Here is a 144,179-nt window from a genome sequence, read left to right as displayed (position 1 = left end):
GGCGGTATTTTCCTGTTTCATATTGTCGCGGGTCAGGACTGTTTGGGTTTTGTTTGACAGCTATGCTCTGTTGTTCCAGGCGGCAGTGTTATGGTTGCCATGGTTACAGGGTGACACGCCCTCTCTCTCTCTCTCTGCGACTGTGTTTCCTGGGTGAGAGAGTTCCTTTTTGTTGTTGTTGTGCTAAGCTAATAGGCAGAATGCTACAGGCATAGCCCTAAAGAATGTAGCCTCATGGGCAGTGTAGTCCGTGCTGCAGGGAGAATGGACTGCCATACCTGTTATGTGTCTGTCAGCGCGAGGAGGAAGAAAAAGGAGAGTGGAAAAGTACGAGTTGTCATTGAGCAGAAACGGGAGCTGGAAGCATGAAAATATAATAATAACCACTGCAGCCAATCTGTAGTGGAATACATTTTAAAAGTAACCTTCCCAACACTGCTTGTGGTTCTCCAGAGGCCTGGTAATGAACTAATGATTTGATTCAGGTGTGTTGACCCAGGCTGAGATCTAAAACCTGTAGGACACTGGCTCTTGAGGCCTGGAGTTGTCCACCCCTGCTTTAAACGTTAACCCTTTAGACCCTCACCCGCGACGGGTGAGGGTCTAAAGGGTTAAGGAAAAAATACTTTACCTTAAGATGTTTTAAGTAGTAGTGGGTCTTTTTTCTTTTTGAGCCTCAATGTTGTTTTGTTGGTTGGTCCCCCACTTGTCTAGTAGTTTTTAGTAGTATTTATTTATTGTCATTGTCAAGAACAATGAAATTGCGTTTGGGGCTTCCATACAACCCAAAAAAGAAGAAAATAATAAATACCCCTTAAAACCCAAGTGTACATATTTAACCCAGTGTGACTCCAATGCAATAAGACAATCCTTAGCAATAATGTTCGTAGAAATTCAGACAAAGACCTGAGAAACATGACAAAATACAACAATGCAACCCATTCAATATTATTGTACTGTGAGATATGATATCAGATATGATAGTTATCTATTTAAGAAAGAGGGGGGGGGGGGGCAGGAGGGGGAAGAGAATAAAGATATGATGCACCAATGCAGACCAGTTCATTGCTATTAAGAAGTTGGATATGGTTATTGTCCGTGAGAGGGGGGCAGAGAGTTCAGGAGCCTCACAGCCTGTGGATACAGGCTGTTGGCCAGTCTGGATGTTCTGGCCTGTATAGACCTGTACCTTCTCCCTGAGGGCAGCAGATGGAAAAGGTGGCGTGCAGGGTGATGTTGGTCCCGCAGGATACTGTGCACCCTCCTCAGACAGCGAGTGGGGAAGATATTACTGATCTCTGGCAGACTTGTTCCAATAATTCTGCCAGCTTCTTTCACCACCCGCTGGAGTGCTTGCTGATCGGCCTTGGTGCAGCTGGGGAACCACACTAGAAATCCATACGTCAGAACGCTGCTGATGGCACAGTTGTAGAAGTTCAACATCAGAGATCTGGGAATGTGTGCGCTCCGCAGATACAGGCCATTTTTTAATACATTTCGACTTGCCCTCATATTTCACCCAGTGGTCCACAGACTTTTATATTTGGTTACAGTTAGACATCACCTTGACCTAACATCACACTAAGTTAATGTTAGGTCATGGTGAGAATTATGGTTTTGAATGAACTGTCTGATTAGTAGTAGTTTTTACTGTATCTATCTATCTAATGCTACCTGTAAACATCATGCCTTTTGCATTTGTCTCAACTATGAGCATTCACTGTAATCACAAAAAGCAAAGTGTGTTTTGGGATTTTTAAATTATTATTATTTTTATGTATAGGACTGCATGGCACTGTTGGTTTTTTTGTGTGTGTTTTATGTGGTTCTCAAATCATAAAATGTTAGATGATACGATAAAATTTGAGATGATAAGATCTGCACCATGCACTTTATGAATTTTTTAAAAAGTTGGTGTAAAATGGAAAGACACTAACTATGAAGAATACTAAGAGCACGCTCATAGCTGCTAAGTGCATTTAGGTACAGTATTATCCCCATATATGTCACACATTTTAGCATAAATTTGGAGCGCTGTACAGAGACACTTTAGACATGGGACAATAGACTTGAAAGTTACACTTTATGTCATGTTTACATTTTGTATGTCCTGCATGTACAGGACATTAAATTGAGATATTAAACTTTTAGGCAGAAACCTAAAAGACTCAGATGAAATGTTTTACATATATTATTTTATGTATAGCCTTTCAAAGCCAATCTGTATCTATGGCTTTGCAGTTGTGGTTTGCATTCACTTGACATGTGAGTGTGTAACACACAGAGTTTCTGCTTTTGTTTGCGAAGTCAAATTAGCATCTTCAGCTGTGTCTCTTGAGCATTCAGTAGATTTATCTGGTGCTGTCCGCTAGAGGCATTTTCCCAGAAGATCTTCATACCAGTGAAGCACAGGCCTTAAATCTCAAATCAGTGTAGCTGCAGTCTTTGCTTTGGGCTACATGGCATTGATATGAAGGCAATTCCAGCCTTCTTTCATGGAGGCTGCTGTCATTCAGCCCCAAGCAAAGTTCCACACAGCCCAGCATGGCAAACCTCTGCTGGATATCTCGCATTTTCTCATCATCATTCCTCACCTGGGGAGCTGCATCCAGCCATGGATGCATACACGACAAGAAAGAGAACGAGGGGCGAGAGACAGAAAGAGAAAGAGAGATGAAACTTTCATGACACGCAGGGTTGGTGTGGGCAACCACAATGAAAATTCAAAGGTGAACTTTTCTCCAGGACTCTCAGTGATGAGAGTAAAGACAGCCTGGAGAGGTGCGAGGGAGGGGAAGAGGGGCTGGGGGAGTCAGTGAGTGAAGATAGCCCCTGGATGTGATGAAGGAAGAAGACAGAGTTTATCGCTGGGCTTTTAATCCCACTATTCCTTTTTAGTATACCCCCCTTATCTTCTCTTTATTCCCTATCGCCTTAATTTTTCATTTATTTCATCCACTTTTTCGTTTTGAACTTTCTGTGTTATATTTGTTCTCCACCAATGCTGCACATCCTCCCCCGGATGTGGTAGGTGTGAGAGAAAGTCTGACCACAGACCGAGGGAAGCATCAGGAGACTGGGTTGGGAGGTGGCAGATGTCTCAGTGGAGATCTCTGAGGACATCGCAGTCTCCATGCAGTCTCCACACACACACACACACACACACACACACACACACACAAGGAAGTATATCGGCTCCACTGTTCTCTCTCTCCGCATCAGCTTGTCTGTCTCCCTCTTCCAGGAAATGTGCGGTGCTGTGTTATGATCGATGGGTTGCGTTCGGAGACAGAGCAGCCCCCACTGTTTGTTTGTCTCTGTTACGCATGGCTGCAGAATGACAGCTGGGACCAGTGCATGGCTTTGAGTCTGTCTGGCAAGAAAAGTTGGGCTCCTTTGGTTTAACTCATGTTTTGTTCCAAAAATGGAAAGAGATGAGAGTTTCTGAGTGTTATGTGGCTTGGCTATGAATGCCCTTTGGTAAACCATATTCACAAAAGGCACTTGGGGAATTTTGAATATAACACGTTGCTCCTAAAATTTATGTTTGCCAAGCTCGATTTTGCAGCAAAAGAAATCAATAGAACCTACTGCGTATGTGTGTGTGTGCGTGCGTGCATGTGTGTGCATGTGTGTGTGTGTGTGTGCTCCAAAAATAACAGTCTATTGTGTTAAGTAAAAGTAGAAAAGGACAAAAGGGAGGGCAAGAGATGTGTGAGGATACTAGTGTCTGGAATCATAACTCATCTGTGTACATGCATTCATGGTGTGTGTACCCACACGCATTGCCAAAGCAAGAAAAGTGAGCAATCAGCAAAACACAATCACTCACAGAGACATGTTTTCGATCTCAAAGTCTACCTCAGGAAATGAGAAGGATCTTATCTGAGTTCATCTGTTAATAAAATCTGCCTTTAAAGCCAAAAAATTAAATTTAAGCATTTACCGATAATGACTGAGGATGATTCACCGATTCACTAATTACCATTATCTTGGCATGGTGCACTGGAAATGAACAGAAACTGCTCTAATAAACCCCACGCTGCCAAATCTGCATTATATCTGCTCCTAAAATAACCTTTCCTGTGTATTTGACTTCCAGAGGCAGCACAAAGTTTGCTTTGATATTTATCATACTTGTGACAAACAAGAACAGCAAGGTATGATAAGCGGTAGATTATCGAGTTGACATCCGAGACGTCTGCTATGGTGGTGTTTGAATATTCTGGCACATTCTTACCACAGTTTTTTTTATACTCTTTTTTTATACTCTTTTTTTTTATACTCTTTCCACATATTGTTAAGATGCAGATAATAATCCTGGTGCAGAAAAGCAGACAAGCATTGGATCAGATGTGCAGCGGGACAGCTGTGGGCACTTTCTAGGGAATTCTCCTTACATGAGTGATACATCTCCATAATCTGTGAATACCACATGGTTGCAGGATATACAGAAATCTGCAGCACGGGCCTACCGACTAAAATGAATAAATTACATGCAGCAGTCACATATTGTATGAGGTGTAGTTACAGTTACAAACAAGAAAAATATCCGCAATTAATTTTTTTCTGCTGTGTCAAAAAAAATTGGATAATGTTTTCACTTGAGCAAAAGAGGAAGTGAGTAAAAACAAAAGTATCATGATCAGCTTCTTTACAAGACAGATACGCACACAAATATGCACATGCATATATGCACAGTTGGGGCAGATATTAGCTAGAGAGAAGACTTAAACCTAAAAAACGCTTAGCACGGCCGCAGTGGAATACGTATCAGGATCATTTGAATATCTTATCTTTTTTCACCTGCAACCAGGACCAAATCTAATGCTCTGAAGCCCCACTAGGATTATTGTGCACAATTTTTATTGAATTATTTACAACATTGTAGAAGAAGAATAGGATTTTGCATAAAAACTTTTGCACCTCGGAATATATTAAAAAACAAAAGGCAGAAGAACTGAGCGTAGCGAAGCTTTGCATGGTTACGCCGCGCTGCCTGTTCCTATGGAGACATCAAAGAACTTCTCATCACAGGAGGGAAAGTTTTGAAGCTTGTTAAAATTAAACGGTTGAACGGCAGTTGTTGTATCATCATATCATCATCCTCATGAAACATACACAGAGAAATGCTGTCTATGTAAGCAGGCTTCACACTGTTTACATGTATCCTTCTGACAGATGATGGAGAAGAGTGCAGTGCTCTGACTCTACATCCTCATAATATAAAACATTCTCATAATCGAGGGTTCATAGTTATATATTTCTTTTATGTTCGTTTATGATCAGTATGTTAGTTATAAATGACGTGGAAATAACATGGAAATGTGCTATATACACTTGTCGGCCACTTCATTAGGTAAAACTGTTCAAATGCTCTTTAATGCACATTTCTAATCAGCTGAACACATGTTAACAACTCAACAACCATTTCTAGGTTTCAAAGAGAAAGGTCCAAAAAAGAGAAAACATCCAGTAAGCGGCTGGTTTTGGGGTGAAAATGCCTGTTGATGCCACAGATGTCAGAAGAGAATGGACAGACTGCTTTGAGCTCATAGGAAGGCAACAGTAACCCAACTAACTGCTCCTTACAACCAAGATATGCAAGAGAGGATCTCTGACAAGTTTGAAGTAGATGGGCAACAGCAGCACACCATACCATGTGCCAGGTGGATCACATCCCACGTCACAAAGGTTAAATCATCTCTAAACTTTTTTTTAAGCATGGCATTAAGGTCACTGTACTCAAATGGGCTCCACAGTCACCAGATCTCAATCAAATAGAGCACCTTTGGTCTGTGGTAGAAAGGGAGAGTCACGTTATGGATTTGCAGCTCGCCTGTGTGATGCTATCATACCAGTATGCCCAAAATCTGAGGAATGCTGCCAGCATCTTGTCGAATCTGTGCTGCTAATAAGTATTAAGGTAGTACTGAAGGTAAAAAGGGTTGAATCTGGTAATAACAAGGTGTACCTAATGAAGTGTCTAGTGACTGTATAGTTACACGTCCTCAGAGGAACACAATACAAATGCATTATTAATAATATACTATAAAAATAAAATATTACATACTCTGTGCACCAATATGTACAGTTTAGACATATGTACAAGCATGCTATAAGAAAAAGATACACATGACCACCAGCCACGATACAAACAATACAGTAGATATAAGCAAATACAATGTGATAGCACATTAAGCATGAATAGAAATACCCACCATTTTCGCTGACACACGCACCTGTATATGCAAATAAATCCCTCCTCCCTTGAGACTCTCCACATAAATACTTACTAGGTAGCAGATTTGCCTGGGGTTTTCGGTGCACCTTTCCTCTTAACCTTGATGTTCTCTCCAATTCCCACACATCTGCTTAACACATGTAGCCCTGAGCATTCACTTCCACCTGACAAGAGAAAAAGGAGCGATGAGAAGAGAAGGAGAGAGAAGGATTGGGGGATCAGGCGTCTCCAGAGATTGTGATTGGCATTCAGAAGCACAGCTTCCAGTCCGCGTGCCCAGCATCCCTTAGAGCTCCACCTGGCCTTCACAAGGTGTGGAGAGTAAGCCGAGAGTCCTTAGATGTACTTTATATACATCTTTAGTTTATTCCTGTCAGAACAACCTTTCGTGGATGGTATTCAGTAAGAAGTGATTTTTGTATTTTATTTTTGGTAACCTGGCCTTCAGTTACGCTGACTTTTAGTCAAGCTTACTTGTCTGGATCTTGATACATCTTGATGCTTCAATCATAGGATCAGCTAACATTTGCTATTAAGTTATAGCTTGTAAGGAAAACCACAAGTGTTGCTTAGAGGGTTTAATTGTAGCCAGGAAGAATAAGAAAACTGATATTTGAGCTAAGCCAGTTATTATTTATCGTCTGACTGTAATGTAGATAAATGTTAATAAAATATTTGTTAAATAGAAGCTATTTATGTTGAAGCTTGTATTTTGGCCAGGGCCGTCTTCTTCCTGCATGGATCCAAAGCCTGCTAAACGTGACTCTCCAATATTGTTCAGACTGCAAATGAAAATCAGAAAAACTTCTGGTGTCTTCTCTGTATATCATTTTAAGAGTTTAAGAGTTTTTCTCCCCACATATCTGTCTGCTATAGATAGAAAACAGTAGTGTAAGCTCACAACTGCTAAAAAGCAAAACATGGCTAGACTTCTTTCTGGTCAGCTGTAGGTAATGAAATATGTGCCTGAACCTTAGATTCCCATTGGATGAGGAAAAAACGGCATCATATTTTAGTATGAGTAACCAAATTATTGTCATTTATTTATTTTTTCACAATGTAGACAGTTTTGTTTTGCCTCATTACTGATACCACATACTTGCTGAGGGTCTCAATTACTAACTGCAAAGAGGTATTTATTTCTGGAAGACATTAGAGACCTTAAAAGGCAAACAAGGTCATTTTTCTGATTACAGAAAAACTGATTCAGATGGAAATAGCTCAAGTTTCAGGTGGAACAATGCTGGAGTACTTCTGCCACTGTATATGTGAACAAGCTCATATGTGTGTGTGGTTGTATGTGTATGCAGGAGGATGTTATTGCTGAGGGCAGAAAATCAAAGGGAAGAGAAAACAATACAGGCTATTCTTTCCATTCTGTCCCGTGGTGGTTCTCCGAGGCCCGCTTCTCCAAAAGCCTTAATATTGTCTTCTTTATTTCTCCTTTTTTTCCATCCTCTGTAATTTCTTCTCTTTTTCTCCGTATTGCGTGTACATCCACATTTTTCTCCTCTCTGTAACTTGCTTTATGTAGAAAATGACTGTTCAGTCAGGGATATACTGCATGTAAGAGAATACTGCTTCAGCCTGTAAGTTAAGACAGTGTCTAAAGTGAAAGAAATTAATAGTGACATGCCCCCAACACACACACACACACACACACACACACACACACACACACACACACACACACACACACACACACACACACCTTGTACAACTCATTTAGAACATCTAGCTAGGATAACACATCCTAGGATAAATGTTCCCACTCTCAAACCACTTCACCCCAAAGTATCCTCAGTTTCTCTGTGTTTCTTATCTGACTTTGATTGAGTCCTCAGTGCATCCTTTTGCCACACTCCGGTGTAATATTACTTTTAAAAGAGCAGAACGAGGAGAGAGCCCTCACGAACAGACTAGTTCCCATCCAACCGTTTGTAGCTTCCATTAACCCGGACTATGCAGCCTCACTGGTTTCACACTACATTTCCCTTCATTCACATTAACACGCCATTGAGTCTCAAAAAGAAAAGGGTAGGATGTAATTGCCTTTTGAGCAATGTTTGTGTCATTATCTTGCTTCAAAGTCAACTACTAACAACAACCATTTAGCACCACACACTCAGAAAGCTTCAAAAGTCTCAGCTGGTAATTTGGAGCATAGATAGTGACAATCAAAGGACAGACTTTGGGTTTTAAAGAGTCAATTTCAACAGTGTTTAATGCTGATCACAGGTTCCCTGTAGAGTAAATAAATATTGGAAGGAAACTTTGGAATGCAGGATTTTTCAACAGCCTGCATAGCTTTTTAGAAATTTAATATGTCTGTTCTTTTACCATTCTGAAGTTGCTCTTAAGTTAGTTTTCCAGTCCATATAATTCTCAATTATGCATGATTTTATTTTGGGCATGTACTAGAATAGCTTTATAACATTAGATTGTGAAAACCACCGTATTCTTCCCACAATGTACCACATTTCACCCTCTGTCTGAAAGGTTCTACTGGCTTTTTTACAGCACTAATTTTAACATGGTGTTACTAATAACATAAATGAAGGTTCTGCTGGATCTAGTTATTAGTAACAGCTGTGTTTACTTGCTATTCAAGATTCAAGCCTTATCTACTCTGTATGTTCAGTGAAAATGAGGCAAAGGAATACCAATTATGTCTATTCCTATCCTTAATGCCATTGTACTGGAATAAATGAATAGAAGTAAATAAAAGCATTCACACCTGATTTTAGACAAAATAAAACATCACAGAAGACATAGCTTTCATTATAGATGTGATTAAATCAGTTTAGCTAGGGAAAGCCCTGTAGCCAAGAAAGCCCTAGCACTCTGCTCTGTATGCTGTTAGGTCTGCTAAGAATTTACAGCTAAATGTGACAGAACATCCTCAATCCATGACAATTACAGAATTAGGGAACAAAAGATAGAACAAACAGGAAGTTCAGAACCTAGAAACTCTCTGGTCCTAGAAACATAGTTGCTGTAAGTATAAGTACAGTTTTCTGAGAGCAGAACTCAGCTGTGCAGATGTCGATCAGCATCAGACCCAAATTAAGGAGAAACACTTGCAGAAGTTGCTGTGTTACACAATGCATTCACGTAATGTTGTTGCTGTTTTTTTGGAAAGTACTTGCATAATCATGACTTAATTTTCTCATGTGCTAGTAGGGAATTATTTTCAAAATATCAAAAGCTGACTTTTGAGGCAGCACTTTGAAACACAAGGTGACACAAAACACATTAAACTCCACTTGTTAACTGGTTTCTAATAGGGATCTTGAAGTATCTACAATCTTCCATTGCTTTGACCTGTGGTCATATATTCAAATCTGACGTGGTTTTAAGTCGTATATTTTTAAGAAATTAACTTAATTAGTTTAAGTTCTGAATTGTTATATTGACAGTGGTAATAAAAACCCTTAAAGGCAAGAGTATATAGGAACACTGTGGTTCCTGAAACATTATATAAATATAATTTTAAAAAAAACACCTTTTGCAGTTTATATAATTATCATTCGTGTTACAAGCATGATATACTGTACATATATCTGAGCTTATTCAGCTACAGATGTATCTGATATGAAAATGGGATTTCCATTCATCATAATGTGATACACAACACTGTAATAGCTATGTCTAAGCTAGGTTTCATTATAAGCCAAGCTGACTCCAACAGTTGCATAAACACAGCTGTTGTTTGTTTATGTTTAGAAAGGCTTGCAAGCACCAGTTGTTCTTCAATTCCAGATTCAAAGGATAACGGAATTACGTGCTCAATTTCTACTCCAAAAATCTGCCGAAGCACTGACCAGAAATAGACTGCTGTTTGTCAAATTAATGAGGGAGTCGTTTGCCAACAACAGACATGCTCAGCTGGACTCCCTTATCAAATAACCATAGTTCAACCCAAAACACAGCTTTGGTTCTACCTGGAATAAACAAAGGAATAAATCATATTCATATTCGATCGGTGTTCTGCAACAGCGTGGCGACCTGAAACTTGTCGTCCTTGTAGCCTGAGTCACGTGCTCCTATAGCATTGGCACATATGTTGCAGCATGCATATTTTAATGTATGTGTGCTAGACTGTACAGTTTGAGTGTGGTTTTGCTGTGCTTTGAATGCTAATCTGCTCAGACAACAGGACCAGCCGGGTCCAGGGGCTATGGGCTAAGGACAGAAGGACCTTGACAGCGCTGAATCTGTGTGAGTGTAAAGATGCCTCCACCCACACTGACTGGTCGGCCTCTTTCACCACATGACTGTCAAGACAATTATGATTGCTCCCATAGCGTAGAATTGGATAAATAAGGCTTGGGGGAGACAACTGGCTGAAATGTAGACAACCATCTAAAACGCAGGCTCAGAAGCAAGTTGGCCATTTTTCAAATACAAGAGGAGAGTCTTTTTTTTTCTTTTCCTTTTCCTTTTTACATTAAAGTGAAAAGACTAAGATAGAATAAAAAGACAGGAAAGCCTAATTGAGTGATGGGACAGAGAAAAAGATAGGACCTTGACAGGAGAGTCTGAGATTAAAGAGAGAGAGAGACAGATGGAGAGAGTGTAGAACAGCACACTAGTGTTATACAGTATATTGCTATTAAGGCACTGTTGAGTTAAATGCCTCCAACAGCCCCAGTCTTAATATACACACACAAGCAAATCTATACACCAACCTCTGCACTTATGCACCTGCACTCCTTTTGCTAAAAAGCCGGCTCCAGTTATTACACGATAGATCTTTGGCCCCTTGCTAGAACTCTTGCTAGAACTGAGCCACCTGGATATCAGATGAACTAAAAAACGTATCCTCCTACCGTCGTGCAACACAGTGAAAGAAATGACTCAGTCAGGGAGTTAGAACTAAGATAAAAAGAATGCACATATTTGCCAGGTCAATGTAATAGTAGCAGTCACCATCACAAAATCACATGCATCATCTCTAATAGTGCTCATTTATCACAATGCTCACTAAGGAAAGCCAACCTTATGCATGCAGTTCTCCCTGCATTGACTTATTGCTTGTTGTCAGTGTGAGAGGCAATTCGCAGACAAGATTCGTCACTGACCTCATCAAGTGCACAAAGAAAAACAAATTGTCTGAAAATGTAGCAGGTTTATCATTAGTTGACATGTGGCCTATTTTCCACCACCTCTTGTCACTCTGTAATTTGAAGCATCGACGCCGCAGTCTGCCGCACAATGCACAGAAATGTAACAGCGCTGCTCCACGGAGAGCGGGCGTTGACTTGTATCTAGACAAACAAATCGATAAGCAGTCCACTCTATTCCATTATCGGGCAGAAAAGTTAACCACCAACGCCAACAGTGGGAGCACAGCATCAGTGGAGACTAGCAAGGGGGAGGAGGAACAAAACAAAATGAATTCCCAATTTATTTCAGAGCAAACACTTACAATGGCATCTTATTGATTGAGGACAAGTTGGGTGGAAACTATTCTGTCAGTGTTTTAATGCTGAATTCAGCAGAGCTTTCCCTGCAGTGCCGCCACTACTGCTGCCAAAAATATCACATATGGCATTTAAGCTCGACCTTAGTTCCGGCTAAAGTTTAGTCCACACTTTAGATGAAACTTTGAAGGCATGTTATGTGCAAGGCTGTACTTACTGTAAATATCGGGAATTAGACTTCTCTTTCAGGACATCTGTTGTCAGTTTAATGGGGAGCATGTTATTTTTTATGTCTTTCAGATTAATTTAATTTAATCGTTCATGAATGCATTACTTATGCTAGAAGGACTCTATAAGAACAGATGTTGATGGATAATTTATCCACAATGGAAATGCTACTTCCTGGAACAACCAGAAATAAATGCTATTATTTAAATGAGTAATTCTCTAAAAATCTCTTGGAAATGCAGACTGTGTGCTTGTTGTCTAAGGGAGCCTAAGGCAGTGAGGTTGTAGCCTCTGTAGGAGAGGTCATTGCTAATCACCCAAACCAGTCGGGGCATTTAATCTCTCTCACCTAAGCAGCAGAAAGTCTGGCCACTCTAAGGGCTTTTGTAGCCTGTGCGTATATTTTCCAGACTGTCTCCCTCATTATTTTCCTGCTTTCCCTCTTGCCTTTCTTTTGTTTTTTAAAAAAACAGAGTCTTGCTTCTTCAGAATCATTGCCGGTGTTACTATTTTTACCAATCTAACAAGGTTGCTTGGTCGCAGAGGACTGTGGGGAGTGGTGAAGAAAAAAATGCTCACTGTGATCGAAGGCGAATACATGGAACTTCTCTTATGCCTGCCCTTAGAGCAAATGGCCCTGGGGCTGAAAGTAGAGCCCCTGAGATGGAGAGAGACGGGAGGAAAAGAACACAGAGCAGGAGCGCTAGCTCCTGCTACTGTCTAGACGATGGTTAGTCAAACTCTTAACCTTGAAGACAGATGAAAAGAATCAGCCTGGAGCTGAGTGAATATGAAGGAAAATCACAGTTTAAATCAGACTTGTGTCCTTTCATTTGGCGAGGAAAAGTTGGAACCTTTGAACAGTTAAAAAACTAAAAGGACTAAAGACTTTGATGTAGCTACTAAGTGAAGTGGAACTTGTGTGAATTGTTCCTACCCTCTGACCATGTTAATGCCATCCAGAAGCATCAGTTGATTTAATGATTGAATTTGTAATATTTTTGTTTACACAGAGTTGTGTTATATGTTTTCTGCTTGCTTTTAACTTTTGAAATTACCCATTCCTATATAGTTCTCTGTATTTAACAAATGATATGAGCCTGAGATTAGTTTTAATTTAACTATGAGAGTTAAAAACCTCTGTGTTATACAGATACATGTAAACAGATAAACGAAGTCTAATCATGGCACTTGCCTAAAATGAGTGGAACCTCACTCTGAGAGCTCAAATATTCCCTGTGGTATGCAAGATATTTGAAGTGTGTTCTTTAATCAGTCATAGGAAGAAAAAATAAGCAATTAGTGCCCTTGTATTTACTGTGCTTTCTAATTCTTAAAATTAAATTTAGGGCTTCTACATTAGTACGAATGATTAGAATATAGGTGGATGATGTTCTGTTTAGAACTTCTACATCTAAATTCAGGTGTTTTCATGACAAGGTCTACGCCTTCAGAAAGCAAAAGCTATAAATGCCTATGTGGCTAAACTGCCCCAGGCTGGTGGCTTGCAAGGACTGAAAAGAGGAACAAATAAAAACACCTGAGAGTATCCTGCATCTGGGGAATTTTTCATGGAAGAATGGTTTACATGGGCAGAAATCTGTGCCATCAGAAACTGAATTTGAATAAGTTAAATTTGAATTTGAATTGCTCAGATTGAATCTGAATTGTAACTTGAAAAACTGCTTTTAAAAACTGAATGTGAATTAGCATGAATTAGACTAACTATTTACTTTAGCTAAAGTTATTAAGTTAGCTAAAGAGTTGGGATGCTGTGTAAGACATAAATAAAGCTAAAATACAAAGGTTTGGACATTGTTTTGCATGTTTCCCTACTGTATGGGTCTCTGCAAGTATACAGGGCTCTGAGAGGGAACAATAGGACAACTTTGGAATTCTACTAGAAACAGTCGATCATATTTGTTTGTCAAAGCTGAATCCAGGGCAACCTACGCTAAATTAGCGTTTTTAGCTAACAGCTACAATAAGCATAAAAGTTACCTTACAGCTATCATTTGTTAACATGACGCTTGTTCTTATACATGTAATACATTTATTACCAACCTGAGAGTTTATCCGCTGGTCATTCGACATGACGAATGACTTCTGAAGTCTTAATTCAGCTCAAGACGCTGTAGATTCCCATCAGTAACACTTTCTAGTAAAACTTAGTTCTATTAATCATTACTCTTGAACCGGAACCGGATGTAAGTCCCAAAAAATGAATTGTAGAACTGAAACTGAATGGTGGGAAGTGAATCTGAAATTATTCGAGAACTAAATTTTTAAAGGATAAAATACAGTTTCAAAGCAAATGAATTCATTTTCAAAATATAAAATTCTATTTCAATTTAGTGATAATCATTTTCAAACCAATAAATTGAATTTCAAATTAGGCTAATTCAAATTCAGTTTTTAAAAGCATTTATTCAAGTTACAATTCAGATTCAATCTGAGCAATTCAAATTCAAATTTAACTTGTTCAAATTCAGTTTCTGATGGCACAGATTTCTGCCCATAGGTTTAGCTCCTCTGGGCTGCACCTTGGCACAGTCCAATGTTTAGTGCTTTAGAGCAAGAAGGTCCAGGGTTTGAATGTGATGGCCATTATCTTGCTCAATGTAAGAGTTCTCTTACTTTGGTTTATTCCCACAATCTAAAGATTATTACCATGTGAATGGCTGTCTCTTTATATTAAATGGTAAATGGCCTGTATTGTAGCACTTTATTAGTCCCTAAGGACCCCAAAGCACTTTACACATCCAGTCATCCACACACACACACACTCACGATGGCAAGCTACATTGTAGCCACTGCCACCCTGGGGTACACTGACAGAGACGAGGCTGCCGGACACTGGCGCCACCGGGCCCTCTGACCACCACCAGTAGGCAACGGGTGAAGTGTCTTGCCCAAGGACACAACGACCGAGACTGTCAAAGCCAGGGCTTGAACCGGCAACCTTCCGATTACAAGGCGAACTCCCAACTCTTGAGCCACGATCGCCCATATTAGCCCTGCATTACACTGGTGACCTCTATATGCTCTCTTGACCAACATCAAGAGAGCTTCAGCCCTGCTAAAACCCTGAAATGGGAAAGACTATAGAAATGGACGAAGAGGAAAAAATCAGCAGGCTTATATTAGAAAATATTGGACAATTATGGAAGGGGGAAGTTGGCTGAATTTTTTGTGCACAGAAAAAATTAAAAAACAAAGAACTTATTTCTGTTGAATATATGACTAAAATGGCTCTTTTCAAAGGGAGGGATCCAAGTGAGTGAATATCTGTAGAAAGTAGGGGTGCAACGATACTCGTATCGATATTGAACTGTTCAATACAGTGCTTTCGGTTCGGTACGCATATGTATCGAACAATACAAAATTTGTAATTGATTTTATCAACTTTCCTTCCGACGATGCTGTCTGTGTTGAGCGCTCAGTGAATCTGAGTTCGACTACTCCGCCTAGGCTGCACTGTCGAGCGCAGATCCACTGAGCGCTCAACACAGACAGCATCGTCAGAAGGAAGAGCGCAGGGCAAGCTAGCGAGACAGAAGTTAAGCTCTCCTTGCAACATGGCAAATTGAACCTCCCCCACCCTCATTCAGATCTGGTGTTTGGAATTATTTTGGTTTTCATGTGACGTATGACCCTGAAGGTAAGCGCGTCATGGACTAAAGTACAACAGTATGTTGGATGTGCCACGCAATGCTCAATTACATGGGTGGGAACTAGTGTGTTAGCGCAGTTAGCTCGTTAACGTGTTGGCCGTCTAGCCCCATGCACGGGGCGATCAGGGGTAGCTCGTTAACGGAGATTTGCCGTGTTGTGGCGTTAACGTCATTTCGACGAGATTAACGCTGACAGCACTAGTGGGAACACAACTAATATGACTGCACATTTACACCGACATCATCCTAGTGCAAAGACAAGTGGAGCCAGACAAAACAACAAGCATGCATGCTACAAACTTTACCCGAGTCATTTAGACAGCCGTTTGCACATGATTCTCCTTATGAGGACCTGATATGTTTAATATTGTGGTGAGCTCAGACAAGGTGGAGACGGAGGTGTCGTTTGGTCTTGCTTCACGTGAGGTGAGCTAGCCAGGGAGCACAGCCGTTTATTGACATCTGCAGAAGAACACTGCCGCTAGCTAACTGCTCAGCGCGGCAACCGCACAGCAACAACAACAACACACAGGGCGCCCTCTGATCCCGGAAGGACACACCGTCGCAGCGAGAGGGCGTCACCCGTCACTATGGCAACATAAACAAAACATAACTGTACAAACAGAACCCCGAACAGCCCTGACCCGCTACATAGCCCCCACCTAAGGGGTCAGTCGTCCCCGACGACCCCATTACCCCACACAAAGTCCTCCTAATGTCCAGGTGCCTTCTTTTGGCGCACCGGCCGGTCACGACCGGCGGGGGAAAAGTCACTCGGGTCAGAACATAGGGTGCCACCATCATCCCACTTCTGACACCAATGTGGCGAGCTCAGACAAGGAGGGGGCGGAGGTGTCGTTTGGTCTTGCTTCCCGTGAGCTAGCCAGGGAGCACAGCCGTTTATTGACATCTGCAGAAGAACACTGCCGCTAGCTAACTGCTCAGCGCGGCAACCACACAGCAACAACAACAAAAACACACAGGGCGCCCTCTGACCCCGGAATGACACACCGTCGCAGCGAGAGGGCGTCACCCGTCACTATGGCAACATAAACAAAACATAACTGTACAAACAGAACCCCGAACAGCCCTGACCCGCTACAGAAGAAGCGTATAGTATAGCTTTTATTTTGGAAAGAGCCATTTCTCTGTAATAAACTCTTTTCCAAAGATGAGTGATTCCTCAATCAGGCTTGCAAAATCGCTAGCCTGACGTCCCGGGGCTAGAACACCAGGAAAAGTATTGTAGACCTGCACCAGACTGGGAAGAGTGAATCTACAATAGGCAAGCAGCTTGGTGTGAAAAAATCAACTGTGGGAGCAATCATCAGAAAATGGAAGACATACAAGACCACTGATAATCTCCCACGATCTGGGGCTCCACGCAAGATCTCATCCCGTGGGGTCAAAATGATCATGAGAACGGTGAGCAAAGATCCCAGAACCACACGGGGGGACCTGGTGAATGACCTGCAGAGAGCTGGGACCAAAGTAACAAAGGTCACCATCAGTAACACACTACAACGGCAGGGAATCAAATCCCGCAGTGCCAGACGTGTTCCGCTGCTGAAGCCAGTGCATGTCCAGGCCCGTCTGAAGTTTGCCAGAGAGCACATGGATGATACAGCAGAGGATTGGGAGAATGTCATGTGGTCAGATGAAACCAAAGTAGAACTTTTTGGTATAAACTCAACTCGTCGTGTTTGGAGGAAGACGAATACTGAGTTGCATCCCAAGAACACCATACCTACTGTGAAGCATGGGGGGTGGAAACATCATGCTATGGGGCTGTTTTTCTGCCAAGGGGACAGGACGACTGGTCCGTGTTAAGGACAGAATGAATGGGGCCATGTATCGTGAGATTTTGAGCCAAAACCTCCTTCCATCAGTGAGAACTTTGAAGATGAAACGAGGCTGGGTCTTCCAACATGACAATGATCCAAAACACACCACCCGGGCAACAAAGGAGTGGCTCCGTAAGAAGCATTTGAAAGTCCTGGAGTGGCCTAGCCAGTCTCCAGACCTCAACCTCATAGAAAATCTGTGGCGGGAGTTGAAAGTCGCTGCTCGGCGACAGCCCCAAAACATCACTGCTCTCGAAAAGATCTGCATGGAGGAATGGGCCAAAATACCAGCTACTGTGTGTGCAAACCTGGTAAAGACCTATAGTAAACGTTTGACCTCTGTTATTGCCAACAAAGGTTATGTTACAAAGTATTGAGTTGTATTTTTGTTACTGACCAAATACTTATTTTCCACCCCAATTTACGAATAAATTCTTTACAAATCCTACCATGTGGATTCATGGATTTTTTTTTTCACATTCTGTCTCTCACAGTTGAAGTGTACCTCTGGTGCAAATTACTGACCTCTGTCATCATTTTAAGTGGGGGAACTTGCACAATCGGTGGCTGACTAAATACTTTTTTGCCCCACTGTATCTCACAGCAGAACATGCAATCAGTACTGTTCACTTGAAACAATTCTAATCTTATCTTTAGAAGACTTAGTGTCCTTCTGCTAATGGCTTTGGTGACAAATACAATGAAGAACATTTAGATACTTGATGGTTTCCCTTTTATAGACATACTCTGTCCAAAAGTCTTTGCAAGTATCTGTCATGTGAAGGCTGTGTGCAGGCAGGAAAAGGACTCAAAGGGCAGACACTCGGAGACAAAAGGTGATCTTAAATACAGCTTTAACCCTCTCAAGGCAGGCGTTGCCGATTTGCAACAGTTAAAAACTAACAACCTGATTACCCCACATACATATGTGGTACCACTGCAGGACTTGGTCGTGCATTAGCAACAAAAAGTTTAATTTGAGCCTGAGACGGTTAATGGTGAACTAACAAAACTAAGACTCCAAGGTAAACTTACACAAAAAGAACACACAGCAAGATAAGAGTAGATCACAACACGGACACAGAAACACAGGGCTTAAATACACAGAGGGAGCAATCAGGGAATGGGTAACAGGAGGGAAACACAGCTGGGGCAAATCAGGCCTAACGAGACAAAGGAAGCAAAACCAGACGCATTTACATGAAACACGGACTTTCAAAGTAAAACAGGAAACATAACACAGAGACGCAAACTTGACAAGGGGATACAGCTGACAGGGGAGACAGAGCAACTAGAGAACACGGCGACATAAACCATAAGACAGCACTCTAAGAAACCAAAGACTAGAAATGATAAATAATATAATAAACTCAAAGCCCTGGGTCACCGGCTCAGGCATCCTAACACGATCAGGTTATATGAAATCCAATATCCTCCTGTTTACATAGAGGTCACACATGGTCCAGCTGATAATCACTTCTGGCTTCCATGTCATATGAATAATCATTCTCAAAAAACAGAGAAGCGGATTCCAGTGCAGAAAAAAAAATCGTTTTCTGCCTGTCAGACATGGAGATCCAGTCATATCAATTTAAATGTGGTCTGTATTATGTCAAATTAGCAAAAAAGATGAGAGAGGCTGGATTTGGGAAAGACAATTTATTTGGTGCTTTAATGAAGATGCATAGAAGCAGATTTTTCTGTAAAATGGAAAGCAAATTCACTGAGTGACTCGGGACAAACAGAATACCTTTAAGGTCATAGAATATCAATATTAATAGATGTAAAACTACAGAGAGCTGTGCTATTCCCCAAAGGTTAATGCTACTGACAGGATACATGACATAACATCCATACAGTCTGGCTAAAGATGAAAACTGTAGTTAAAGGTGCCCTTTTTCTGGTGCCTTATGGTGACAATTTGTGGCACAACTAATTACAGGATGGCATGACGGAAAGATACTGCCATGTGTTCAAATGGTATTCACATTGTGTTCCAAATGCTCAACATTGGATTTGGCTTTGCAAAACTACTTCCAGGGTACTAGTGAGCATTTTTACTGATGTGAAAACAGCTGACACAAATTATCTACTGTCATGTGCTGCTTGTGAGAATGAAAACAATGGACTACAGCCAGATCCAACTCTACCAATATTTTCTGGCGTTAATCTTGTGAGAGTAATTTACATTTTTTCAGTAGCTATTAATATTAATAGAAATGTATGATTGCTCGTGGTCTGGTAAATAATTCCGAGTGACCCTGCTCATCCTCTGACTCTTAACCATCACAACATCCTTTGAGCTGTTTAAAAAATGAAAACATTTAAATAAAAGTTTGCTTTCCAGTGTAAAAAGCCTTAGCCTCTTTTCATTTCTTGTCAAAATTGGACTCTTCCCTTCCTTCTGGGGGACTTTGTCATGTAGAGCCTGATTGTGCAATAATACTGCAGAGTGGAACTGCGCACCATTACTCTTATGACAGCTAAGCCTTCTTGAACCGCCTTTGCAGTCATATGAGGGTTTAACTTTCCATTTCTGCCCTGCAGTTTTATTGGAAAGTTTTCTTGCTCTTTCAGGTCTCTACTGCCGCAGTTCCCCTTAACTGCCATTTCTTAATGACATTTTGGACAGTGGAAATTACAAGCTAGAAGTGTTTTCATATCTTTTTATAGCTGTTCTGCTCTGTAGGCATCAATTAGCTTCATTTTCAGATCAGCAGCAAGAGGAGTTCATGGTTGTTGAGCGTTACCGCAAAGTTTGAAGAGTCAGATAAATTTTCATGCTCTGTAAATGTCATTCACTGTCAATTTTTAATGACAAGTCACCTAACCAGTGAATTAAGTGTTTTACAAATAGAATACATGTCGCGCAATTTTTCAGTTCATGAAGTAAAAGTGTATTTTTATTAATCACAGATAGACTGTGCTGCTAGTACAGCAGTACTTTTCTTTTTTTAAAATGTTTATTTATAAGATTTTAAGTTCAAAGTTACACAACGTCACACCAGACAAAGGACATAAGATTCAAAAACAATAACATTTAAGCACAGAAAAAAAAAAGAAAAACCAGAAACCAAACACACAACAACAACAACAAAAAAAAAAAAAAACAAACAGGAAAGAAAAGGAAAAAATAAATAAATTAAAATACACCAGTTAGCCAGTACAAATCAAAAGTTCAAAAGAAACACCATTGTCCAAAGAAGATGATCTTCTGTGTGAGTTTAGACAGGGCAACAGAGAGTTCACCAAGACCAAAAGATGTGGGAAACAAGTCCAGGAAGGAATCAGGGTCCGGCAGAAGTGCAGTTTCACACAAACACAAAGTGCAGTCAAATGGGTTAAAGTTTATGTTGAATTCCCATTAATATGATTGAGAAAAGGGCCCCAGATTTTGACAAACTTAAAATGGGTGTCAGCCAAACGATAACGAACCTCTTCAATATACAAACGAGCAATCATCTCACGTAGCCAAACCCTGAACAATGGAGGAGATGGTGATTTCCAGGCTCTAAGAATAAGTCTTCTAGCTACAATCATGCCAAACATTAAGGCTTTCTGAAGAGGACGTCTGAGTGCCAATGAGGTTAGGGAGCAGCCTAGCACTGCAAGTACACCATCCGGCTCTAATTTTAAGTCATAAATCCAGTTATATATATTAAATATCTCTGCCCAGAAACTCCTGAGTGTGGCGCAAGACCAGAAAAGGTGACCAAGGGTTCCATCCATTGCTTTGCATCTATCACACAAAGACGAAATAGACGGAAAAATGCTGCATAGCTTTGTTTTAGAAAAATGCCAACGATGAAGGACCTTGAACTGTATAAGTTGTAGTCTGGCATTAACAGAGCATTCTTTAATCTTCTTCAACCCATTGGCCCACAAAGCATCCGATACGTCTACTTCCAAGTCCTTAACCCAAGCATCCTTGATGTGGTTAGTAGGTGGTATAAGTGTAAAAAGTGTAAGTAAAGTAAAGTAAATTGGCTGATTAGGTGTTTGGAAGTGGGATTTTTATTCAAATAATCATAAAAGTCACTATGAGCAGGGGGCTTATTCAGATGGGTAAAAGAGTGTTTAACAAAATTCCTAATTTGTAAGTATCTAAATAAATGAGCAGAGGGGAGCATAAATTTTGATTGCAGCTGAGCAAATGAAGCAAAACAATTGTCGATGTAGAGGTCCTTAATAGTGTGAAGACCTAATTCTGACCAAAGCTTAAACACAGGGTCCATCAAGCCAGGTGAAAAAGAAAGGTTTTCAGTTATGGGAGCAAAAACGGATAGGTCTGGAAGGCACAGAGCACCCCTAACTTGCTTTAAGATCCTAAGAGAACGACCTAGGACAAAATCAGCAGTACTTTTTAAGCTTTTTTTCTTCTTTTTCTTCTCTTTAATGCACAAAGTAGTAAGGACTAAATATAACAGGAAACAATTATTTATTGTTAACATGGTGGGAGACTGCAATGCGATTTCACCCAAACCACGTTACCACCATGAGCTGCTTTATTCTCTATCTGCTGTTCTAACAGGCAAGAAACCAAAACAGAATTTTTCTTCTTTATCTCTAAATGGTTTACACCTATGAGTGAGAACAAATCAATTATCATGACCGAGAAAACTGTAAAATGCTTTAACTGCCCTGAAAACACAATACTTAGTAATATGTACAATGTGTAATTAGTACCGACGTGGAAATGATATACGCCCCCTAGGATGGTTGAGAATGGCCAAGCTAAGAAGTCCTGTGGGACTTCCGAATACAGATGCACAAATTGGTGATGGCTAACCAACCGGACATAGTAGTGGTGGACAAGCAGAGGAAGATGGCCGTAGTGATAGATGCAGCCATACTGAGTGATAGCAACATCAGGAAGAAGGAACATGAGAAGCTGGAGAAAGGCTAAGACCTGAGAGAAGAACTCGAGAGGATGTGTTATGTTTATCAGACGTACAGTCAGTGTTGGGAAGGTTACTTTTAAAATGTATTCCACTACAGATGACAGAATACATGCCCCAAAATGTATTTTGTAACGTATTCTGTTAAATTACTCAATGAAATACTAAATTTTGCTCTACAAGGTGATATCTACTTACAAGGAATTTTGTAGGTTATTATTTACAAAATGGGCATATTATAAAATATGAAATAATAAAATATTAAAACTTTTTTAAATTATGTTTTTTCACTTACATAGACACAAACTGGCGTTTTCCAGTTTCTATGAAAACTCAGAGCATCTATCTACACTCACACCTTAAGCCAATTTAGAATCAGTAGTTAATCCGCAAAGGGGCTTTAGTAGAAAAAGATCATCCCTGTCAGACCAATGTTTCTTTTTTAATCTAACTTGAAAGATCATTTAAACTTTACATCTAACAGTAGAATTTATTATTTGTCTAATGTCTGTTTGCATTTAGACAAACACAGAAGGTCTCATGATATTCCAGACTTTAATCTAGAAAAAATACTTTCAAGCAGTTATCATTAAAAAACACAAACATGTGCCTTGTACTGCTTGATAACATATACGCCCTTTCAGCCTTCAGAAAGGTAGTCATAATTACCTTGAGGTCCAATAATTGGCTGAAACGTATGCATTCTTGCAGGCTGTAGACGACACTATCCATATTTCTCACAGTTCACTGTCTGTTCCACATTCAAGTCCCATTATGCTTATATAATAACTAAGTAGTCGGTTAATTTAATAAGGTCTATATTAACTTATTGAAAATCATTTTAAATGTAGTTTTTATTTCTGCAGGGACTAGACATGATCTGTGCTAATTCACTTTTTTTTTCAATGTCATTGGAAACACTGTGAAAAAGTAAAACAAAAAAGTGGGAAGGATAAAAATGCACCCCAACTCCACACTGATATATAGAAACACGAAGGACAAGCTGTGCTAACCTTTTCCAGCTCTCCCAAAGCAGTGGCAGCAATGAATTCGTTTTATGGATCCTTAAAAATGGTGTGTTATGTTTGTCATTTGTTATCAACTAATGTGGTCTTACAGATCACTAAAGATATATAAATTCCTGTTATATAAAGAAACAGGAATACCATAAGATTTTGCATTTTAATACAAGTTTGTATAGTTACAGTGAACTTAAAGGGGAACAGAGTCTATTCTTAATAGCAAAACAACCAAAGTAGGTGGGTCTTTTCTTTAACTATATATATAGCATGCTAAATATAAACCCTGTTGCCCAAGCAAGTCAACATTTCTCTTGGATCAAAAAATGTCTTAATGTTGGCTAGCATACACAGCATCTACCTTTGTTGCTTAGCAACAAAAAGATTTTATGGAACTGCAAAAATGATGGGCTGAACTTTTGATTTGACAGTTTTTCTTTGAAGAGGACATCGGAAACCAGAATGGTTGCTATGGTATTTACTTCACGTCTCCAAAGGCGCACAAAAATCTTGATATAACAAACACGAAAATTAGCCCAATTCCAGCAACACATGAAATCACCACTCTGATGTGCAAATATGTTTCCACATCTTTTGATGGTCTCCCACTTTAGAAGCTATGTGGCATTAATGCACTGTCTTGTAGAAATTTTCTTGTGCCCGACTTCACTTTTTCTTATCCATTTGCCCTTTTGAAGCTGTGGATTCACATTGTACTGGATGGTCTTTTTCCCTGGAGGTGATTTCAGCTTTGTACCTGATAAGAAGTGCTGTGTTCCTCCAGGGTAAGCTGTCTGATGTGAGAGAAGCTTAGTACCCTGGAATACATCCATTTCCTCAGGAAATACACTCACGTTCATACACATGAGCACACACGCCAAAGGAAACCTACAGCTCTTCACTGTAAGGAATACAACAACTTGAAATTATGGTCCAAATAAGCCAATCTCAACAGCAATCTGTACTTATTTACCACAAGCACTTCACACAAAGTAGGTTTCTACAAAGGCAATATTTTGATTCTGCCTTCAACTATATTTTCTTTTATTGTTGTTATATATGCTTTAGGATAATTCAATTCAATACAATTTTATTTTTTAAAACGCCAAATTACAACAACAGTCGCCTCAAGGCGCTCTATATTGTAAGATAGAAACTACAATAACACATACAGAGAAAAACCCAACAATCATATGACCCCCTATGAGCAAGCACTTTGGCGACAGTGGGAAGGAAAAACTCCCTTTTAACCTCCGACAGAACCAGGGTCAGGGAGGGGCGGGCGTGTGCCACAACCACTTGGGGTTAGAGATGGATAACAAGATAAAAGACAGATAAAAGTGGTAAGAACTAGTCTTGTGTTGAACAGGCAGGCACAGTGTTAAGAGACTCTGATTGGACTTATAAAATGGGTGCACAGGAAGATACTAATGGCAATGTTGCAGCCAGAAATAAATCAGCAATGAGAGATGAAATAACTGTTAGCGACACAGACTGCACAAGTCCAGAGCTAAACTGGTCTTAACTCTGGTGAAGTCTGAAATGTTTTAGATGGTTACTTATACAACCACAGTCTGGAATGGTCACTAGAGTGGCCTTTTGTCAAGTGCAAAGCAATATGAAATGTGACAGTTTTAGAGGTAAATCGGCCTTTCGGCTAAGTAGGTATGCCATTTTCTTAAAGCAGACCATCTAAAAATCTAAAAAACACTAACTAAAAATCCAACTCACATATTTTCTACACTGTAGTGTTTTTTTTTTTTTTTTTAAAGGCACAAGTTAACTGTCTTTTTGAGAAGGATTGCCTCATCCTTTTCACAGATATTAATAATTTAAGTCCTAACTTATATGACGATATGAAAAAAAGTCCTCATCTTGTTTGGGGTAGGCTTAACATATTAGTATTTGCCTTTTCCACAAAGAAGCAACTTTCCTTAGCATTTAGATAAGAGGTCATTTCACAGTTAGGAGGTTTCCTGTAGAAGAACGAGGGACTCTTTGACCTTGTCCTGTGTCCGATTCTGTAAATCCTCTCAGTGACCGTTTGCTAAGCTCACCCACTTAGTGTTGCAACACACATGTAATTTACAGTGAATGTGGTGCTATATTTAAACTTGGAATGTACAGTAATTAAAGAGTACACAGAGATCTAGAGAAGAAAAAAAACAAGACTGCATGCAGCATTGTTCATGAATTTGCAAAGTGGAGCTGTTAGTCTTTTTTAGAAAAAGAAATGCAACTGTCTTTTAACCCCTGGTTGGTTTTAATGTTTGAATGCATATATAGACAACACAGAGCTAATATTTGCAATTTAGCATTTGTGTTTCTAAGCTGTGTCTATTCACCAAAAGGATTTTATGGTGTAGTGCCTCTCTGTAACCCCTATTGCCCTTGCATTGGCAATGCAAGAGTCACGTCTGGACTAATTGTCTGCATCAAGGCATGCCTGGGTTAGCTTGGGAGATGGTTTTCACCAGACCTTATAGCCTCTTTGTCTTAATAACATTTAAAACAAAATCTGTGTTTTTAAGAGCTTTCAGGACAGTGTCCACTGTAATATTTGGAATGTGAGTTGGGTCAAGAGGAATCAGTTAATCAAATAAAGAGCAGAAAAGAGCAGCTAACATTGTTCATATCTCTGATAGGGAGCGTCTTGGATTCTATTATGCAGATACTCCCTTCCTTCCCTTTCTTTTTTGATAATATTACCAATAGCTTTATTGAATCAAATAATAAGCATAATGCTAAGCTTTTTGTTTGTAGAGGGCCATTTAGTCGGTGGGATAGCTAAAACCAAAATGAACAAAAAGCGTATCGCTTAATACTGAGCTCAAGACTGAGCTCAAGACTGACATCACCTGAAATGTGTACCATAGACCATATGGCCATGTACCATATAGCATTTTATTACATGTTAAACAAGTAAAGTAAATTAAAATAAACCTTTATTGATTGTGAAAATTTTTTTGCAAATATAAAACTGGATTAGAAGCAAGGTGTTCTCAACTTTTTGATGATGCCATTTTCAGGCTTTGACACAGCAGTGATTACATGCGATGACACGTCTTATTCTTTTAAGCATCTTAAACATTACACGGAGAGTCTAGCAGCTTCTTCTCTCCTGTGCATACCGTGGCCTCAGCTATGTATGAACAATGTCTGCTGCTTTAGTCTCTTGTCATATCACGGTGAGAGAAAAAAGACTCCCACTGGTCCCCTGGGGCAGCTCTGTCAAGGACACCTGTCTGCTACTGTGTTTCGCTGTGTTCGACTGCACTCCAGTCAGCACGCTGGCTGATTACATAAAACACTGAGTGCAATAAAGTGTCCTACAGCAGGACGCCTAAGGCTTCACCAGTCCTGTTGTGCAGGGCCCATCCAAGTTCCTCTCCCTCCTGTCCCAGACTCACTCCACCAGCTGTCTGCTCATCTGTCCTCCTCTCTGCCTCGCTGTTATTTATTCCTCAAAAGACACAGGCGGGCTGTTTGAGAGGACAACTGCATGCTTGCTTCAATATCCCAGCAAGTTCTTCTGGTCAGTCGATGTGTGTGTGCCTGTCTGGTAGAGTGACAAAGAGGTCGGCTCTAATTAAAATCAGCATTTGTTGCCGCCGGGAATGGTAACCATCGTTGTGGCGATAGTCAGCCCACTTGGTCCCCTAAGCAACAGAGCTAATGAGACGGGAAGACATGGCTCTGCTGCCAGAGGAGCAGTGCCGCTCTCCATCTCATATTATTTTTTTCTTTTCTCTGGCTTTAATCTCTTCATATTGAGTTCATAAATGGTTTTGTTTTTCCTGCTCGCTGTCTTCCAGTGATTATAACATCATCTACCTCTCTCTTTTACTCTTTACTAATTTAGTAGACCTATAGGCACACTTGCCATGCTTTGATTATGTTTTCTATTCTCCCTTCCATTTTCTGACTTCACCCCTACTTTCCAATTACATCTATTTTCGTCCTTTAACTATTCTTCATCTGGCTCTTCTTTCATTTTGCTCTCATTTGTTGCAGTATGTGCATCTCCTCCCTCACTGCCTTTCCTTCCTCCTTCCTTGTTCTCATCTCTGTCGTAATTAACACCTTTACTTCTCTGCAGTTTGCAGCCTCTCTTCCCTCCTCCTGTCTCTCACTCCTCAACAAAGTAAGAATTAACATTTATAAGATGCTCAAATATTTTTGGAGTGCCTGCGTGCATATAAAGAGATTTTGAAATTCAGTGCAACAGTCTGCGGTCTGGACCCTTATCTCTGAAATGTTCGCATTGTTTGCCTGCAGAAATGTCACCAAGTTAATCACTTGCATGGCAATTCAAATGCTTCAAGAAATCTGTATGATCAGAACGCAGATTAGGTGTTTCAAAATGCAGAAACCTACCGAACTTTACTTTTTGACAAGGACTTCACTCAAGCTCCATTGACATTACTTTTCTTCCCATCTAACTGCATGATAGAAGCAAAACAAATTCATTTTCCTCACATTTTCCTTGAAATGGCCCGCTTCTTTTTAAAAGTCTTTCCTAAGCGAAAAGTCTTGTACAAGACAAACTTGGAGTTAAGCTGAAAATAAAGATGGAAGCCTGAGGATGGTAAGAATGTCTTATTGCCTTGTCACAGCGTTAACAGCTCACATTCTTTGTCTTGTATCAAGCTGTGGTTTGGGACTGCGTGTGCTTTGTGTCTGTGTCAGTCAAGGCATTCCTGAAGATGAAAAACTGCAGTGTGAACCTCAAAAAGATAATTTCAAACCCACTACAGCATATACTTTACTTTCCAATTCTGTGCAGGATATATTCACACAATGACTAGTGTCAGAATTTTTATCAAGAATATTTTGTCCATTCTACTTCAATTATGTTGTTTTGACTTTCATTTAGCTACCAAGTTGCCAGAAAGCTATAGCCACTGTCTGTGTCCCACGTGTCTTCTTATTTATTCACCTTGGTGTTGTGTTACTCCAAAACAAAGAAGAATGAATAGCTCTCACGAAAGACTCGATTATGAAATAAAGTCGCTAGTGATGTCTCATATATCCAAAAGCTTTCTGATCCTTAGTGCACAACCAGCACTTAGGATTTAGCCAGGGTCAAAGAAAAAATCAAAGCACTATAGAAGTACATTATTGTTTAACGACATGTTTAACTGACATGAATAACTAACCCAATTTCAATCCCAGGTCCTCAAATAAATTGATTATAATGGATGATGAATATAATTGGATACAGTTTTGTGTCATTTTTCTTTAGTGCAGAGGATAGTCTGATAATTAGTGTATTCCCTCAATATTGGGCACATTGAGTGTTGTAGGACACAGCCATGGAAATGCTGGAAAATCTTGTTCCAGCTGGGAACAGTTATTCTTTCAATATGCATTCAACATAGTATTGAAAATCAACACTAAAGCCTTGAAAAGAGCATTTAAATATCTCTTTTCAAGGCTTCCTGACCACTCAAAGCTATTTTACATGCATACACACCAATAACAGCATAGGGGGGCAATCTGGAGTTCAGTATCTTGCCCAAGGATACCTTAAAACATCAAAAAGAGGAGGTGGGGATCAAACGACTGACCTTCAAATAATTTGGCAAACCACTCTACCTCGAGAGCCCTCGTGCAACCGAGGAAGTGGATCTCATGTGCAACTTCTTGGATGTGGACAAATGGGAAGGTGTAAAGGTCTAAGTAAGTTTGACATGAGCCACAAGATTGGGTTGGAGCCAAACTGCAAGGCCTGCGGGGTGCTCCCAGGCAGCAGGGATAAGAGCCTACTAACAGTGGTTCAAGTAGGTAGGCACAAACAAGTGATGGGGTGTTGGGGGATGCTGGAGTCCACGGTAGCTCATACTCCCAGCTTACAGGACATAATGGAACTGCTGTTAAAGTAGATCCTTAATAATACAGGACACATTTAGAGGTCTCAAACAGCCCATGCCTAAGTGGGCCTGGACTGTTTTGATATATAGCACAGTAGGTTTTGGTAGACATAATGTTTTGACACAATTTTTTTAAACTCTCCGGACAGTAAACCATTTTAAATTTGCCTTTTGAAATGTTTTTAATAGTCATCCTCATTTTTCTTTAGTCGCCTAAAGCTCAATCACTTATTCAACACCACAGAGTAAACATGATAAATGCTTCAAGTAGGCAGCAGGCTATTTTTTCATTTACCAATTCTCAGGGTCTGATGTAACTGTCCCTGGTGTGTTATGTCTTGAAAAATACTCCCCGCATAGCCCAGCAGCTTGCATTAAAAGCTTCAGTTTATGCTTGAATGTAAGACAGATGAAACTGGAACCGTTACATCAAATAGAGCTGTTCATTTTGAGTGATTAGACAAACTAATGGTATGGCTGCTTGAGCTTTAACATCAACAGGCTCGGTATGTTGGATCAATAGTAATTGTTGATCACGATGTCGCAGTTGTAAGCCACAACACTGTGAGGGTTTTACTTTCATCATCACTCATTCTTGTGATGTGTCTAATCAAATTTAAGTTTAATAATCAGTGTGTGAGTGGATCAAACAGCTGTATGCTATGTAAAAGGTGTTGCTTTTAGACCAAAAAACAAGACAAAGTTAGTGACTTGCTAATAAACACTGTCAAGTATTTGACCCCACCATGGCTAAAATAAGCTGAAATTAGAGGGATGCCTCCCATGGTGTAGTTGTTAGGGCATTTAAGGTTGTTGGTTCAATTCCAGCCAGAGACAAAAATCTGCCCTTAGGAATATTTTGGAAGAGGATCTAGTAGAAGTCTGCCAATTCAAACATGCAGAGCTACCTTCTGTGGTCAGCCCTTGTGGCAAGTACCTGAAAGTAGGCCCCAAATATGCTAGATTTTCTTTTTATTAGAGTTGGAAAAAAAGTACACACTGGCTCACTCCTTGGTGGCTGCTTATCGGGGCCTGGAGCCTGGGGCTCGCTCGGGCCACTTCGGAGGTGGGGTGCCCCCGGCCTCTCGGCCTGGGGCTCGGTCACTCAGGCGCAGCTGGCTGCCGGCGGAGCTCACGGGCGCGTCACTGCAACTCCCCCTGGCTTCTGCTCCGCGGCTGCTGAGTGAGCCCTCATCTGGGACTCTCCTCAGCTCTTTCTGGGACAGTGGCGCGGCTGCCCCTCTGTTGGTCTTCCTTGGTCTCTTGTGTTCTGGGGGCCTCTGGATGTCTGGAGTTTTGATCTCCTCCATACCTGCTTCATGCCCTGGAGGACGGGGCTGTGGCCCCCCCACACCCTCTAGCAGATTATTACATGAAGGAACCTTTTAAAAAAACAAAAAACAAGCACGTCCATGCTCACAGGTGTACACACGGGTGATCACACCCACAAACTACACCCTTTTTGGCTCCTACCTCAAAGCACACTGTGTTCTGTTGATCTTATGTGCTGCACAATAATGTTTAACATTTAGTATTTACTGTCATATTCCCATATATCATTGTGATGTTGTTTATTCTATTACTCTTGTTCTCTTCTGCTTGCTTTCTTTTTTCTTTCTCAGCAGGTGATCCAGGTGATTGATATATGCATTTTTTTTTCTCTGCCCGTTCGGTTGGTTTTTGTCTTTTGCCCTTCTCCCCCGTCCCTCTTCTCAGCTGTTTCTCTTTCCCTCTTTCTTTCTCCCCTTCTTTCCCCCAGTCAAGTCTGTCCCGTATTCAGTAAGTGAAAATAAAATAAACAATAAAAGGTGAATCAAATGGACCATTACGGCAAGGCTGGGATGGTCAGTTTGGTAAAGTAAATCTGTTGGGCATCTTTCTTTGCCTTTAGACAACAATTCTGATGGCAAAAGAGCCAAACGGGACAGGCAAAAAAAAAAAAAGTATGTGTGAAAAAAAAAAAAAAAAAAGAGTTGGAAAAAAAGTATAGAAATAAGTCTGTGTAAATGTTTGCTAATGTTAGATATAACTTTTAGGCTTAACGGTGTTCTCTAGTTTTTTTCACTCTCCCTTAATGCTCAAAATTAGTGAGTTAAGGCAAGAACAGGTAGGAATATGAAGGCTAATCATGATCATAATTATGTAAGATAGCCAGGCACCTTTATCATAAAACATCTGACTGGGAAATGTGAATTTTTCAGAACTCTTCTCTTAAAGAGATGTATATCACAGCCACAGGGAAACTCAAGGCTAAACATCTAGTGGGAAATTGAAGGGATTGTCCTCTTCTTCTCTCTATAGTAAACTAACCAACAGAGAGAGCCTTGTTTTCTGAGTCACCACTGGTGGATGGACTGCAGCTTCATCTCATGGTCAGTTTGCAATACTGGGGCCAGTATACAGTCACCCACGTAAATTACAGTCTTCAGTGGACTTAATGAAATAATCTGAGAGTACATTCTGCATATAATTTAAAAATGTTACATAATATCTTTACATATATAACATGTTAAAACTATTCTCATCCCCTATATGATTTAGGGCACAGCAAGGAATTTATTGTAATGCAGGCAGGAAGTGCACATAAATGTTCTAATATAAAATAAATATGCAAAACAAAGAAATATGCATATATTATATATAGAGACCATATGTCTAATAACTTCTAAAGGAGAATGATCATTTTTAATGAAAGGTCTGTTCGTGTAAACAAAGGAAATTCGATGGCTGTGTGTCAATTAAACTAGGACGTATCAGAATTTGCATTTCCTGGGTTTGACCCAAAAGAACCAACAGAAAATGTAAAATCTAAAACAGTTTGGATGTTTTATAGTGAGTGGCCGCCCATAGGTGTGCTGTAATCCATGTTGGATGGTGTAATGAAGCCCTGATACATTCATCTCCCTGTGATTGGCTGATTGACTGAGCACATTTACTGAGTGTGGTAGCACTTCCTACGGAGCCCACTGAGCCCAGTGGGTAGGCCACTGCTGAAATTCAACACTCAATGAACTTGATTTCAAGATTAGTTTGGATTCAGCTTTAAGTTTTTGCACCCTGTTACACAGTACTCAGCCCTACTTTTGTTATTTTTTTATTTTATTGACTCATAGGTGAAGGTTTGTGACTGCTTTTAGTGATATATTGCATTTATTCTATAACAGGACCAGGTCTTAACCGTGGTAGCGTGAATGTAATCCTACTGTAGAAACGGAGCATAACCAAACTGCAGGTGTAGGTGTAGGTGAAGTATGGGGCTGTGTATCTAAGCTTTCTATCTCTGTTACTCAGAGATAGAAGAGCCAGTAGAGCTCAGGAAGCGTATTTAACACCCATCTCTGAATCACTCCGAAGAGTTCAACTGAAAGTTTGATTGGTATAAAAATATTCGCTCCTCAGAGTGGGACATGAGAGTTATTTGTGAAGCTTCCTACACAAACTCTCAGCGAGCGAATCTCCTTTTAAGTGTGAATGACATCATCAGTGCCAGATTCTTTTTCTTTTTTCTTAGTCTGAATGTAAATGGTAATTAGTAACAGTAGGTGCAGAGTTTGGTGCGGGCTTCTGGTTACTCGTCAGCATTACAGAGCTTTGGATTTTTTCATGGATTCATTTCTAAGGTGTACGTACGCCTTAAGAAATGGTTTTATGTAAGTGATTAAGTGACCTATCCAAGATGAGTCACCAGTCTGAGGAGAACTTTTTGAAATTAGGCTATGAAATTACTGAATAAGTGTGTCACTGGAGTGAAATAAACACAAACACAGTTGCTAGAGAATCAGTGACACTGTGGCGTTGTCACTGGAACTCAAATGGCAAGATTTCCTTTCTTCATATTAACCCATCATAATACCTTACCTAACTAGCTGTATCACATGTTAATTCAATTCAATTCAGTTTTATTTAACCAGCGCCAAATCACAACAACAGTAGCCTCAAGGCGCTTTATATTGTAAGGTAGGCCCTACAATGATACATACAGAGAAAAACACAATAATCATATGACCCCCTATGAGCAAGCACTTTGGCGACAGTGGGAAGGAAAAACTTCCTTTTAACAGGAAGAAACCTCCGGCAGAACCAGGCTCAGGGAGGGGCGGGGCCATCTGCTGCAACCGGTTGGGGAGAGAGATGGAAAACAGGATAAAAGACATGCTGTGGAAGAGAGCCAGAGGGGTAAAGCTAAACTATAAAGCCATTAAAGATATGTCCTTCTTTATGAAAATGCTAATCATTTGAGCATTTCAATGTCACTTCTAGTTGTTTTGAAATGTATTTAAATTCTCCTAATTTTGAAGCCATTCTGGAACAATAACAGAAACTTTTTGTGTAGTTATGTAGCAGCATTGTCTAAAAATTGACTTATAATTTAATGGTTATGTGGACATTAAAAAAAAAAACAACATGTAAAAAAATAATAATCAGTCAAATCTGATCCGATAACAAAAAAACAAAAAAAAAGTTTAAAATGTTTGCTAATTTTGCTGTTTTAAAAGCTTTGAGTGCTTTCACTTTCAGTTTGGTTGTCTCTAGTGGTTTCTGTTTTTTTCTCATGAGTGAGATGTTAAACGCAATAAGCTGCATGTAAATTTAAGATAATAATAATAATAACAAACTGGTGCCATTTGCATGAATATTCGCCACCTGCTGATTGTTAGGACAGCTCCACTCTCCAAACACAGGCATTTTTCACATAAGTCATTTTGGCATGTCACAGCAGGGAAAGCACAGCTGTAAAAGAATAAAATTATTGATGACTGAATTCTATTCAGCTTCCTCAGTTCCAGGCTCCTGGTATTCTTCATGCTGGGTCACTGTTGTGACTTACTGGAACACTTGAGCCATTTTTAATGTTTTTAGCAACACCTACGCTTTTTCTACAATGGCAAGTCAAAATGCCTGCTGTGTATAAAAAGGCCTGTTGGAGGAGATATTATTACTTTCTTTCTGTCATTTATAAAAAACCTGGGAACCATGGAGCGTTTTAGAAGAGAGAAAGAAAGTGTAAGACAGAGAGAGTGGCCAAAGAGAGGTTTCCTCAGAAATACTGTACAAGTCAAAATAAAATAAACTACCAACGAACTGAAGGATGGGAAAATAGTTTCATCTTGAATCTATCAAAGGGTTTAGAAAAGCCTTGGTAAGATGGTGAATCCTGCTCTCAGTCTATTCTGAAATCGTAATTATGTTGCTGGTATGAAGGAAGAACGTTAGAGAGAGCGAGAGACTCATTAAATCCATGGCAGAAGGTGTGCTACAGTAACCAGCAGAGATGGGCAGTAACGCGTTACTTGTAACGCGTTACTTGTAACGCGTTATTGTAATCTGATTACTTTTTTCAAGTAACGAGTAAAGTAAGGGATTACTATTGCAAAATCAGTAATTAGATTACCGTTACTTTCCCGTAGGAACGCTGCGTTACTGCGTTACTAAAACCGTGATTTTTTTTGCGAGAATGTGTAAGCAAGTGCGACGTTGGTGACAGCAGCTGTGTGCAGATCAACAATGGATAATATATCGAGTGCGGGAGAGAGTATGAGCGTGCAGCGTTTAAAGTGTGGAAGTACTGACCTTACTTTGAGTTTGATTCCATAAAAAGTGACAAAAACATTAGCGTCCATCGTGCGTGGGAAGAAAACTTCTTTTTACAGCGAAAAAAACCCCTAAACTTCCGAGCAAGCACCGAGTAGCTACGACGTGATGGGAAACTCACAGAGACACTCGCGCGGATTCTTCAACTGACCGCAGCACACCTGCACCAGGGTAACCCTCCGCCTACCCTGCTCCTGCTTTACAGGTGAAAATAGAGCAAAAGGACCGCTGAGTCTTTGACTTTATTTATTTTCTGCTGTGTTTTACTTGCATCTGTTTGAAAGAGTGAGTGAAAACACAAAAAATATTTTATTTTATGTGCTGGAATGTGTAGAAAATAGGTTTAAATGTTAAACTAATTTATTCAAGTCAGAGAATGTTGCATATAATTAAATTTTTGCTTGATGCATAAAGTTAAAAGATTAAAACTGATAAAACAAGTTAAAAAAAGAGACTTTTCCATTTGATTACATTTTGTATGATGGATTATGTAGAAAAAGTAGAATTGGGCTGAAAGATCTATCACTTTATCACCTCTTCAGGTTGTAAATCGTGTTTTTAAAAAGTAACTAAGTAACTAAGTAATTAATTACTTTTGAAAATAAGTAATCAGTAAAGTAACGGGATTACTTTTTGGGGGGAGTAATCAGTAATTAGTTACTGATTACTTTTTTCAAGTAACTTGACCAACACTGGTAACCAGTCAATGAGCACTTCTCTTCCACACAGTAACAATAAAAAAACAAAAAGTGGCTGTGTGGACATAATCACACAGCCAGTACTAAAAGCATAAATCTGTGCTAGACTTTATGAATTTCTAATATCGTCATAAAGTCCAAACTGTACATTTTCTTCTCGGGGCAGCCACCATCTCCAGCACTCTTCCAGATCTTACTGGGTGAAAGATTAGTGTGAACAGCAGGTGGGTCTATTGGTTAAAAGGACAGTTGACCAGATGACCAGCCCCCATAATGAAAATTATATTTCATTTTGGACTGGGGGCAAATCACCAGCTTCATTATTCAGCTGTAGCACATGGGGGAGGACAAATGTAATTTTCCTATTGGATCCCAGCTGGGCTGCAGCAAATGTAGTGCAAAGGAGATAATCTTTCTAAAACCCAGAAAGGCCCTAAAAAATTCCACTGGGGTGCATTAGATAAAAGCTGCCAGTGTCTGACAAGAACCCATTTAAGCCTTACTAATACGGCTGTTTTCTGCCCTCTAATGATAGTGACATCGGCCATTTCAAACATTTGCAGGTAGCTATTTGGTCATTACCTGAATTCCTTTAAAAGATGAAAAATGAGACTTCAGTTCCTCTCACGGACAGTGAACAGCAGAGACAGCCGTACAGATGCCGGGAGCATCCTCTGCTGCTGGAAAGCTCACCGAGTTTCACCACACGGTGGCCCTGTGTCTCCTTCTCGACGCTTCTCCTCGCCTCAGCCGCCGTAAAACCGAGACTCCCTCCCTCCTTCTCCAGCACGACCTCCTCCTCCTCCTCCTCCTCCCTCTACTTCCACTCTTTCCTCCCGTCGCGCTGCGCAGAGCCACAGACGGTCCTCCAGCTCCGTGCAGCCCGGTGCGAAGATGGTCGGCGGCTTGTGTGCTCGCAGGCTGGCCCGACGGTCGCGGTCCGCGCTCATAGCTGCCCTCACGGTGCTGCTGGTGCAGACGCTGATTGTGTGGAACTTCAGCACCCTCGACTCCGGGGAAGAAAGAGAAAACGGAGGGTCAAACGTGCGGGAGAAGAGGGACCGGGTCGCGGGCAACAAAGCCGCTGGCAGCCACTATTTCCAGCACGGGGACAAGCAGCGGCAGCATCTCCCTCCGCCTGGGAGAGGGGGGTCTCGCCACACACAGCAGCCGGTAAGACAGAGGCGCTGCCGATGTATTCATATCGTATCCCCCGCGAAAAAAAGACTGTCTCGCCGGGGATGAATGGGGTTGGCAGGCAGGTCAAACATCTCCACGCACACGGCAGGGCCCAAATGAGTGTTTGAATTGTTGTCAGTAGAGCAAAGGCTGTCTCGCAAGGAAATGATAGGATGTCAGATGCAAAGCGAGCCCTTTTTTTTTTTTACTCTACCAGTGCTGGGAGACTGGCATCCTCGGCTGGATGCTCGCTTTGGTCTGGAGCCACACTGCACCGTTTGAACGTCCGTTTAAATGAACGCACTCGTGTCCAGACTTGAGTTTGAAATGCCAAAGCTGAGTATGAAATCTGGAGTCAGCCCGCACACACGCTGCTCTCTCCAGTGTGGAATAATAGCACAGAGGGGTAAATCCTTCTCTAAATAAGGCTGTTTTAATAGCAGAGTCAGTGGCTGAGGTTGTAGCCTATACCTGTCATGCTCTGTTTGGTATTTCAAGTCAACTACAGTTGCTGCATGGCTCAGCAGCACTGTCTCAGCAGGCCAAATAGAAACATAACCTAATTTGCAAAGTAGTTTTGGAGTGTACAGAGAGCCTGTTTGTGAAAACAGGAACAGTTTTATTGGTTGTGGCAGCGTGAATCACGAAGCACAAGACAGACGTGGAGCCGAAACAAACTCCCAGACCAGCATAATGAACATCTTCAAAACAATATGAATAAATCAATAATACTAAATCAAGTTAAGTTATTGCCTGTGGGAGTGTACCCATTTACAGTCATTTAGAGAATCTAATTTCACGTTTGACTCTTTGAAAATCTTTAAAAAAAACTGGCTTCTACAAATCCAAATATTTATTTGCAGGTTCCACAAAATGACATTTTTTGCCAGAGGCTAACATACTGAACGGTTCCACAGTTCTTCCACACATCGTTTGATTAATTTTCACAACCTGATGTATCAGATTACATTCTCGAAAACCGAGCTTCTGACTGGGGTTCTTGTCAAGCAGCTAGGTTGCCCTGAAAAAGTTGGACACCGTTGTTCCTGGCATGTGTGCAGTAGTTTCCCTTCATAAAGCTGCCAGTCATTCATGTGTAGCCCACTCCTCATCCACCATGCAACCAGTAGATAACAGGCTTTGATGTAGTTTGATACACTGTGCGACAGCCAGTCTCTCAGAGCCGTGCACTGTATCATCTGTCTCCTCCGCAGATTTTCTAGTGATTCACTCGCTTCATGTGGTGGGACACTGAGTTCCACCTGCCGGCATCTCCGCAATGCAAAGTCACGCCGAAGCAAGGTTATATTTGAGTCAGTATTCTATTTTTTGACAGAGAATCCTCTAATGAAATATCCCTGCATAACTCCTGTGTAGACAGTGGTCCTTCTTAGTGAGTTTATCTTCTAACGCTTTATGGTTTTATATCTATTTTAATGTGTTGTACATGTATGACATAAGAGTAACAGTTGGGTGTCAAGACCTTTTTTTTCCTCGCTGCTTTAAAAACAATCTGCCAGATGTATATGACTGTTAAAGCACATACAGTCAGCCTGTATCCAGTCAGTACAGCCTATGAGCGCACTTGCTCCATGCCTGTCGGATTTCTGCTTGCTCTCTCCACTTTGGTGGCCCCCCCGGATTCATAAATTCAACTGGTGCTCTCGGCCACATACACTGGTTAATCGCTGCATTTTTTTTTCGCCTTGTGGCTGGTTTGTGTGTGTGTTTTTGTGTATGTGGCTTGGCATGGCAGAGTTGTCCAGCCTAAGGCTGATGCATAAGCACCTGCTAACTGATGCTATATGAGTCACCACATCAGAGAGAGGGGATAGCAGCATTTTGATCCAGAATAGAATGAGCCACAAGCTACAGTATGACAATAGAAGAATTTCTATGTGATAACTTGTGTTGGATGGAAACATTATGCATAGCTTTGGATGTGTCATCCCAGCAGGCAGGAGCTACAGTTGTCATTAGTGGTTGTTTCCTGTCGTGTCTCTTCAGGGAAATTCTGCTCGAGAGTGTAGACATTTTCTTTTCTAGTCCAACAGACACCATGGCTTTCCTTCACAAATAACTGGATTTAATCACGAGTGATATTATGTCAGCTCTGAATTTGTCTTTTCACGCACGCTGTGGCTACCTGTTAAAGATTCATGACCAAAAAGTTCTGCACGTATTAATTAGTCTGTCTTGTTTTGCCTGACATCGGTTTATTACAAGAATTAGTATCATGATTATTATTAATAGGTGCTTATTAAGGCGGTGCTGGTGATAGATGTGAAAAACTGTTAATGTGCCAGAATTAAACCAATCTACCTTCAGCAGCAGACTGAGGAAAGCTCTGAAAAGAGTCTGGCTTCACATCTGGTCGTCAGCGGTTTCTTTCCATCTGCTGCACTAGTCATATACTATCATCATCCCCATGTGCCCAGCGGGTGTCCACCTCACACGTGTTGTAAAGAGTTTTCCCATTAGTCATGGTAAGACACGTAACATTACCACTGATGTACACTTTTTCCATTGTGCTGAGTTTTCCTAATGGTTTCCAATAGCAAATATGGCATTACAAACCATCTGGAGATGTCTTTTTACTGTTTTTTCAACATGTTTCCACAGTGTGGTGATGATATATGATGTGCTTAACCTCAAATTATTATAAATTTTATTGTAATATAAAGATATTCAATACAGAGACACATTTGGCTTTGGTGTATATCCAATTTCTTCAAAGAAGCAAAAAACAGCAGATATGTTAATCAAATTGTTTGTGATTGACAAGGCCTTGTTAGTTCTGAGTCGGAGCAAAACACAAGTTTTGCTCTCAAATTAGGGAAAAATTTTTGGGAGGAAGCTTCCGATTGCTGTCCTGTGAGCTGTATCTCTAGGTGTTCACATCCTTGGCCACACTTTGCTTGAATATCAATATTTTATTGTCATTAAAATGGATTTAAAGAGTGTCAGAATTAACATCAAGTTTAAAATGGAAACATTTTTTCTCTAGTCATGCTGGGACCAACGTTCATCTTGCCATCATGCACACCGCCTCACATGTACACCTTAGATTTGTCATATTTAGGAGCTTTGTTAAAATCCATTGTTGCTACCATCTATCCTCCAACTACCACCACCACAACCAACACTGTGTCCGTGATCACACTGCTGACTCACACTGACACACATACACACCAGCACGCTCAACAAACACCCAAAATGTTGTGTGCGTGCAGGGAAACAGTTCCCCACAAACACCCACATGCACTTAGAAATTTATAGCTACACACAGAGTGTGCGTCATTTTTTTGTTTTCAAATTTCCCTTTTTGAATGTACATATACATGTAGTGCTGTAGTTTAAAGAGCAGACAGGATAAACGATTGCATTTGTGCTAATGTTGTCTATATTTATGAGCAAATGTTCATTTTTTTTTTCCAAGAAATGTCCACTGCTTGTGCTTCTTGTGCCCCCTTTTGCTAGCAAACACTGGAAAATAATGATAAAAAGCTTTTTAAAAAGTGTAACATGAAAGAGCAGCTCAGATTTACACCACGGTGAAACAAATAATAGATTAAGATACAGCCGCTCACCTAACTGACAGTAATGTTGGCTTAAATCCCCCCAAGTGAAGCAGTAAAGAACTGGCAAGTCTGCAGAGATAGTTAAAGATTAGACTGTGTGCTGTGTTTACATTCATCCATCCATCCATTCCATCCATTCGCTTCCGCTTATCCTTTTCAGGGTCGCGGGGGGCGCTGGAGCCTATCCCAGCTGTCATAGGGCGAGAGGCAGGGTACACCTTTTACATTCATTCACATGTTAATTGTCATTCATGCAAATTTGATTTTTGACTGTGACACTTCGGGCATGCACTGTAAATCACTGTGAAGTAATACAAAAGTGTGATTGTATTATGAGTTTAGGGTCAAAATATTCATTTGTCCTTCCCTGAAAGTCTTTTGTTCACTTTGTGATAAAAGCTGCTTGTTCACCTTCTTCCATTTTTAAATTCAGTGCTTTCTCACGTTGCCTTCCTGGCGGTATCACTTGCCCCGGCGCTACTTCATGCACCAGTCACTGTCAGTGCTGGGTTTTGTATCCTGTCAAAGCCATTTTCACAGTGGTAATTGTCAGTTAAATTGGCACTCCCCTAAAGTAAATCGTTGTAGAGTGCGAGCTATTCTGTTTTAAACAGACCTTTGAACGTACATAATTACAGTCCATGAAGATGCACTGTGTGATTTAAAAATTCAAACGTCTCAATCATTACATCAATAAAGTGTTATTTTGTTAAACCTGTAATGAGGCAAAAGTAAAGCACAGCCTGCCCGTCAGTGCATCCAACTGTGGTTGTGCTTTTACACACAGGGAGTTTCTTTTTTTAAGTGCCTTTAGTCACAGAGAGAGGTGGGAACATATTCAGATCTAAGGGAGGAAGTGTGCACCTCAGACTTGAAAGAGACACATCGAAAACCCAAGACACTTTGATGTTGAAGTGTAATTTGTATACGTGACACCGGTGCTTCTTCCAGCAACGGAAAAAACATTTTATCATTATCATAATGCAATACTCTTAAAACCCTGTCATGTTATTTCACTAAGCTGAGCCTACTAAAAGGCAAAAATGTCAGTGTCAGTGTGGCATCCTAAAACTTTGATTATGTGCTCTGTAGCATGGAGACTGAAAGTTTCATAGAATCCACAGCACAGATATTTCCCTGTTTAACACTCTTCCTAGCACACATTATGCATGTATTGGAAGCTTTTTCAGTGTAATCAGTTTGCAGCATTCGCTCCCTTGTCTTCCTCTTCTCCACTGACATTGTGCAAAGGAGGAACAGCCATTTAACTATTCAACAGGTGTCACAGCATGAGAAACATACTTATCAGGAGCAGAACACAGAGAAGAATGACTCACACAGTCCTGTCAGTCATCTTGACTCTTGCTTAGGAGATGAGCATCAAGCGTGTTCCATTAATTAATTATTTAACAGTTCAAAGGGCTAACAGCATCATGAAATTAACTCACTGTCCGGTAGGTTTCTACTATAGTTTACAAAAAAAAAACCGGAATCAGCAGCAATAATTTTGATAATTGTTTAATAGATCAACAAATTTATGCAAGTGTGCATTTCTTTTATTTATTTTCATTTTCTCAAATTTAAGCGTAAGAATGATGTTTCTTTTGTTCTGTTGGTTGGAGATGATGGTCGATCTCCATGCAAGATGACGACGCTGACATTTTATTCAATCAAAAATTAATGAAAAATCGAACTGATGAGGTTAACGTCCGTAATGACAAGGCAGATGCTTATCAGACAAGCTTCGCAGCATTTTCCTTAATGACTGTTTTTCTGGACAAGAGGAATGAGAATCTAAATGTTATTCTCCCGTTTACTGAAAAACTGTCAAACGTGTCACTCCAAAATCGGGCTGAATTTTGGGGAGTCCATGAGGGTTAACACCAACTGCGGTAAACCCCTAAGAACTATATACCTGTCATTCATATTTTTTTTCATATTGCATTTGCATCTGCAACTTATTAGTTAGTTAGCTAATGGGTGGCATAGTAATAACTACAACCACAGCAATGACATGAAGTCAGTGACAAAGGGGACCTGGCTTTTGCCCTAGAAAGTCCAAAACTATGGACAACCTGCCTCTTATTTATTTATTTAATTCACTTTTTATTTTTTTATTATTTCTGTATATATTATTTCTGTGAACCTTATAATCAAGTCTTTTTTTTTTAATAACAATTCAAGCCCATGCATTTTCTCAGCTGCATGAAAGCTAAATATAAACTGGATTTACTGTCAGTCCATTCCTACATGTGCTACCCAGCTATCTGTTGTTTACACAATTGCTTCCCAAGTGTTTTTATAGTACCTCAGCTAACTTTTACATTTTTTTAAAAGAAATATGGGAGTTGTTGATGTTGCATCAGGTCAAGCGCACTTAAATCCATATGTATTACAGTACACTCCATCAGGTTGTTCTTTTGCTGATAGTTCCTTTTTCCTGCAGTGCACACACAAAAAGTGTGAACTTCCTCCAAAAGCTATTTGAACTACAAAAGCTTTCTCCAGTCCTAAAGTGCTTTGTGAGTCTTTGTGTCCTGTGTAGATGCCGTTGTGTTGGTTATGTTTGTTCACTCGTTTATGCAGGTTTTCCCATAAATTTGAAAGGGATAAAGTTGAAAGAAAATCAGCTTCGGTGTCTCTCAGTGCACTCTCAGAGTAATGTGCCAACACATTAGACTCTGTATATGGATGTGTTTCTGTGTGTGATGTGCTCTGCTTGATGCCTTTGTTTGCCTCATCTGTAAAACTGCACAATCAAAGCTCATAACTACTGTTCATGGTGCTTCCGCCACGTCAACTCAAACAAAGCTCACTATTATCACTCATTACAGCTCTGCGTCAACCCGACATTTGCATACAGAGAAATCACTACACACCACAACTTCAGACCAGCCAACTCTCCTGCCTCAGTGTGACATACCCCACCCCACCTCTCCGTCACCCACCCTGCCCTTCATCCTCCCATCATCCGTTGCCTGTCGTTACAGATGGTTTCATTCCCCAACACATTAATAACGCATCATCCAGATGAATAAAGCTATAAAATACGTAGCGTTGCCAATAATCCCACAGGTAAGAGGCTTAGCAGACAGCCTTAAGGGAGGGAGAGACAGAGAGACGAACTTTGGGGGGGGGGTGAAATTAGATTGATCTAAAATCGGGTATCCATGTTAATATTTAGCACAGAGTTTAAAGGCTGAATATAAATGCACGCATACACGCACAAACACTGGTTTGGACTAGAACCTCGCCATATGGAGGGATTATTATACCAGTTTTTTGTTTTTTTTTTAATCTTGCTGAGTTCTTTTGAGTTTCAGGGTTATCCCTTTAAAAAGAGCGTTTATTTTTTGTGTAAACAGTAAAGAGATGAATGCCACCCACTGAAAAACTCAGATTCCATATGTAAAAATGTTTTTTAACAAACAATGAACAATCAGTCTGACAAAGCTAGATGTTTGAAGCTCAGTTAAACAAAAGTAATACATATTACCATGCACAGTAATCAGAGATTAGCAAAACTCAAGCGCAGTCCTGTTGATTTTCATTTACTAACGCTTAATAAATTACAAATCTCGTGAGAGTCTCAGATGTAACTGAGAAATATTCTGCCAATTTTTTTACACGATCATGGTTGATTGGCAATTTGCTGATTAATAAAAACAGGTGTGAGCATCTCTGAAGCAGTGCTGTCTGAGAAAATAAACTCGATGATGACATACTGAGGTCATAAGCGCTATCTTAGTCTTTCTGATTTGATGTTAAAAAGCCTATTTTACATTCAGCTTGAAGAAAATTGGCCATTAAAAGACTAAACGCTGTGAGAAATTATCACCCACTATTTTTTTTAAAATATAAAAATCATCTCTGCCACCGGTGCACACAAACTGTTTGAGTTCAGTTTTTGATTGATTTAACAACTCATTTCTGCAACTCTGCAGCTGGTTTCTGCTAAAACACAAACTCAAGTAATCTTTATCTTTTTTCTAAAGGAACATACAGTAAGTGATTTGCTTTCCTCCTGGTGTAGGCTGTCAAGTAGACATGATGAGAAACTGCAGGTCAGATTTTCTGTACTGGCACTCACGTCTCTTTTCTTGCTGATGTTTTGGCCTTGATGACACTGCACACTGCATATGTAGCATCTCTGTTGGATACCCTGCAGCATTCACCATGAATGAGCTTTTGCTGTGGCTCATTAAACAGTATGGAGATTGTTCCTCTTTTAACCCTAATGGTCACATCTTACTTAGGATGACAGTCTTGTCATGACAGACTGTCCACTTCCCTTAAATCGTTGGAGCAACATGCAACACACTGGTCCACATGTAAAATGCAAATACATTAACATGTAATCATGCCCACACGTACTAATGACACTGACAATGAGCCAGCGCCTTGCTATTTCCTCCTCAACATGCCATACACTAATCTCCATGTACTGTGTTATTGTAGTAAGACAGAGGGAGGGAAGATGACAGAAAGAGAAAAGAGCACATGGCGGTGTGGTGAAGACACAGGGTAAAGACATGATGGCTGGGTAGAGATAGGGCTATCCGGTCTGTCAGGGAAAGCTTTTGTCCTTCCAGTCCCGTAGAGCAAGAGAAGAAGAACTGACAGCAGTGCTTTTATTCCTCTTCCTCCTCATCTTTTTTTTCTTCTTCTCACAACTGGAGCTGAATGCCAACAGCCCAGAAGACTTGTCTGCGTGATTAAGAGAGAAAGTCAGAGGGGAAAGAAAAGAGAGATAGAGACATGCAGAGAAAGAAAGACAGATATGTAAGACAGAAGAAAGCTGGAAGAAGAAATGTTGGATGGAAAAAAGAAAAGATGAACGTCTCATCCCTTCTACAAATCCGATGTCGACTCAAATCCCAGCGTAATCCTCTGGGGAACCCGGTTTGGTTTGAAGGCTTGTTAGTGTAGCTTGAGTCCCACTGGCATAGACTTCTGTGGTTGGAGACCGTTTCTGGAAACTAACCTGAGCCCAAATAGTCTCCACTCCTTCAGGGTTCAGGTCTGTAATTTTTCTCTCTGTTGGTAAAATCTTAGATTTAGTGGAAATCTGGTGCCAAGACAGTGATCAGCAGGTTTTATCAACCGTAAATATATAATAAGAGCTCTGATTTGGGATTAGACTGAGGAAGATGTTTGAAAGAATAATCTCAGCTTGATGTTTCAACACAACTGACTTGGTGTGACTCCACTGGTTTACTTCTTCACTCTGACTGATAAGTTGTTCCATTAGGATATTTCTTTGTATTAACCATGGATAAAATTCTAGCATGCAAGCTCCATGCATGCAATGGGGCAGTCACCTACCTGGTTTACTTTAAATAATAAAAATGCAAGCAGGTGAATATTAAAGAACAACATCACATTATTTGCAAAATAATGCAAAAGTATGATTTAAATTCACCTATAAGTATCAGTATAATATGTATCCGTTCATGTATTCTTCCCCTTGTGGGGGAGTTGTGGGGGAGCTGGAGCCTATAACAACTGTTGTAGGGCCAAAAGTAGGGTACATTCTAGACAGATAGCTAATTTGTGGCAGCGACAGAGACAGATAAGACACAAATAGAGACAGATAACCCTTCAAACCTTCATTCAATTTAGAATTACCAATTAATCTAACCCCCTGCATGTCTTTGGACTGTGGGAGAAAGCACAAGCACCCGCAAAGAATCCACGCAGAAATTGGGCGAACATGCAAACTCCACACAAAATGGATGGAAAGTACCGTCCCTACACACTGCTCCCCGGGCACCCAATGGCTGCCCACTGCTTCACTGAGTGAATGGGTTAAATGCAGAGAGGAATTTCCCCACGGGGATCAATAAAGTACACTTTCTTTTCTTTCTATGAGGCAATAGTGCACCACAACACTGTGCTTCCTACCCCAAATCAGTCTTTTTTATTTTTTTCTCTTGCTTTAAAATTTTCTTTGCTCTTGAATGCTTGACAAACAAAGACACAAACGACAGAATAAGAAACACAAAGCTAAGCAAGCCAGAGTAATTAGGACACAATTAGGGAATTAGAGAAATGAATGAGACAAAGACAGGAAGTATTATGATTAACAAAATAAAACAGGAAATGCCAAACACAGTAACAAACAGCACACTTTGAAGCAGGAAGACAGAAAACTGGAATGGCCAGAATGGTTAAAGACTAAGAAACCTGAAGGAGGAGAACTATAAAATCAACACGAGATCATAAACATAACAAAAACCGAACTAGGACTATTATTTGTGTGAGTTTTTTCTCTCCTCATGAGTGTCCCGGTTTAAGCTTGAGTTTGGTCTCCAACAGCTCCTAAGGTAAATACCATTTCCTGTTTAACTGCATTGACCAGCTAGTTATGGTTTGGCCCGTGGCAGGTTGCAGGTAGAGTCATACATTCAACAGAGCTGAAACCTGAAAACCTGCTGTGTTGGAAATCAAGTTGATTGTATCAAGCAGTCAAGAATAAAAATTGTTGAAAAATAGTCAAATATGGTGTGATGGGGGTAACTGAGTCACATTTAGTCACAAATTGGAGAACAGTCATTACAAAGCAGAGGGATTAAAAAACAGTTAAAGGCATTTGAAAAGGAGTTAAATCTAGATATGAAAGTCTGTAGTAATTAAGAACAAGAGCAAGTAACACTAAAACTTAAAATTAAAATCCACAAAGGAGTTGCTGGATAGTCAAATGTTTGGTTGAAGCCCTAGTTGTATTAATTCAACAATATTCTGAACATTATTTAGATTGCACAGAGTGGTTTAATTAATCTCTTACAAATAAATATTTAGAAAAGCAGCATTAAAGATACATTAAGGATATGTTAGATTAAAATTAATGTGCTCAGATTACACTAACATAAAGAGGTTATCTCCTGTGATAAAATCGTAAAGTGCGGCGATGTTTGAAAGAACAAATCATAATCGTGATCATGACATGTTATGCGGGAGAGTTTATTGCCAAGGTCATATTAAGTAATCCCTCACCATGAAGTCAATTGTAACAGTTCAGCTGAAGCTGCCCTTGCTGTCGGGTAGCCACTGTACAGGAAATTCTCAGGTACACTAGAGACAGCAGGGATGCACCAGTAGATGCAAACACCTACATAAAATGCCTACATGTGCATACACACTCCCACACACTCTTCAGTGTCCCTTCTGTGCTAAAGGCACGCAACAGCAGAATGCATAAAATCATTAAAATGGTCTCTGTCCTGAATCACAAAAAACACTCACACATGCAATCTGCCTCTCACAGACGTACACACCCCTACTGCATGGACACAAAGGTTTTCATCATTCTGCTTTCTCCCTTGGCTCATGCATAACATACACACACTTTGGGAGTAAATAAAATTATAAAGCACCACCTGAATAGCTGCTCTTCAGTATTCATATTAAAGCACCGGGAACAGCCGGAGAGCTGGTACCCATAACTGAACAGGTGTTTTCTCCATCAGCAGCGCATTTAGATCCTGTCTGTCCTTCCTGCCTGCTTCCACTCTGCCGAACACTTTAAGTGCAGAGCTCATGAGATTTCGACGCAGACGCTCCCATATTTTTCACCATTCTCCTTAAATACTCGCTCAGTCTCTTCATACCACTCTTTCACTCCCCGGTCGTCCTCTCCTGCCTCCTCTTCTTCTCCCTTCTCAAGTGGGGATGTCTTACCGCACTGCTGAGTCGTTCTCTGGTCCTCCAGACGCCGCAGGCCTCCCAAATCAGCTTCAATGAGGAGCCCTGCAGAGGCTGTCGCTGCCGGGGAGAAATTGCGGTGTAATTGAGCTGCGTGATAATAATACGTTCTTCTCTCTGATTTCCTACCAGCGGTGAATCATCAACACCATCATCATCATGCCATCACATCAGCAACGCTCCGTAGACGTTTCCACACTGCCACCGCCTGAGTTGACCTGCTCTTTCACTAGATTCTCTTTCTTGTCGATTGCTCTCGTTCCACTTATTTTATTCCCATTTCCTCTCGCTTTTACTTTCCCTCACTTTGTGCTCTCCACTACTCACCCTTCTCATCTGTCTCCAGCTATACTTCCAGTTTCTGTTCTACTTCATTGGATACAGGGCCTCAGAGGTATAGAGAAATTACACTGTACAAAAAAAAACATGTATATGTGTGAGCAGGAAACAGGGGGCAAAGGAAGAGAAGTTAATTAGGAAGTGTGATTGTGCAAGCGTAATATCAAACACATTTTGGATACATACTACATAAAGCATTCATGATTCTATTTCAGTAAACAGGGAAGCTTGGTCATTTTTTCACAATAGCACTTAACAATTAGCTCAAGTGTTGCATGTTTTTCACTCTCAAGACCCAAGCTCACGTGTACGAGTTATACTTCATGTATAACGGCCTCTGTGTTTCCTGCAATGGCCGTTACAGGGAGTTTGCTAAAGGTGAAAGACTGGGTATGCCTGCATATCAAAAGAAAGGGAGAGGAAAGGTTAATCCATACACATGCACTTTGTTGTAAAGGAGAAAAAGAGAAGTTAAACGGAGGTTGAGAATTTGCCAAGGCAGGTTTTAGACTTGCGTGTGTTTGTGTTTATATCTGTGTTTGAGCAGGAGTAGAGTTTACACATGGCTTTCAGTGTTTTAAGCATCCTCAGGAGAATTGGCTTTCCATAGAGGAGAACCATTAGGAAAATCATTGACCGCTTATTGGTGTCAGCACTCTGCTAGTGTTTGTGTGTATGAGCTCAAACAGAGAACAATGCTGCTCTTTTTTCCTCTCGCGTGCCCCTCCAAATAGCCAGCCTGAGATTTTCTTCTTTTTTTTCTTTGTCCTCAAGTTTCTTTGCTTAATTGCCGTGGCAACTAGGCCTACAAGAACAATTTTCGACAATTCTCAGTTTAATTGGTGTATAGATGATACCTCTTTTTTTTAGAGGTCTGGGCAGAGCTTCTGTGGGGCTTAAAAGGAAGTACACCAATCCTGGCGTATACATTGGATGGATGATTTTCAGCGTGTGACCAAGTTGGTGTGTTTATTCATATTAGGCTCGTGCACATTTGCTCCAGAGGTATATAGACTGTGCAGATATAATTTTCTTAACTGCTGAGAAAGAGATTTGGTCAAGGCAATTATATTTCAGCCAGGGCATGTCTGCTTGCTTAGCACTCAAGTCTATTTGCCTAAAAGACACAAATGACTGCAATTTAACAGCAATAGAGGGGGAGTGTAATGAGTTGGTAGCTATTTGCCTGATGTGAGTGTGTTGCTGTAAGGTACAAAGAACAATCAAAGGCATAGAACTATATTTTCCCTGGCATTATGTCCAGTGGCAGTGAGGGAGATTAATAAGCAGGATTATTAGCTTCTCTAAATTATTGTGCGTTTTTTGCTAGACCTTCTGTGAGTATTACATTGCTTTAACTGAAATTATTCCTGCACAATCCTGTTTAACCAAAAATGTCAAAATTGTCATATGTGCTAAATAGATAATAGCATGTTTATGAGTGAAGGATTTTGTTACCTCTGAATAAAGCCTGGCTTTCTGTTTCTCCCAGTATACAGTCTGCTTAATCTTTTCTTTTTATAACTCAAGAGCAAGAAAATTCACAAGCAGATCTTCCAAAAATGTCAAATATTCCTTGTAAATTGCCATCCTGGTTTTGATCATCCTTGTTTGTGTTTTGTTGGTGTTTATGGTAGTCCATGTCCACAAATGCATTATGTCATTTTCTGGGATTTGGTGCAAGGATGTTGCAAGAATGGCTCTTTGTCAGATCTTTGATGTCTAAGTCCACTTTTTTCCCCCTGCTGCCTTGACACAGGCAATTTTAAGACGAGAGCAACAAGTGAGACTTTATCTGCTACTACTTCACATGATCCCCTCTAGCATGTTCCTTATCAGCAGATGGAGGCTGCTCATTTAGGTCATGGAGATTTTAATGCTCAAATTTTCCATTATACCAAGCGCCATCTGCTAATAAGGATTGCTTAATATTGTCAAAAAGCAGCAGAATATGTAGGTAAGAGGACCTTGAAATTAAGCTGTAGTTTGAACAGGACCTCCAGGGCTGAAAAATGAATGGAAGTGCTACAGAAACTACAGTTTCTGGAGTGGCCACTTTTCGCTGGCTCAAAAAAAGTAAGGTAATCCTCTTAGATGTCCACCAATACAACATTAAAAAGTATGCTTACAACCAAGGCAGTTGTAGTTTTGCTCTCTATAGCTAATATATATATATAGCCCTTAATACCAACTGTGAAAGGAAGTACTTTTACATCTCACGCAATAAAAGTTGCAGTATTAGGTGTGTGGCCGTGACTTACAGGTAGATGCAGTGCACTGCAGTGGTTTCTGTCTTTTAGGTGCAGTTTATCCCACCTGGTGACAATGCAGTCATCAAAAAAGTGAAACCTAGTTAGGTTATTCCACCCTAATTTATGTAATTTGCATAAATGCAAAGAGTGAGTTAGCTTTCCACAACAAATGTGAGAACAAATTGCTTTTTGCAGTTTCTTCAACATAATAAAGCGACAGCATGTTATAGGTCGCTGCATTCCTCAGTTATATCTTTTTCCGTGCCCAATAGGAAGAGTAAGAACATCCCAGAGAAAGTACATGCACAGTAAATTATAAATGCACTGTGTGGTAAGCGTCAGAGAGATGCCCGAGATCTCACTGTTTGTTACTTGTAAGGCCTGTCAGTGTGTGCTGCATACTATATATATCATGTGCAGAAAACCTGCACCTTATTATGTTTAATGGATGAGAGTTTGTGAATTTATCATACCCCTGAGTATGCGCTCTTTAAGGGTGTATGTGGGTAGGTGGATGCAGCGTTGAACGTCAGAGGTCAGGGAAAGCTTTAGTCCTGTCTTGATATGTTCGTGTGTGTCTGTGTGTGTCTATGTGTGTGTGTTCATGTCATGCTCTGCATGTCGTCTCAGCCTCCAGCTGACTCGTGATTCAGAGGACACAGGCTGCGTGCCATGCACTGTCTTTGACCCTTTCCTATAGCAGCTGTTAATATAACGCTGCAGCTGTGTGTATATTTTTGTTGTAATGCTAGTAAATATGGTAAATGGGGCTAAATATGTATATTTGCCACACACTTGTCACAATTAGTATGTAGTCATTGTGATATGTGCATATTTTGCTGCTTTCCATATCAGTGTACAGCTGTGTGTATTTAGTGCCTGCTGGGTCACCCCAGGCACTCTACGCTCATACCAATACCCTGCTTTGGCTCCCAGGGGCCCCAGAGGATTTTTGCTGGGATATGTTGACAAATTGATACTGCCGGACTGGCTAACTGCTTCTACTGTGGTTGGCACCGGCTGCGATGTACTCTGAATACCAAGCGACCATGAGCCGTAAACACGTTCTTCTGTCGCTTTGTTTCCTACAAATACGCACATAAACAACATGACATCGCTGAGCAAACCCTGACTTTCAGATGGACCCAGCTTGCGGAAAAAGCTCCAAATCCAGACTGAAATCTGGATCAAAAACTTAATCCTCAGCTCTGGGGTATCTTATCTGACTCGCTCTGGGGTATGACTTTGGACCATTGCTCCCTTCCTCATTGCACTCTCTTTCTCTTTCCCACTCTCCCTTGTTCTCTTATTTCTCTCCAGCTTACACTCTCAAATTTTGGACAGCTGTTTCACGATGTGAAAAAGGGGGAAGAAGCTTTAATTTTGCCAATAATGCCTCAGTCTGTGCATCTGCTATGTCGGAGTGATTAGAGCAGCAGAAGCTGTCTTTACTATGATGACAAGCCCATATGGTTTCCGTATGTACTAGTAGGCATTAGGCTAGATCTGTCACTTTCTATTAGAATTTGTTTTGCATGGTAATAGAATCATTAAATCTCTCCACAATACAGTGGATAAAGGCAATGTTTGCACATTTTGGCCTTTGATATTTTTTGGCACTCTGTTCAGTCTTATCACTGTTTCTGTTCACTGTGTTTTTGTACACTTGTATACTTCTGTATGCTGGACTACTGGGAAGCACTTTGGGTCAGCTCCTGTTGTTTTTCAGTGTATTTTAAGTGACTTGATTTTGTTGGAGGGCAATAAATGCCCCAAACAACAATGCAAAGGTCTGTGGGTTAATCCAAATTATGTTTGTGTCTGCTTAGGGAGGATAGTGGCCAGTGATTTGGTCAGTAAGTGACAGATTTTTCTTTGTGCTTTTTTAGAGTTTGGAACTCTTAAATCTAATCCCCTGAACACATACAAACACCCAACACATGCATACAAAGCAGTCTTTAGATTCATAGTGTGGCTGAACCCAGTGAACCTAGGCTATCCCTGCACTCTTAAGTAAAAGTACTCGCTGCATCGCATTCACACACACATGCACACAGGAGACTCTGTGTGGCTCTTTAAACAGTTTCCTCTCGGAAAGAGGGAGTGTAGCTCCCGACTGGTTTCGGTTTGCCACACAGTGCATCACTGTAGCTGGCTAGCGGAGCCTTCGGCTTCTGGTCCTTCAGTTGTACCAAGAATCAGCTATCCCCCACCACTTGCCAAGGCTAACCACATAATTACTTGTCTGGCAGAATCTCTTCGAAATGGAGTGCAGAGACACAATTCGAGCTGCAAAGAGCTGCTTTAGCTGAACCCTCAAGCACATGAGACAACAAGGCTAGAGCTCAGCCTTTATAGCCCTCACTGTGTGGTGAAGATAGAGCAGGCTTTCTCAGCTTATCTCTCTTAGAAGGTCATGTATTAGCAATCTTTGGGCCTTGTAGCTCTGTTTCATTCTTATGGATCAGCACTGAGCGCAGTCAACAGCGTAACAGTTTGAAGTGCTCCGAGTTGTGGTAGGAAAGTCTGATTGGTGGTGGTTGGACTGTGGTAGATCAGGATGTGGCAGGCATTCCTCTAGAGGACTGTGTCTCTATATCAGAGTACCAGAATCGACCAAACAAACTCTGCAAAACGATTAAAGTATTTCTACTTAGTTAGTAATTTAAAACGTTGTTTTCATGGTAATATCAGGTGTATATTTATTTATCTGTGTGGCTGAGTGTACAGATGTCTGTGTCTTTTCGTAACTACAAGTGTGCAAGTGGATATGGAAGACTTGAATTTCCCCTGGCTACATCCCAACTCCATAACAGGAAAAGAAGCAGCAGACAAAACTAAGCCAGGAAATTCTTAAATCCAAAGTCTCACAGTGCAGTCAGTCCTTATGTTTTTTCCTGAGAGCGAGAATACAACTGTAAGGAATACAAGACCCAAAAGAACTTCCTTAGTGGGTCAACTAAATGAGTTTTTATATTTAACCTCCTAAGACCCGAACTCTTTCATGGCATGCATTTTTGATTTTTCTTTGCTATTTGGGTTGATTGGGACCTGATGAATTTAAAAACAAAGAATTACTAGATTTTTATTTTTTTTTACCGAATTTTTGTTTCTGAGAAAAATGAGATCCACATATGAGGACATTCATTTTAAATTTTGATAGAACAGTGACAGTATAATGTCCTCGTAAGCGGATATCAGGACCTTGTAGAGAAAAATTACGTATTTTGGTCCAGGCATCCCAAAATGTGATGCCAGGTCCTGGGAGGTTAATTCACCTTTCTCTGCTTGAAAATGCAGCATTTCAGTTACATTAAGTGTAGCGTGAGTGATATGACCCTGATACTCAGAAACGAGATAAGAAAGGAGTATCAAAAGGCCATCAAGCCCAAGTTGGATTTTAATATTCACAATCAACAAATCATTACTAGATCAATAATCTAATTATTCACTAGCTAGCTAGCTGGACAGAAGAGGTAAGTCCCAAACAAGTCCTCTGTCCTCCTGACTCTCAGCGTGGAATTCCATACTGACTTTTTTAAGCTTTTGGTCCATCTCTTAGCATCATGTTACACTAGCGTGTTTACTGCATTAAAAATTCTTAATGACCTCAATGGAGGGACCCATATCTGGTGTGGACATTCACAGATTGAATGTCGAAACCAGTTTAAAACTGCTTTCATGTGGTTATGATTATAACATCTCTCATCTCTTTCTTTGCAGTTCCTAATTACAGTTTATTGACTTATGTGCCATGCATCATATCACTCGACCAAAACATCAGCCGAAACATGAGTGGCAATAGACAAAACAGCCGTACACGCTACCAAAACTACTAGTGACGGTCGCATGGAGACATTTTACCACGACCTAACAGTCACCATACCAAACAGTCATCTGTCAGCGTGGTGTTTTAGGGCACTTACTCCTACTGACTGATCATTAAAGGGAATTGCAACCAGAAGAGAACTGTTTCTGTTCTGTGCTAGGCCCCTTCAGCAAAGCACTTAAGTCGCAGTGTATGTCCTGCTGCGCCACTGGAAAACGTGGTAAGGATTTTGCCTTGTCTGATGCTTTGCAGAAAAGTAATTTCCTCTTGTTTCCATTGAGGCTGGAGATAAGCCAGAACTCCTGCCACACTCAGAAACAACTTACAGATTATACAGAACATATTTTCTCTTATAGTAGAGAACAAAAAAACTCTCAGAGTACAACTACACACACACACAGAGGTGTGCATAGTGCAGGGAGCCATAGGAACTTTGTATAAGGTCTCAAGGAGACACTTATGCAAAATATGATGTCACGCCTCCACACACACTGCAGACACTAACCTACATTAACATATATAAGCACATATACAGCACAGACCATAGCCAATTTAAAGTTGACAGAAGCACTTCAACTATTTATTTCCACTAATCTTTACATTTTTTTCTAATACATAAATACCGAGAAGACATTTCTTTATTTAAACCCACTTTTTAAAAATGTATTTCCACGATTCAATTATGTATTTACCTCTGCTGTATTTACTTTTGGCAGGAGCAGGTCGGAAAACTACCGTACATCATTAGTGAGATAACCCACTGAGCAAAACTGACAAGTACGAAAAAGGAAATGAAAAGAGAGAGAATGAGAGAAGAAGCAGGCAAATGACAAATATGATGAAATAAAAAAGTTTTTCGGAATAACGCTGCGTGGGAGGAGATTTGGAGTGACCTAATTAAAATGTTGGAATCCTGAGAGGAATAAATTAAGAAAATGTCAGTTAGGCTGAGCCGGAGGAGGAGAGATTAAGAGGCGCAAGCTCATATACTGTCTGATTTCTGCTCTTCTCCTCTTTTATCACTGCTGCATGGGAACATTGGTCTTTAATGACAACACAGTGAGCTGTTGTTGTCTCAGTATTAACTGGTGGAGCGTATGGAGAGAAGTTTCAGTGGTGCATACAAAAAAGAAGGATGCTGCAGATTCAGAAGGGGTTAAGGTGTCATGAAAAAATCAACTGAATAGGCTGTAACTCATCTGATATGAGTGATGTTCTGTTCTTTAAACTTCCTGAGAAAACTCTGAAATAAAAATGAAAAGAAAGGAGACAGAATGCTACGAGCATCAAGAAAATAGTCCCACCTTGCAGTTTAAGCAGCTTACGTTTCCACATCATTACAGCACAACAGTCACCGGTCTATAAGCATCATCTAGCTACTGTCCCCACTGCCATCCAGGATACATTCCCTCTGTGAGAAAGCTCCCTCCATATGGGCCCCGCCTTTTTCTGCTGCGCTGGACAGGATGGGACCATACAGGTGTTGTTGTTGGACTGCACGGGTCGCGTCTTAGAGCAGATGACAGCGATGGTAATGTCTCGATTGTCAACACGGGGGGAGAGAGATGGCATGAACAACGAGAGGCAGCCCAAGAGGAGGAAGGGAGGAGAAGGAAGAAAGGACAGCTGGTACCAAGATTGGTGTTAGTTAAGGATGACTAAGTGACATGTTGACAAGAGGCTGATAAGAGGACTCCATGGAACAAAGATGAAAAAGGCGAGTATCAGTAAGCCTCTGATGCCAGTGTGCTTCCATAAAGTACAAGATCTTTGATTCTACTTCCCTTTGAAGTGATCCGTGGAAATAACACCATGTGGCATGCATTAATTTCAGCACTGGGTGGAAAAAAAGAGCAAGTCAGGCGCAGCATCTCTAATGCGGAGGCTTCACAATCGTCATTGACTTGCACAGCTACGGTAATTTCCATGTGCTCTGACAACATTACACCCGCGTGCATCCTCGCACTGTTTGGCCAATAAGAACTCACTTTATTTTCAATTGCAATCAATTCTGAGAGCTGGATTCGATAAAAGTTTGAACAATGCAAAACTTCTGCTCCGAAAAGGATGTTATATCTAATCTATTGGGCAATAATCGCTTGCAAATGAACAGCAGTTTCAGTTTACATTTTCAAGCAAGCTGAAATGAAAGTAAATTACCCCCCAACACTTGTGCGCCACACTCCAGCACTCAGCCCTGCACTGTGTAATCCACGCATGGAGTGTTTGCTCAGAAAGCATCTATTTCACTGCTGTGCGCCACAACAACATCACCAGGTCATTTGTTTCAATCTAACAAGAGATGGTTACAACAGTAGGAGGGTAGTTTTTTCCCCGTTCTCTCAATTTCTCCCCAAAACTCATGTCAGCTGGAGGAGGCTTTACATAATTTCTGTCATCATCACTTACCACAACCTCAAATCTCCTGTGGACTGTTAGGTGTGTGGTGCTCTGCTCAACTTTACAGCAGCAGCAGCAGCAGGGTCGGGACTGGTAGTTATTGGTGATACTGTTACAATGGCTGTGGGGCTACACTCCACTTAAGCTGTCACGCCTGTAATAAACAGCAGATTTCAGTGTGAAGAAGCTCATCTGTGGGTGTGTGAGAGTCTGAAAGAGAAAAATGGAGGGTAAGCTGAAGTGTAACACGGCACACACAGTACCTAACAGGAAAACCGCTGTCCTGACCATTGTGGGCTCAGGTGTCATTATCCGCATCGGCCACAACAATCGATCGCTTTTATCCCGTGGAACGTGACAACCAAAACAACATGTTAGCGACAAATAAGACGAGACAAAATAAGAAAGGATATTGTCTTTACCCACAGGTTGGGTCATAACAGCACACATTTGCCGGCATGCATTTGCCAAATCAAATAGGTGTCTTTATATATGTGGTTTGTTTTTTTGAACCACCGTTTTGTCCGATCAACAACCCCTATGTGTTATTACCAGGAAATATCACCGCACTGCACTTCACTGAAGAAAGTGCACGAAAAGCTTTCATTTTATTAGCTCCTGCAGAACTTTTGAATCCACCAAACAAGGAGTTTAGATTTTGTTGTCAGACTATGCAGGGATTTATTCAAGGAACGACTGAGCCAATGGAAAGGATTTTTCAAATTCACTTTCATGTGCAGAATCTGCTTTTTGTGAAGGCTCCTGCTCTGTAGGTTGATTTGGATTTACTGGGTTTATTTAATATTCTGCAATCTGTTCTGGTTCATTTTGGTGTCGGAGTGTGAGTGGGTGGTCTCGCGTGTCCCTTGCTTGTCTCTGGCGTCAGCACCTTACAACACTACACTACGTCCTTACACAATTACTCTGCCGACACTGCGGATTACTACGCTTTATGTGCACCTCTTGTTTCTGATAAATATTTCATCTTTGCTAACATTTTGCATGACCCATTTTTGTCACAGACCATTAGCTGGTTTATGACATTTTGAAGACAAAGTATTGGCTTTGAGCTAAAACTTTAAAAAGGTATAAAACAGAAGAAGAATAAAAGCTGTGGGCTGTTGATTCAGAGGTGTATGTGCCACGAGTGCAAAGCCCAGATGGGAGTCGTAACTATATGTCACCCGTATTACACTATCAGCTGATGAAAACAATCATAAATAAAAATGAATGCATCAGATTTGCCACAGCAATGAGATGTTGTGATTTATGAGTTACAAAGGCTCAATTAATTTTGTAATCTTATCCTGCGGAATATGTTAACATGACTGTACTTGAAAGAAGCACTTATTCACATTTTATTTAGCAGCAACGTCATACTAATGAGGCTCAATGCCGTTTGATCATAATGATGATGATGTTGTCTGGCAGAGCTCAGAAAGTTTTTCTTCCCCCCACTAATATTTTTTAATCATTTTCTCTCATTTGCACAATTCCCTGCATGTTTTTCTCTCCTGCTGTACATCTGTGTCTCATTTGTTTCTCTTTTTAGTTTCCTGCTCGTGTGTTTTTCCCCCCCCCCCCCCTTTCACTTATTTTCACACACTAGCTCTGTCGCCTCAGCACTTCTCACACTGCGTGTGTCTTCTGCTCGGGGTGTGTGTGTGTGTGTGTGTGTTTCTTTTCGTAGTGACATTTCCGTGCCAGGTGTGACAAATGGCAGGCAGAGAGGAAACATTTATTCCCTGTGGTGAGCTTAATTAGCCTATCAGCTAAGCCTTGGCACCAGCTTGTTTTGAAAACCACACAAACACACACACGCAAGGATGCACACGATATCCTCAAGTAAGGATCACCAACAAGTGCACATGTAGGCATGCACACAGCACACATACAGCAGACAAATCACTTCAGTATATGAACTGCACAGATAATTGGACAGTACAATTATATGATGTCTAAATCACTGCTCCAGTCCATATTTTTCCTCTCTGACTTTACATCCAGAGGGACTCAGTTGTAGCCAACCTCATCTTTTCTCTATTAAAAGGTTAAATCATTTACAAATTATAGCTCTCTTCTAGCCATTAGCATATGGTGGGTGTGTAGAGGCCATACAAGGCCAGCAGGAAAGGCTAGAGGAGAGACAGTGAAGAAAAAGCCTGTGTGTCCCTGCTGTGTGCGAGTCAGTGCAGTTTTACATCACACATCCATCTGCGTGTATCTTTGTGTTCATATGTGTATATGTGGAAACATCTGTCCATGCCAAACTGTACAGCTGGGATGGGGGCGATGAAGAAATCCTGGTGTCCAGCAACCCCTCTGTTAAGCAAGATGGCTGTAACGCATTGCTGCTAATTACACACACACACAAACACAAGCTCATAAATGTGCTTTCAACTAAATGAGTGGTGTCTGAGGGCTTTTCTTTGTCTCTTCTGGCCTCAATCTGTGGACAAATTACAGACATTATTGGCTGCAAAAGAGACTCCCTGTCTACCTCCATCTTTACCTCTTTCACACTGAGCCGGGCTTGGCATGTCCCTGCGCACCCCTGCTGTGGAGAAGGAAATGAGAGCCAGAAATGTTGCTGATGTGTCCTGCAAAGCGCTGGGTTTTTAGGCTTTGATGCCAGCCAGGTGGTGGAGGGGATATTAAGGTGCCCTTTAAGGGTAGAAATGGGGGAGGTGAACATTGTAATTTGACCAGATTGTGTTGCAGCTTGTTTTGGGTGTGGCCTGGTCAGGCAGCCCTGCTGTCTACACACGTCTTTTGATGTTGGGTTTAAAAGGTTTGGTGAGATTTTAGAGAGACTCCATGGTGTTTTGAGGTGGGATTAGTTTTGAAAAGTCAACACTGAGGGGAAAAGCTTACTTGTTCTCTAGAACCTTGGCAGTTAATTTAACAGTTTCCACAGAATCTGATGTTGCGTCTATGTAAATGATGCCAAAAGTGTGTTTTAAATATATGCAAAAATAGGTTGATCTTATCGGTATTAAAGGCAGTCCACTTATTCCACTCAGAGTTTGGCATGAATAAAAAGTCACATATTGGCGGGACAGGCAAAAAAAAAAAAGAGAAAATCCATCAATCCATCAAGCAGTGCTGCTTCATAGCTTACCAAAGTCGTGCTAAAACAAAAAATGTTTTGACAGATTTTGAGCGCTGTGTACCACATAAAATCGGTTCGAGGTCAGTAAGCACAACCAGAATTCATACATAAGGTGCACCGGATTATAAGGCGCACTGTCAATTTTTGAGAAAATTGAAGGATTTTAAATGCACCTATTAGTGTGGAAAATACGATATATATTTCATTCTCTTTTTTTTGAGACACCAGTTGAACACTGAGAACAGCACTCTCCCATCTCACTTTAACTTTTACTTTGATCTCTGTAAATGTGTGGAGGGCAAACAGTTTCAAAGGGAGGATCTCACAAAGACAAGCTCTGATTATGACACACAGCGGGAGTGTGATGTTATTGTCTGCTAAGAATGGCATAACTTTACAACATCTTTACAGAGCAACTTGTTTGTTGCTAGGTCAGTGTTTCAAATCTCTCTTATCTGATCTTTAATCGAGCGCAATGATGCCTCAAACTCACCATTATGTTCTGTATTTCCCATAAAATGCCAAGAAAAGTGTTATTTTAGAGAACCTTTGTGACCCTGGTAAAACTGTAGTTAAGCAGTGAAATCTCTAGATTTTATATAAGAAAAACATTCTGTTACAAATTGATGTCTTTTTTGTTTTGTTGTTTTTTTCAAAGCCATAGTGCAAAATTTTCATTCTGTAAATTCTATTATTGTGGCCTGTTGATTTTTTTTCTGTGTGTGTTTCTGATAACTGTGAAAACTGCTTAAAGGCTGAAATCACCTCTGTGCCTCAGGATTGTCTCTGTTGGACAGTGGGGCCTTCAATCATTTAGAAGTTTTAATGATCTGGGTGTCAGGCCTGAAGATCGTATCAGCCATCTGTGCTTTCGTTATTGCTAGCTTAGGTTCTTAACTCCTCACCTTCACTTTCTTCCCCTCCAACTGCTTTCCCTGTTTTGCTCTGATCTTTATCTACCTGTCATTCTGCTTGACAGATAACTTCTGGACTTCTGTGACTTTAGACAGTTATTAACTGCATTCCTCTAAAGCAGTAGATTGTTATTTAAGTCTATTTTATTACATTTTTAGAGGCGACAGCATAAACGTGTTACACATTGGCAGTGTGTCTCACAGGATCACAGCTGTTTGGAGAAAAGTCATTCGTTTGTGTGCATTTTTTGTTCAAATGCAAATCTGACGTGACTTCCAAATGAATTGATTATAATCATTTGGAAAATTATATTCAAGACGAATGTTTAACTGCTCAGCATGCAGAATGCATTAAGCAAATGTAAATGTAACAACTGAACCATTCACACTTTTGAAAAAGTAATTTTTAGAGTTTTTCTGCTTCAGTAAACATTTGTGCTGCACCCTGACAGATTTGCACCCCCAATTCTCTCAGCAGATATCCAACCAGAAACTTCCTCTGCACACGATTTCTGATTCCTGCATGACAGCACCAACTGTTTTCTGTCTGTCTGAGATGAAATCATTATAAGGGACCAGACTTAAATTATCTCCTGGGGAAATAATTGGCCCTCTTAAGGGGTCTTCATTCATACTGTAATGCAGTGGTAGGCAAATAGCAGTAAGGGAACCCAATCTAATCCTCCAAGAAAAATATTTGCCACGCAATAGTGAAGCCGTTTCTTCTTTCATCAAGACCTTTGCCTATTTTTCACAAATCTACTGTTAGTTAGCAATGTTATACCACCCAATATATAACAACAAAAATGACTCTGTAACAATAAATATAATTTCATGTTTTAAACATAATTATGAAGCTGAACAACTAACCACAACTGAAGTGAATAAATTAAGTCACCGATTATTTGTTATCTACTGCAGGAACTTGCAGTTCTTTTAGGGCGGCCTGCAGGTTTGTGCGTGTTCAGACTTCACAAACGGCCTCTGAAGGACCTCTTTCAGGGCTGTTTTTTGGGTAGAATTGGTTCAACTCAGAACAAACACCATTTTTGGAAAATAAAATAAAATAAAAGGATCAAAAGCAACAGTAAGAACAGACTGCTTCTCTCGCTCTTGCCATCACAATGCAAAATTCGCCATGTAGGTGGACTAAACAAACAGGAGTGCAGAAAACACTATTTCCTCCCGTTTTAGACATTTTCATTAAGTCTTGCCGCTATCTAAAATTGACAATTTAACATGTGTCAATTCTCCCTGACCGTGTAATTATTAGCTCTTGCATAACCTTGTGAGGGCCTCATATATTGATTGCTGAACAGCGATATAGACTTTTGCTTTGAGACTTGAACAGATGATGCTTTGTGTCAACTCATTTTGACCCAATGAAAAGATTGCAAATCTTTTTTCGTTGGCGGCATTAGAAAATACCAGTTTATGTCTCCTTTATAATATTTAAATAAAACATTATGATTGACACCTGAGTGAAGCCAAATAAATCTCTAAGCTTCTTTATCCCGAAGGATCGTATGATTCAGTCATCTACCTTTAGCTCAGGAAGTTGTCTAATCTCAGCTAAATGGTTTTGCATACATGGAGAGATAAATACTCTCAGCTATAACTCCTCCTTTATCTTTCCTGTAGCAATCTGTAGTTTGGCTTGTAAGAACAAGCAAGAACATTATGCATCCTAACTATCTTTTCATCACCTTTTCACTGTGAGTCTGTCAGTTCTCCAGAATTAATTTGCAATCCGGGTATAAATGGACAAGATAGGAACGTAACTTCTGTTCATAATACGCATGTTCGTTGTATTAGTGCGACCCAGGTCACTGGCAATACAGCTATACAGTAGTGCAGTTAAGATAGGTGAGGGTGTGGATAATTTCTACAGAGGCTATATAAAGTGCTAGTGGTTGTGAGTGGTGGTTCACTCCATGTTATTATTGTGTGTTTGAGGGTACAGTTGTCCATTTTGTGTGTGCGTATGTTCAGTCCATGAGTTTAACGTGGGTCAGATGTCAGGAGGCAGAGTTCAGGAGTCTGACAGCTGTGGGGAAGAAGCTGTTCCGGTACCTGGTGGTCTTAGTCCGGAGGCTCCTGTAGCGCCTCCCAGAGGGCAGGAGGGCGAAGAGTCCATGTGATGGGTCACTGGGGTCTTGTTTTTGCCATTTGCAAAATCGTTCCCCAGCAAAATATCTACTGTTATTGCATGGTCCTTGATGTAGTCATGTACCATTCTTTACATTTACACTGAGTAAAGAGGAGAACAAGTTAAAGCATGTGTGGCAAGAGATGCAGCTAAATTTATCCGTGTAATTAACAGGTGCCTTTCATCCCCATGACAACATGTGTATTAGTCACTAGATCAAAACAATTTGAACTAATACCCCGAGCTGTGATTATCTCACACAGAAAGTGTTTGTTTCATGTTTGTTAATCAGGAAGCAAAACCTATAAAGAAAATTATGAAACAGCAGGGAGAAAATTAGGCTGTGGCACAAGAAAAAGGTGATTTTTTTTTGTTTTCTGGTGCCAATCTGTTAGCACTAATCCAGGAACCTTTTAACAGATTAACAGTGTTACACAAGGAGTATTTGTTGGTTTACTGTATGTTTCCATGAGCCTGTGCTGTTCTCATTCTGTTCTCATTGCAATAAAAGATCCCTGTTTGAATTTCAAGTTGAAGCTTACATGTTCGCTGTGTTCCCCGTGTCGGTTTTCACTATAAAAGGAGGACGCATCCACCATGACATCACACATTTTGCAGCTTCAGCATTAGCGTTTTGCTCGCCACCATGTTGGGTTTTTTGTTTTGTTTTGTTTTTTCTTAGAGCCAGCATTTGCCTCTTATGTATGGAAGGGTGAAGCGCTAATTTATCAGTTAACAGAAACTAGCTTGGTTCGAAGGCTACGTTCACAAAGTCTGCAACGCACAGATACACATATTCCCTAATTAGTGTCACGGATTGACCTAGTAAAATACTAGTATTTCCCTCACCACTTCTAGGGGGTTGCTACTTCTTAGCAAACCACAATATTAGTCAACCAGTACATGGAAATTGGTCCAAAACACGCAGACAGCACACACACAGTGGACAGAGCCAGTGGATGAGACAAGAGTCAACTCCAGCTGCCTGTCTCAGAACTGCTGTCAGTCAATGCATTTTTTGCTCCTTCTGCGTCATTTTCATTTATCAGCTCTGGAAGATGCCCCGAGGATTACTCTGGGTGCTACAGCTTTCTTCTATAGGCTAAAGACTTATATGTTATTTTAATAATAATGTGTACTTTATTAATCCTGTAGGGGATTGCTTAGTCCTCTGCATTTAACCTATTCACTCAGTGAAGCAGTGGGCAGCTACCAATCCACCACCCGGGGAGCAGTGTGTAGAGACAGTACCTTGCTCAGGGTTACCTCAGGTTTGATTTGAACCCCCGACCTTCCGATCACAGGGCAAACACTCTACCTACTGAGCAATCCCTGCACAACATGCTGTAAATAAAAGCAGTCAGAATATCAAAAAGGCGTACCATAGCAAGAAGTAAAACCGGGGAGAGTTCCTACTATAACCATTGAGTAATACTACCCCAGATGTGACTGAGCTTTCTCTGCAGAGCTATTCTGTCACCATATTTTATTCCACTGACTGCCTGGACCCTGTATAAAATACACCTCTTCTAAACGCTATAGCAGTTTGTCTTATTTCCCAGAGGCTCTTTCTCTGTATTCTGCACATTGTCTTATTTTTTGGACATATATTAAATGCATTACATCATTCATATGTGTGACATGGCCTCATACAGATAGCAGACGAGCCAAAACATGTGAATTTCTCTCTGGGATCAATAAAGTTATCCTTATTCATAAATAGTCCATCATTCTAAATATACCATAAATGTGTATGTGAGCAAGAATAGTTTTGCCCCCATGGCCCACTGGCAAACCAGGATAAAATGGGAATTTAAACCAATGTATTAGCCAAATTGCATTTTCATGTTTGTTAAAGTGAAAGAGAATCCAAATGATTATAAATTATCCTCAGTATATCTTTTCTGTATATGCAAGACTACAAGAAAGAGGCAGCAGAGTTCGTCATCTGGAAGTCTGCAATTTCACGGCAATCGATGAAAATAGTTTTTGAGATACTTCAGCATGAAACTGGTGGCTTGCCCAACCATTTGTCAGATTGACGTTGCCATTCACAGAGCCTAGCCGTGTGCATGACTAAATACATTTCTAAAAATTCTGAATATTTCTAGAAGGTTTGTCATGGTGCAATTTAGGCCTGTGCCAAATACCCTTTTTTGAGCTTTGAAGCTTCGGGAGTCATCAGTAGTGAACATTTGACGCTTGTAATGTTACTGTGAAAAAAGCATGATGAGGTGTTGCTTTTGTTGCGATTTCAGCTGTTTTTTTATGTGTAAAAAAAGTTTGAAGCAACAAAATGTTTCTTCCTGCCCCCTTTTTTTTGTCCTTTTTGGCATCTCCGATAAAAACGTCACTACCTGTTCTGTCACAAAAAGCAACAGACACAGCTCTTTAACTTAATGCACATTTGCACCCAAAAAAGTCCAGTTGGTCACCAGGGAGTTTTTGTGTTTTTCATGTTACGCAATAATGTGATTCTAGAGGCCTGTCCTGCAGAATTTGTGGTTGCATAGTGGAAGTGGAAGTGGAAGTGAAACCGTAATGCACGGCCTTGATATATTTGCACATCATTAGCATGTTATTCTGAAACACAAGGCACAAGAGTGAATTTGCACATGCACGCTGTATTTAACCCAATCCTTACTGTATATCACAGTCATGAAAGGGCATTGTTTACTGTAGAGCCATATCCAGTCTGACTTCTCCAGTAGGGTCACACTAGGGTCATGGTATACTGCATCACTGCTATGCCACACACAATCCTGGTATTTCAGCTGTTTTCTGACACACTCACTGCAGAGCTTACATCATAATTTCACGTGTTGCTTCCACCAGACTATTAATGCTGTAGAAAGAAAGCAAATGTCCCAGCCCTTTCCTTACCGTTCTGCTTTTTCTCTTGGTCTTTATCCTACACTACCCCCCCAACCTCTTCTATGTGTAATCTCTGTTTATCATTTCCACACCCTTCCTCCCCTTTTCTGTTATTCTTATCCCCTGGTCTCTTTGGATGGTATGTAAAATGTTTGTGAAGGGCCCTTGGTCCTTGTATCATACCTCCTTTGCATTACTATACATTAGCAGTAAGATCCCTCTGTGCTGTCGGACCATGTGGTCTCAATGCATAGAAGAGACCCTGTCATTCCTTTTAGCGGGCACCCATGATGTCACGGGGCCTTCATCTTTCACACACACACTATACACAGAGACGCAGCCCCTCCCCCACCCGCTTTTCTTCTCATCGCCGTGGTGAATGGAATTGCATGGCTGTGCAGTTCAATCACTGTCAAGTGCAAAGAAAAGGGGTCTCTTGTGCAAAATTTCATGATTCACAATTGATTAAATAGGGGTGTCATTTCATGGCTGAACAGGGAGGTGTGCAGTGGGGGGAGTAAGGCGTTTTCATGCCCTTGCAAGATATGGCTCAGAAATGATGGGGCCTATTCAAAGCTGGAGATGTAAAGTTCTGGGGGTTTATTCACAGAGGAAAATAAGAGGTTGGTATAAGAGAGAGAAAGGGTAAAGAGACACAGTGGGAGAATTGCCAGTATCTTCTAACAGCCTGTTAAAGGACTTTCATGCTCTTGTGAGATATGGGCCTAATATACTGTATATAAGCTGTGTGATTTAGATTCCTGTTGTCATGTGTAAATTGCAAACATTCACCCATCTGCGAGGTAGAGGAGGACAGGGGACAAAACGATGATGATGGTTTTAAAGGACTGAGCATAGTTAGACACCAGACAGTCAGACATTCATGATCAATATGTGAAGAGCAAATTTTGAGCATTAATTCAAGTATTTTACACCAATTCTTAAGTAAATGCAGTCATTAACATTTAAGGATTGTTTAATTTGAGGATGAAAATCAGAAGATGACTGCCTGGCTTCACCAAATGCTTTGTTTCCTCCTTTGAGATGCTGTGCCAGGCCTTTACTGCAGTCACCTCCAGCTGCTGCTTCCTTTTGCATTTAGCGTTTCATGTAATACCTGAAAAACATATTGTACTGGGTTGAGATCAGATCAGAAGAATATCCCATTTCTTCGCCTTGAGAAACTCTTGGGCTTCTTTTATGCTTTGTCTCATTATCATTTGCAGTGTGAAACGCTGCCCAACCAGTTTTGCAGAGTACACTCCTGTACACTTCAGAATTGACTTTGCTACTTCTGTCAGCAGTCACATCATCAATAAACGCAGCCTTACATACCCATGCCAACAGGGATGTGGTATGCTTGGGATCATGACCTCTTTTTCTCCTTCTCCATACTTTAATTTCCTGTTATTCTGGATAAAAGATAAACTTTGTTTCAAACTTGCTCATACCTTTATTAATTCTCTCTGTCTTTGTGTGTCTTTCACTTGCAGTGACCTCTATTTGGAGCTCATATTTAAAAATTATGATAAAAAGCTAAAAATACAAATTCAACAGTTTGAATCAACTTCCGACACTATGTCTGCTTCATTTGTCCTGAAATAACAAAGGAATAGCCCTCACCTGCTCATGAAACGGTTTGCCCACTTAATTTTGAGCCTGTTAAAATAGAGAGGACTATAATATTAATTATATTGGTTGCGATTCCTAAAAGGTTAATGGTTAATTTTTGTAAAACCCATGAAAGCTTTTTGCAGCTGGAAGTCTATTCTTCCGTGAAACTGGATTGGTATACAGAGGCAAAATCGGAAAAAGGTGGAAAAGGTCTTTGTCCAAATTATGGACCCAACTCTAAATGTTTGACTCAAATATTTCCAAGCTATCAGAATTGACATGAGGAAATATACAAACTTGAGGGACAAATATATTTGTCAAGAAACAGCAAATAGTGGGGACACAAGAGGGGAAAATACTCCCGGCATTTTATTTATTTCTATCAGCTTGCATCAGGTCAAGACCACAATGTAATTACCACATAATGCACAAGCACAAGCATAAATGCTAGCAATGGTGTCAGCCACTTGCATAGGTTATGTCACATGGTATACAAAGTTTCCCTGAAGAAGTCTAAATCAGTGCTTATTCATCTTATATTGAGCTGTAATGCAGCCATTGAGTCCATCCTCTAATTGACACAAGCCGCCATAGCTCCCTTGTCGCCCCTCTTTAATCAGCCTGTCTTTTCATTGGCTGTCCCTCAGTAAAATGTTTGCTCATGGCCAACGCTAAGTGGCTGAGATAACCATATCGATAATGTCCACTCTCACTAGCATTATACAGTCAGAAGTAGCAACCTTAAAAAAACATGTTTCTTTGTGTCATTTTTTACGACATTTACTAAAATATTTGTAACTTTTTATATTTAAAACACAATTATAAATGTCAAATCTAAATTTTAGATCTAAATATTATATTTAAATCCAGCGATTTAGCTGAAAACATCGGAAGAGCCATTTTGTCGGCCATCCAAAGGTTCAGCAGTAGTGCACCCTAAGCAGCTGCAGTCTCCACAATCGCTGCAGCACATGTCCAGCTAAATCACTGGACATGTTGGTAGGCAAGAAGTGAAGCAGCTCATGGCGGTGAGAAGTGACCGTCAGGGGAGAGCAGACACACAACCTGACCACTAGCGGCTATCAGGTATAAGTATAAGTATACAGGTATAAGTGGTTAAGAACAAAGCAGCCATCGAACAAAGAACAAAAGAACAGTATAGGTCAGAAATACCATAAAGGAGCATATAAGTACAGTAAGGTGACCTATCATATAAAAGTTAAAAAAAAAAAAAAAGTATGCACATACAATCTAGCTACATCAATTGAAAAGCTGCATCAAAAATTCAAGTAAGGTGTGAGCTTTATTTAAGTCTAATGAAGCCTTCCACAGCAGGACTTCATTTTTAAAGCCAGGAAAAATCAGAGTAATTTTCAAGAAGCGACATTTGTGAATGAAAGATTCTGTAACTATAAATAAGTTGTTAATCCCAAATTCTATTTTTTTTTCTGTTTGTAGGCTAAATCTAATTACTTGAAAGGTTAGGGAAGGGCAGTCAATATTTTTGGAGGTTAACCAGTACTGAAAATCATCACAAAAAGATGTGGAACTTTCACATGAATAAAAAAGATGCTCTGTAGTCTCTATATCAGTATTGCAGAAATTGCATGCGTTCGTATCTATATTGAATTTCTTGTGAAGATAGTCATTGGATGGCATTTATAATTTTAAAGTAATTTTCCTTTGGTTTAGGTGGAATTGGAAAAGAAAGAAACTTAGTCAAAATTAGCGGCACACTTTAGTACCGGAGGTTTACATAAAGCTTTTATTTTGATATTTCCGTTGACCCGTACCATAAATTTGCATGTTAGCTAAATATTTAGTTTACCGTAACATTTAGATTTAACATTTAGATTTAAATATAATATTTAGATTTAACATTTACAATTGTGCTTGTAAATGTTTGTAAATATTTTAATAAATGTTGTAGAAAAATGACTCGAAAAAACACGTTTTTGTAAGATTTTGAGCTAAATGTGGAAAAATGTTGCCGTTAATTTCAGCGTGTTTCAGTTTACAAACAGTGCCCCATAGCTTAAACCTATTTTGTCCCAGATATTTTAATCACAATGACTACCAGCTTAGAACAACCTGTCTTAAGTGTGGCATTGTCACATTTAATAACGAGTTACTGTAAGATTTTTTTTTGACTTCATAATCCCATAGATAGTTAGCTGGTTTTACAAGTTATCTCATGTTTGCATTCACTGTTTAGTCTACATAGTTTTTTGCCACATTTTGACTAGTTGTGTGATGCTAGCTGTTGGTTTGGGAAGCATTGCTATCTCAGTGCTACATTTTTGAAGAAGCCTCAACTCGAGTAAGGGAGCAGTGCGAGGATTTCAGGGTAATGGGCCGTAGTTGCTGACCCAAAAAAACATTGTCTTACATTGTCATTTAAAAAAAAGACAATGACTGTACAATAACTGGTGCGTTTTCCTCTTTCCAAGGTCTTGATTTAGTAATGCTAATGGATTAGGAAGCAATTTTTTGCTGTTTGCCATGCATTGAAATATTTTGGTGGAAATTAATTTGCAAATTGCACTTTTCTTTTTTCTTTTTACAGTTCTTTCTGCTATACATAAAAACTGAAACACTCCCAGCATTACTCTCAGTACTCTGCCGGGCTCTTGCTCCTCCACAGACACAAACACAGGCAGTCCTCAGGACAAATGTGACTTGCACTGAACAAGGCTCACATGTGACTGGTGTGCACATGTGTGTGTTCAGACGTCTGTGTGTACAGTACTGTGTGGTGCGTGTGTGTGTTTTTATTAATCCATCTGTGTAAGCTTCTGAGCTTCCAAGTAAAGATTTTTAACAGGAGAAGGCAAACCAAACCTTATGAGACTCAGGCGTGCCAGCCTTATTTTTGCCTCATGCTTTGGGGATTTTAGCTCTAACATTGTTCTCGGTATGAATTTCATTGTTGCTGTACACAGTCAGAATAAATCTTTAGGGTTATTTAAGGCTATCTCTCAACTCTATTTCTCTTTAATCCACTTTAGGCAGAAAGTATGAGAAAAGAAAAATGTTGATATAAAAACAGTTTTTTATAATTTTTCAAATGTCGAAGTCACCTAAGGTCATTTTCACAGCATTGAGTGGATTCTAAATTATACTGTGTCCATTAAGTGACTCATTTACATTTTAAACATTTATCTGATGTTGTTATCCAGAGTGACTAATAGTAAATGCAAGAGATGAATTAGCTTAAATTCCTCGATTTCAAATGCCCAAAACAACAAGCAATAAGGATTTTAATGGTGCAGAGTGTAAGCCAGGAATACAAATCTATAGTAATACATGAAGTAAGAAACAGAGAACAGCAAATGATTTCCCGCATTGCAGGAGGAAGGTGATTAAACGGCAAGGTGGGTTTATTGAACATGGCTGAATATGGTGGATAAAGGCCAAAAACACCCAACTGACAAAGAGACAGGAGGGGGATTGGCCGTTAAACTTTTCTGTCATGTTTTATTGACACAACCTTTGTCTTGTCCTCTTCATTTTTAGATAATACTGTTAGATGACCGATAATTCAGCTCATATGTTTATCCACAACAAAATTGCAGAGTTGGTTGAGAATATCGACACTATCCTACGTTAGATAGAAAAAAAGACATCCTGCAGGTGATTAGTTTAGCTCTGCAGAGCTGTGCAGGTCTGGAAAGAGAAGACAGCATTTATTGAAGTATATTAAACAATATGTTTGACCTGCTTACAAATCTGGGACTTTAAGTATTTGCAGGTACCTTTGTTAACTTCCCACGCTGTGATTGGTCCCCCAGGATCACACTGTCATCACAGTGATCCTCTGTGAATTCCTGAGGTGTCTAAAAGATAGAATTCAGTGCAGACGACCTGAACTGGTGTTTTCAGTAATTGTAGACAAACCAAAGATTTTCAGACAAAGAACCTGGCAATGATTATGAATCATGGTGGTTTGCTATTGTTTTGCTTTTTCAGAAGCTTGCGGTCACTGTTCCAACAATGAATTCTGCGTCATATCAAAGACTGCTTAAAGATTATATGAAGCCATGTGTCCGAAGTCTGAAATGGAACCAGAAGAGGGCCTTTCACCGGAATAATGATCCGCACGCAAGCAAATCCACAAAGGAATGGCTCTAAAAGAAGATATGAAGGGTTATGGAATGGATTAGGCGAAGCCTGAGATTTGAATCCCATTAAAATGTTGTGGGAGATTTGAAATAGGCAGCACATGTAAGAAAAGCCACAAACATCTTGTAACTGGAGGAATTTAGCATGGAAGAGTGGTCGAACACTAAGCAGATGTCAGAGAACGGTGCACAGTTATGCGAAACACCTAAATGAAGTTATTACTGCTGAAAGAGTGGAAAAAAGCTATATATTGGGCTTATAAAAATCCACCGTGGAGTAATGGCATGATTTGATTCTTTATATATATAAAGCAATCAAAGGACACAGTTCTTTGAGTGGGCTGAGTATTGTGGATACACAAGAGGGGCTCTGTGGAAACTATTGTAAGGGATCATAATACAAGTACTGTTATGGAATGCAAACATATTGCGAAGTAAGCAAAAGTATTTTTTAATTCCACTGCGGCCTTAAAGAAACCCCCTGGAGAGTCCCCCAGAGTTAATAAGTTTCTTTATGTGTATCTTGATGGCGAGCTTCTCATGCAAAGCTTTCCTGTCCTAATTTTTTTTTTAGAAATAGAAACTTGTCTCTTCCTTCTGTCTGTGGTTTCAAGTGGAGAAGTCTGTGCTTTTTGTCTCCTTGCCTAGCTTAAATTCATGCATTCAAATATAGCCAGTAAAATCATATAATTATATTACAAACATGTCCATCAGGAAGGAGCAGGAAGTCTACTGCAGTGAGTTCACCTCTGCCCTCGTGTTCCGAATACCCACAAGGTTCAGCCTCCGGATCATTACATCTGGAAAATATTTAACATTTACTCAGCTGTTTTACATGTATTTCTGCTTTCTTTTCAACTAGAGCAAACTTCCTTCCCTTCTCTGAAAGCTCACATCATTTTTTTTAGATGTTTGTAACACATTTGCACTCACATACAAAGACACAGTCTGCTTCCGATACTTTTGCTCCAGGGACTTGTGCGCACGTCAAACCCGAACTATTCATTAGGAGCTGCTGCTAATCACGCGTAAACTTGTGACCAGCATCTTCCAGTTTTAGCCTCCGGGAAAGAAGAGTGTTGAAGGGGAAATAACAAAGAGAAAGGTACTGGACAGAATACACTGAACATCTTTTGGGATACAAACAAGTAAAACTGCCACATGAGATTTTTTTTTCTCAAGTAAAACATCAGAAAATATCTCTTTGTAAAATGTGACTGTTCTCATTGTGGGTTAAACTACATTTTAGACCCTTTGAAAGATTTCAGACACTTTGTTTTGAATTGAAGGTCAACCTTCTTTGCTACTTTATAAAGAAAAAGCTTCTTTTCTTACCCCCTCCACAGCTAATAAGCTATGATGAGTAAAATCTCTAAGAAGCATTTAGGTTGTCCCCACTCTACCCTGCGTGACTCTCCACGCTCTGTCCTGAGGTGCTTGAGCAGCTGTGAACTAAGTCTGTCAGTATATCAGTCTCCCGTGTCATGCCAGATGCCACATCTTGCTCAGAGTATTGCAGGGATTCAGTTCAGGTAATTAATCTGAGCTCGTTAACCACATGGAGGGCAGGTCGTAGCAGAAGTTGGCTTATAAGCTGTTTAGTTGACATAGCAGCCACTCACTCACGCATGGGCAGTACTGTACTTCTTAAAAACCTCAACTGCGTGTTTATGTACATTTTGCCCACAAAGCTGTCAATACACCAGCTTGTGTTGACAGAGCGCAGCTTCCTGGCACACACAGGAGCTTGTCTCAGCTCAGGCCCCATAGGAATGATGTCTTTTAAAAGAAGCGGGCAGGGAGGGTGGGGTGAAACTGATATGTGCTGCTACCTTGCTCTTCTTCACATCTACCGTGAGGCTGCAACAGCAAATGATGGCATTAGGGAGGTGGGGAGGGTGTGGAGCAGATGAACTGCTTTCCCTCCCAGAGCAAGTGATGATACGGCAGAGGGGAGGAGGACAGGGGAGAAGCTGGACAGGTGCTGAGAGAGAGATATGTGCTTTTTTTCTTCTGCTGCATGGGAGATTGCAGGGAATGGAGAGAAAAGGAGAGAGAAAGAGAGCAAAAAAGGACAGGTGAAATATTTCCCCCTGTGGCAGAGGAAATGAGGGAAAGTGGAAAGGGCCAGCTCTGTATTGAGAAATGGACTAAGCCATCCCCAGAGGGGGTTCTGAAATTCCCAGCTCCACAAGGCTTTCTCTAAATGTACCCACTAGTGATAGATGATTTTTACGTTTACCCCCTCTGCTTTTGCCTCAGTCCTCAGCAGAGCTCAGGAAGCTCACTGTCTGCAAGTGTGTGTGTGTGTGTGTGTGTGTTCACGGGCCTGCGCAACCACCTCACTGCATGCCAGACAATCCTGGCTTCGCTTCCCCGACATTCCCAAGGAGCAGAAAACATATCCCCTGTAACAATCGATAGCTCCCCCCAGCTCCCCGCCCCATCTGCAGCCTAACGCAGCTCTGTCTCCAATGGCCGCCACCGCTATTAATTCTGTGCCCCTCCGCTTCCTGCTTAGTGCCTGGTCCCTGAGATTAAAGAGCAGCGCAGCTACTGGAGTCCTTTACTCACAGGAGGAGGGAGAGGGGGAGGGAGAAGGGAGCCCAGTGTAAAGATTGTTTTGCTAGCTTACAAACACCACTCATTTCTACTTTAGACCACACGGGACCAACCGTGTGGGGCTCTTTGCAGTGTCAGTTAATTGCAGGAAATCTAAACCTGTGATCTTCTTCCCATCCCTTTAAGTGTGTGTGTGTGGGGGGGGGCAGTTATGGGAGGTAAAAGAGTTAATAGTTTAAATAGAGTAATCCTATGCTAAAAACTAATGCCACACATTTGCTCAAATGTGATGATTTGCTGTGTTTGTCTACATGTTTGCAAACTGAATATATTTGGCTTTTGGAGTGTGGATGCTTCCACACCTGACTCTTGCTGATTCGGCTGTTTGTCTTTATTATTCTCAATTCGAAAGAACTTTAAAGGTTGCTTCTTCTTTTTTTTTTCTTGATGCTACAAGACAAAGCTCTGATTAAATAATGGAAGAAATCAATCAATGAATGCCAACTGTTGAGCTCGATTTGAAAAGTTCCCCCACACAATTATTAAATAGGAGTTTTCTTTGTGAAGCTTAGCACAGATTAGCTTTGATCAGTAACTTCCTGGATCCACTGAAACGGAAATCACCTAAGAAACAACAATTTTAATAATAGTAGTTTAAAAAAATCACGCAGCTAGTATTTGGACTAAATCAGATGATCAGCTGAAGTTTCTTACTTTGCCTCTGCTCACTCAAACGTTATTCCAATTTAACCGTGTCCCTCATCTTCTCATGTCTTTCACTGTAGGAGTCAGAGTGGGAGTATCCCCAGGGCAAACATATGCTGCCTCCACTTTGCTTGCACACTCAAGTCTACATTTCTTTTTTTTAATCACAAGAAGCTTGCCCAGTCTCCCATAATCATGAGTGCACACATACTCATTCTACCTCTGCAAACAGCCAGTGACTTGCACTGCATGGATTAGCCTTCTAAAGCATTCCCTTTGAAACTCTGCAAGTAAGGATTTCTTTTTAGGTGATCACTGGCCTAAGCAGCTGTTACACGCAGGATTAGCAGGTTCTGCCATTCAGACAAACATGTTCTGTTTAAACTGGCAGGGCGAAGGAGGTAGAGAAAGACAAGGAGGAGAGGAGAATGGGCGAGGTTACCGGAAGGAGCGGGGATGAAGTTGAGAATAATAACAGGGAAGCAAGAGAGTGGTAGTAAAGGAGGTGTGAGAGACGTGAAATGGGGAACAGATGATGAGAGAAGTGGACCGATATGTGGAGCAGAAGGGATGAGAGGTGAACGGAGCAGAGCAGAAGTGTGGAATCGGGATGTGTGAAGAGAAGTGTGAAGGGCAGGACAGGGGGAAGAGGCAAAGATTTCAGGAGAGGAGAGGCAGAAAGCTTCAATTCAGTGTTGTTAGAATCAAATCTCTGCCAAGGAAGAAGCTTAAAAGGAGCTGATGATAAGCACGTTGTCTTCGCCTTGTTTTCACCCAGGTTTTTGTTTTTTGTCTCACCTGTATAATATCAGCCCTCCTTCTGACTCTCTGAGTGTGAAAGTGTGTCATCCAGCCACCTCTGTAATTGCGCTTGTACAAGGTGTTTACAGAGAGAGAAGGTTGATGGGCTGATAACGGGCCTTGCTTTAGGGCCGGAAAGACATTTCCATGCCGAGCCGCCGGCTCACAATGGCTTCTCGCTTGCTTCTCTCACTTCACCTCCTTCTTTTCTGTCTCACATACATCTTATTGCGCCCACCCCACCCTCCACCTCCCCAGCAATCTTTTCTCTTTTCTGTGTCTGTAAATGGAGAAACACATCTGGGATCTCTGCTGTTCTGAGCTTTATATTTTCACGGCTGCTATTGTCATTTCTTTCCCCCTCGCTTTTTTCCCCCCTCTCTTGTGTGCCTAGCAAGGGGGATGACAGTGGCGTGGCAGGCAGGCAGCTTTCTTAGTTTTTCATTTGAAGCATCACAGCACATTTCACTGGAACGCGCCGGCTCTTCCCGGGAGAAGAACTCATGCCTGGTGTCAGCGCTCCTTCCTTGCACTCCCCACTATCAGTCATTACCCTTTTTCCTCTTTCTGCTGTGCCCCTCTTTTCGCTTTCAGGCTATTCTACTAGAAAGATACTGAAATTGTACGTTCAGACATGTGCAAACACTATTTGGTAAATGTAGACAAGTTCAGCTTTTCCAGTCAGATGCCACGACGCTACAATTTCTTGGGATTCTCATGTGGCTCCAGTGAAAAAACTGTACACATGTGCGCACACACATACACAAACTGACAGTCATATTTTGGCTCTTTATCCCTACTTGGTAATCTGTTTACGGAGTGCTGGGCCCATTTGAGGGAGAATTTAATTGAAACCGGGACTAATCTGATGATGGCACAGAGCAGCAGCGCCCTCGGCCCTGCTTCACCTCCAGTTAGGTTGCACCTTGTAGCCCTCACACATAATACCTTGCTACTTCATTTCATGCCTCACGGTTCAATGCAGTGCTGCCCACTCTTACATGCCACATTGATTGTTAATCCAACACTTGATATGCGCTGTTTTCACTCAATTCTGATCTTGTTTTCCTTGTTTATGTCCCCCTTTTCTTCTTCTTATCCCCCCTCCCTCCTCCTTACCCGTTGCTTCCCTTGTCTTTCTCCTTCCTATCTATGTCCAGGATGGATATTACTCCCACCGCCCAAAAGAGAAAAGTAGAGTCGACAGCAACAATGAGAACTCTGTGCCCAAAGACTTTGAAAATATAGACAATAGTAACTTTGGTGCACGCTCACAGCCGCACCGACAGCCTGCAGGGGCCATCAGCAGTAAGCAGCAGCGGGAGCATCTGCAGGAGAAGGCCCACGCCCAGCAGCAGGCCTGGCGGGACAGCTCCCCCGGTCTGGGCCGCAGCTCAAATGAGGTTCTGCCATTAGGCCACCAGCCACTGGCAGTTGGCAACAACGCCTCTTATCCAGTTGGTGGAGGACCGCAGCAGCGCTACCATGCCTCGCAAGCGCAGCAGACCCAGTCACAGCACAGACATCAGCATCCCCACAGGAAGCAAGCAACTGCAGCAACTCTGGAGGTGACCTACGACCAGCCACCTAAGTGTGAGATCAGTGGAAAGGAAGCCATTTCAGCTCTGTCTCGAGCCAAAAGCAAGGAGTGTCGGCAGCAGATCGCTGAGGTGTACTGCAGACACAAGGAGGGGCAGTTAATGCCTGAGAAGGTCACTCGCTACTGCCCAATTGAGGGTAAGTTTTTCATTTTGATTGAAAGAACTGATTGTTTGATTTTAGTGAAAGGGGAGTCATGCCAAGCTGGCACAGTCACAACTGTCAAACGTCCCCTTTTTCCACTATATCTGTTTGGAGCTCTTAAAAAGCTGCTTTCCAGATCTGAAATACTTCTTTTTTAACATTTCATTTTTATGACTAAATATACACTAATCATGACCTTGAAATAGGTACATATCAAGAAGTTATTGAGACTGTGACACTCAAAAATGTAACTAGTCTCTTTCAAGAGTTCTGTGTGGATTTGACTGACTGGCAGCATAAGCAAACAACCCCACAACACATATGTATTGTAATTGTTGCTAAACTCAAGCCCCCAGTCAATCCAACCAACTTAATATCAGTTATAAACACGAGGACAATAAAAGAAATCAGGAAATCTCAGATATAAAATAATCAGGGACATTTATCACTTTGTAGATAACCCAATTTATTGCAGTAAGTAGTCTGAATGAAAAAAATGGGTTTCCAGGATGTTCAACACCTCGCAGTTTAATTATTTACCTGGGATGTATACTTTTATATTAAAACTGCTTTAGGTTTAAGTAAACAAAAAAAAAATCTGATTTACTTTAAAGGACATTTATTCTCGCCATCATACTGTAAAATACACCAGAACCAATCAAATCAAACAGCTCTATGACATATAGAAATGTATTAGATGGTGAGTGGGAACTGCTCTTATTCTTTGAGTATTTCTAAATCTCAAATTTAAGGACTACTCAAATAAATTCAAAGTCAGATAAGTGATCGAGTTTGAGCTGATTTTAGGGCTGTTCGATATAACGATATATATCGGATGACGATATAAAAACGTCTATCGTTTCATTTTACGCTATCGTTTGTTTCGTGCTGTTGCAAAATAAACTGTTTACGGCAATATTTTTTCATCGTTTTGATGGTCACTGTAGTGGCTATATTCATTTCCTAAAGTTCTCTCCTTCTCTTATATTTAATATAACCACACTACAGACGGACAAGCGCCTGTTTTTATGTATTGTCGTTAGCAACAACGACGGTAAAACCATCACGTGTCCGCTTGTTTATTTTCCACGTAAGCCTTTCACAATAAAGCTCAAGATCCTGTTGAGACTTTTCAAAATAAACTGAATCACGTGAAAGAGCAGATTATTTACGGATGAGAATGAAAAAAGAGCCGTCAGGTGCTAAAAAATAGACCTTAGAGTCAAACGTTAGAACAGGCTTTTCCCCGCAGCACGCCATGTAATAAATACTCACAAAGAAAACGGCGGCTGTTACAACTTATGTCTAGAAATGTGTAGTTTAATGCATTGGTAAAACACTCGACTCCAGATACACTATGCCCAGCTGGAAACACTTCACATACCTGAGATTCACAGAATTTACAGAAAATGTTACATTTTTGTGATTTATATCGTTATCGGACGATAGATGTTTTATATCGGGATATGAGATTTTGGTCATATCGCACAGCCCTAGCTGATTTGTCTAGCAAACAGACTTTACTTTTTTATTATTTTAAAATATACCAACAAAGCTTGGTATAAAGGGTGTAGTCTGACAGACATGGATGGTCAAATAGTTCCTGCTCTTGTAATTGCAATTTCTCATCAAAAGCAAGAGCTGTCCTTTTTGCTGATGTCTGTGTAAGTAAATTTGTTTGAGGAAATTGAGATGCTGCCTGTATTTGATTCAAATTGGTTTTCCATTTTCATTTGTTTTTTCAAGCTGGCCACAAAACATAGGTTCCCCTTGGTTTTGCACACACACACAGACACACACACAATTTTTCCTAAGAGTTTATAGACATCTGCAGTCTGGTTGTAGATTCTGTAAACAAAATCTGTTGCGGCTGCAGCCTTCAGTGAGCACCACGCATCAGCGGCCATGTTTAAGTGAACATCACATACACACCATCACATGTGCCCGCATGGGAGTGGACTGAATACAGCATGGACAGCAGGGGAGGAGGAGAAAGCTATTCAATACCTTGTCTGTCAGGCACCTTCCCAGCCCTCGTTCATGTTTTATAACTTGAAGAGGCACGTATCTAACTGTAGCTACTTTTGTGCATGTCCCGTCCCAGGAGCAGGTGAATGTGCCTCCGCCTGAGCTTGTGTCATCGCACACAGCAGCTCACCATCTCACTCAAACTGATAGTTTGAGCAAAAGAGACATAGATATTGAAAAGGGCTTTCCCCTGGTGGCAGGGCTGTGACAATACGACGACAAAATTAAATCACTTTTCTTTCTCTCTGTCTGCCAGCCTGCTGCCTGCCAATGTGTTATTCACAATTCGAGTCCTAATCTCGTTAGCCCAAAATTGTCCAATTTGATTTAATGTGCATTCTGTCCTTGAGGCCTTTGCTAAATTAGCAATTGTGTCAGTTCTTTATTTGCATCATTGAATACAGGAGGAATGTGTTCACTCTCTTAGCTTCCCGTGTGTAAACTTTTTCTAATAATGATGTTACCCGGCTACATTGCTCCAGCAGGGAAAGCAACTGGCAGCTGATGCATCATAACAATCGAGTGATATCATAATGGCTTTGTAGTGAGAACGATTCCATACTTAAACATGCTATAATGAATGTTTTTGAAGGGAAAGCTCTGTAATGTGAATGAGCTCCAAATGAATCCTGTAAGTGCCAGAGCTGCACTGTGTGTAACAGAACCTTTATGTGTGTTTGTGTGCGTGTGTACATATTAATTTGGAGAGGATTTGTCAGAATTTGAATATAAATTAGTTATTTTTAAAAATAACCTGAGTAAACATATCAAACGTGGTCCAGTTCCCGAGGGAAAAGGGAAAATACTTAATGTATTTATATAAATAAAATCCGTCAGTGTGGTTTATATCCACAAACCTTGCTTTGTGGCTTGTTTCAAGCAGCTGGCACTATCCCTGAGACATTTTTAAATGCAATTTGGTACAATCCCTTTGGGATATAGCTCGGCTCTTGTTATAAGTCCTCATATGAGCAGTTAAGAAGGGGTGGGTAAGAACTCCAAAGTTATACGAGATGATGGAGGAAGAGAGTGGGGTGATAGCAGATGAGGGAAGGGCAGTTTAAAAGATTGATGGTGAAGGAAAAGATGATGAAGAGTGATGAGTTGAAGAGGAGGCCTTCTGTTTTCTTCTTTTTTTTTTCTTCCTTTCTTTACAGCGAGCGCTGTGGTGGCTGCAGGTACATAGTGTGATTTTTAAAAACTCGACACGTGAAGCTCTTCTGCGGATAAGCACACGTTTGACAAGTCTGACAGCAAAATTTAAGCACACACACACACACACACACACACACACACACACACACACACACACACACACACACACACACACACAGCCATGCTCATTAGTTCAGCTAGCTAGCATGGCACACACTCTCAAAGTGCTTTGTGAAGCGACTGGCCAATTATCCGTGTGCAAAGCAAACCAGTGAACCTTCTTAGCTGGCCACCAATTACTGTTCAATCTGATACGGCCCACAGCAGATTTTCCCCTGAGCAGTCACTCACACACACACACACACACACACACACACACACACACACACACACACACACACACACACACACACAAACGCACGCACGCACGGAGACAGAGAGAAACAGCAGCAAGAAAGATGTGTGAGTGAATGACAGGAGCCATGGCCAATTGGAGCTAAGGGAGCATATCATTACCTTGACCCTTGTTGTCAACCCTTAAACACAGCCATATTGGACACCTGGCCTTAAATTTGAATGAATAAGATTAGCTGGAAAAGAGGGACTTCTTAACCCTGTTTCTAAAGAGTATACATGTCAGACACAGTAATTAAAGGACCTCATAGCCAGATGCAGGCAGGAGCCAGGATGGGCTTTTTCTTTTTCTTTTTTTTAGGAAAACCTTACCCCAGGGGAAAGAACAACCCCCAGTATTCCCTCAGCTTCCTCTGCTTCTATAGCAAATACAGGCTCTTGGGAACTGAAGTCCCAAATTATAGTCATTAATCTCCTTAAGACACGTTCTGTGAACAAACATGTCTCGAAAGCTGCGTGTATGCATTTGCTGTAATAACTGAAGATTCAAAACAAACAATGTGTGTAAATGTTGGGGGGCTTGACAGTGTAGAACAGCTTGAAGGAAGGTTTGTTTTTTTTAAAAAGACAATTTTTTAAAGTGTTTTTTTTTTAGTGGTTAAAGGCAGTAAGAAACCACACAGTGGAGCTATGTGAGGTTAACAACGACTTTCCAGAGATTGCTGGAATTGTTCTGTTTGAAAGTGGCCTGGCTGGCCACAAGCAGGGCTGTGTTTGTTTGCACGCTTATTGTTGTCATTTGTGCAAAATCCCATTCATCTTTTGGGAGTTTCGCTTTAGAGGAATGGTGGCATATTGTCAAACGATGCTCCACCCTGAAAACCCGAAAATCCCAGTGGATTCGCTCGTAGGATTCCTGTCAAGGGGAGGATAGTCGTTAGAGTGGTTATTGTCTGGCTGAAAACTGTCATAGTTCCAATTTAATTACATAATAAATGGATGAATGGCTTTGTGGTCCTTTTGTTGTGTGGCTGAATTAGCTTTCTAACATTTCTGTTCTTTTTTCACTCACTTGTCAGTACCACAGATCTGACCTAGCTTTCTTGTAGATGTGCATATTTTGACTCTAATCCTAACCTAGTGGTATCAAAATGTGTGATTTTAGCCCTGTGATCATTTTTCCTGGCAATCAAAAACTTTTTATTTTCAAAAACTAACTAAATAAATGCCTTTTGTTCTACATTTAAAGGTTAGAGTTAGGTGAAGTGTTATTGCTCATGTCTAATAAGAACACAAACCTCAGAGGGTTATGGCTAAAACTGTCTAAAATATGCATATGTACAAGAAAGCTATAACTCGGTCAGTGTTTTCTTCTTACTCTTACTGTATATCTTCATATTTACAAGAAAAAACAGTCTTTCTCTATCAGGAAAACCGTTACTCAGTGAGCATTCACTTGTGACATAGCCGTTTAATTATTTTGAATATGCTAATCATTACAGAAACTTGTACTCGCTGTGTTGCTTAGCAACCTTGTTATATAGCTATTTGCTTGAATTGTTTAATAAGAGAATGACATTTAATTATCATTACTATTTATAATCATTATGCTTTGCATTTCTTCATCCTCTGAAGATACGTACAGGTGCTCCCCATCGTGTACTGACTGATACACTGTTTGCACGGCCTCTCACAGCTTCCATGAAATAACAGATTTGATTTAGTAATTAAACATGTAAACAACCCACGAATATATCACTGATGAAGGATCCATGCAGTCTTGTGTGAATTAAAAGTGCAACAGATTTATAGGAACGTGAAGACATGGTGTCTTTTTACATGCATAGGTAAAGCCAACGTGAATATCCAGTGGGATGAGGACTCGGCTGAGAGCTTTCCATCAAAACCAGTGAGAATAGCGTTCGTACTGGTGGTTCATGGACGAGCCTCTCGCCAATTCCAACGTCTCTTCAAAGCCATCTACCACGCCTCTCACTACTACTACATACATGTCGACCAGGTAAGGCGCAGATGGCCATTTTCTTTCATTTCCAATAAGTGAAGCTTCTAAAATGTATGTGTACCGTTAGTCCATGTTTGATCAATCTCTTTGTTTCAGCGCTCTAACTACCTGCACAGGCAGGTACAGACCTTGGCTACCCAGTATCCCAATGTGAGGGTGACTCCATGGCGCATGGCCACCATCTGGGGTGGAGCCAGTTTGCTGACCATGTATCTTCGCAGTATGGCTGACCTGCTGGCCATGAGAGACTGGAGCTGGGATTTCTTTATCAATCTCAGTGCTGCCGACTACCCCATAAGGTAACAGCAGAGGACCTAATAATTAAGGCACCTCAATAAAGAAAGATGTGAGATGTTTGAAGGAAAAGTAGTTACTCCTAGTGACTCCGTAAAGAATTGTCCTGCAAGGAAAACTGCAAAAGGTGCAAGCATCCACTGAAGGTCAGAAATCTGTGCGCTTGGTTTTCTCTTTAGGAAGCCATGCACCACAGTAGTAGTTCACAGCCAATATGGAAGAAATTCAATACACAGTAGTCTGAGCTCTTGTGGTTAACTGTGAGCTTTAAATACAGAGTCACTCCAAAGCAAACAAATCAATGGAGCCGAACCTCTACTTTCTCCGACAGCATTCATTCACACCTTCCACATCTTCCAAGTGCCTGCTTCAGCGGTGAACTGATTGCAGTTTAATTGCCAAGGGTCAGTGCCTAGTGACTCTCCAGGCCTGTTGTGCACTGTATAGTCTAAAAGTCATCTTTTTACTCAAAAACCTCCCACTTAAGAAGCTGCAAAATGTAATTAAAAGCTACAAAGTCTCTGTGAACTAGAAGTGAAGTCAGGGAAGTAGCCTACTGGAAGAGAAATTTCATGACTTTTAAGTTTTTTTTAATGTGAGTTTATAGTCCTTCTGGGAGTTGAGGGTCTGCTGGGTTTTTGATGTAGCTCTGCAGCAGCCAATTAAAATCCTCCTATTAAGGAGCGAGTTATCTTTTCTGCACAGCCAGATGTCCACCAGTTGAATTTAGACAAGCTGTAATGGCCAGTGGGTGAAAGGAAGCTGGGTGTGATGTCTCTACAGCTGGAGCCAAGACGCTGAAACAAATGTGGATTTTGTTCATGGGTGGGTTCAGTCTTGTTGAGTTAGTCAGTTTCACCATATCGATGAATGCTGCTGACATGCTGTCCATGTGCGTTTGCCTTTTCGTGCGCGTCTATGTTTCTGCACCACTTTGTGCAAGCCTGACTTTCTGTCTTGCCGTCTGGATAGTTCGGTGTGTCTCAGCACCTGCCTGTACGCAGTTGTGTGTGTTAGGCTCTCTGTGTGTCTGTCAATGCATGATTAAAGGTATTTGCGAGTGTGCGTGCTGTTTTCTTCCCATCTTTTGTCTCCTCATTTGCATTAGGGTGATGTTGTTGAGAAAAGGGCTGACGTTGGAGGTTTTAAGCCCCATCTGTTGGGAGACGAAACGATTGATGGAGCGAAAGAAGGAGCCGAGAGGCAGAAATTGCAGGGAGTGGCGGAGGAACAAGAATAAGTTAGAGAAAGGAAACAAGACGAAACGGCATGATTTGGATCCATGCGATATAAAATTATGTAAACTGAGTTGTATCTTTGCTTAGTAAGTGCATTTGTAACCACAGCTTGGATTTGACTAAGTCTATGCAGTGCCCATCTACAGAGTTAAACTTGCAAATATAAACCTTTAAGTGGCACGGCTGGGTCCCAGTCAGAGAGTGAGTGCTGCTCAAGTGTCTTCAAGCAACAAAGTGAAGCCCATTCAGCTGTTTTTTTTTTTTTCTTTTTTTATGACCAGACAATCCCTTCTCATCTCTTTAGGAAGGAGATCCGGAAAAGAGAGCCGCTCTTCCTTAGGAATAAACACATCAGCATTACATTATCATTATGGACTTAGGTTACTAGCGCAGAAAAACATGTTGGAATAAGCAGATGTCTCCCTCCTGTGCAATGGCAAACCAATACAGCCACATGAGTTAATTCATCACAACCCATAACCCATTACACAAATTGATCCTATTAAATGTATCCAAGGAAAACTCAACCATCTGCTCTAAAATTTCCTTAAGATGCAAAAACTTTGGTCACACATTTTTTTCCCATATTGATCGCACTGTGTTTTTGCAGGCAGGAATGTCAGGGGCTCCCCTGCCCTGTGCTGCTCTGACTATAGCTGTTGTTATCAGTGGGACTGGAGACAAGCATTATTTCCCCTCTAATTCCCTCATAATGTCTGTCCTGCCGCATGGATGGCTCTCAAAGGCAATCCCACAGCCCCTCACACCAGCAGAGGGTCTGTGTGTCCAGGGGGAGATATACCGTGTGGATGTGTGTTTGTGTTTGCCTATGTGTGTCTGTCTGTCTGTGTGTGTGTGTGCATGTCCAGAGAGGCCAGAGGATGAGTTACACGCTTGCTTTGTCAGAGAATACAGTCCCCTTTCCCAGCTTTTATCTACACACTCTCCCTGCTTTTTACCTCTTTTCTTTAAAGCCTCTTTCATAGACTTTACAGCAGCTTTTAAGCAGACTGAGCTTTGTGAGGCAATGACTGGCTGCAGGCATCATATCTTCTAATCTCTTTCGCTTTGTCATCCACGGCTGAAAAAAAAGTGCAGCATCTCATACTTTACCATTGCTCATTAGGTGATAGGTGTCATTTCCTGCTGCGAGAAGAAAATAGAACATTAGCCCATTTACAACAACACCAACCCTTTCAAGATCCTGCTGAAAACATCTAGTTCTTTTATTTGCTGAAGTTTTGTAAGCTTCTACAGGCCAGATCCACGTATGAAGGATCCATGCAGTCTTGTGTGAATTAAATGCAACAGACTTACAGGAATTTATCTGTTAACATGCAGAGTAAAAAGACACTCTGCGTGCATTCAAACTGTTTCAGCTGTTGCATTCAGCCATCCCCTCTTGAGCTGCATATTAAAAATGTTGGATTTAAAACAACACATAATAAATATAACAGTATGATCACAGCTGTCATACAGTGGCATAATAATTAAGTTTAATTGGCCCTTTTATTTAAAAGGTGCATATTTTTTCAGTGACAGGTGGGGTCAAAACTAACAGCGCTCTGTGTGTGTGTGTGTGTGTGTGTGTGTGTGTGTGTGTGTGTGTGTCTGTGTGCAGAGCAGCCACAGGGCCGAAAGTAAGCAAACTAGACCCAGTGGACAGGGTGACCACTCAGGTGGCAAATCTGGAGGTTGACATGAATTCCCTGTGTAGTGTGCATGTCTACAAGCATTTGTTCGTCTGTGAATTTGCATTGCATTGTCACTTGTAGTCACAGTAGCAGATACACAATGCGTAAGCGTTTGTTTGTGTGTGTGTGCGGAGTTGAGACGGCGAGGACTGCATGCGTCTGTACAGCACATCATCAGTTAGGGTTTATGGCTCAGGACCTCCTGAGATAAGCCCCCCAGGCTGTGAAATTGCTCCTTGAAGAGAAAATGACATTAATATGCGCTTGTCCCTCCCCCCACTGATCCTTGAGCCTCGCTGATCTTTTAGAAAGGCAAGCCAAGCCATCATGAAAGGCTCCACCGCAGATGAAATGTTAGAACCACTGACTGGGGCATAGCCTGTGGAGCAAAGCTTTTAGCCTGTCTGGCCTGTATATGAGGAACTAGACTGCTCTACAATGTAAGAGCAGCATGAAGTCATTCATCAAAATCATGGATAGCACAATCTTTTGTATAATCCTAAATAGCTTTAACAGCTTGAAGGAACTCAGAGACTGATCCTGGGAGCAGCTGAGGCCTTTTCTTCTAATTGATTGATATGTGACTTTAAGCCCTCAACTATTTCCTCATTACAGTAAAATTCCCCTCCGCTTGAAAATGTGTTTTCATTGTTGTTACATCACTTAAATGTTCGAGCACCATTGTGCTGAACTGGACACAGGAATGCTGTCTAACATGAATCTTCTGAAGGGTAAAGTTTGCAGTTACAAATACTTTGCGATGTGAAAACTCTGACTCTCCAGTGAAAATAACAATGCCTAATAAGTTGCATATTGCATATTTTGCGATTTTATGTGTCATTAAAAGTGTGTGGAGATGATCAATAAATAAGACCTTGATAATACAGCTGATCTGCTAAACTGGGACTGTGGGTGTAGTCGATCAAATATAATTGTTATTGGTATTACATAAATCACATTTTTTCCCCTTTTTTCCATGTGACCAACTAGAGAACTGTAACACATATACTGAATGTTTTTTATGTGAGGCAAGCAGTCAGCAGAAAAGAATTACGTGTTCATGCTGAATCACAACAATCACAATCATTTTCCATGCCTTTAAAGTTACCATGAAACACAAATGATCGTTTTTCCCTTTGTAATGTGACGCATTTCAGAATGAGACTGAATTTATGGGAAAGGGCATTTAAATCCGATCACATGTGTAGAAAAACTCACATTAGTCACCTCCGTGTCTGGTCCAGAATGGTTTCTCTTAATATATCATATTTAAGCTGCAGCACCTGTGAACTAATAACCAAAAGAAAAAAAATACAGTTATGTCCGTAACTGTAAAAGATGTAATTTTGTTCAACTTCCTCTTGTACTGGAGCAATTGTGTATATAAGAATATGGAAAATGAGTGTTGTGTGTCTATAAAACAAAGAAATAAAACAAAATATCAAAATGTGGAATTATTTCTTCACTTGAAATTAAAATGGCACAAGTGAAAAAAATCGCTTACTCAGAGGCCCTGGCTCTACTCTGCATCTGTTTCATGCCTCCTGCCTAAACCAACAAGTTTTACTTTTCAGAGGCGCCCTGGGGGGACAGGGGCATAACTTTGTAGATTTCCTATAGAATCTTTTCAAATTAAAAGCCACCGCTTTGTTTTGAGGGGATAAAAATACTCAGTGACCTCGTACTGTAACTGGTTATGGCCACAATGATGCTTCTGACCTCCGTGAGGGTTAAAAGATTTAAAAGGTTTGATGACTCTGCTCCGAAATAAAATGCAAAAGCTTCTTTACTTCTTCTATGGTGCAGGACACCATAAATATCTATACAGGATTTCCTGAGCACTGATTTAATGTCTACTGCAAAGTTAAATTCAAGATGTGTAATCAGAATTGTGAAAACAAAAAGAAGTCAGTGCTATCATGTGTTTTTCATTTGTTAAAAGATAGTTTGCATAATTCTCCTCCAAAACTGATATTTGTGCTTCAAAATCAGTGTTTCCAGCTGGATGCTACCACATGTTCCTAGTCATAAGTAAATCATTATCTGTTATGTTTCAGGACCAATGACCAGCTGGTGGCCTTCCTGTCTAAATACAGATACATGAACTTCATCAAGTCCCACGGCAGGGACAATGCAAGGTGAGATGCAAATTCTGAAACGTAATTTTAATTTCTCCACAGCAGCCCACCCTCTCCCTTACTCTCTGGCTAGCTCCGTCTGTGTTTCTCTCGCACACATACAGCACCTATGTGCACGCCCGACGCGCTCCTGCCAGCACGGTGTGGTCACTGAATCATAATACAATTAGCTCCCATCTGTGGCTTCATTAATTAACCTTCTTGGTGGGGTGAGCCAGAGAGGTGGCTGCCAGAACGTTTGTCTCTGCTGACGCCACCCTGCCTGCCCCCCCCCCCCCCCCCCTAGCTTTCAGCCACATCACACCCCGCTGGCAAACCAGTCATCACCAAACACTGTGGGCAAAAATACCCCATAGCACATGGAAAAAATATGTCCTGCATGAGTCAGCATGAGTCAGCACTACCTTTTTGTGTTTGCAGTCAGTATTTTATCAGTGCTGTATGATAAGAGTGCAGCTGTTTTGTTCCTCGTTTAACCCTTTATTAACAATTTGAGTGTGTCTGTGTGCCACAAGTTCACCCACTGTCACCTTTCAGAAGGTGAGTGTGTGTGTGTGTATGGGTGATGTCACCACATTTATAAAGTCCTTTATAGCCGAGCTATTATGACAGTCTTCACCTGGGGCACTTTCTTGGGCGACCGTGGCTCAGGGGGTTGGGAAGCACATCTGTAACCAGAAGGTCGCCGGAAGGTCGCCTGTCCTGGTCGTTGTGTCCTTGGGCAAGACACTTTACCCTACCGCCTACTGGTGATGGCCAGAGGGGCCGATGGCGCGATATGGCAGCCTCGCTTCTGTCAGTCTGCCCCAGGGCAGCTGTGGCTACAACTGTAGCTTGCCTCCACCAGTGAGTGAATGAATAGTGCAATTGTAAAGCACTTTGAGTGCCTTGAAAAGCGCTATATAAATCCAATCCATTATTATTATTAATTTTTCCAACTTTATTAAATACTAAGATTTTATTTTTAAAGAGAAAGTGAGACTTTCTAAGTTTTGTGTCCTTCCTACAGGAAGACGGTTGCTCTTTGCTATAAATGAGCGGAGCTTTAAAAAAATCTGTTTACAAGAAAGAAATTGGAGGAAAATATAAATATGCTGATGCAACAGTAACTGACCTTTCTGAGCTTGTTTTTATGTAAATGATATCTCAAAAAAAGAAAAGAGGACTTCACAACAACAAGCTCTCACATAGTCACTGATATTACCAAAACGTTGTTCCCGTGTGCTTGCTAGGTTCATCCGTAAGCAAGGTTTGGATCGTCTGTTCTATGAATGCGACACCCACATGTGGAGGCTGGGTGACCGTAAAATCCCAGAAGGCATCTCTGTGGATGGTGGGTCCGACTGGTTTCTTCTAAACCGCCTGTTCGTGGAATATGTTATCAACTCCAAGGACAATTTGGTCACTAACATGAAGCGCTTCTACGCCTACACTCTGCTTCCTGCTGAGGTAACACACACTGACAGAAGCTGCTCTCACAGGTTCGAGTGTCTCTTAATCTTTGACTGACAGGTAAACACTGCTTTGGACTTGCACCGTGTCATATATAGAAAAGTTTATTCTGTTCTCGTTTCATTGCCTGGAAAAGAATTTGACAGCAGAAATAAGATGAGAACTGAATGATCTCTGTGGGGAAATTGAATGTTTATCACGAGCTACTGTGAATCTCCTTTCTCTGCTCCTACTCTATTTCCTCTTGTGAATTGGATGGTGTAAAAAATAAAAGGTATACAATTTTCTAATTTCGTCTTTTTGTCTTTGCTCTCCGCCTCCCCCTCCCTCTCCCTATTCATTTCTGTTTCTCATTTTCCAGTCATTCTTTCACACTGTGCTGGAGAACAGCGCCCACTGTGAGAGCATGGTCGACAACAACCTGCGCATAACAAACTGGAACCGTAAACTGGGATGCAAATGTCAGTACAAGCACATTGTGGACTGGTGTGGATGCTCTCCTAATGACTTCAAGCCAGCAGACTTCCATCGCTTCCAGGTAGTAACGATACACAAAATACATTTAAACAAAAGCTCTTTTGTGATCATTCAACAATAACTGTTAAAGGAGTAATTTGTAGAAAGGATTCTCAATAACAAAATGTTTAATCTTTTTAAGGCTGGGCCTTTGTTTTTTCATTTTTAAAGACAGTGTTTAAACATTGGTAAAAACAAATAATAAAAGGCTTAACATAGCAGTCTCCTTATTTGCATCGTAGCTAATTTTCAGTATCACTTAAGAATAAGGCGGGGTCAGTCTTTGGACCAATCACATTTGAACAAGACATGTTTGCATATAGTTGAACAGATGGTGTAGAGAGCCAAAATGCAAGATTGAAACCATCACCTATCAGTTTTATTTTTTTAAATAGCTGTTTAAAATATATATTTACTGAGCTGCAGGCTGAATATGAAGCCCTGACATTTTTTGCTAATGTCTCCAGAGGTTAAGTAAGTGTTTGCAGATTGCTTAAAACCAGAAATCATACATCAAAATGACATACTTGACGTGCAGTTACAACATATCTATGGCATAGATTTAACGAGTGAGCATTTCAGGTACAGTAGTGTCTTATGTTTTTGCATAAGATTGCTAATCACAAAGTGCCTAAAGATACAATTTAGAATTTGTTCTTTGCTAACTTTTCTAACGGACTGCAACTTAGGAAAAAAAACCACCAGCAATGAGAAAAACGCTGCAAAACACAATGGAAATAGAACAAACAAAAACGGAAATAGGAAAAACGAAAACATAAATAGGAAAAACGAAAAAAGAAATAGGAAAAAACAGGTTTCCAAAAGCATGAGGGAATTGTTTCTGGGGAGACAATAACCTGACAGACCAGTTGCAGGAACCAAAACATGCTAAGAATAGCACTGGGAGACACTTAAAAGAAGTGGAGGATCAATCAGTTTTGTGAAGAAAGAAAAGATGAGAGGTAAGTGTGTTAGCCTAACTAATAACCTAAAAATCTGCCATCAGTATTATATGAATCATGAGATTAAAGCACACTTACCTAACATATTTTGGTTCCTGCAACTGGTCCGTCGGGTTATTGTCTCCCCAGAAACACGTCCCTTGTGCTTTTGGAAATCATTTTTTTCCCTTTTCTGTTTTCGTTTTTCCTATTTCCGTTGTGTTTTGTGTGCTTTTGCAGCGTTTTTCTTATTCAAGTCAAGTCAAGTCATCTTTATTTATATAGCACATTTAAAAGACATCAAGTGTGGGCCAAAGTGCTGAACAGAGGGATAATATAATAAAAAGAATTAAAATAGATAAGATGAAAACATTATAGAAAACATTGTAAGACATCCATATATGTTTATGTTTATTTTTGCTGGTGTTTTCTTAAGTTGCAGTCCATTTGGCCTCTCAGGGCCACTGTACTTTTCTGTTGTGTTCAGACACAACACTGGCTAATCATTAAGTTAGGTCCCTTTTTTGTTCTCCAATTATTTATAGAACAGTGTTAAGTTCCTTAATAAAAAAAATCATTACTCTGAAAATGCTCAGGTAAAAAGGAGTGAAAGTGAGTGGAAAAAGCAGCCAGAAAGTTTAGCTCCTTGGAGGGTAGCTCAGGAGTTGTGCACAGTCCTGTACTAAGTTAACTATTAGCACTTCTTAATTAAAAAGTCTACCTTCTTGTCCAGATATGGTTACTTCCAGCCCAAACCCAGATGCTAGGCACAGTGATAAAACTGAGGCTTTACAGAAGTCATTCTGTAAACATTTAAATTTTCTGTGTTTGATTTAACTTAGAAATAAGGGAGTCAGCAAGTTGAAGCAAGACTAATAGGTTTTAAATCCATGAGAAGGGCCAGAGAAAAACTGATGCTCCATTTTCTTTTTTTGTTCGCTTTGGATTTTTTTTTTTTTTTTTTTTTTTTTTTATTTCTTTTAAGGAGGAGGAGGGAAAAAAAGGATTACAGTCAAAAAACGACTGTACAGCAAAGACAGAATAACATTGTTGTGGCTTTTCCTCATCATAAGCATGAGTTGGCAGTATTTATGCAAAAACTCTTAGAGCCACAGCAGTGGGATAATGGCTCTGCACTACAGATTAAAATATCATAGAAAATATAGTGCAGAGAAACGTCTGCATTGTCCATTAAACTATATGACCATATATATGAAAACAAACTACCCTATCATAAAACTACAATACGAACAAACATAAAATGCAGTGAAAATGGAAAGAATTACGTGGCAGACAAGATGCAACTTCCACAGTTTAAAAAAAAAATCAAGCTAACAAAAAGTGCAGTTCCTCTAATGGCCACTTGAGGCTGACACCAAAAAGCAACTCGGTGTTAAAATGTTCAGCCTATCACCAGAAATAGACGTTTACACGCTGGTGTTGATTTACTACTACTTCTCTACCTTCTTGTCCAAATATGGTCACTTCTACCTCCAACAAACCACAATGGTGATAGCCACAGTACTAAAACTGAGCCTTTACAAACTAATGGGTGGCATCACCATAGCAACGTCAACTTTTTATGCCCAGTCTTTTGTTGTCAACCTGCTAATTTAGCTTTAAAGTAAAGTTAAGAATTAGAACAAGGCCTTAATATGAATACAAAGGCATGTATCAAGTGACTTTCTTTTGCTGGTCATGTAATTTTAGTCTAATAACTTTCGCCAGATGTCACAAAAGAGGGCGAGATGGGAAATTCTGCAGCTACAACAGGCCGCCAACCTGGGTGGTTGTGTTTAGTTATGAGGTGAGGAAAGTGAGGCATGTTAGTGTATATGACGCAGTGCAGTCGACTTTCCAACCTGAACTAGCTCACAGGCTTTGCTCCATAAAGTGTAATAGAGCAGGTTTCTGTTTATCACATGAATTATCACATATGCAGTGTCTTCAGTCCAGCAAAAGCCAGTATTGTTCATTCTTAAAGAAAAGTCAAGAGCAAGAGCTCGTATAATTTTGACATTTATTACTGTTTCATTCGTGGGAAATTTGTAATATTCCCCACAGCTATTAACACGACTGCCTTTAGCTTCCAGCCAAATGCTATAGGCAGGAATGAAAGGATTTGCAAAAATGGAAATTCCAGCTGTCCTTTTATCCCATGTTAAGGAAAAGCTGCTGCTTAAGAAGAAAAAAAGTATTTAATAAGCAAAACTGGCAAAAGGCCAGGGGAAAAGACTATGCAGCGGATCCTCATCAGAGATGTCAATCAGACACACCTTCAAACATACAAAAATGAATGTTAAAAACAGCACTACTTTCAGCAGACGGTCGCAGCACATCAGTATGTTGCAGGAAATCAGCAGCAGTCAATCCTTAAATTCTTTGCTCACAAGGTCTGTCCTCTCAACCTCAGCATCCAATGTATTCCCACAGCTTTCACAGTCGATATGTGCAAAATTATGTCTCAATTAGTATGACCCTGAAAGGAAAAAAATGGTAGGAATAATTAGATCTTCTCAGCCTTGGGTCTGTGATTAAGGAGACAGTTAGCTAGCCTTTCAAAATGAAAGTGAATGAGTGGCAGTGACTCAAGAGCCCCAGAGAAAGTCAGCGTCACACTTTTAATGCGCTCCTAAAATCTTAAAGCTGAATTACAAAGTGAATACAAATGTTCTGCCTCAGCAGAATATCACTTTAAGTCGTATCCTTCAAGAACGGTGAGTCATTTCATCTCTCCTCTTCGTTATATACCAGTCGGCGCACGGAGCTCAGTTCTCCCTTTGCCAAAGCTGTCTGCCGCATGTCTAGCCTCAGTCTCAGTTTAGTGCCAACCCTTTACCCTTGGCACTGCCGCTGGGTCTGGTTGGCACCTTGGTATCAGTGAAGTCCAATCCTGGGAAAAAAGACTTTCCAGAAGCAAGCCAGAGCTTGGGATTACTAGGACTTAATTTACCGTAAAGTAATCTCTTTGAGACGGTACAGCCAAGTATAGAAAACTTTCATTTGTTTTCCAGATCAGAACAATTTTTTAAAGTCAGTACAGCTGTCAATTTCCTACCATAGTTACTTTAAACTGTACTCATTAGAGGAGGAGTTTTATTAAGGAAGATTGGTGTAATGTGCCTTTTCTCTTTGTGCGTCTTTGTTTAGTAATGTGTTTAGAATGGGTACATTTTGGGAAGAATGTGAGAAAGACAGGCTGTGACAGGCTGCTGCTTTCAGATGATTCCACAGAGGGCAAATCAGAACACCCACAAGCTCTAGGACTGTCTGGGAACTAAAACCCACTCCTTTGCATTTCCTTTGATATCTCGAGCCAATCTCTGAGTGTTAGGGCAACATCTGGTACTTTGCCACGCCACACAAGCATCCAACAGTTTCTGTGAGAAAAAAGCACATCTCTCAGAAATGTGCCACAGCGTGATTTGGTCTCCTTTTTTAGCAAGTAGCACCGATGTGTTTGGTGCCGGTTGAATAGTTTGGTGTCTAGGACTTAAAAGATGCCTTTGTGTGGAAGCCAGGCTGTGAAGGTGGCAGATTTCGTGATGCACCATCAGCTGCATAACCAACAGCGTGGCAGGGACAAATACAACGTGGCTTGAGTGGATGATTCTAGGCAGAGCGATTAATGCAAAGAACTGATAAGGAAAAAGACAAATAATGGATAACTAAAGAAAAGCATGCAAATGTTTATAGGGTATAGCTTCGTGTCTAGTTCTTGCTTTTCTTTGTCTACTAGTATTGACTGTAGTTACTATAATGAAGCTGTCTGATACTGATACCCTAAGTGACTTACAAGTCCAGTGATGCACCCAAAGTCCTTCTATCAATAGCAATTGCACCATAATGTGATTAACCTTTAAACATCTGTGTTATTGGCGTGCAGGTGGATTTGCTTGTTCTGCCTCACAAGTTTCAGAATTTGTAGGATCATCTGCTGATGTGAAGTGACGTGCACAGGAGCAGCGTGAGGTTTTCTACGGGTTTTATGTCAGTGTTTTTAGTGATTATTTGTCCATTAATCATATGCATTAATAAATAAGGCGTTAATATAACATGTTTTCTAGTTTCTTTTGTTCTTATAAGCAGCTGTGTGATTATTTTACACATCAAAGTCTGTTTACAGGTCTGGATTTGTACTAAATTACCAATCATGTGAAAACTGTTTTTATAAAGCTGTGTTACTGCAGGGGGAAAAAATTTAAATTATGTCAATGTCAATAAAGAAAGGAATTTACCAGAATACTGTGTGGCAGCTTGAGGCCAATGACTTGAGGCTACATTAGCTGCTACAAGGCTACGCAGTCAAATTTCCAGCCAACTGGCAGCAGAGCTTCATTGTGGGTAACATAAGCGCCAGAGCCGATGAGGAAGAAAAGACTATATTTGTGGTTTGACATTTTTGTCTATGGTGATTTTGTGGTGTTAAATTAATGGGATAATCTTTTAAGCTCATCTAAACCCTCCAGTTTATCTTAACATCCCTTGTGGGGCAATGACCAGGATGCTGGGAACCGCTAAAGTACAGGACACCATTTGTACTGCAAAAGAATGAAATAGAGAGATAGTCTTGGGAGAGAGTATATTTGATTTAATACATAATAATTAATTCACAAACCCATATGGTAATGATTTCCCTATTTTTATCTGCTACTTTCACTCACTTTTATACTACCTCCTATCTAATTCTCTTTCCTGCCCACATGTCACTTCCTCACATATCTCACACATCGCATTTGTTCGGCTGACGTCCTGGCGCACAACCATTTCTTAATCTTCTCCTTTTTTTCTTCTCTTTATCTCATCCGTCTTTGCTTTGCTCTCCCCCCACCTTCCTACGCTCTCTGCCTGCAGCAAACAGTGCGGCCCACCTTCTTTGCCAGGAAGTTCGAAGCCAGCGTTAACCAGGAGATAGTGAACCAGCTGGATGCCTACCTGTTTGGACCATTTCCCCAGGGGTCGCTGGCATTGAACTCATACTGGGAGAACGTGTACGACGAGCCAGATGGCGTGGCCAGCCTGTCCGACACGCAGCTAACGTACTACCATGCTTTCTCACGACTGGGCCTGGCCAGGGCTGCCGCCTCGCTGCAGGGGAACCCAAAGGATCACAGCTGCAGGTTAGTTTAGTGAAGATGTGCACAGTGCACAATCCCCGCAGACGTCCATGTATGCATGCTAATAGTTCTCAGGCCCTTGATCTTCTGTCCAGCCACACCCACACGCACTCATTATCATTATTATTACGCCGCACCTGCACCTACATCCACAGGTGCATTCAAGTTTGCTTTTGCTGTCAAAAGCAAGCCATACACGTAGTATACGAAACCACAACATAGAGTATACAAAAGCCTTTTGTTTGTCTGCTGATGCATTATCTCACATAGATCACATGTCATGGAAATAAGATAACAATGAACAGTACCAGTCAGCAACTGGGAACTCTGGGTAATGCTATTCATCTTGTAACACAATATGACACTCAATTTATCCGTCAGATAATGACGCTATATAGGTCATAACATTGAAAGCTGGCCTTTATGCTAGGGTATAATTAGTGGAAATGCATGAATTCCAGAGTGCTGTTAACATACAGTGTGTGGTTAAATTAAAAGGGAAAACCACAGTATGCGTTCATATTTAACAGGCAAATGGAACATTTCAGCTTCATGTCTTTTAGTAGGATTTTTAATAGCATATGCTTTCATCAGTTTAGTTTATTTGCACAGTGATGAGACCTGTATGCAAAAGAGTCACAAATTCAGTATGCTAATGTGGAACAGAAAGGGGAAGCGTAAACTGCTAATTTGCGTACATGCGACACAAGGCCCCATGTATCTCAGTGCATCCAGGAAACAAACGCCTACAACATCTTAATGATGTCAGCAAACATTAACACAGCTTGGCCCCACATGACCAGGAACAAAAAAACATAATAGAAAACAGCATGAAGGCAGGCTGTTTGAACAGCGTATGGTGGCGAAAGGCGATATGATCTGTCGTGGCTTTTGTTGGGAGTCATCCAAGCTGCCAGTCTGTGTTTCCTCTCATGAAACTTTCAAAAGTCATCAGGTGTCTTCGAAGGCAGTTTCAGTTGCAGTTTATAGAGTAAGTCAAGAAGGCAACTCTCGCCCTATGACAGCTGGGATAGGCTCCAGCGCCCCCCGCGACCCTGAAAAAGATAAGCGGAAGCGAATGGATGGATGATGGATGGATGGAAGAAGGCAACACGAATGCCATTACCTCAGCTGGCGCGCGCTGCATGTGAGCTGAGATAGTTTGCTCCTCACAAGCAAGTCCCCACTATAGCAAGGCGTCCGATGCCCCGCTGCATTGTGGGTGTTCTGTGAAATCTAGTAGGTAAAGCCAGGCAGTGAAAGAAGGCATGGTTTCAAAGTCAAACTTCAAAACCATCTCGCGGCGACAGCTCTTGTTATTCAAACACTGTGCATCTGTTAAAATAGAGAGCTAGAGCACGGGACAGGTGTGCGTGTGTGTGTGTCTGCACGAACGAGAGAAAGTAGAGGCTTCAAACACACAACTTATATTAGTTTCCAATCACTGAGAGGGCAGAGGTCATAGATTAAGAAAACAGAAAGAAATGCTTTAAATATCTGCATGTGTGTGTGTAGTGTGGGTTTGTTTGTGTTTAGGTAAGCGCCTCATAATTGATGCTGTTAATGTGTCTGTTAACATACATGGTAAATAGACTGTTTGTCATATAGCGCTTTTCTACTCTATCTCAGCCCTCAAAGCATTTTACACAACTTGCCTCATTCGCCCATTCATACAAGCACTTTTCTTTTTCTATGTCCTTTCTATGCAAGTGCTTTCTATCTAACACGCACACACATTAATAGTCCACTGGATGCATCAGAGAGCAACTTGTGATTAGTATATATTGTTGATTAGCAGATGGCATGAGTTGTCAAACATTTTTCATTCATGCCCCACTAGAGAAGACAGAAAAGTTTATACCCAACACCCCACAGTTTTTAGCCATCATTAACAATAACAAGGGATCCAGGTTGAAATTATACTGCAATAAAGGTCAGTACAATAGCATCGGTAAAGTGTTTATTTTCCCTAAAATAAAAATCTATTCACTCAGCTTATTCGACTACTTGTACCTGCATTTAAATAATTGATAGCTTAGAGAAAACGAGTGATTACGCTGGTATGTGGGGTTCTTTCTTGAATTACCACAAGCACAACAGACGGTTTTCTTTACAGTAACCGCTGGTGTGTTTTTTCCACAGTGAGTGACAGGATTAGAAAAAAGTAAACCTGGAATCTTACCCAACATTAGTCCCAGGTTGTACCTTTCATGTATTAGCATTGCATTAGAGGCATGACAACACCTCTACCTGGCTATCTTTGAAAAACGCAGTAGGTTTTTTTAACCACACTAAACCACTTTGAGGTAATCCCGGAATCCTCACAGCACCTTTTCACCACTGGGAAGATATATGTTTTTTAAATTAAATATGTCTGCTGTACAGTAAATACAAAACATGTAACAAAGTCTTGAAGGTATATACCTGACGATATTAGAATATTGATAATCTGTCTGCATTTTATGTACAAAACTGTGTTAAATGCAACAATGTGCATTTATCCACTTTGATTACTAAAGACAGCAATAGAAATATTGAAAAAAATATTCTTTGTTTAGCACATTAAATATGTTAAATGTGTTAAATGTGTTTCACTTTGATTTTTATGTAGTGATAATACATCAGAGAGGCAGGCTGGGCCTAAAGAACATGTACATGATATGCTGTGTGAAATGTTATGATGTGATATTTTAGTCTCATAATGTGGTCTTAATTTTCCATAGCGTCATATGATGTCATAACTTAGTGCTTGGTCTCACAGTCCTCGCTTGTCTTTTGTGTTTTACGTCACATAAGTGTTTCCAGCTGAATCGCTTGCTTGTGATTTTTGTAATTCCACCACTCTGTGGTTTATTAACGTAATAATTAAACACACAATGTGTGTGCTGGCACTCTGCAAGGCCTGCCTGGAGCTGTCCTGTTTAAGTTTTATTGATCTGTAATTTAGTTCGTGAGCTGAGTAATTAAAGCTGATCACGTTTTTGCTTAAAGCGAGCCCCAGCAAAGCTCACATTTGAAAATATATCTTTTTCAAGTGTCGGTGTGATGTCTCGAGTCTGCTCACATATGGTGTGCGTGTGTGAATGTGTTTGTGTGTGTGTGGCCACGTGTTTTGCATGCATTTCAAATTCAGATGTGCTACCAACAGATGGATGGGTCAACTTCATTGTGAGACCTGAGCAGCAGAGAGAGAGAAAAATGGACACAGAGAGTGATTTGGCTCTTTTAGCAGCCTGCTGTGACTCAATTGGAGAGATTGTGGAGTAAAAGCCTGAATGGAGCTTCTGTGCAGGCTACGCCCTTGCCCCCTGCTCTCTGCTTCTCACACTGGCAGCCACGTCTCTTTTGGGAAAGATGGGACAGAAAGCAGAATGAAGGAAGAAGAGCGATGAGGGGAAGGGAGGAAAAAGCAGGTGTGAAAATGTAGAAGAGGAGAAAAAGAGAAAGACTCGGGGAAAAGGAGCTGGAGTGGAGGGAGTGTGCAAGGCTATTCTTGTGAGTGTAAATATTTGCTGTTCTGCTTGTCAGGGTAGCATTTACCAGGACGGGTTGACTCCTGGTCCTTTACTGGAATACTGATGAGGCCATAGGCACAGGGGAGCAGGGAGAAACAGTGCGTGGATGTGCGTTTGTGTGTGTTAAGCTGTGCAACCAAAAAGGAGGAATAAAGAGGAGTTTAAGGAAGCAGAAGGATGAGAAATCTGGGCGAGAAGGACTCAGGACGTGTGCAGAGAGCAGCTGCAGCGTGCTCCCCAGCAGTGCCTGCCCTGGCCCCTTTTTTGTTTTTCCAGAAGTCACTCCGGCTGGCTGCCCTGAGGGCAGACCCTCTGTCACGTATGAAGCGACACACACAAATAAACAACAGACTAATCAGAGGGGCAAGACCTTTATTCAGCTTCAGCTGACTGGATGACCCAGTTCAACTTTGTTCAGCTGTCTTGTAATGCTTTAGTTGGGTTTTGTTCGTGTGTGTGTGTGTGTGTGTGTGTGTGTGACATCTGTGACTAATCTGAATATGCTGCCAATGCAGCCCATGACTATTCTGTAATTTTCAGACCACTGTGGTGCCGCCTGTCACGTGCCTTCTTAATGCCATCCCTTCCACTTCAGAGCACATGTTAAAGCAACCAGCACATTGTAGCACAAGAAACTTTGTTGTTTACTCAGAAGTTCATATCTGATCTGAGATCTACTGCAGCAGCAGTCATGAACCCACAAAGTGTGGACACAGCAACTCGCAAGCAGTGCGGTTTGGGAATTATCTGCCTAGTTGACACATGTCTTTTACCAATTGGATTTCTGTTAAAGGTCATTGAATTAATGTCGGCCGTGTCACACAATCACACAGCACATTGACTCTCCACTAACCTTCACGGCAAGCATTCATTAGCATCCAGCCACATTAGCATGTCCAAGGCCCCCCAGACCTTATCCACATGAATCTTGATATTCTCCTCTCCTTACAGTATCAGCTCTGAAAAGCAGCACCGTCAAGTAGGTAGGTCAGAAGGTATCGGGTTTGCTAATGGATTCTCATTTTCTCAACGCTCCATCAGGTATTTCCCCATGGGCCACCCAGTATCAGTGCATCTCTACTTCCAGTCAGACCAGTTCCAGGGCTATCTGGTCAAGCACCATGCTACTAACCTGGCAACAAGCAAGCTGGAGACCATGGAGACCTGGGTGGCACCCACAAAGAACTTCAAGTTAACCACTCCTCCTACGAGCACATTCAGCAGGTTGCAGTTCGCAGAGGTGAGTCAGCATATTAGTCTGCATGCCCTTGCATTCATTTTTAATTTGAATTCGCTTGTTTGGCGTGAGTCACAAAACAATCAGTCAGCTGCTGCCAGTGTCAGAAAATGAGTTCCATTAAAACTCTGAGCAGCACACAGCAAAAACACACTCCTCAGCATATAATTAGAGGTGAGATATACAGCTCATTGCCATGGTGACCTCGTATATCGCCCTTGCCAAGACTCATAGCAGTGCATCTCCACACAATTAAACTGGTGCCTGTAATGGCCTTGTAAAATGTAAATTGATTGAATTCATCCCAGTTTACAGGGATGAGCGCTTCATGTGCTGCTTATTTGTTGTTTCCTAATAGAACGTCTTCTCACCTTCACACTGGAATGCTTCCCTTGATTGTCTTGTTATGTTAATGTGTGTTTCTGTTTACCACAACGCCTGTTTAGGATACAGCCGCTCGGCTGTGATGTGACAGCCACAGAGTGTCTTTTTAAAAAGGACAAAATTAACTGAGTGAATGCAAATTGACCTTTTTCTCTGCTTTTATCGTGCAGAGCTTTAGTAGGAGGCAGAAATGTCAACAAATTTGCGAACAAATTTGTTTGTGCCCGCGGACAATGCTCGTGCACCTGGATACACTTTGACCACGTTCGACCTTTTGCGGCGCTCTCATTCTGAACACGAAGGGATGCAGACGCCCGGCCGACGTGTGGCTCCCTCTTGCTAAGCCCTGTTTGTCTGTCTAACCTATGAAACCGTGAGTGACAGAGAAGTGATGTGAGCTGTGGCTTTTATCTGAATGCTCAGCCTGAGAAAACATTCTCTGTCTAGCACTGTGTAGTGGCTGTCAGTCAATCAGTTTGTCCATCTGTCATTCAAAATACAAGACGACAGCACGGCGTAGCTGCAGCAGCGCACTGCCTTTTCTCAAATTTGTAGATATGGACCATTATGCTATAGCTATATACTGGGGTTTGCTAGATAAACCATATGGTTGGCTTAACAATGGTTTCCTTGTCCTCCTTTGGATATAAAGAAAGACAGATATGTCTTTTCACTCCCCTGTTGCTGCCTTTATAGGCCTTTTTTACAGCACTTTAGTACAGGACCGCTTAAAACCTGCACATTAAAAACCAGTATTTCACCTCAAGTCAGATTTGACATTGAGAGGCATTTTAAGCTGTGCATAAATCCTACAGCACCATGACTAACTTTAACTGAAGATTACGTCCTCATTCCACCACAGTCTAGATAATTTATGTGGACATACATGGGAGGAAAAAAGAGTAGCAACATATTATGATGTAATGTAACAGAATACAATGTAGAAAAGCAAGAGTAATGCTTCTGACAAAGTGTATGCATTTTTGAGCATTTTAGCTTGAAACAGCTGGGACCTTTCTTTGTGGAGCGCTTCCCATTCTCTCCATTATTCCCGTTACGTCCCAAAGACATGTAGGTGTTTAGTTAGCTGATAGACTTTAAACTCATTGTAGATGTGAGTGGACAGATGTCTGTGTCACTCCTGCAATAGACTGGCAGCTTGTCCAGATGTCCACAGCAAGAAGGTGGACATCTGGTGTGGAGTTTGCATGTGCTTCCTTTGTTTGCGTGGGTTTCATCCGGCCTCATCCCACTCTGCTTTTTCTTCCACACATGAAATTTGGACAATGATGTAACTACCTTTAAATTTACTGGACTGGTACATGGACTATTCTCACAATAGCACAAATCATTTATTGTCCCATTCGTGTCAGATGTTTGCATTTTTCTTTTTTTGGATAACGTCTAGAAACGTTTAGCTCCAGAAAAACATGTCCAAGAATAACTCCAGTTTGTGCTTTTATAACAGAAATTGTCTTGTTTTCTCTTGTTTTCTACTCATTGCATCACTGTGCATGTTTATTAGGGTCCTTCCATCTTGCCTCGGTAGCGTAATGTGTGCCCCCGGAGAGTCCTCTGGTGCTGCTAGTAGACACCTGTATTTGATTACCACTCCAAAAAGTGTCCCTAATAAGCCTGCAAATGCAGCCTCGAGGGGCATTTGTGCCCTATGTTTTTAAGCAGGGCCAGATGTAGAGTGGGACTGTCCATGACCTTGCTTGATAAAACTGACCAGACTTATTTAATGGAAGTGTCAAACTATAGGCACCGACTGCCCGATGACATGGAGAAGAGGTTTACAGGGTTACTGGGTCACAGAGAAAAAATGAACTGTAGCTGGATTATGAAATAGAGTGTTTTATGCGTTCTGTTAAGTCAGGTACAGAGCATGAAACAAGTAATACAGGTAATAATGGTGAACAATGAATTTGGGAAAAGTAATCCAGGTTATTATCAAGTTTTTTTATTTTTGTTTTTTGTCAGGTCAACAGCAGACGATAAATGAGGGCTAAATGTTTCAAACGTAGCAGAGGCTGTTAGTAATTGCTGGTTAAGAGCGGAAAATCTGAATAAATGGTCCAATTGGGTGGAAAGTGTGAGTGAACAGACTGGTAGAAAAATGTAGTAATTGGACAAAGAGCGTAGAGCCACAATGAGGTTGCCAGATCAGCATTTGTTCCACCTAAGCGTGTTCTTCTAAGTACAGCTATAAGCGAAAGAAGGTCGTGAGCCCCTGACTTGGTTAGCACTCATAAGCCTTGATTGAGTGTTGGTCTTAAGCCAAAGCTTATAGGGTAGGAGCACCAAGGGACAGGTTGAGTGTGGAGGTCATCGTAAGCTATAGGCTGAAGTAGGCAGGAAGTTAATCCCTGTTCGACCTACTTTCATACTCGAAGGAAGAGTTTTCTGGTACTGGTTCCATCTCTTATCCACAGATATACCTTGAACGTCATCACCAGGAGAGAAATATGTTAGTGGAAAACAATAATTGCAGTCTTTAAAACAATAAAATGAATGTAGTTAAAATGTTCCAGCCAACTTTTGCTATTGTTAAAACACTGCCATGTCTTTGCAAAAAGACCTCAAGTGTTCTGTATAAATAAACAGCAGATCAGTTTATACACCAAGCAGTCACAACATTAAAACAAGCCTAATGTTAAGTAGTTCTGGCTTGTAGTGTGGTGTCTGGCCTCGGGATGTTGGCAAAGGATCGTCCATGTTCCGGCACATCCAACTGATGCTGTATTGGATTAATATCTGGGGAGTTTGAAGGCCGTGAGGCCTTGTTTGTGTTACTGAGCAGTTTTTGTGATGCGTTAGGGTGTATTCGTCCTCCTAGAAGAGTTTGTTTGGATTGCAAAACTGTTTTTGTGGGTGGTACGTGTTAAAGTTACATCTCAATACTTTTTTCTTCTTTTTTACACTTTTGTGGTAAAAATGGCCTTCTGTCCAGTATTTCTGTTGTAACCAGGATAGACCCTGACCTTTGGTCATGAGGCCAGACAGCAGTCAGGCAAGTTGCCTGTGCATCTTATTAACTTGGTACAGAAGTCTGTGGAAGGAGACTGCCCACTCGTCTGACCTGAAACGGCTTAGAAAAAAATGCAACTTGGAATGCAGATGTGCATATTTTATATTGCGCATAGTAGATGCTCAATAAACTGCAAGAACTAGAAGCAGGTCTCAGAGGGTTCCCCTCTAGGCACGTGAACACTGTCACAATCTTCTTCTTACAGCTCAGTTTAGACAGCCATCTGCAAGTTTCCTGGTAGTGGAAAACAGTGTTATTTCTCTCCAACTGCTCCTTTTAACTTCCTCCTGGGGCCTTGAAGGAGAGTGTTGCTAGCCATATGAGCGTTAGTGTGCATTAGCGAATCAGTATTGAATAAAGTAATGAGCTACAGAGGTGCAGGACAAGAGAGCTGATTAGTAATTTAAGGGGCAAGGTCCAAGGGGCAGATATGGCAGAGGTCAGTCCAATAATTGAGAGGAAAGTGAGGTGTGTTTTAACTGATGACAAAACACACACTGTTTCTGTGCGTGTCTCATTTATGCAAGTGGTGTCTATTTATACTGTACATGGTAATCGCAGTTCTCAGAGGACCTAATGCAGAGTCAATTCCAGTCAGGCATTGATCGTCCGGCTGGGTGAGGCTGTGTTAATCAGCTACTATTGTAAGGATGAGCGCTTCTTAAAGCCGCCATCCCTCTCACATTTCTGCAAACACCCTAGACATCTTTTATTGTCAGAGCCTGTGTGTGTGTGTGTGTGTGTGTGCGCCTCCCTCTCTATCACTCTGTCTCACAGTTTTGCAATTTAGATGACTTTTTTAAGTTGACCACAGCAAAGATATTAAACACAATTACTGTAATTGTGTTCCTATTGTTATGATTTGTCTGTCTTACCGCTGGATCTCGTTTGTTCTTTCTTATTGCGGGATGTTTTGTAGCGGGACTTTTGGCAAAATATAAGTTAGAAAGACATAACCAATAACCTGCAAACATGTGTATTCTAAATGTTAATTATGTAAGCTTAGAGGACATTATAATCTTAAAGTGGCTCATTGTTCCATTGGCAGCCCTCCAGTGTTTTGCAGGCTGGCAGCTTCTGCAGCCAGAGGCACTGTATGTCTCCTAACTCGCCAAAGATATATTTGACTTACTGCTACAGTTTGTTAAATTTATTTATCTCAAAATTCACGCAAAGAAAAGCGCTTTCTCTGATTTTGTGGAAGCATTGAAACCCAGTTTTTATTGAGCTTTTCTCCCTAGATGCTTTTTTTATCCGTCAAAAAGCTGCAGTTCCCTGTCTCTGCATATAATCTGTGTCTTCCTCTATTTGAGATTTTTTTACTTATTTAGGGTTTTAATAATCTCCACTGTTGTTTCTGTTTGAGACAAATAGTGTTCACACTGGTGTTGGTGTTCACTGCCTTCTGATTTTGTCTTTGTGTGAAACGGGAGTGCGTTTGGTTTTCACCCCTTTGAGATATCTTTTTTCAGCATGACTCCTTAGCCTCATAGAGTCAGTCATAATAGCAAAACTGTAGCCAAATTTACTTAAAAGTGCTTGTCAGAAGAATCAGACTTGTCAGCTTTTGCAGATTAAAATAGTATATAACAGCTGTGTTGAGAGTAGGGCTGAAGTGCAGGGCTTTTAAATAAAAAATGCATACTTAAAATGACTCCCTATGATAACATAGTTGAGATATCACTCAACTAGTTGATATATTGACAACAGGTTACAGAATTCGGTGGCCATTAAATCAAAATGTTTTGTTTTTTAAATAAAGACTCAATCTGTAATTAGCTTTTTCATCATTCTGTGAGCAACAGTGATGGTGTGTCATTACTGCAAAACAGCACAGGAGCACTATGAAAGGGAGTTGGTTACCTTGCTGCAGCCTCACACCTGCAGTGAGAGGCTGCACATTACTCCCTGCAATATTTTAAACTGTCCAGAAAAGTTGAAAAAGGTCGTTGCCTTTTGCATTTTTATGAATAACAAACCATTTCCCCCACTTAAATGTTTTTAATGTGTTGCAGCAGCTCCTGTGCGTTTTTGCTGTAATCTCTCTGCTTGTCTTTGTTCTCACCCCAGCCTATCACCAACTCACGTGCCTATTCTTTCTCTTCTGGGGCAGATTGGGACAGAATGGGATGCCAAAGAACGCATTTTCAGAAACTTTGGCGGCCTAATGGGTCCCATGGATGAGACGGTGGGCATGCAGAAGTGGGTTAAAGGGCCGAATGTCACCGTCACGGTTGTGTGGATCGACCCTACCAACGTCATCGCAGCCACTTATGACATTTTGATTGATGCAAGCGCCGAGTTTACCCACTATCGCCCACCGCTCAACCAGCCTCTGCGGCCCGGTGTGTGGAACGTCCGCATCCTGCATCACTGGAGTCCTGTAGGGGAGATGCGCTTCCTCATTGCCCCGTTGGCTTATAACAAACACCAGCCCATACGACAAGGTGAGAAAGAGATTCAAGTTGTCTCTGTGGTAGAAGGCTCATGTATAAGTAGCACTTGCCATTTGTTTCAGCTTTAGCATAAAATTACTATTGATTGTGTTATTTGCAAAAGTAGCCTTACTAAGCATATTGCACTGATGTGCTATTCCTCAACAAAAGATGACCATTCATCAAAAAAAAAATACAAAGGGTGTTTTTCTAAATGTCAAACATTTCTCTGCTCGTGGAGGTTTAGTGGAAGCTCTGCAATTACTTTATGGACCTTGAAAGTGCAATTCAATACAGCACCACAGTTTGTGATGCATATAATATTGAGTCTTTGTGAAACCGTGTCATAAAAAAGACTTGGGTAGTAATTTTGTGGTGTGTTTTCTGGGTTTTCTGTCATTATACTGTCATACTTTACTTTATGTTTCAAAGGACATCTGTAGTTGCTTGGCGATGAACATTTTATGAAGTCGACATACCGAGTCTCAGAGAGCCCTAAAAGTCCAATTTTAGTCAGGAGTTTGGCTCTTTTGTGGAACCTCCTTACACTTATTTATGCATCCATGGAAGGCCAGAGGTGAAGAGACCAGAAGCAACATGTTCATACCGAACAAAGCAGGCATCAGTCACAACAGATTGAGTCATACGCAGTACGACAGGCAGAATTGCTGTGGAAGTGGCTTGTAAAGGGGCTTATACATGTGGAACAATCACAGGCAGATTAAAGCAAGGTTAATAGGCAGCCTTACATGAGATCTGCCAATTGGATGCGTGAAAGTGTAGAAATCAGCTGATATAAGCTGGCTTTAAGAATATGGTCCACGAAGCTCATTGTGCTTTTAAAATAATAATAATAATCAAGCAGAACTGATGAGATCACTTTGATAAAAATCAGTCTTCATGAATTTTCTTAAGTGTCCTTTTTTTAAATTTCTGCAGTGATTCCCACATGACAATATCAGCTCAAAGGACTGAATGGGATCAGTTTTATATCGCACTCTTTACACAACAGGTCACGTCTAAAAGAAGCGATTGCTGATTTAGGTGTTTCGAAATGTCTGCACAGGCACGCACACAAATGCACACAGCCTTGCATTTGCAGCGATGCCCTTTCTAATCAAGCCTCTGGGCCTCGGTAGACCCTGGTTATTTGTCATCAAGTCAACCCTAATAACCCAGCGAGCTGCTCATACATACTAAGCAGAGTGTTAAACAACAGTGCACTTAGCCCTCCGAAAACAGTGACACAATTAAATCAATCAGTCAGCATGGATAAGGGGCAGCACTGCAGTCTTGTAATCCATAAGCAGCCAAGTTGCTTTGAAAGTCACATGAGAGCTGAGACGCCAGCTTTGGCATAATCATGTCTTTCACTGTTTAATAATTTCACTGAGCTTTTTAATGATAAAGGGGAACAGCACATGGCATTTTTTATTTTTCACCTGAATCTCTGTGGCACACTGGCTACAAGAATAAGAGGAATATTAATAAAAAATGGTGATATTATAAATATCACGGTTAGATGTTTTTTTTAAATCACTGTGCATTATGCAGTTATGTTTCTACTGATGTATGGATAGAAAGGGCTGCTGCGTGAGCTCAGTCTTTTTGTCCAAAACAAAGGGCCTTCTTACAGTTACACACTGAACCTCTGTTACAGTGCATCAAGAAATAGTAAATACCACAATGCTCCCAGGTATTTTGAATTTTGGATTTTTTTTTTCTTTCCTTAAAGTAACATTGAAACATTGTATTTGTTGTATTTTTAACCTAAAAAAATCTATTTAATATTTTTTCTAAATCTGCAGTTTCTGTTTCTATTTTTAAAAGCACTTATTTTAAGAATCTATTATAAGTGAGACATGAAACAGAACAGACAAAGCTATGTTAATGGTCAACACAGGTTTTTAGGTTTTTGTTTTTTTCAATACATTTAGCTTATTAAAACTTAAATATAGGATTCGGTAATAAAGTAACCATTGATTCCAGCTATCAGGTAAGTGTAAGATAGTAAAAAGTAAAATATACAGTCAATGCAGTGAAGCAGAAATATTCAGTATGATACAAAGATTACACTTGAACTTGAATAAATGTGTCTAATATTGCAAGCCAGCTATACACATTAAGTTGGGCTGGGAGCTGAAAGAGCTCTCTCAGAAGGATCGAGCACTTTTTAAACTCTGATTAGATACTTTAAAGCGGGGAACCATGAAAATTTTGGTTTAAAGTAAAATATCCATGGACATCAAAGAAAAGCTGCTTTAATTTTTCTGCTATAGCCGTACTTTGTGGCAGGACACAGCTTACTGTAACTTTTACTGAAATTTGTAGCAGACTAAAGATTAATATAAAGATTGTGGTAAAGCTGACATTTTTGAATCACTTCACTTACATTCTCATTTCCTCTTATACAACATTCAATTCAATTCAATTTTCTTTATATAGCGCCAAATCACAACAGTCGCCTCGAGGTGCTTTATATTATAAGGTAGACCCTACAATAATACATACAGAGAAAAACCCAACAATCATATGACCCCCTATGAGCAAGCACTTTGGCGACAGTGGGAAGGAAAAACTCCCTTTTAACAAGAAGAAACCTCCAGCAGAACCAGGCTCAGGGAGGGGCGGGGCCATCTGCTATGACTGGTTGGGGAGAGAGAAGGAAAACAGGATAAAGACATGCTGTGGAAGAGAGACAGAGGTTAATAACAAGTACGATTCAATGCAGAGAGGTCTATTAACACATAGTGAGTGAGAAAGGTGACTGAAAAGGAAAAACTCAATGCATCATGGGAATCTCCCAGCAGCCTACACCTATTGCAGCATAACTGAGGGAGGATTCAGGGTCACCTGGTCCAGCCCTAACTATATGCTTTAGCAAAAAGGAAAGTTTTAAGCCTAATCTTAAAAGTAGAGATAGTGTCTGTCTGCTCAATTCAAACTGGAAGCTGGTTCCACAGAAGAGGGGCCTGAAAACTGAAGGCTCTGCCTCCCATTCTACTTTTAAATACTCTAGGAACAACAAGTAGGCCTGCAGTGCGAGAGCAAAGTGCTCTAATGGGGTGATATGGTACTACAAGGTCATGTGTTTACATCGAGTCTGCTACAGATAAACATGTCAGCTGTGAAACTGCAAGCAGAAATTCAGTGCATCAATATGCTGTAAATATGAAATATTATTAGTTAGTGTTGGACGTGGGGAGCGATGTGGGGCATCTCTTTAGCTTACTTTGGATCCGGACATTTGTCTTTAACTGATGCATCACCCGAAGTGGCTGACGGAAAATAAAGTTGTCTTTAAAATTTATAACGTAAGGCTACATAATTATTAGACCCGCTAAGTTAATAATGTTTGTGTTTAATTTATAGTTATTATGTAATAATCTTGTTTTTGTTTTTCTTGATGTGTGTTGTAATGTGTTCTTTGGTTATTAGCTATTTCATGAGTCCACATATAATTTATTGCCATGGCTGACATCAGGTTTCCCTCCTAAATGGTGTGCCAGTCAAACTTTACGATGTGGCCTTCCATGCGCAAAGAGAGCGAGCAGCAGACGCATGCATATACAAAAACTCTACACAGATGCATGACTTCATACTGCACGCTGCTGCCACAAAGCTGGCTGGCATTGGTTGGCCACTGCCATGTCAGACTGCATCTTTCTGTCATCAGTGTGCAAAAAGTGCTGAAGTCTGCTAACATCTGGATGAGAGGAAGCTTGTGTTAGAAGGGATGGCTAGCACCCCAGTTAGAGTGGCAGTGAGGAATTTAAAGCTTCACTGGAGCTCAGGGTGGAGAGGGTGTTTTAAGGAGAAGTTCTGTCTATGTTTACCATCTTCCTTCAGCGCATAACCGTCATGGGAAGAAAGGATGACTTCATGTCTTGAATATTTCTCACTGTTTCCAGAAAGTCAGCACTGCAGTAGCCTAACAAACCACATCAAAAGAGAAGATTTAGAGGGTCCAGTTGTAAAAAAAAAAAAAATCAATGCAAGCATCCAATTTACACTTTTAAGATAATAAGAAAGAAAGTCACGTTCACTTCTTTGATATTGTACTTTTTCCCTTTTCCCCCTTTTCTCCATGCCCAACTTTTTCCCCCTTCTGCAATCCAATCTGCATTTTTGACCACTGACTACCACCTTTTTTGTTCACTGTCTATAACTTCTTTGTCTGCTCTCTCTTTCTTGCTTCCCACAAACCTCCAGAGGATACTCTGAAGCTCCACAATGGGCCAGCTAAGAATAGCTACATGGAGCAGAGTTTCCACGGCCTCAACCCGGTGCTCAACATCCCTGTCAGTCTGAGTTACGTGGAGCAGGCCAAGAGGAACGCGGCCCTGACCGGCCCTGAGCTCGAGCGTTGGATAGACAGCCTGGTGGGCAAGTTGTGGGAGGCAGCTGACGTCTGTGCTGTGGGCCCTACGGCCTGTCCTGTCATGCAGGCGTGCCCCAAGAGCCCGTGGAGCTCCATGAGCCCAGACCCCAAATCTCAGCTGGGAGCACCTCGTGCCAATGGTCGTATCAGGTAGCAGCAAGGCCTCCAGCTGGACAGGAGGTCGTGGCACTGTTTATCTTTATTTATTTGAGGTGTTTGTTGCAGATGACAGGGGGGTGAGTGTTCTCCATCTCTCGCGGAAGATGTTGAAATCAAAAGAAAAAGTGGATTTTGGGGGGACAGAAAGCGCAGGGGAACATTTTCCTCCCACAATATTCCTTTTTTAGGGGATTATGCTGGCTTTGCTTTCAGTTTCTCTGTGTATTTATTTTTCTTCTCACGGCTGAGTTTTACTGTGATCAAACATTGCAATTTTTAAGCATTTATTTGGCTGCTGAGTGAATTATAAAGTCAGCTTTTAATGCCTCGCACAGGGCACATGGGTCAAGTGAGTGCGGGCTATCGACACTACTAGCAGACCAGGTTCTGCTGCGATAAGGCCTTAGTATTAAGACATACACAAGAAGATAGCTGGGTACTGAATTAAATGTGCCTACTTAGAGTTTATGTCAGCACCAACAAAATGACACAGTGTGTGAGTATTCACATATCCCCAGTTGAACAGATTATTTTGTGCCCACTCAAACATATCGTCAGTAAAAGCAAATTTCTCATTTTTAAGTTTCTTAAGTTTGTACATGAGTAGAACAACTCAAAACGTAGTTCATATCAGTGCCTGATTAGATTGTTGAACGTTTTGTTGCTTGGCTAAATCTTCACAAGTCACATTTTGTTGTAAAACTGCAAAAAACAGAGAAGAAAACAAGTACAGTCACTTTCTCAGAGTAATTGGAGGCTACGGGGTTCTATTAGGAATTTCATGTAGACATTTTAGTGTTAAAAATGTACTAAATTCATAAATGCTTCTTTTGTCATAGTTGTACGATAGCATTTTGAGATTTAGCATTTCCACGGTGCAGTTTTCCACACAAACAAAACACCCAGAGGACAGAACGAGAGCTGTTCTTTTATTTTTTAACCAACTTGCCTCAAACTTGAAACAAAACTATGTCACATTAACCTTAAACGTATTGTCCTGGTTTTACGTGTTGCCTTCTTTTTCTTTATTCCAGTTATTTGAACACCACTTTATGTTGTACATAATTCTACACTAAGTCTCAAAAATGGTGTGGATGGAGGGGGGTGGGGGCAGGGAGGTCCATGAAGTCGCTATTTATTTATAAGTTTCTATAAATACTGATATTTTTAGTCAGTGACTAAATAACTGCAACGCTGCCTTGGCAGCTCGATAAATATTTTTTTGTAAAGAAAGCTGCCTTTATTTACAAAGGCCAACACCCCAAACTTATACTGTACCTTTTTATGGCCCGCACCTATGTGTTAGTCAGTGTTGTCCTGTCTGAATAGATCTTCTTGTCTTGGGTTTCTTACGTGGCCGTTTGCCAAGTGCATCACAAGAGAAAGCCACTCTGACCTGTAAGGTAAAAGGTCAGCTGCCTAACAACCTGAGCAAAAAACAGAAAAGCTGAACAAAAGCAGTCTTCACTAGCGAACACACTGGACGTTGTTTGTAGGAGAAACTGTGCTTTTTTTGGTGTTTAATGGTCGCTGTCGGTTTCAGAATGGTTTGAGTGGTAGTGATCTTCATGCTGTGACAATAATGTACAATTTCAAGTGAATATCATATTGTATCTCTTGATTATAAAGTGACTAATTTATTGGATCGGGTCTGTCGCGCCTTTGCAACCCTATTTACATTTAAAGTACTTTTTCTCTCATCAAGACAATCTCTGGACATTTGAGACAACCTAATTACACTAAGTATGGCACTGTACCACAATAAGAGGTGCGGTCACATATTTGTTTTAACTTGAAATAAGTTTCCTCTGAAGCCAATTAGGTTTTCAATCTGTGATTGTCAACATTGTTTAGTCATCACATGAGCTAAATGAGTGCTTTTGAACAGGCTAATTAGCAGACATTGCTGTTCATTAATGTCAAGTTCACCTTGCCTCTCTGTCAGATGTGTGTATTACGATTGCTATCTCTCCTTCCTCTCAAATCTGCATCGTTTCCGGGGTTAGGTTGTAAAGGGCGGCTTTGTTTTCCACTTTCTAGTGCCATCATGCTCTGTACAATTACATCACACAGTACATTATGATGTAAGCTCAATGACCGTTTTGGAAAAAGTGAAATAATTCAATGTAACTAAATGTGAAAGTCCTATTTTGTAACAAAAATGAATAACAAATGAAGAGGATGTACATAGGTATTTTGTATCGAAATAATGTTTAAAGGGTATTGTACGTGTAAATACAGATGTGGTAAAATGACATTGAAAGTGTTGATAATTGGGCACAAATAGTGAATTGATGGTGTTTATTGATCAAAGTACATAACCTGTTTCAGTGTTTTTGGACAGCTGTGACAACGACCTTGTCCTATTTGCCTCTCAGAGAAAATCACATGCCAGATTGTTGTTGTTCTTACTGGAATGTATTGTTGAGCAACTGTTGCACAAATTTCTCTGACTGACGTTTCCCCGTCGTTCTGATTTTTTCTTTTGTTTTTTCGGGGAGGCTCTGTGTGCCTTAGCTGACTTTTAGAACCTTCTCTGTCCATTGAAATAAAATCCTTATTTTGCTGTTTGTTTTGAACTTATGTGAAGAATACCATGAGTCTGTCAAGTGATTCACTGGTACTGCAACACCAAAATGATGTCTGCTGTTGTATATATCATCAGGCCTTCTGTCATTATCAGCTTTTACTTCTTCCCTTTCAGGGATTTGTTTTGTTGTACTTGACTCGCTTGTTTTACTTTTCTCCAACTGCTTTTTGGAAATAAAATTCTATGGAAAAACAACTCACGGCTCTGTGCTGCTGCAGTGATATATACTATGAAGAATATGGAGGCTGATAACAAAACACTAAGCCACTGACGCATGTTCACACTGTTACTCTATTGTTGCTTATTAAATAGTGTACTTTTGCAGCTCCAGTCGGTTGTACTGGGAATGCAAGGACTCCCCATTCAGCGGTTTAATTTTATTTTACTGTTTATTTATGCGGTTTTAGTGTTGTATGTCAGAACACTAGTCTTTACAACTAAGACACACCAATCAACATGTGATTTAAATTGACATTAAAACTGCACTTATTGAAAGATTAATATTGTTAACTGCACAAATAACGTAAAGTTCAATGCTCACACAGAATTACAAGTATATGATAGTTCTTCTCAACTCTGGAACATGTTTTTCTTTCAGCTCAGCGTTTGGGTTATGCAGCTTCACTGTTTTGGTTAAGCCATGTCATCTCTCACCAGCACTGCTGCCATTATAGACTGTACGTAAAAGATGGTCTTTGTCATGTAACTTCATCTTCCTGTTTTGTGTTTTGAAGTCTCAATTATAGCATTTTGACTACCCCACGTTGGGTTTTTGGTTTTTTTGTTTGTTGGGCCCAGGAGTGATCATATTTGGCCAAGAGGGCAGGGTGGTAAATTATGTACCAACATTAGCAAACTTCAAGAATTAAAATAAAAAACAATTAAAATCCAAAAACGTCATTATGTTGCCAAGCTCCCGTTTAATGACACCACTTAGTGGAGTGACCAACAGTGTTGGGATTTTTACTCACAAAAAGTGTATTATTTCACTTAATTACTAACTTTACTAATAAAGTAATACTGTTTACTGCTCGGTACACTACTACTACTACTTCAGTATGTCCTGAGATGTGGTTTCACATACTTAAGTTAACAGTGTAAACCTAGGCTGCAGGCCTCACACTGATATGAAAAACTACTGTAATGAAGAGCGCACTCACAACATGTTTCTTTCAGTTTTTTAGTTTAGTGCAAAGCTGACAGCAGCCTAACGAGCACAGCAATTAAACCACCTATTCTACTGCAGAAATAGGTACAGGAAGGGGTTAACCAGAATGATCCAGAAAGGTGTTTCATCTATTCAATTCAGTTTTATTTATATAGCATCAAATCACAACAACAGTCACCTCAAGGCGTTTTATATTGTAAGGTAGACCCTACAATAATACATACAGGGCCATTGGGGGCAGGGATAGCTCAGTAGGTAAAGTGGTCGCCCCATGATCGGAAGGTCGGCGGTTCGAATCCACTTAACGGCTACCCTGAGGTACCCCTGAGCAAGGTACCGTCCCTACACACTGCTCCCCGGCTGCCCACTGCTTCACTGAGTGAATGGGTCAAATGCAGAGAAAAACAAGTAATTTCCCCATGGGGATCAATAAAGTATCCATTATTATCTGCTGCGACTGGTTGGGCTGAGAGAAGGAAGACGGGATGAAAGACATGCTGTGGAATCTCCTTGAATTACTTAGCAATTAATGCAGATGCAAAAAGTTTGCATTTCAGCATCTAACTAGCACTACAGAATAGGTTAAACCATCAGCAAAGTAACATTTTACGTGGCTCATAATTTCAAATGCAGCTTTTTAAACAGCTCAATAAATATCCCAAAAAACACAAACTGCACAGTATGTGTTCATTCATCTCTAAACATTAACATGAACTAAGATTTAATGTTTTTCTGAAACTGTACTAATCAGTTTAGTGCAGGCTGAATTTGTCATTTTGCAGTTTTCTGAGACAGTATGTTGGATGCAGAGAGAGATTAGATTCATTCACTGAATTAAACCTTTTATACAACCTCTATAGTTTCCGGTGGTGGGAAATCAGCCGTGTAGCTTGTTAAACATCTGCTTATTTTTTTGTTAAATTCAGTTGTCTAAATCCACAAAGAGCGGCAGCACAAGTTAACTGATCACAGCTTGTCTACACCAAAAACTAAGCTGGAGCTTGCAATACAAGGGATTATGTGACTTATTTTCCCTGTTTTTCACAGCACCTTATGTATTAGTGTTTCCCAACAACTGGATATGAGGAGGTTGCAGTGCTACCGCATTTAATGCTAATCACTACCTGTGTTGCATTTTGAAAATCCTGCTTCAGCTGCTTAGCAGTCATATACCTCGCTTGAATATCATTCTCAGTCCTGGGGTCTTCACTGTTAGCTCTGTGAAGCTGGAGGGTGTAGAAAAAGGGTTAGCAGTCGTCCGTGTCTATATTTCCACTGTAAAAGATGTAGATTAATATATTATTTTCACTTTCATTTACATGAACAGAAGTCAAATAATGGCATCTGCATTAAGTACAATGATGTGTGTTACAGAAAAGGTAATGTGATCTCAGCTCTAACATGTCTTTAAGTCTATGGGCATTGATTTACTATTGGAGGCAGTCTCAAGTGGCCCCTCAAGTAACTACAGTTTTTGGTGCTTCAGTGTTGGCTTCATTTTCCACTCCTGGAGCTAGCCCCTTGGTTGCCACCTGTTAAGACCAGCTGTTTTCAGCTAAAAGCTCTGATAAGCCCATTCTACCTTACTTTCTCAGAACCAGACAGCAGGCAGACAAATTTAGTAACAGGCTGGTGAACATGGTGGAGCACTTAGCCGCTAAAGAGCCAAGTATTTCCCTCAAGGGTTGATGGAGAAAAACTGAAGCTTAAAGCTGAAGCTGACAGTAATTAATACACTTTAAAGGGTCCAGAAAGGGAGCTTCAGAAACATCGTGTGCTGAATGTGTAAATTTGAATTGTTTTGTATGTTAGTAAAACAACTGATAAAAGCATATTTAATGATGAAATAAAAACAATAATGGATACAAATGTAATAACTCCGAATTGAGGGGTACAATCAATTTCAAAAGACTATCCTACTAAATATCACTTGAGAGTGGTTCACTGCAGATAAATCTGTATGTGCTTCACAGTTGGAAATCATTTGGGACATTAACACACACTTCATGCCATAAGTATTTTCCTCAGTCAAACCGAGGAGGTTGAATTGTTAACTGTGGGTACATGTAGTTGCTCCCATATGTTTTCCCCCAAATTAGCTTCAACAATTGTTCTCACACGGATTTTCTAAGCCCACACCCACAGCACAGCATAGCTCTGTGAGCTATGTGGCTACAGGGAAAGTTTTAGTATGTTGAATTAATGTTGGCTTCAGTTTACACTTTGTGCCCATGAATACCAATACAGCTGTATGCAACGGGGCAAGGCAGACCTGGAAAAACTGCACACTTTTTAAATGAAAATAAGCAAATCTACACAACTAAATAAAACAAAACATCCTTTTATTGGTGTGCTCTTGCGGTTTATTTTATGAACTTTAATTTCACAAAAATAAAACACACTCTAGAGTCAAAACTTGAGGTCTTTACTGTGTTGTGAAGAAATGTCATTAGGAATTGTCAGCTGATGAATTTGCTGACTGTTTGAACCTTGTGGTAACATTTACATCCCTTGAGCAAGTACATGTCGATGTGAGAAAAAGAAAAAAAAAAGGTTGTGCCTGCAAAGCAGAAAGGCTGTAAAAAGATCTCAGGGCCCTTCCAGCTGGCAGTTAAAGCAAAGTGGGGAAGTAAAGACAAGATCTGTAAGACTTAGAAAACTGCCTGCCTGTGGTGAGCTTGTTCACAATCAGCAAATATACTGTTGCGTCCAAAAGTACTTAATCTCCAATTTAACAAATTATAGCATTTTACAAATGATATGCGCTTAAACTCTAAGTAAAAACAAAGATGAAAGATGTACATCTAGACCTTAATAGTTGATAATACCCATTACTGCTTTAATGACAGTCAAAAACCTTATAATCCTTGTTAGCTCACCGTGGCTCAAAAGTTGGGAGTTTGCCTTGTAATCGGAAGGTTGCCGGTTCGAGCCCCGGCTCCGACAGTCTCGGTCGTTGTGTCCTTGGGCAAGACACTTCACCCATTGCCTACTGGTGGTGGTCAGAGGGCCCGGTGGTGCCAGTGTCCGGCAGCCTCGCCTCTGTCAGTGCGCCCCAGGGTGGCTGTGGCTACAATGTAGCTTGCCATCACCAGTGTGTGACTGGGGTGGATGACTGAATGTGTAAAGCACTTTGAGGTCCTTAGGGACTAGTAAAGCGCTATACAAATACAGACCATTTACACTGGTCTTGGGTTCCTCTTTGTTCATGTCAATACAGGAGGATGAAGGACATTATACCACTGACTGACCCCCAAACATGCCTGAAATCCAATAGAAGACCTCTGTAACATTATGTTTTGGTCCATTCGACTCACCAGGTTAGACTGTTCAGCTCAACCCTCAAATGGAACAAGATTCCCAAGACGTTGTTGTGTCATTAGGAGCATGCTCTGACATTGTCAGACATGCATACAAGCACTTAGGGGCCAAGCAGACTACTGAGTAGTCATTTTGAGTTTCTGCAGTAAAATTCCAGCAAAGTGGATGAGCCTGCTTCATCACTTTTTTACTGTCTTTAAATTCAGCTCTCTGTAGGTTGATCATTTTAATTTCAAACGATGTGCATTACCCACTCCATATAGATTTCCAGCATGATTCTTTTTTGCACTAATATATGATGTGTTTTCAGAGCATTACTTTATTTTTTTGAGCAGTATATTTTCTATGTTCTATTGTGAATAAAACATGGGTTTAAAAGATTTTCAAATTGCTGCCTTTTTAAAAATTGACATTTCTTTTCATATTTATTTGCAGTTTAACATACTTCCAATACGGAGCATGAAATTGATGTGTTGCACACAGAGTTTATAGCTATTGCTAATTTTCAACTCTTGTACGGTGGCCCTGAGAGGCCAAACGGACTGCAACTTAAGAAGACACCAGCAATGAGAAAAACGCTGCAAAAGCACACAAAACACAATGGAGATAGGAAAAAAGAAAAAGGAAATACGAAAAAACAGATTTCCAGAAGCACAAGGGAAGTATTTCTGGGGAGACAATGACCCGACGGACCAGTTGCAGGAACCAAAACATGCTAAGAATTGCACTGGGAGACACTTAAAAGAAGTGGAGGATCTATCGGTTTTGTGAGGAAAGAAAAGATGAGAGGTACGTGTGTTAGCCTAACTATTAGCCTAAAAATCCGTCATCAGTATTATATGAATCATGATAAAACACACCTACCATGTTTTGGGTTCCTGCAGCTGGTCCGTCGGGTTATTGTCTCCCCAGAAACACTTCGTTTGTGTTTTTTCCTACTTCCGTTGTGTTTTGTATGCTTTTGCAGGGTCTTTCTTATTGCTGGTGTTTGGCCTCAGGGCCAACGTACCCTTGTCCTTTGCTGGGCTTTAACACAAACAGCATTACAACACAGTGCATTGTGTCAGTTACCTAAAATCATAATACACTATCACTACAAAATTACAAAATTACAAAAAAAGAATTCAGTGTAAAATATAGTGTAAAAAAAGGGAAAGGGAGAAAAAAAAAGAAAAGAAAATTATTTTTAAAAGTATGGATACTAAAAATATAATATGATTATCTAAAATGACTACAGCTCTGATTTACCTTTAACCAACAATTACTGTGAAAGATTTCATATCTGTGATCAATTTGATTTCAGTTGGACGTGTGTTCCATAGATGACAAGCCTTCATAGAAAATGCCGCTTGCCCTAATTTAGATCTCTGATATAGTATTGTACAGTTGTACATGCTCATACTATTGCGCTCTATGTATCTAGAAAGACTCTCTGGGGCCAGATTGCGTGAGCATTTGAAAACTAATTTAAGAAAACACAAATAAAACTCTCAAGACTAAAGTAGTACAAAATATTTAATTTGCATACAGGATCCCAACCCTCTGATGATGAGATTAAATCAAACTATGTGGTATTTAAATACTGCAGAAGAAGATATATTTTAGGTGAAGAAACAAATAGAAATTTATGTACAAATTAAACTTTAAGAAATGTAACTTAATTTAACTTAACTAGCACTGAATCCTTTATGTTTTCTCTTCATTTTCTATGTCATTGATTTTGTTCTTACTATTCCAGATTAACTTTAATATAAGTATTTGTAAGACCTGGAAACGATAGATGAAAGAAACTGTCCATTAATTTACATCACATTCTTAAGAGAAAACATTATATGTATTTACGTCATCGTCGTAATATTTGCCAAAACTTTTGCGTCATTCATATGATGCAGAGTAACAGTCATTCTGCCAGCAGCATTGAAAAACAAAAGCAGAAGCCTGTCAGTAGATAAAGAAACCGATGTGTATGTGCGTGTGTGTGCGCGCGCGCGCGCGTGTGTATCCCCTGGAGGCTTTCCAACATAAGGCAGTACTGTCCAGTGTTTGACAGGCGTTGATCAAAGGAACAGTGCCAACAGATCCTATTTACTGTCCCGTAAGATAGATTAGGTCCACTGGGACACGCAGTCTAATTAGTCCACACTTACAGTGTTGTACGTTTATGTGTGTGGAGGTGTGCACATGCTACTGAGTAATAAAGTACTAAAGTCACAAAAATATAGCACGCAGGTTTACATCCATGTGTGGGTGTGATGTTTAACATGGATTTGAAGTGTCGCTGCTGAATTCACAGGCAGCAAGGCAAGCAGTATTATGTTTGTTCGACTATGATGTGAAACACTAAAAGCTATCCTGCTGGTGTTGAGAGGAAATGACTCGGATTAATAGCACATAAACATTTTGATGATCATTTTAAGCTTTTAACTCTAGCTCAGTGACACACGCTGCTTGATTAACAAGCATCTCTTTACGCACAGAGCCTGTAATAACAGTGATGGAAGACATCTTTCTCACTTTGGTAACATCTGCACGAGAAGAGCAGAAGAAGCCTTTTTGTGAATACATTTGAGCCACATATAAAGATCACTTTCGATGCACGATGTGTACATTTTATTCTTAAAACCACATTTGTATTAAGTGATAACACATGTTTTGTGCCAATCTGAAAGGACAAAGGCTGTTTTTCACTGCAAACAAAAATTTAATTTTCACTAGATTGGTAGAAGAACATGTTTTCATTGTTGTCTGCATATCTCTTAAATGTTAACTGATTTATTGATCTTAACAGGAAGCATTTACTGAGCTGATACTTTCTGCTTTATAGATTATTCCTCTGTTCCACGAGCCCTCGGTGTTGTTGTAAAAACTATTAAAAACACATCAGTGAGTCACACTGCTGCAAAGCATGGCTTGTTCCTTCATAACAACGAATATGGGTGCTGTAGTATTTTCCTGTAGCCCTTCTGTCATAAAATATACATCAACCCACAATTGAAAATAGTCTTTAATAAATTCCAGTTTTATGCAAAAAGCAAACACGCACACAAAAATTGCTGTACCCAGCTGCAAAATGATTAAACATGGGCCAAAACAAAATGAATGTTAATTAGTGTCTCTATGTGGTTGTTGGGAGTAACAAAAATATAAAGTATCAACAGCTATATTCCCATTGTTGACTGCACAAGTGACTCATGAAAAAATATTTTTGTGATGAGTAGTTTGCTGCTTTGGTCTCATAATTATTGCGTTACAAATACTTCAAGAAATGTGTGTTTTAACAGTGAGGCACAGAAACTTAGAATATTTGAACATGAGTGCATTCGAGAAATTCATGTATTGATGACCCATGTGGAAGAACATGATCCCAGCGGTGGTAGGATTTAGGACAGGCACCCTCAGGAGTTTAAATGCTGGTGGTGGTGAAGATAAAGATTGAGACTTGAATAGAGCCCTGGCTGAGGTGTCTGAGGTGGAGACGGGGAGGAGGTGGGTTGCACAAAGGAGGGTCTGAAAGGGAGAATGATGGAGAGCAGAGATTTAAACGATGGGAAGAGGAGGCTGATTGGCTCAAAGAAGGTGGGTGAGAAGATGATTGGACTAGAGAAATGATGTTGGTATTGAGATTGACAGCGTGGAAAGCAGGCAGATGAGACATTGCAGATCATAGTTATTGAACTTGTGCATAAGCTTCTGTCATGGCTGCACTGGCAGACCATGGGGATGTGGGGAAAGAGGACCCAAACGCTGGACTCTTCAATACAGACAGTACATTTATTTACAGTAAGGTAAATAATCACACAACAATAAATCCCCGTGCACCCCAGACTCCTGTGCCGTGTCTTCCTCCCAGTGTCCCTGCTCCTTGTCCTCGCTTCCAAGTGTCCGTGCATCCCGTGCTTGCTGCCCTCTTATTTCCATGATCTTCCTGTGAAATCACAGAAACAGACGTTAGACACTCTTAATGTAACCAGCTCACACTCTCTGAATAACTATCTGGAAAACTGACGGGAATTCTCATGCAACAATTCAGCATCGATGGGAGCGCAGCCACACTGCTAAGTAGCTCCCCTGACAATCCTGATCAGCTGCAGGTGTGCATGATCATCCTCCTCAGGTGTGGCCAGCCTGTCAACGGGTCACACCCACCAGGCCTGACAATGCCTGTAAACTGGTCCTCCGGAACACACACACACCCACACCCACGCGCAAACACCTATACACACAAACCTGGAAATGAGGGACACAAGCGCCACACACCAGCAAATATGCACAATTCCACAACCTGCTCAAGAACCCTGGGTTTGCACACCCAGGTCCCTGACAGCTTCATGTTAAAAGTGCAGTGAATTCTCTTATCACCATAAACATTTTAAAGTTTCTTTTAATAGGAAAGTATGGGCACACTGTTGTAGATCTAAATTAATTTGGAAGTGTAGTCACTGGACTGCAGCAGTAAACTCATGTGTGCTGCCTGTGTTGCTGTCTTCACGCTCTTTTTACTTATAAATTCCTCTGTTGCAGCTGATTTGCCCTCATCTCTCTTTTGGTGTTATCTTCTTTCTGTCACCTGCAGAGTATGACATTTTGAATTTCAAGCACAGTATGTGCTCATTGCCTCTGATTAATATCCTTAAATAAAATGCAATTAGAGTCACTAACTGGCCATCTAATAGTAAGATACTCAATGATTGATTTCAACTCTCATCCCTCATCGTCCATCTGTGCAGCCGGCAGATCTGAGATACTTAGCGTCAAGATTTCACATCCAAGACTGCTTTGCAGTCAAACTCGTCTTTAAATAAGGCCAATATCCTCAGCGTTTACTGAATCTGAAATACGGCGTATGATGAGTATAAATTTGATTTTGAAAACCAGAACAAAGGAAAACAATGTTCATTTGAATATTTTTTGCAAATGCACTAAGGAATAAGCACAAGTTTAAATGAAAACCTGTTATCTGAAAGAGACATAAAAGATTGTTTTATGTTTTTTAACTGTTTCACTGATCCCAAACAAATTGAGTTTAATATTACAGTGAAACTTAAAACAGTCATCTTCAGAGAGGTTTGAACTCATTCCACTGGCACTCTGCTCTGCTTGATGCTCGATTTCAAAAAGCCGCTTTGCATTTAGAAACAATGAAGACTTTAGCAGTAAAGTTTGCAGCCATCTAACCATAAAACTCACTGCCAAGTCAAGTGTCAGTCCAAGAAAGCATCAAGTGGCCATCTGGTCACTATTGCCAGTAAGTCTGCAAATACACAGATGGCTGTTTTTATGCTTTTCCATATAATTTAGGGCTTCTCTCTTTTGAAAAGCACATTAGAGAAGTACTTAATACTGAAACTTGCCTTTTGCTGAGGTAAGGTTTGCTGTTTCTTTGTTTCTTCTACTGTCCAAATCTTAAAGCTAACTTAGGAAAATCACACATTAGGTCTGTCAACAATTGGCAGTCCCTTTGTAAGTACACTCATGCATACCAATTACAGGCTGAGCTTGGGATGTGTCCCGCTATGTACCTCAATGAACCCAGAGCCGCACAGTATTCCAGGCTTATGAAATAACCACACAACTCTGAAGACTGAATATAACTTGGGATTTTGGTCTGTCGTGTAAATTTAACTCTCAAAGAAAGCGGGTGCAACAGATGCACAGAAGCAAGAGCTTGCTTACAGTGCACGCTGTATTTTTGCAGTTATATGTAATTCAATTCAATTCAGTTTTCTTGATATAGTGCCAAATCACAGCAACAGTCGCCCCAAGGCGCTTTATATTGTAAGGTAGACCCTACAATAATACATACAGAGAAAAAAGCCCAACGATCATATGACCCCCTATGAGCAAGCACTTTGGCGACAGTGGGAAGGAAAAACTCCCTTTTAACAGGAAGAAACCTCCAGCAGGACCAGGCTCAGGGAGGGGCGACGGGTTGGGGTAAGAGAAGGAAGACGGGATAAAAGACATAAAAGACAGTATATATATGAGATCTTTTTACTTTAAAACGACAAAAAAAAAGGAAAAATACACTATTTACAGTAAAATAAAATGTTATTCTACTCTGTTGATGTTCAAGATTTGTAGGAACCAATTTCCCATCACTCTCACTCTACAGGACAGTGTCCATGTAACCATAACAAGAAGCTCAAACATGACAAATGTGTTGTTAGCTAGCTTCTTTTGGTGGTGGTTGTAGTCAATAGAAGTCATATAGTACAGTATGAACAGCTACTAAGAACCATCCTACTAAAAAGTACATCCCATCAAAAGATGTTGGCTTTTATGTCATAATTAGATAAGCAAACATCTTATCAGCTTTGATCAGCTTTGCTTTCCTGATAGAAGAAGTATACAGGGTGGGCCATTTATATGGATACACCGTAATAACATGGGAATGGTTGGTGATATTAAAGTCCTGTTTGTGGCACATTAGTATATGTCAGGGGGCAAACTCCTCAAAATGGGTGGTGACCATGGTGGCCATTTAGAAGTTGGCCATCTTGGATACAACTTTTGGTTTTTCAATAGTAAGAGGGTCATGTGACACATCAAACTTATTGGTAATGTCACAAGGAAAACAATGGTGTGCTTGGTTTTAACGTAACTTTATTCTTTCATGAGTTATTTACAAGTTTCTGACCACTTATAAAATGTGTTCAATGTGCTGCCCATTGTGTTGGATTGTCAATGCAACCCTCTTCTCCCACTCTTCACACACTGATAACAACACCGCAGGAGAAATGCCAGCACAGGCATCCAGTATCCGTAGTTTTAGGTGCTGCACATCTCGTATCTTCACACCATAAACAATTGCCTTCAGATGACCCCAAAGATAAAGTCTAAGGGGGTCATTCAACTGGCCCACGACGACCAATCCACTTTCCAGGAAACTGTTCATCTAGGAATGCTCAGACCTGGCACCCATAATGTGGTGGTGCACCATCTTGCTGGAAAAACTCAGGGAACGTGCCAGCTTCAGTGCATAAAGAGGGAAACACATCATCATGTAGCAATTTCAAATATCCAGTGGCCTTGAGGTTTCCATTGATGAAGAATGGACCCACTATCGTTGTACCCCATATACAACACCAAACCATCACTTTTGTTGGTCCAACAGTCTTGGAGGGATCCATCCAATGTGGGTTAGTGTCAGACTAACCCACATGGTTTTGTTTGTTAACTTCACCATTCACATAAAAGTTTGCCTCATCACTGAACAAAATCTTCTGCATGAACTGAGGGTCCTGTTCCAATTTTTGTTTTGCCCATTCTGCAAATTCTGTGCGCCGATCTGGGTCATCCTTGTTGAGATGCTGCAGTAGCAGTAGCAGTGTTGGCAAATCCAACACTGAACCAGTTTCACGAAACTTAGCAAGCTGTTTGCTAACTGTAGCATGGGAGATGGGTGGTCTCGTAGGGTGTCTTGCACTGAAATCTGCTGCAATGACCTGGTTACTGCGTTCACCAGATATCAACACAATTTCGATCGGCTCCTCACGTGTTAACCTCTTCGACATGTCAATGGCTGTGAACAAAGAGAAACTTGTAAATAACTCATGAAAAAATAAAGTTACGTTAAAACCAAGCACACCATTGTTTTTCTTGTGACATTACCAATAAGTTTGATGTGTCACATGGCCCTCTTCCTATTGAAAAAACAAAAGTTGTATCCAAGATGGCCGACTTCTAAATGGCCACCATGGTCACCACCCATCTTGAGGAGTTTGCCCCTCACATATACTAATGTGCCACAAACAGGACTTTAATATCACCAACCATTCCCATGTTATTACGGTGTATCCATATAAATGGCCCACCCTGTAGATAAAGAAGACAGGGAAAATAGTTTATCTGGTAATTCCTTCAGCAAATATATGAAGAAATTACCTCCTGTGAAAGTACAATATCATCCATGTAGTGTTACTATCCAATCATGAAATTATTAATCTGCAGTGTGCAATTTTCCATTTCATTTATTTTTCCATTTCTATATGTATCAAAATGCAAGACTATTTACTTGCTCACTGTCACAGTCTTCAGGAGTTTTTGTTTTGTTGACACTACATTTATCACCCAACCACCACCACCACCCCCTGTATCCACTTTCCCTTTCCAGGACATTGTTGATACATCTGCAGCCTTGAAATGTATTCAGTTTAAAGAATTTGTTACAGCTCGAGTGTGCATGTATTCTTTCATCAGCTACACTGAATATGCAATGAACCTCACCTACTTTCTCCTTGCATGTTTGTTATGGTCCAACCCCACTGTTATGCCTTTATGAACAATTCCTTGCTGCATCGTTCACCCGCACAGCTCAAAATGTTGCTTCTTTGTGAATTTCAAAAATCCACGCCAAGGCCAGAATCAAGCTGAAAACTGGGATGGGGCAACTACCGTTTCAAACCACCATCATCAGCCACTAAAAGTTTTAAACAAATGGAAATAGTTAGACTTTGATCACAAGCTGCCTAGTAACAGTGCTTATCTTACCAGTGGACAAAATAATGATGTTAACTTTCAGTTTCGGCATGATCCAGATATTCTTTGGAAAACAGCAAACTTTTAGCTGCACGTCAGAAAAAAATTCCTTAACAGTCGACTTCGATTTGAAGCACCTCCTCACCATACAGCTCCAAGTTAAACCACCAAGCCAATATATATCCTAACAGGCAGAAAGAAGGCAGTACATGCTTATGAGTCGAGTGGGTGCTAAATAATTCAGTAACAGCTTCCAGACAGTGAGAAAGGGCGAGCGAGTGCAGGGGATGCAGCGGGGCTTGGTGCTAGACGCTATGGGAGCAGCAGTGAGGGGCGACAGGTTGGTGCTGGTGTTACATGAGGAAGTGTCTAAAAACATCAGCAATAGGACGAATAACAACACCTGGAATGTAAAGAGCAAGAAGGGATCCATTGGGTCTGTACTTATACACCTGCTGGTACAAGGTGTTGGTGAGCATTAGAGAGGCAGGAGGAGACAGGCTTTTCCTCTCACAGACAACATGACTCGAGGCAAAAAAAACCCAGCAGAGAATAATGCGAGCTCATACCTCAGATTCATAAATCTGTGAAAGGAGAAGAAGAATGTTTGCTGTACATCACGCAGAAATGAAATCAAACAAAACAAACAAACAAAAAGAAAAGTGTGAAGGTTGATGAATGCTAGACAGAGATCCTCTGAAAGTCTGCTTGAAAAAGTGCAAGTAAATGTAATTTATTATTCTTGCTGGCTGGTTTAGTGCTGAACCCAAAATCATATATAAACTGCAGCAAATACAAGTCAAAATCCGCCTGCATCCTTTTCCATTCTTCAACCAGAACCAGCCCTGCGTGCCAGAAGGTTCATCTGTGCTACAAAGTTGACCAACTTACCATGTTGAGAAAACCACTGCTGTCTCAGAGATACATGCAAAGCAACCTTTGGCACCAATGCTGCGACACAGCAGCTGCAGTACTGGATGCCAAAAGACTACAGCTCAGCTCGTGTTTTGCTTTTACACTTCTTGCTTTTACTCACTGTTCAGTCTCATTTTCACTTGTGGTTTGGTTCTGTTTAAACTCTAAATTGCTCGGTTAGGTTTTGGAAAATATGATTTTGGTTATAAAATGCCTGTTAGAAATTTTAATCACCCACACTGAAAAATTAATGGCCAAACAGTGTGAAGAAATGTGGTAACAAGGGCTCCATATGTCACCTTATGAGCATGAGCACTGGCTTAGATGATACATTGGTAACTCACAGTGGTCCACTGAGGTCACCTGACCTTTCAAGTAAAACAGTGAATGCCTGTTCTTTCATCCTGTCCTCTTTTTAAATCCCGGTGTTGTTAGTCTGAATTTTATGCTTCATACCTTTTCGTACACCAGTCGTGGAAAGGAAATACTTGTGCCTCATTTTCCAGTCAGTCCACTGGACAGTAGCTGTTTTGTGCTGTGTTATGATCTATTATATTATCTGTTATATCTGGGTTTCTTCCAAAAGGGGATATGTCTGTGAAGGTTCTCAGTCATCCAGGTCATCGTAGTCAAAGGAGCTTGCAAAGAAAAGCGTCTGGACTTCTTTAAGTTGCTTGAACACGTTTCACCTCTCATCCAAGAAGCTTCTTCAGTTCTAAGGTCAAATGGTGGAGAGTCCCAGAGTCCCAGTTCCAAAAGGGGAAAAAATTCAATAATAATGAAAGCTAAACTGGGAGCCCATTAAAACATACATAATGACTTCATACTTTTCAAAAAAATTAAAACTGCTCAAAATTAGAGAGAAATTAGAAAACTACATTCCTGCTGACTGATTTTGATATAACAGGGTACTGTTAAGGTTCAAATATTGAGGAAGGAGAGTACAAACAACCATTGGTCCAGAAGAGCGTGGTCAAACAATTGATTTTTGCTCCACAGTACTCTATATCCACGATTCACGGTTGATTTACTATGTGTTTTAACATACTTGTCTATATCTGATGCATTCACCAGACAGCCCCTTTTCACAAGTCTTGGAAGAACGATGGGCACTATAAACATAATGTATGCATGTTGTTGCTTAAAACTTCAATTCAGCTCAATTCAATTTCGTTTTATTTATATAATGCCAAATCACAACAGCAGTTGGCTCAAGGCGCTTTACATTGTTGGTAAAGACACTACAACAATACAAGGAAACATCAAACGACCCCCTTTGAGCAAGCAATTGGCAACAGTGGGAAGGAAAAACTCCTTTTTAACTTGAAAAAGCCTCCAGCAGAATGAAGCTCAGTGAGGGACCGCCATCTGTCGCAACCAGCTGGAGGTGGTGGGAGGAAGACAGAATAAAAGACACACTGTGACAGACTGATCTTCTTGATAGCTTTTTCAATAATATAAATGCTTTTCCCAACTTGTTATCAGGTTGTTACACTATTGCTAATATGTAATTTTTTAACTGACCTATAGTTAAAAAATGTTACATATTAGCAGTAACTACATATAATTCATTATAAATCACTCTACACCAATGTCAAAAAAGGAAATGTAAGCAAATAATAATAATGATGATGATGATGATGATAGTACACAATATGTGAATTTGCACAATTAATCAAATTTCTTATTTATTTTCTGTCTTTCTTATTCAAATAATTAGTATCACACTATATGAATGACTCAGTTTGATGAGGCTATAATTGCGATGCTATTATTACATTATTAGGCTGTAGACCGTATATAAATAAATTTATATGTGGTTCAAGGACTATACTGGCTGCTTTTTAAATCTTTTTTTTTTTTTTAAGACAATAACAACATATACGGCTCAATTTTAGCTAAAGTGGGCTAAAAGAGTAAATCAACACAGTTTAGTTTTTCTTCATTACAAAGAAATTCTGCTTTGGTAAAGAAACGCGTCAGCAGGACTCTTTGGGCTCACGCTTTCAAAAGCAAATACAGTGAAACCCCGACTTACGAATACCCCATTTAACGAGAAATTCAAGTTACGAAGGCACTTAACGACAATATTTCTGCCCTTGTTACGGCAAAATGCCCGCGTAACGAAATCCGCTGGCTCTGATTGGCTGAGCCCAAAATGCCTACAATGCCCACAATGCCTTCCGAATCATGTGACAACCCCCTTGGCTGATGTGCGATACCACTGATTTCCTTTCCAATCCGATACCAAGTAAAATTCAGGGTGGTATCGATGATACTGATCCGATACCGATACTTTGTAAAAACACATGTTTTATTTATTGCATCTCAAATTATAGCGTCATAATGATTACAGGACATCAGATTACTTGTTCTTATCACTTAATAATACAGAATTCATCACATAGAAATAAAAAAAAAACCTGAAGCTGTGCGCTATTTGAACACCTTGCCTGCCTGCAGCACTAAAGGACTCCATGAGAGACATTTGTCTTGCCCTAGCAGCACCTGTCCCTGTCCTCCTCTTCAGTTCGCCTCAACATACGCTCGTCATATTCTGTGATATGATTTACTCTGAGGTGTTTGACAAATTTGTGGTGTTGCCACAACACCTCACTTTCTTGCCACATGTATCGCAAACCACGTTTGTGGATGTAAAATACATCCGCACATGACTCCAGTTACGCTCAGCCATTGTTGTGAGTGCGCACGCCAAGGGGCTGCGCCACATTTATACAGCCATATTTCGCACATGACTATGAAAGGCAGAAGAGGAAGTAGTTCCTTCCAATGTAGACAATCTGAATGAAATAGGTTCTTCCCACTGTGTTCCTGTTAATGATAAACTACAAATTTACCCTAAATTACTAAAGTATCGATATTTTAATGTGAGAATCGATTCTAGAACATAAATGACTGGCATCGGAGGAATCGATATTTCACATCACTATTTCATAGTTGTGCTTCACTGTCCCACTTGAACGACGTATTGTTGGTGCAGTTAGCAATTAGCCTATAGCCTATCGTTCACTCAAAAGGGGCGATGGGTGCTTTGATTTACAAACATTTTCGACTTACGAAAGACCCTCGGGAACAATTTAATTTCACAAGTCGGGGTTCTACTGCCGGGAAAGGAGAGTTCGTCCGTTAGTCGAACCTCGGATACAGGAGGAACAATGCGGTTTTCGTCCTGGTCGCGGAACACTGGACCAGCTCTTTATCCTCTCCAGGATACTTGAGGGTGCATGGGAGTTTGCCCAACCAGTCTACATGTGTTTTGTGGACTTGGAGAAGGCATTCGACCGTGTCCCTCGGGGTGTCCTGTGGGAGGTGTTGCGGGAATATGGGGTGTCTGGCCCATTGCTACGGGCCATTCGATCCCTATACAACCATTGCAAGAGCTTGGTTCGCATTGCCGGCAATAAGTCGGACTCGTTCCCGGTGGGTGATGGGCTCCGCCAGGGCTGCCCTTTGTCTCCGGTTCTGTTCATAATTTTTATGGACAGGATTTCTAGGCGCAGCCAAGTGGCGGAGGGCTTTCGCTTTGGTGGCCTCAGAATCTCATCTCTGATTTTTGCAGATGATGTGGTTCTGTTGGCTTCATCGGGTGAGGGCCTCCAGCTCGCACTGGAACGGTTCGCAGCCGAGTGTGAAGCAGCGGGAATGAGGATCAGCACCTCCAAATCTGAGGCCATGGTTCTCAGCCGGAAAAGGGTGGATTGCCCACTCCGGGTCGGGGATGAGTTCCTGCCCCAAGTGGAGGAGTTCAAGTATCTCGGGGTCTTGTTCGCGAGTGATGGGAGAAGGGAGCCGGAGATCGACAGACGGATTGGGGCTGCAGCTGCAGTAATGCGGACGCTGCACCGGTCCGTCGTGGTGAAGAGGGAGCTGAGTGTAAAAGCGAAGCTCTCAATTTACCGGTCGATCTACATCCCTACCCTCACCTATGGCCACGAGCTGTGGGTAGTGACCGAAAGAACGAGATCGCGGATACAAGCGGCAGAAATGAGCTTCCTCCGAAGGGTGGCTGGCCTCTCCCTTAGAGATAGGGTGAGAAGTTCGGCCATCCGGGAGGGGCTCAGAGTAGAGCAGCTGCTGCTCCACATCGAAAGGAGCCAGCTGAGGTGGTTCGGGCATCTGACAAGGATGCCCCCTGGGCGCCTCCTGGGTGAGGTGTTCCAGGCATGTCCCACCGGGAGGAGGCCCCGGGGAAGACCCAGGACACGCTGGAGAGATTATATCTCTCGGCTGGCCTGGGAACGCCTTGGTATTCCCCCGGATAAGCTGGAGGAGGTGGCTGGGGAGAGGGAGGTCTGGGCCTCTTTGCTTAGGCTGCTGCCCCCGCGACCCGGCCCCGGACAAAGCGGATGAAGATGGATGGATGGATGGAGGGTTCTACTGTATGTAAAATTACAGAAAAAAACTGCTTATACCTCATTAGTCCAGAAATGTAAATCTACTAATTCAAAGAAAATGTGTTTGACTGTAAAAAAAAAAAAAAAAAGAAAGAAAGAAAGAAACCCTAAATTTCTACTGTAAAAAAACACAAAAACAAGAATTTAATGTAATGAAAAAAAGAAAATGTTTTTAAACCCACAAGAATTTCTATCATTTAACGATTTCTTTCCAATTTTTACATTTTCCAGAGACATCCACTGGGCTGGATTGGGCACTTTGGTCATGTGTTTGACACATACACGTCCCATTTAACCCTGTATTTTGAGTTTTAAAGACAACTTGCAATATAGCAGCTAATCTTAATTAGCAACCAGCTGATTTAATTTAACATGGTTCATATCAGTTCATAGCTGTAATTACCCAAGATTTGAGATTGTGGTTACAGGCCAGCTGTTACAGGCCTTTGTTCATTAAGTCTACATGTCACAGGAAAAGAAGATGTTGTCTAAGCCATATCTTATAAAAACAACACAACACAATACTGAAAAGAACAAATACACCTGAAAGGAGGCTTGTTAAAATAAATTGATACGCCTACAGAAAACAGACAGGAAGAGGTTGTTTTTTTAACAGCTCCCGTCCTGAAACAAAACAGTTATTTTTCCCCAGCCTACACTATGTCGAATTAACATACTAGAATTATTCACTCCCAGTCTAACACAGCCATTGATTCACTCAGAGCAAAGAGCCCGAGGTCAATTTTAAAATGCTGATCAGCTGCACCTTAGAGTTAAGATGTACAGTGGAAATAAGTCAGCAAGAGGGGAGTGGATGGAGACTGAGAAGGAGCTAGAACGGTAGAGACAGAAAGAAACAGGAAAGAGTGTGTATGTGTGTGAGAAGAGTGAAACAACTGAGAAAGAGACAGAGACAAGAAGACAGCTCCCAGCAGAACTCTAAAACAACAGCGCGTCTTGCTGACGGATGATACGCAGAGGCCGGCTGACCAGTCAAGCAAGCAGTCCATTCCCTCCTGAACAACCTGTCACAGAATGGGATCCACATCAGCAGCACATGAGAGGAGAGGATAAAGCAAAAAGTAGAGGATAGGAAGGTCAAAATAGGGCAGAAAGAAGTGCAAGAGGAATAGGTGAGAATCGAGATGATGGCACAATAAGGGAAATACACAAATCGGGCGGGGAAGAAAGATGAGAAGGAAGGAGGCAAAGTGAATCACAGAGGAGGCCATGGAGATTTGAAAAGGGCAGTTAAGCCATCTTTCTCAATTATTCATTCAGAAATCAATACAGCCTCTGTGCAGTAGAGATGAGAGGTTAAAGAAAGAACATCAGAAGAAAGGAGCTGGGTGAATTTCCAGAGATTTACTTTTTAATTTGTTCAATTATTTAGCTTTGGATGCATGGAAAATTTGGAAAATTCCTATGAATGTTGTGACCTGTGAGGTCAATTGTCCTCTCTGTTGGTTTACAGCAAATCTAAGGTTAAGAATGAAATGCTGTTGGAGAAATGTGTTCTCAAATGACCTGCCTGGCTTAGGGAAGAGGTTGTAAAAAAGAAAATGGCTGTAAAAATAACAATAAAAATACACCATGAATTTACCTTCCAGGGTTCACTCATGGTCTTTTATTTGTTAAATTGTAAAACTGCTGACTGGCATAACAAGAAAAATAACTCATAAGTGAGGGTATTAGCCTTTTGTTTGTGATCAGATCAAGCCATTACACCCTGTGACTCATGGGGTCCTTACAGCCTCCTCTCCAAAGTTTTCCTTTGTGTGCAATGGCTAGGGGGATCGAGGGATATATCTCTTAAATGTCATGAAGACTGATGGCGGGTGTGTTTAAGTGTGGTGACATTACTGCCTCTATACTCTCCCTCTTCCTAAGTCAGGCTTGTCTGCTTTCTGCACTGACATTTTGCCAACCATGTTTACGTGGAACTTGCCGGCCAAAATGTCACTCCAAGATTTATAGCTGTGAACATTGACCGGTGGAGCAGAAAGAAGGTGTGTGCAACCAGGTAGAGAAAGGCAGAGAACAAATTAATCTGAGCAATCACCGGGTCTCCATCTTCGTCTTTTTCCTTTTATAATGTCCATTGCCTCCTCTTTTCTTTGATGTCCACTATCATCTCTTCTGTTCTGTGAAATTCTCTTGCCCTCCCAGAAATGTGTTTGCTGAAAATAACTGATTCTCCTTTTGGTTCAACTTTTCTTGTTTTGTATACGTGTTAATATTTTTGATTTAATAGAGAGAAATTAGCATTTTACGTTTTACCATGGTGGTTTTTTTGTGCTTTCAGATTTTGCAGTAATACCATTTGTTTCTTCTAAATATTAAGGTTGGTCATGAACATCGACAATTTGAACGTTGAATAAATTACATACGCTCCCTTGTTTACCAGGTCCTATCTAGTTGTATGCATCGCAATGCATGTTGTGTCACTGGTCCTCTTCTACACTTCCGTTGCATCACATCTTGAAGCTGCCAACCACCATTAAACAACAAAAGAACAGTACCAAAAGACACCAATGCTAAAAAATGCTGAGGTCTGGATTTGGACCGATCCAATGCAGCACCTTGATACTTTTCCTTTTTCAGCTACTCTGTTGTGGATGGTCTGTTTGGGATTGTTGTCTTGTTGCATAACCCAGTTTGAGCCAAGCTTTAGCTGTCAGATAGATGGACTCACATTTGACTCTACAGTGCTGTATGCAGAGAACTTCATGGTCAACTTAATGACTGCAAAGTTCCCAGGGCCTGTGGCTGCAAAATAAACTTCAAATCATTAAAGGCTTGCAGTTTGTTCAGATGCAACTTTGCAAACTGAAACCATGCTGCTGTGTTCCTTTTAGAGAGGAGAGGTTTTCTTCTGGCAACCCTTCCAGTCAAGCAGTACTTGCTCATTCTTTTTCTAATTGTACAGTCATAAACGTTAACATTTAACGTGCAGTTGTAATGAGTTGTACTGTAACTCTCTGTTTTTTTGTAGTTTTCCTCTTTTGGTAGGACATCCACTCATGGGAAGATTGTTGCATTGTGAAAAGACAATACCAGACCAAGAAATCACCAACACTTCTGTTTTTATCAAGGAGGTCACACTAGCTGATGATCAGTTAATCAAGTACAGTCGGTTGGGAGCACCTGGTACATGGAAACAGCAAGTGTGTCTTTACTTTTTCACAGGACTCTAATCAGTGTTTTTTCAGATGAGTGTAAAAGATGGATGTAGTTTCTAGGTTTGTAGAAGGGAAGACGATGTCAAAGTGCCTTAAACTACCATTCTTTCTAATGACCACTTGGGGGCAGCTCCCCTGGTTGCGAAATATAGTCTGATTGTAAAGAAGTTTATTGGAAAGCAACCCTACATTCTCCTTCTTTTATGGCTTTAGTAAACACATTCCTGAAGATTTTATGGTCACTGAATACAACATGATGTTCGTTTTCTAAATTATGCTTCCATGAGAATCAAAAAAGAGGACAAAGCAAATTGGGTTTTACCTTGTGACTGATTAGTTAAAATTGTTTGAGTATCAGACAGTTTCTAACTTCAGTCCACACCTCGTTTGCAAAATCCTGTTTTAAAACACCAAGATGGTGATGCACAACCAATGACATCATCTTTTGTAGTTATTTCTCATTTCAGTCACATGATGGTTGCAGGTTAGCACCTATAGTTTTCCATTGTTCTTTTCCCCCCCCTCATAATTACGCCAAAAAAACCATCCTGTTTTTACACAGCAGTTTATAGTTCAACAGGGAACGATTACATGATACTGGATGGATGTGCTAGTTTTTCAGCCAGCTTTTGTTATTTTAAAACTCTCAGATACTCCATCATTGCAAAGGTAAGAGCTTGTAGGATAGCATATTGTTGGTCAGTAGTATTGATTAATTATTACACAACAAGCCCCCGGGCCCCAACTTCTCACTTGAATGTTTTTGAGTTTGCGTTGGTGGTATTTGATTCTCTTCAAGGTAATTTGTTCCTTTTCTATTCTCTGTTTTATTTTGAAACATTTTTACCCAATTTGTGTTCATTCTTTATCTGCTTTTGACACTTTTGTGTCACTTTTTATTTAATGTTTAGGCTTTATTGTGATTTTACATCTCTTTGTAGAAATATGCTTTTGGTGTCATAGCAGTCCTTTTGCCCTTGTTTGCATTGTTTTGCATATATTGTTGTTGTTATAAAATGTTTTTCATCTCTTCTGTCTCTCTGCATCTCTTAATGGTTCTTCTATAATAAATACAATGAATAAATGAAATACTTCCAAACACTGACGTTTTTACTATTGCAATCAGTTCTTTTATCTTTATTCTTCTTTATTTTGCAATAAAACAATTTCAAAAGGCAGTTTATCTCCTGTCCTACCATATTTAGGGCTTTATCACTTGTTCTTCCTGATGTTTATGTTGTTTCAGATTCTCCCTTTTCCCTTTTTCTTCTTTTCTGCTATTTTCGTATGGTCCTATTGAAAATGTTAAAAGGAAAGTTGTGATGACTACATATCACATATCACAGTTTCTCCCAGGCCTAAATCCTCCCCTGGGGAGAAACATACACCACATGACAAGAATATTTAAAGCTTACCAGCTTATATGTTAGCGGTAAGATTTCGCTTTTGCTTTTTCTTCTCGTTAAATGACTCTTAACATTCCTGGCGTGCAAACGTAGAATCAGCCAAAAGAGGATAATTATAGGGGAAAATGTGAGTGAATTCACAATAGAAAAAGAAAGAATGTGTAAGAGCTGAACTTCTTGCATACATTCAGGATCGTATGACGTGCTGTGCACAAAGTTATATGATACAGTCCTAGTGGGACCGGGTGGTGGTGTCCTCTGAGGCAAGAAGTCACATCTTAAGGGCATTGTTTCGCTTCCTTTATGGGCTACGTGAAAAATGTCCTATCTGCCCTGCTTTGGCTCTAAACGCTGTATGTGACCCACATAAAACAGTCAAAAGGAACAAGGGCCCCATCCTATGTGCTCACTGTTTGTACACACATCATATGTCATGCTGCACTGAGTGTCATCATTGCATGGTGGGGAAATCAACTTCCTCTGTGGGAGAAGCTCTCTGTATAATGTGCTGGATGCATCATCCCTCAGCCTCTGCGCCAACCTCAAACCACCACAATCTCTCAGTGTGAAGAAGTGATCTGTCATGCAGGCAAGGTGGCACACTGAATCCCACTAAAACATGTACTGTGAATGATTTCTTTATGTAATGGACCACATCTCACTGACACTATGTGTGACCGTTTGCTCTAAATATAATTACAATGTACCAGCACTTGCTATATCAATGCATTCTTGCATCTCTTTTTCAAAAACCCCTCCTGTCATTAACAGCCCTGGAAATATCATTTCTCACATCTACCCAGAGAATGCACAGGAAGCACAAAGTTTTCATCCGAGTGACTTCCTTCTGGTGTAATATAAACTAACAGACACCCATTATCCTTTGTCACAGCTGCCACCACACTGTGCTCCACTGGTGCTTGAATGCACACACTAATCATATGTTAAATGAGTAACAAGTAGGTTGCAATTGATTCTCTATAGATATAATGTTGTTAAGCTTTGGTCTTTAGCTCTGTATATTATCGTGGTCCCCTCCATCTATTGCCACGTTATTGTGGTGGGGGGGTTTTGTGTTTCCTGTGATCTCAGAGTTCATGTTATTGGGGGCAATTTGCCCCTGGTAGGGTTTCCTAAGGCAAATTGGTCCTGGGTTATGAGCCAGATGAAGACTGATTCAGAAAATCTATGATGACCAAAGATCAAGTGATCAGTTTACCCAGGACATGTTTATTAGGGTTCCACCCTGGAGCAAGGCACGGGGTAGGGGGCTCAAGACCATGGGACCTGGCTTGCCTGAGACTGAAGGGGCTACATGAGTCACACTCATAAAGCTTTGGTGCCTTGTGGATTAGGCAATAGCCAGAAGTGGAAGTGATAGTGGTGAAATAGACAGCTTTCAAAACTTTATGTGGCTGGTGAAGATTCTGAGCTAGTACATAGCATAGTGTCTCTAAAGCTCTAAGTAATGACCGAAAGACTGAGATCACATATACCAACAAGATACAGTTAGTCTTCCTTGAACAGCTCTGAAACCACGTTCCTGGAGAGGGGGTGGACCCTGTTCTACGCTGGAGTTGTAATATGTGAAAGTCAGCAGGTAGGGGTGTATACTTGTATCCCTACAGGTTTGGTGCATGTACATTGGGGTTTTCCCAAGTGAACAAAGATTTGCTTCCCTGGCCTTTGGGTCAGGGAGCGAATCCTAACTGAAATTTGTGCATATGTATCAAAGAGAGTATCCAGCTTTCCATGAGCGACTGGGCACGGTGCTGGAAAATGCTCCACCTTGGGGCTCCATTGTCCACCATGACTTTAGTGCTCACATGAGCAACATTTGGAGGAGTGTGACTGAGAGGAATGACCTGTTCAGTCTGAACCAGTTCTGTTATTGAACCGCTGTGCAAAGCACAGTCTGTCCATAATAAAATCCATGTCTGAACATAAGAGCATAAGAGCAGTTGGCACCAGGTTGCAGATTGATGATTGATTTTGTAATTATTCATCAGATCTGCTGCCATATATCTTGGACACATAGCTGAGCTGTCAACTGATCCCCAACTGGTGGTGGCAGAGAAAAATGTTGGATATGCCTAATGTACCCAAAACATATCATGTGGATGTGCTGGGAGCACCTGGTAGAGCCCCCAGTCAATGGCATCTTAAATTATCACTTATCATTCAGGCAGGACCTCAACAGCATTTCAAGAGAGGCTGGAGATACTGAGTGGATCTCCTCAAACCCACTGACACGCCTTCTCTAATGGAAGCAGAGTGGACCATGTTTAGCAGTTCCATTAGTGAGGCACCTGCACGGAGCTGCCAGAGGTGAAGGGAGCTGTCAGGCTGTCAGACCACAGAGCAAGACGTCCGGTCAGTCTCAAAGCAATTCTGGAAAACCTTCAAGTAAGTCAAGAAAGGTAAGTAGTGCTCTACTCACAGGGAATACGGTGTGGAGTCAACTAAAGATACAGTCAGATCCTCAAGGTGTCCCTTCTACTTTGAGAATCTCCTCATTGAAGCAGAGTCTGGAGATGAAGAGTACAATTTGCTTCGTCTTGATGCATGCTCAATCACCCAGGTAAGTAAATCTCCAAAAGTTGATTCTGTTCATCTGGACGTAGCTGATAGGTTTGTAGCTTGAACCCATCCGCTGGAACGTTGAAGACAATATAATTACACTGCAAAGCAAGACACAAGTAGGCAAGCTTCTTCATGTTTCTCGTGCACGGGTCAAACATTCTTGGTCAGGAAGAGGGTAGCCTCCCCCTCACCCTAGATGGTTCATCCTAGATAACACGGTGAGGAAGTCCTGCAGTTCATCTAAACAAAGAGCACTTAGACTAGAACAGACGCAACTACGTTAATCCTACCATAAAACAATAAGACACGGTATGACCTCTCATGCTCCCAAAGTGCTGTCTAATACACACAAAGTTTGCAGACTATCAAGGATCAAAACCTCTACCAATCTACAACTAATTACAAAACTCTAAGCATATATAAGTAAATATTTCTAAGCATAAATGACAATCAACAATACAAATCTAACAGTAGCGTTTTGTGGGAGAAACATTTCGTCACTCATCCAAGTGACTTCTTCAGTCTCAGCTGACTGCAGGTTTCCCCAATCTTATAAACAGCACATTTGCATAATGACTGAACCCAGCCCACTGGAGGAACAATGGGCTAGGAGGTCAGTTCCTTAATCTTAATTATGCAAATTCTCATGACCATTGATCAACAACCACTGACCAAAACCCACTGATCAATGGCCATGAGTACTATTCACAGGGAGTTGGGGAATGGCTGCAATCACAGTATTGTAAGATGGCAAAAGATGTACCCTTAGGCCCCCTCCTCGATTCAGAGATGATCTTTTCCTTTTCACGTAAATGGCCTCCTTCTTCTCCCCGCTTAAACCAGCGTTCCTCCCTGTCGATGATGTGTACATCCTCATCATTGAAAGAGTGTCCACTGGCCTGTAGGTGTAAATAGACTGCAGAGTCCTGGCCTGACGAGGTATCTCTTCTGTGTTGTGCCATCCGTTTCGCCAGAGGTTGTTTGGTTTCCCCGATGTACAGGGAGTGCAGAATTATTAGGCAAATGAGTATTTTGTCCACATCATCCTCTTCATGCATGTTGTCTTACTCCAAGCTGTATAGGCTTGAAAGCCTACTACCAATTAAGCATATTAGGTGATGTGCATCTCTGTAATGAGAAGGGGTGTGGTCTAATGACATCAACACCCTATATCAGGTGTGCATAATTATTAGGCAACTTCCTTTCCTTTGGCAAAACGGGTCAAAAGAAGGACTTGACAGGCTCAGAAAAGTCAAAAATAGTGAGATATCTTGCAGAGGGATGCAGCAGTCTCAAAATTGCAAAGCTTCTGAAGCGTGATCATCGAACAATCGAGCGTTTCATTCAAAATAGTCAACAGGGTCACAAGAAGCGTGTGGAAAAACCAAGGCGCAAAATAACTGCCCATGAACTGAGAAAAGTCAAGCGTGCAGCTGCCAAGATGCCACTTGCCACCAGTTTGGCCATATTTCAGAGCTGCAACATCACTGGAGTGCCCAAAAGCACAAGGTGTGCAATACTCAGAGACATGGCCAAGGTAAGAAAGGCTGAAAGACGACCACCACTGAACAAGACACACAAGCTGAAACGTCAAGACTGGGCCAAGAAATATCTCAAGACTGGTTTTTCTAAGGTTTTATGGACTGATGAAATGAGAGTGAGTCTTGATGGGCCAGATGGATGGGCCCGTGGCTGGATTGGTAAAGGGCAGAGCGCTCCAGTCCGACTCAGACGCCAGCAAGGTGGAGGTGGAGTACTGGTTTGGGCTGGTATCATCAAAGATGAGCTTGTGGGGCCTTTTCGGGTTGAGGATGGAGTCAAGCTCAACTCCCAGTCCCACTGCCAGTTTCTGGAAGACACCTTCAAGCAGTGGTACAGGAAGAAGTCTGCATCCTTCAAGAAAAACATGATTTTCATGCAGGACAATGCTCCATCACACACGTCCAAGTACTCCACAGCGTGGCTGGCAAGAAAGGGTATAAAAGAAGAAAAACTAATGACATGGCCACCTTGTTCACCTGATCTGAACTCCATTGAAAACCTGTGGTCCATCATCAAATGTGAGATTTACAAGGAGGGAAAACAGTACACCTCTCTGAACAGTGTCTGGGAGGCTTTGGTTGCTGCTGCACGCAATGTTGATGGTGAACAGATCAAAACACTGACAGAATCCATGGATGGCAGGCTTTTGAGTGTCCTTGCAAAGAAAGGTGGCTATATTGGTCGCTGATTTGTTTTTGTTTTGTTTTTGAATGTCAGAAATGTATATTTGTGAATGTGGAGATGTTATATTGGTTTCACTGGTAAAAATAAATAATTGAAATGGGTATATATTTGTTTTTTGTTAAGTTGCCTAATAATTATGCACAGTAATAGTCACCTGCACACACAGATATCCCCCTAAAATAGCTAAAACTAAAAACAAACTAAAAACTACTTCCAAAAACATTCAGCTTTGATATTAATGAGTTTTTTGGGTTCATTGAGAACATGGTTGTTGTTCAATAATAAAATTATTCCTCAAAAATACAACTTGCCTAATAATTCTGCACTCCCTGTATAAATCCTGGCAATGCTCCTGGCACTTAACAGTGTGCACTTTGCTAATCACTTGGAATGAGATCACTGATGTAGTTAGAGAAAATAATTCATCTATTAGTCAAACCTCAGATTCAGGAGGAACAATGTGTTTCCAATTCATTCATTTGGTCCCTGTAAAAACACAGTCAGAGCTTGGTCTGTATTTATGACAGTAAGTCATATCCTCTTCATAGTTTTTACAGAAAAAAAATCCTTGGCATAGTGGAGCACTTCCACAATCTCATCTTTGCTTTGTTGTGGATGATGTGGTTCTGTTGGCTTCATCGGGTGGTGACCTGCAGCTCATGGACCAGTTTGCACCTGACTGTGAAGTGGTGGGAATGATGATTAACAACTCCAAGTCTGAGGGCTCCCAGCCAGAAAAGGGTGCAGTACCCATTCAGAGTTCAGGACGAGGGAAGAGTGGAATGCAAGACTGACACTGAATTGATGCAGCATCAGCAGCAATTTGGATGTTGGATAATGTTGTGGCGACAGGAGAGCTGGTCGATCTACGTTCCTTTCCTCACCTGTGGACATTAGCTCTGAGTTGTGGCTGGGTAGAAGGCTGGCTGGGCTCTCCCTTAGAGATAGGGTGAAGATCTTGGTCATTTGGAAGGAACTTGGAGTATAGCCTCTACTTCCACCTCAAAGCCACTTAAGTTGGCTTTAGTGTTGATTGTTTCACATCGTTTGTTCCTCTTTTGAGGATTCTACTCCGACTTCTGATTAGGACGCCGCCTCCTAGGTGAGGTGCTTTGGACAAACCCAGGAAACGGTGGAGAGATTATATCTTTGGCTGGCTTGGGAACACTTTGGGATGCCCTTGGTTGAGGTGTAAGAGGTGACTGAGGAGAGAGAGGTCTGAGCTTCTTTGCTTAAATTGGTGTTCCCACAACCCAAAACCAGATAAGCATCAGAAACTAGATGATGGATATTATCGTGTTGTCTCATTGTTCATCTGATTTGGCCCGTAAAATGTTTTTTCTTTTTCTCTTTCAGTGTTTTAAAAGCAAGTCTTTGAATGCATTGCATTTGCATTGCAGTTGCACAGAAATATAATACACAGTACATCACACTTACATTTTTAAAATTTTATCAAAATCAATGCTAGGCAGGGAGCTAAATCAATAAATCTTACACAGACATTTGTGAACGATGCTTTCAAGCAATTACCCGGTGGAGCTTTATGTGAGAAAACACACGTGTGATGAAAATTTAAAAAGCTCTATGAAAGTCTGTATAATATCCAGTTGAGCCAATGTGTGAACAGGTCCAATGGATTCACAGCAAGGAGTGTGACTGGGAGGATTGGGCACTGTGTCCTGCCTCCTCCCACTCCACTCAGGCCGTTCCCTTGCTTGAACTTGCTTGAAGGCATCTGACACTGACTGTGTCCTACTGTCTTTATGCCACAAAATGTCACACAATGTCAAAACCTGATTCACTCAATATTATCCAGACTTAATGTGCGACACAAGGATGCTGTTTTACACACGGTATACAACTGCTATTTTTTACTATACTGTGATACGTATGCACGTTTTGCTGATAGGGCTTCTAACCTGATTTTTAAATAAAAAATCTTTACCTGAAATAGAGCAGTATGTTATATGCTATCACCTCTATGTAGTGATTATATTTCCTATTTTTCCTACAGGCTCCATTACCTATAAATGCAGTCTTGTCCTTGCGCTGACACAATTCAACCCATTGCAGAAACCTTGTAAGTAAGAGTGTCTCACATCGCTTGTTCCTCCAGCCTTTTGAGGATTCTCCTCCATCTCCTGTTTCCTTTCTTCCTCCTAGGGCCTACCAGTCTTTCAGTCCTAACTGCTCTCCAGGATCACCAGCCAGCCAGTCATGATGAATGTGGGACAGGGTCTAGCCCAGGCTCCTGCCATTACCCTGTGACAATTTATTACCCTTTATCTGTAGGCGCAATTAACCCAGGCCCAGGAAATAGGGACTTATCAGTCCTTCATTACTAGGGCCTGCCCATGTCCCCATCCTTCTCTGTCACCTGACACACACACAGACACGCTCACACACACACACACACACACACACACGC

The 144,179-nt window shown here is 40.8% G+C and overlaps 1 protein-coding gene across 1 annotated transcript; it reads left to right on the top strand.

The window, feature by feature from the left end:
- Window positions 1-36,289: 36,289 nt before the first annotated feature.
- xylt1 (xylosyltransferase I) lies at window positions 36,290-112,542 on the top strand. The gene is made up of 11 exons (XM_026170048.2): window positions 36,290-36,669; window positions 76,793-77,369; window positions 82,760-82,932; window positions 83,032-83,234; window positions 88,219-88,299; window positions 89,532-89,748; window positions 90,113-90,289; window positions 96,063-96,328; window positions 100,882-101,080; window positions 106,606-106,939; window positions 111,140-112,542. The coding sequence occupies exons 1-11, from the start codon at window positions 36,391-36,393 to the stop codon at window positions 111,460-111,462; spliced, it is 2,829 nt and encodes a 942-aa protein (XP_026025833.1). The 5' UTR covers window positions 36,290-36,390; the 3' UTR covers window positions 111,463-112,542.
- Window positions 112,543-144,179: the final 31,637 nt, after the last annotated feature.

The sequence above is a fragment of the Astatotilapia calliptera genome, chromosome 6 (assembly GCF_964374335.1).
Source record: "Astatotilapia calliptera chromosome 6, fAstCal68.1, whole genome shotgun sequence".
NCBI classification, from domain to species: domain Eukaryota; kingdom Metazoa; phylum Chordata; class Actinopteri; order Cichliformes; family Cichlidae; genus Astatotilapia; species Astatotilapia calliptera.
Note: the sequence above shows the minus strand (reverse complement) of the source record. Positions and strands in the feature narration are given on the sequence as shown.

Coding starts and splice junctions, on each gene's coding strand:
- xylt1 (XM_026170048.2), top strand. CDS start 36,391: ATGGTCGGCGGCTTGTGTGCTCGCAGGCTGGCCCGACGGTCGCGGTCC. Junction 36,670..76,792: donor CTCGCCACACACAGCAGCCG/GTAAGACAGAGG, acceptor ATCTATGTCCAG/GATGGATATTACTCCCACCG. Junction 90,290..96,062: donor CAGACTTCCATCGCTTCCAG/GTAGTAACGATA, acceptor CTCTGCCTGCAG/CAAACAGTGCGGCCCACCTT.